At 39.8% G+C, this 121,611-nt stretch overlaps 1 protein-coding gene across 1 annotated transcript; it reads left to right on the top strand.

Annotated features, from left to right (window-relative positions):
* The first annotated feature begins 6,731 nt into the window (after nt 1-6,731).
* Nucleotides 6,732-104,739, top strand: XRCC5 (X-ray repair cross complementing 5). The gene is made up of 21 exons (XM_012445966.3): nt 6,732-6,860; nt 10,389-10,502; nt 14,008-14,191; nt 15,079-15,127; nt 16,355-16,477; nt 19,406-19,597; nt 23,182-23,296; nt 24,807-24,945; nt 27,852-27,964; nt 29,616-29,678; nt 34,346-34,483; nt 35,329-35,419; nt 37,923-38,056; nt 45,119-45,312; nt 57,719-57,812; nt 59,605-59,674; nt 86,340-86,449; nt 91,075-91,171; nt 93,563-93,630; nt 102,789-102,863; nt 103,651-104,739. The coding sequence occupies exons 1-21, from the start codon at nt 6,840-6,842 to the stop codon at nt 103,663-103,665; spliced, it is 2,199 nt and encodes a 732-aa protein (XP_012301389.3). The 5' UTR covers nt 6,732-6,839; the 3' UTR covers nt 103,666-104,739.
* Nucleotides 104,740-121,611: the final 16,872 nt, after the last annotated feature.

Here is a 121,611-nt window from a genome sequence, read left to right as displayed (position 1 = left end):
CTGTCAGAGCACAAAGCCTGTACATTTTAATTCTTTATAATGCTCATGAAGTCATTACTCATATAGTTCACTTTCAAGGTAATATCAAATGCACACATATTCCAGCAACTTAAATTATAATTTCAAAATAATTTTTTTTTTTTTTTTTGAGACGGAGTTTCGCTCTTGTTACCCAGGCTGGAGTGCGATCTTGGCTCACCGCAACCTCCGCCTCCTGGGTTCAGGCAATTCTCCTGCCTCAGCCTCCTGAGTAGCTGGGACTACAGGCACGTGCCACCACGTCCAGCTAATTTTTGTATTTTTAGTAGAGACGGGGTTTCACCTTGTTGACCAGGATGGTCTTGATCTCTTGACCTCGTGATCCACCCGCCTCGACCTCCCAAAGTGCTGGGATTATAGGCGTGAGCCACCACGCCCGGCCTCAAAATAAAATTTTTATTTGCCTTTGTTAACTACCCTGAAGGGAACACAGAGTTTACACCATAGCAATAGTTCAAAAAAAGCTCTGTTGTTTCAGTTACCTATTGCTGCTGTAATACCTAACACAGTGGTATAAAATAACAGCATGTTGTGTGCCTGTGGTCTCAGCTTCTCAGGAGGCTGAGGTGGAAGGATAGTTTGAGCCTGGGAGGTGGAGTTTGCAGTGAGCTGAGATTGAGCTACTGCACTCCAGCCTGGGTGACAGAGATCCTGTCTCAAAACAAAACCAAAACCAAAAAAGCCACCAAAATAGCCATTCAATTCCTTTGCTCACCATTCTGTAATTTAGACAGAGCTTGGTGGAGACTACTGGTCTCTGCTCAATGTTTCTAAGCTGAGACGGCTTCCTAGGCTGCCAAATTGGTGCTGGGTGACATCCAGGTTACTCTTGGGGCTATTGGTGCTCAGGGCTTTATTAGTCTGCTTGGGCTACCATAACAGACTTGGGCTGTCATTAACAGATAATAATATAGACTAGGTAGCTTAAGTGACAGAAATTAATTTTCTCACAGTTCAAGTGGCTGTCTTCTCACTCTGTGTTCACATGACCTCTTTATGTGAGCAGGGAGAGAGGGAGGAAGAGAGAGAAAGAGAGAGAGAATGAGAGAGAGAGAACTCTCTAGTGTTTCTTCCTCTCTTGTCTGTTTTCATAGGGGCACTAATTCCATCTTGAGGGCCACTCTCATGACTTTACCTAAATCTCATCACCTCCCAAAGGCCTCATTTCCAAATATCATCACATTGGGGATTAGAATTACAACATGTGAATTTGCGGGAGACACAAACATTCCGTCCATAATAGGGCTCCTTCATGTGGCTATGCTGGGCTTTCACAGCATGGCAGTCTTCATACACGGTATCTGGGTTCACCAGGGTGCAAAAGACAAACCTGCCAGGTGTTCTGAAGGCTTCAGCCCAGAACTGCCTACTGTCACTTTTGGCACATTTTCCTGGTTATAGCAGGTGGTAAGGGCAGTCCAGATTCAAGGGGAAGAAACTACAGAAGGGTGTGAATGCTGGGAGGTGTGGCTTATGGGGATCACCAAAATAACATTTTGTCATTTCGCCTTTCCTGTCCCATCATTTCCTTCATATGGGACATGGCTCTTACACATTTCTCTCTGACTAACTTCCCCTTCAGCTCCCCTAATACATACATCATCACCACTCAACCTCCTGTCCCACTTTATACCCAATTCTGTATCGTATAAATCCAAAAGGATTTTGCACTGACAGATAGAAACAGAACCAACAAAGCCAGAATCCTTTTGTTGTGGAGGAGGAAGGGAGTAGCCATATATGCTGTCATATCATTAATAATGTTTATCCCTTGATTCTTTTTTTTTGGAGACTGAGTTTCGTTCTTGTTACCCAGGCTGGAGTGCAATGGCACGATCTCGGCTCACCGCAACCTCCGCCTCCTGGGTTCAGGCAATTCTCCTGCCTCAGCCTCCTGAGTAGCTGGGATTACAGGCACGCGCCACCGTGCCCAGCTAATTTTTTGTATTTTTAGTAGAGATGGGGTTTCACCTTGTTGACCAGGATGGTCTCGATCTCTTGACCTCGTGATCCACCTGCCTCGGCCTCCCAAAGTGCTGGGATTACAGGCGTGAGCCACCGCGCCCGGCCTTATCCCTTGATTCTTGATTAATGAAGGCCCTTTGCCAGGGGAAGTAATGCTTAAAGTCCATATCCCTTCTCAGCATCACAGATGCCTAGCTGCGTAGAGGCGGATGGTTCTAAGGACTTACATAAAAACAGCTGAGATGCAAACAAGCACAGCTACTAGAACTTCTTTCATTTCTTCCAAGAAACAGACCTGTACTGAAGGGTGTGTGGGAGACAGTGGGGAGACAGGGAGAAGGAGAAGAAGAAAGAGGAGGAAGAGGAGCAGCAGGAAGAGGACAGGGAAAAGCGAGAGGGAGGGAGGGAAGGAAGAAGAGAGGGAGAGAAACAGAGAAAGGAAGAGGAAAAAGAAATAGAGACCATATACAAGATAAAAGCATGGACATAAAGCATCCAAATTTCCTTCACTGTCGAGTCTCCAGTAATTCTCTTTACCGGTCATATGAAAAACATTATTTTTTAGGCTGAGCATGGTGGCTCACACCTGTAACCCTAGCACTTTGTGGGACTGAGGTGAGAGGATCACCTGAGGTCAGGAGTTTGAGACCAGCCTGGCCAACATGGCAAAACCCCGTCTCCACTAAAATTACAAAAATTAGCCAGGTGCAGTGGTGGGCACCTGTAATCCCAGCTACTTAGGAGCCTGAGGCAGGAAAATCATTTGAGTCTGGTGTGGTAGGGGTGGAGGTTGCAGTGAGCCAAGATCACGCCACTGTACTCCATCCTGGGTGTAGGGTGAGACTCTGTCTGGGAAAAACCCCCCCACAAAACAACAACAGCAACAAAAGACGATATCAGGTACATTATCTCCAAATGTTGATAAGTCGTTACATAAGTGCCACCAATTCACAGTTTAATATCATATACTCTACACATTCAAATTTTCAGTCTTTCACAGCATATTAACAAAGTTACCAGGAAAACTGATCTAGCACAACCAAAGATGTTACAGAGTGCACAGTTTTTTGTTTTGTTTTGTTTTTTGAGACAAGAGTCTTACTCTGTCGCCCAGGCTAGAGTGCAGTGGCATGATTTTGGCTCACTGCAACCTCCACCTCCCAAGTTCAAGCAGTTCTCTGCCTCAGCCTCCTTAGTAGCTGGGACTACAGGCACCTGCCACCACGTCTGGTTCATTTTTGTATTTTTAGTAGAGATAGGGTTTCACCATCTTGTCCGGGCTGGTCTTGAACTCCTGACCTCATGATCCACCTGCCTCGGCCTCCCAAAGTGCTGGGATTATTTATAGGCATGAGCCACTGTGCCCAGCCAGAGTACATACAGTTTTGACCTGGATAGCAACGTGATCCAGGAGTGGTTTTCTTCGGAAACAATTCTACTAAAAAACCCATGACACTTTGAGAGGCCAAGGCGGGCGGATCACGAGGTCAAGAGATCGAGACCATCCTGGCCAACATGGTGAAATCCTGTCTTTACTAAAAAATACAAAAATTAGCTGGGCGTGGTGATGTGTGCCTGTAGTCCCAGCTACTCAGGAGGCTGAGGCAGGAGAATCGCTTGAACCCAGGAGGTGGAGGTTGCAGTGAGTTGAGATTGCGCCACTGCACTCCAGTCTGGCGCCTGGCAACAAAGCAAGACTCCATCTCAAAAGAAAAAGAAAAAAAAAACCATGAAAATAGAATTAATTTAAAATTTTCAAGTCACATTAAATGCATGACTGTGACTCTATATTGCTATTTAGTATGCTTTGTACTATAGGAAATAAAATAATCCCTCCCTCCCTAGGGAACGTTAGACTGACTTCAATGACAGTCAAAGCCTCCCATGATTCACTATCCCACTGTTTTCTGGTTGTACCAAACAATAAACAAGTGAATTATTTCACCTTTTAAAAGCTACACTTTAAGGCTGACATGGGCAGATCACGAGGTCAGGAGTTCGAGACCAGCCTGGACAACATGGTGAAAACCCGTCTCTACTAAAAATTTCAAAAAAAGTAGCTGGGCATGGTGGCACATGCTTGTAGTCCCAGCTACTCAGGAGGCTGAGGCAGGAGAATCACTTGAACTTGGGAGGTGGAGGTTGCAGTTAGCCAAGATCATGCCACTGGGACTGCTCTGTTTGGGCAAACAGAGTAAGACTTCGTCTCAAAAAAAAAAAAAAGCTACACTTTAAAAAATGGGATGAAGTGGGATTCCCTCCAGAGCTACCAAAACACTTGCATTTACAAATTAGTTGATAAGAAATATTCCTCTGAGGCCAGGTGCAGTCACTCACACCTGTAATCCCAGCACTTTGGGAGGCTGAGGTGGGAGGATCGCTTGGGCCCAGGAGTTCAAGACCAACCTCGGCAATATAGGAAGACCCTGCCCCTTCTCCTCCCAAAAAAAACCCCACAAAAATTAGCTGGGCGTGGTGGCACACACCTGTGGTCCCAGCTACTTGGAAGGCTGAGGTAAGTGAATCGCTTGAACCCAGGAGTTCCGGGCTGCAGTGAGCTATGATCATGCTACTGGATTCCAGTCTGGGCAGAGGGAGACCCTGTCTGTCTGTCTGTCTCTCTCTCTCTCTCTAGCTCTGGATTGTACAAGAAGGGAGACAACAACACTGATAAGGTATGGTATGTGACACTAACCAGACCTGACTTCTTTCTGTCCTGTTTCGCCAGAGGCTGGACTCTCCTCGTTTTAGTTTCTCCGTTTGCCACAGGTAAATCTTTTGTTTCTTGGTTAGCCACTTGGGTTGTTTGCCCTTTGCTCCCGTTTTCCCTTTTTGTTTGCTCTTTGTCTGAAAATTTATGCAGTCCTGCTGCCTTCGTTGGGCTTCGTTTCCACTTTTGCTGGAGCAGATTTAGCGGACAACCTCCCAGATCTTCACCGCATCATCTGCTGAGCTGATCTTTCTCTTGGGCATCTTACCCACAGGGAAGGGTAAGTGTCCGTGTCTGCCTGCAGCAGCCCGCGGGAAGCTGAGCAGCCAGGGCGCTGCCGCTCCTTAAAAGTATTTTTTAAAGTAATATTTCAGCTTTTAAATAACTATGCCTTGAGTTTGAATCAAAAGCTGGAAGAACCTCCTGGGCTCCATGAGCACATCTGAAAATGTCTGACTCTACGAGCTTCAGTATAATTTTGGCTTATGGATTCTCCATGTCTTTTCAGCTTCAGTTTTTGCTTTTCCCAGAAACAATTTTCAAGCAGAAGAGAATATTGATTGGACTTGATTTTCTCAGTTTGGGCAGAGGTTTGCAGATACCTTGTAGGTTGCCAGACCCTTCGTTTAGCCACTTGTCAGCCTGGGGTCATTGGATATAGAAAGCAGTTATTTCTAAGCAAGGTACTGTTTGGGCCTGTCTCCCTCAAAGGGGTAGGGGCTGTGGGCTGGACAAAGCACTCGTGATCAAGTAAAGCACTGCGATGACAGCTGCTATTTCTATAATATCTCCCTAGACTTGTCTTTTTTTTTTTTTTTTTTTTTGCTACGGAGTCTTGCTCTGTTGCCAGGCTGGAGTGCAGTGGTGCGATCTTGGCTCACTGCAATCTCTGCCTCCCGAGTTCAAGCAATTCTCCTTCCTGAGTAGCTGGGAGTACAGGTGCGTACCACCACGCCCAGCTAATTTTTGTATTTTTAGTAGACACCGGGTTTCACCATGTTGGTCTGGCTGGTCTCGAACTCCTGACCTCGTGATCCGCTCGCCTTGGCCTCCCAGGATTCGTCTTCTAAATTAAACCTCAACTCCTCCCTTCCAAGCTGGAGCCACTGCTAACTACTGGGAATGTCTAATGCCTTCGGGCGTTTGTGCATGTCATTTTCTCTGCAAAGTAGAATCTCCTTTCTACTTTCGTGTTCCTGAGAAAGTCTACTCTTCTTCAGCAGTTGGTTCTAAGGTTATCACATTCGTGAAGTCTTTCATTATCACACTTTTTAGAAGAAACTGAATCTTTTAGAGAAGTTGTGACTTTCTGCATTCACACTCATACTCAAGGAAATCTAACTCGAAAATAACCAAAAATAAAAAGTAGAAAAAAAACCCATAAAAGAGAAGAAAAAAGCAAATTTTAAAAAATGAAATTAAAAATACAAAATTTTTTTTAAAGTTAAAAAATCTAGGGCCGGGCGCGGTGGCTCACGCCTATAATCCCAGCACTCCGGGAGGCCGAGGCGGGTGGATCACGAGGTCAAGAGATCGAGACCACCCTGGTCAACAAGGTGAAACCCCGTCTCTACTAAAAATATAAAAATTAGCTGGGCATGGTGGCGCGCGCCTGTAGTCCCAGCTACTCGGGAGGCTGAGGCAGGAGAATTGCTTGAACCCAGGAGGCGGAGGTTGCGGTGAGCCGAGATCGCGCCATTGCACTCCAGCCTGGGTAACAAGAGCGAAACTCCGTCTCAAAAAAAAAAAGAAAGAAAATCCAACTCCAGAGCTCTGACTCAAAATGCCGAGAAGGGCATTTCTCTCATTTATTCTCAATGAGAGAAAAGGGAAGTGAATCTTTAAGTGCTTAAGTGAATCGTTAAGCGAATCTGCCATACTAGGGTCTCCCGCATCTCAAAAGACCAAAGGTTCCCGACTAAGGCGGAACAGAGGGAAGCTGCGCATGCTCGGCGAAAACCTGCGCATGCTCAGAGCTCCGGGCAAGACTTTCCCCGCCCCTTTTAGGCCTAGCAGGAAGCGAAGCGGCTCTTCCCGCTATCTGCCGCTAGTTTACCGGAAGCGAGTTGCGACTCGGCAGGTTCCCGCCCGGAAGCAGCGAGCAAAGCGCCTGAAGACCGGCAACATGGTGCGGTCGGGAAATAAGGTATAAAGAAAGCCATGGCCTTGGGCCTTACCCATGCCGGGGATCTAGAAACCGTGCTTCGGAAGCAGGAATCGTGGGATCATGGCGGTGCCAAGGAATGGGGCAAGAGAAGATCATGGTGGTGGGCTCAGTCAGGAGGGCCGGGACGGAGAGATGCGCTATCAGAAAAGCTGGGGATTTGGGGTTTCAAGACCTGAATTTGAGCTTCGCTGACTCTCCAGCTTTTCCACTATCCGCCAATCCCAACCCTCTTCTTCCTCTCTACCTGCTCTTTGTCTCACGTCCCTCCCCACGCGCCTCCCCCTCTCCCGCTTTATCCCATTCCACCCCCCCAACTCCACTTCCTGTATTATTTCTGAGCCTGTGTTCTTGAAATCTCTATGATTATGAAAATTAGCGATGGTAAAGCAACTACACCACAGGGATTATTGTAAAATTTCAGAGAGGGACTGTGACTAAAATAACTTAAAATGTGAAGTGTCGTATTGTTACCTCTATAATAACGTAATATCTCGCATTTATTGAAAGCCTACTCTGAGATATGGATCTAAACCTTTTATTCCTATCTCATTTAATCTTCACAATCCTTTTAAGTGGAAGTTATCCCCATTTTGCAAGTGGGAAAACCGAAGAATAAGGGACTGTTTGGTCTCCATGGGCTTTTCGTGGTGAAATCCGGATTTGAATCCAAACTGTCTGGTTTCAGGGCCCTGGAGAATCTCTGTGATGCTAGAAATCTATGACCGTTGGTGTCTCAGATCAATAACGGAAATTACAATGAATTTTGAAGTGACTTTTTTTTTCCAACATAAAAGAGTGGCAGTTGCCTCTGAAGGGTCACTAGAGGGAGATATGGTTCCAGGGATTAATGAATTAATTCATTCAATACAGATAAACAAGATATGAGTTCCAGCAACTGATCCCTTGTTCCCTCAACTCATTGAGAAATGTCGATTAAGACGATCATGAACTCTTAATAATGCCACTCACCTCCTTTGTTCCTCCTCCTTCAGCTGCTGAAAACTTTGTAGCTGTAGTGGAGGAGCTGTTTGTGGCAGATGGATTGGAAGTAAAATTCTAACAGCCTGGATTGGTTCAGTATAGAAATGAAGAGTTGCTATGTTGCTCAGTTTCTCTTTCCCAGTTTTCTTATTGCTGCCAGATAGGAACTCAAATATATAGACCATTCTTCTGCTTCCAGACAAGAAGTTCCATATTTGAAACCCTCTGATACATGACAAAAGTGCTTTAGTTCTCTAGAGTTTTCTGGTTTAAAAGTAGCTTTTATGTATGTGTATCAAATAAGTGCAGCAGCATATTTCGTGACTCTTTTTTTTAGATTATTATGCCCCAGGCATTGCAACTGGGATGTATGTTTTACGTTCTCAAAGGAATTTTGTAGTTTATTAGCACCTTTTTTTCCCCCAAATCTATTTTTACTTCACAAATCTCTTAATATTAGTACATTGTGTTGTTTATAAAATAGTGAAAAATCTTTCCTCTTCATGTATTGCCTGATATATAACCACATTTAGAAATCATCTATAACTTCCCTGATAGGAATTCATTCAGGTTTTTTAACCATTGCTAGGGTCAAGAGGTCACTTTTAAAAAAGAGTAGTTTCTTTATTGATCACTTCTAAATGTTATTTTTTTATCCCCTGTATGGAGTCACACCAGTCTCCCTATAATTTCTATCTGTTAATCTGGTTATCTTTCTTGAGACCAATCCTTTTATACAACAGCTGTCAAATATCTGGAAGGAGGCCAGACAGAGTGGCCCATGCCTGTAATCCTAGCATTTTGGGAGGCTGAGGTGGGAGCGTTGCTTAAGCCGAGGAGTTTGAGACCAGCCTGGGCAACATAGGGAGACCCCATCTCTACAGAAAAATTTTAAGAATTAGCTGGCACAATGGGGTGCATCTGTAGTCCCAGGTATTTGGAAGGCTGAGGTAGCAGGATCACTTGAACCTGGGAGACGGAGGCGGCAGTGAGCCATGATCATGACACTGCCCTCCAGCCTGGGTGATAGTGAAACCATGTCTCAAAAAAAAGGAAAAAAAAATGATGGGGAGGAAAACTATTATGTTCCTTTTAATCATCTCATCTGGCTTAAATATCTAGTTTTTTTCCCACTGTTCTTTACATTATGTATTCTTCAGAGTCTTCCCTAACCTGCTCATTTCATGTTCATTTGTAATTAATTTTCCTGGTAACTGTGAGCCCAGAGCTGCTCAGTTTGTTTGATCAATACAAAGCACGGCTGAGACTATCAGTCAGAGTCAAGGAATAACTCCAAAAATGACCTTAAACCTCATCTAGTCCAACAGTTTCCTGCCTTTTAGTATTATAAACAGTGAGATTGACATTCCCAAGGACTCAGAACTAATTGGTAGGAGAGATGGGACTAAGTCCCAGGTCTCCAGATTGCTATTATCTTTTTTCACCAGAAGATCCTTCTTTTCCTTTCTCGAATTCACTATACTGTTGATACAGACTAACATATTTAGGCATATGAAGTGAGATAGATGTAGGGAATGTGGTGTAACAGTCATATCACATTGTTGATTGATTTTATAATTCACACTGAAATTGTGAGTTGCCATCAGTCCAGGTCTCTTCCAACTTGTATTCAGGTAAAATTTGGAAGCCAGGTATAAATAACTTTACATGTATTCCTTTTTGTTTCTGTTTCTCTTATTTCCTGTATTTTCTACATAGATGATTGCTGTGTAATGGCTTGTGCCTTTGCTTATGTGATTCTGTCTGTAACTTCCTTGTTTACTTGATTGACTCCTACTCATTCTTTAAGATTCACCCAAGAAAATCCACATTCAGGAAACTTTTTCTGTCCCTTACCACTCTCATATCCCCTCCACCAGTCTTGAGTGGATGGATGCTTCTTTTGTGTCTCTCAGTGCCCACTGCATATTTCTGTCATGGAACATTGTTCTGGTATTATTTGTTATCTGTGTCCTCTACTAGAATAGATTTGGTGTCTTTATTTTAGATCATCGGTTTATAAACTGACTAAAATTGTCAGGGTATACCTCTTAGCATATATCTAGATTGTAGCAGTCACCTGTTGTAACAGAAACGCTTCATAACAAATTATGCCCCAAATTAGTGACTTACAATGAAGACATCTGTTCTCGTGTTTGTAGGTCCGCAGATCAGCTGCAGTTTGCCTGATGCATATTGTACATAACTGGGCTTAACTCTGGCCTGCAGTTTGGCTTCATATCTGCTCATCATTGGTTTCTTCAGGCCAAAGGAGTGGCAGCTACCTGGAGCATGTTCCTTTCCTGCTAGAAACTTTTGTAGCTTTTAGAAAGTATCAGGACTATTCAAGGGTTTTCCATAGTGAAAATTTATGTCTTACATTCTTTATGTAGGACACATCCCTTCCCTTTCTCACACCTTTCCTAAATACTGTTATAGGTTCGTGAATACAATAAGGAAGGTACAGTCTTATAATCTTTTCTTATGACTTATTTTCTCAAGTACTCTTTGGAACTTTGTTTCTAGGCAGCTGTTGTGCTGTGTATGGATGTGGGCTTTACCATGAGTAACTCTTTTCCTGGTGAAGAATCCCCATTTGAACAAGCAAAGAAGGTGATAACCATGTTTGTTCAGCGACAGGTAAGTTTCAGATTGACACTGAGCTTGTAACCCATGTTTGAACTGCTTGTTGCCTCTACCTACTAATGCAAGATACCAGCCTCCTTATAGTGTCCAGTCCCTCTGTTTGGGGGAATCTGGGGAGTTTCCTTGCATGTACTCACATGCAAGTCCCCTACCACTAAAGTCTGATATTTTTTCTTCCCTCATTTTGGCCCCTCCACTGGATATTACAGTTTTTATCAGAAACAAGAGGCAGTAAAAAGTAACGCTTAAAAGCACAATCTCTAGAGACAGATGGCTTGGGTTTAAATTCTTGCTCTGCCATGTCATTTATTAACCTTGTGATCTTGAACAAGTCCTTTAACTTCTTTGCCTAGTTCAGGTATCTTTTGCTGTGTAATCAACTACCCCAAAATGTAGTGTCTCAAGTAACATTTTAAAAACTCATCATTCATGGTTCTGCCAATGACTGGGTCACTCAGTTGGGTGATTCTCTATTGAGGCCTCTTAGGCAGTTGCAATCAGATGGCAGCTGGGACTGGAGTCATCCAAAGGCTCAGCTGGACCAGATGTCCAAAATGGCTTACTCAAATGGCTGGAAGATGATGCTTTCTAGTGGCTGTGAGCTCAGTTGTGGCTATCCATTAGAACCTCTACCTGTGGTTTCTGTATAGCTTGAATTGTCACATGAAGCAGCTGGTTCTAAGGAGTATCCCAAGGGTGAGTTTTCTATAAGACCCTGCCTGTGTGGCTTCTTATGACCTATTTTTAAAAATCCCAGAAAGTCGTTTCTGTTTTCTGTTAGTCAAGCAAGACACTAAGGCTAGATAATATTTAAGAGAGGAGAATTAGACTCCTGCTCTTCATAAAAGGAGTAGCCTACAAATACAGGGAGAGAAGGAATGGATGGTGGCTATCTTGGAGGCCAACTACTACAGTGCCTCAGTGTCCCATGTGTAAAATGAGAAAAATAATACCCGTCACATAGGGTTGTTTTGAGGAATAAAAGAATTAATGTAGATAAAGTGCTTAGAACAGCGCTTGGAATATTGTAAACACTATGTAAGCGTTAGCTATTTTTATTTCTGCCCCTTCTACTTGGTATGACTGCCATTTTTGCTCAGTCCAGGAAGTCCTGCTTCATTCACTGTCTTCTGCTGCTCCTTCTGGACACTTACTGTTTCTTCTGTGTGTTTCCATTTCCGTTGGGCACTACTACTTCCCACGTGTTATTCTAGATTTTTGAAAATCCTGATGACCTGGAGTCCTTGAGGTGTTGGTGTCAAGGAGGGTGCTCTAACCCTGTTCTTGGTTATAGTTGGGTTCGTGGAATTCGAGTAGCGTGGCTGTGCCGCAGTATGCTGTTAGAGAAGATAGTTAGACCTGAGCAGGGCAGGAGAGAGGGCCCCCGAGAATGTTGGGCATTTGTGAAGCCATGGTTAGGCAGTTAAAAATCAGCCCTCTGAAGTGATGACCAGGGCAAGGAAGGGTCCCCAAAGCTGTCAGATTCTCACCGAGGGGAGGACAGGCGGGCATAAAACTATCACTCTAAGGTAATAAGTGGCCATGATTGGCGCCAGGAATTACAGGAATCTTACAACAGACAGAAAACACCTGGAGTTGAGCAAGCCACAATCCCTAAGGTTTCGAGCATGCCCGGTAAAAGCAGGATGGTGAAATATAACCGGTATAAAAGCTTCCTCTGGGGGCGCTCGACCAATAAGGGCGAACTGCCTCTAGTGAGCACGCGCATGACCGGTAACCCCAGCACGCCTACGGCCCCCTTCTAAGCGCTAGCAGGGCCAGTGCGCATGCGTTAATTAATTAGGCCTGCTTAAGGGAGGAACAAAGGAGACTGGGAGCCCGGGAAAAGACGCGGGGAGGAGTCTAGAAACAACAAAGAAGGACGCAAAGCCCTTGATTTTTCGCGTCGTCGTTTGTGTTCTCTTTCGTGTACTCTTCTTTCTCCAGTAAACTCTCACCTTGCTTAAATAAATTTTTCTCCTGCTTTAAACCTTGCCTGTGTCTGTCGTTTGCATTCTTTACTTCGAGAAGACTAAGAACCAAAATTGCTGCAGAGTCGCCATTCCGGAGTTTCTCGGGAGAACTGCCGACTCATCCCAGTAACGAGAGTATAGGCGTTTTTTTGTTTGTTTTTGTTTCAAAGAGAAAGAGTCAGACTCAGGAAGGCTGGAGGATAAAACCTAGTGCCAGTCTAACTGCGTTCAGAATTTCCTCCCTTCCCATGACAGATTTTGTTTGGGGTAAGATTACCTTGCTTAAGATGGATGCTTGACTAGGCGGCAGGTACCCGCCCAGCCAGTATGCTAGACATATTTGAATCCAGTAGCAGGCACCATTACTCCCTGTACAACTGGAAATTGTAGTTGAGTTGTTTACAGACTAGAGGATTGAACAGACCCAACAAAAATTAAGAATGACAGAATGCTCTTCTCTCTCCGTACAGCACTCTTCCCTATCAATGTAAAAAGGCTTAGGTTAATAATTCGAATGGGACAGGACTGCCCTTTGTGTCAGATACCATTTTTTGTTTTTATATTTTATTGTGAAGGATTTCATAAAACGTAAATACGGAGACTATACAGGAAACCAATTTTCCCATTGTCTTATGCTATAATGTTTTAGCATATTTGTTTGATTTCTTTTTTAAATCAAGTATTACAGATAAACTCGAAGTCCCTTCCTAACCCTTTTTGTTCTCTTCTCCTTTTCTCAGAATTTTGGTAGCTATTACTGTGTATATTTTATAGTATTGGACATAAGTAAATAGTATTGTGTAAAACTGTCAAAAGTGTATGTAAATTGTTTTATATGGTACATGTAATTCTGCAGCATATCTTTTCTCAGCCTATGTTTTTTGAGATCTATTCATGTTGATAATGTGTTGCACAAATTTATTCAATTTTATCGGAGTGTGATAATGCATTGTATAAATATTCTGCAGTGTATTTTTGCATTCTCCTGTTTATTGATAGTTTGCTTCCAGTTTTTGCCCTATTAGAAACAGTGCTGAAGTGTAAACTTCCTGTCTATTGTCACCTTGCATACATGCACAAGAATTTTTCTAGGGTATACTATATATGCCTGCCAGTGAAATTGCTGAGATACAGGCTATCTCACAATTTTTTTTAACCTCTGGGAAATTTAAACCAGGGATAGACATTCTGTAAAAACATACTAAAATCTTTTCAAATTATCCATGATTGGTTGTCTAATTGAGAATTAGAGTTTGCTTTGACTGGAAGTCATCAAGAGCACTTACCGCCCTCCTATTTCCACACACCAACTTCTGCTGAAATGAAGTGTGAGACTTATAGTCAATTTAAAAAATCTGTTTAGAACCTAAGAATTGTCATTGTCCGTAAGTTTCCGTTTCATCTCACCCAATACTATATGGATTCAGGGACCTGCCATGGTTATGCCAGAGGTATGGTGGTCCTGCTCCCTGAAGGTTAGGTATTTTATTGCTTTCAGGTTGTTCTAATATGGTGTTTTTCTCTAGGTGTTTGCTGAGAACAAGGATGAGATTGCTTTAGTCCTGTTTGGTACGGATGTCACTGACAATCCCCTTTCTGGTGGGGATCAGTATCAGAACATCACAGTGCACAGACATCTGATGTTACCAGATTTTGATTTGCTGGAGGACATTGAAAGCAAAATCCAACCAGGTTCTCAACAGGCTGACTGTATCCTTTTTCTGCCAGGGAAGACTTTAAGAAATTTCCTTTATTCTGGAAATTGTAATGCAGTTTGATGAGACACCCCCAGAATTTCAGCTATGAGTATATGGGAATATTTTGCTCTGAGGAGGGGGAGGTAATGTGATATAGTATTTAATGTGAAATTAATCAGTTTAGGTGCCTGCCAGCCCTCCACTCACTTGCCTATTCTCTGCATGGGTGATATTGAGAGGTTGGGAGGCATAGTAAGGGGAAAATCTAGGGAATATATGTGAGTATTGACTATATGCAGAGGGTTTTGGTGGTGCTTGCTCGAAATGTTTGGAGGAGGATAAAAGATATTTTAAAAAGAGCATCCTCTTAATGTTCTCCACTTTTTTCTGGATGGAAGATGTTTTTGTGCCAGAAATCAGATTGATTCCCAAAGTGTGAGATTTCCGGTGTATTCCACAGCTCCCTAATTTTAAGGGATTACTCTTGCTGTTTTTCTAATTAATTAGTAGTGCTATTCGTGATCACTGGGAAGTGCTGTTGTGTTAGGAGCAACTTGCAAATGCTACATTATGGCTCACTTCATATTTAAGAATGGACTGTGACCACCAAAAATTGGTTCTAGATACTATTAAATGGCATAATTTTTGGGGAAATGAATGCAATGTGTTAGGTTACCTTTTGTTTATATTTCTTGGTTGTTTTTGTCAGGATATATACTTTGATATGTAGCATGTATGAATATATGTTAGTGAACTTTTGAAGAAGGACACTCAGGCAAGTACTTTAAGTCATCACATAGTTCAGTGTCCACAATTTCTAGCACAGTGGACTTCATTGGAAAGAGTTGCGTGTTCACGGCATGAAGAGACTGGTGATATCCCTGTCCTTAACTAGCTGAGTCCTGGATGCACTAATTGTGAGCATGGATGTGATTCAACATGAAACCATGTAAGTGTTCCAAGGAAGACAGCGGGAAGTGAACCTTTCTGCAAAAATTGTATGGGTTAATGTATTGAATGTACTTTGATTCATTGTTAATCAAGCAGCATGTTTGTATGGCAAAAGAAACATTTTGTAGAGTTGAATGGTTCAGTCCAACCTCTCTGTTTTTTTAAAAGTTTTAAAAGAAGAAGGGCTCTACTGAGTATTTCTCTGGGACAACATTTGGCTTATTTCAGTTTACTTCCTATTAGACTTAAGCTGAATTACCAGGAAGTTTTCAAAATGCTAAGTGGTATAATCCATATGTCATTGATATTAAGTGCATAGTAATTCTGATCAACTTCCCTTTTTTTGTTGTGTATGTGTATTTTTTTTTTTTTTTTGGAGGTGGGGTCTTGTTCTGTCACCCAGGCTAGAGTGCAATGGTGCCAACATAGCTCACAGCAACCTCACCTTGACCTCCTGGGCTCAAGAAATCCTTGCACCTGATCTTCCCGAGTAGCTGAGACTATAGGTGCAGGCCACCAATTCCACCTAATTAAAAAATTTTTATTTTTGTAAAGATGGTCTCACTGCTTTGCCCAGGCTGGCCTCAAACTCCTGGCTTCAAGCAGTCCTCCCATCTTGGCCTTCCAAAGTGTTAGGATTACATGCATGAACCATCATGCCTGGCCTGCTTCCTAATTCATTATTTAATTATTGTGCTTTGGAAATGTATCCCTGGAGATGCCCATGTGCATGTACACATACCTCTTGCCTGTCAGGAAAACCATTTGCACTAAAATCCCAGGCCTAAATCTGTACAATCATTTCTCAATCTCTACACATCCTCTGCGAAATCTTGCCATATAAGGTCTGTGCATAGACTCAGAGCAGGATGTTTAGAAAGTGAACCTGAGCAAGGCTGAAGTTACAGTATGCTGGGAGAATTCTTTGTTTACATTCTGCCTCCAGTGGAGGCTGGAAAGGGACCTTTTTTTCATCACATTCGATTTAGGAATCCATAATATTTCTATAATGCTCAGAAATTTTGCCCAAGTTGTTCAAAGTATAAAGTATATCAGGGTTGCTTATGAGTTTAATAAGAACTTAACTGGACTACTAGAATGTAATCTCGTTTATTAACTGTGTCTAGATCCATTGCTAAGCTTCTCTCCTCAGTGACCAAGTATATTTGAATTTGTAGAAAATAATTCAGGAGAATGATTTCTTAATATGAAAACTCTCTTTTAGAGGAAAGAAGTTTGAGAAGAGGCATATTGAAATATTCACTGACCTCAGCAGCCGATTCAGCAAAAGTCAGCTGGATATTATAATTCATAGCTTGAAGAAATGTGACATCTCCCTGCAATTCTTGTAAGATCCTAAGAATAATGCATGTATACAAATTCTCTGCTTTCCTAATACGGTGAATGGGACTTCCTTATAGAGTACTTGGTTTATGGGAATTTTCACTTTCTGTTCCAAGGCTGAATCTGTCAGATGACTGACTACTCAGCAAACATGTGCTGATTACTCTCTGTGTTCTAGGAACTGTTCTGAATGTTGGTGACAAAGAGATGAAAGTCAGTGATACAGAAGAATTGAGCTTAGTATCAGATCATTTTTCCATGTTCTTAGACTCAAAAAATTGCAGAATTAGAATATCCTTTGAGGATATTCAGTATATCTCCTTCCTATGTAGAAAACTTTACCCAAACGGTTACCAGATTGATGGGTTTTTTTCCCCTTAAACAGCTCTAGAGAACTGTGTCCTGCAGAGAGTGGATGGATGTTTTAGGGTAGACAGGAATGCCAACTTAGGAATCATTCTAAATATATAACATGTTTGTATTTAACTCTTTTCAGATCCAAAAGATGTAGATACATAGATAAAATTTAATTTGTTTATATGTATTCAGAGATGGGGTCTAAAACTTTAGGGGAAAAATATATATTTCACATTTTGTTAGGGAGAGAGTTCCTCCTCACACAATAACTTGAATTTTCCCTCCAGGATTTACTTTATCTTACACTGCTAATAAAAATTTCTTTCACACGCTAACACTTCCTGCTGCATTTGAAACCTATCTTTTCTTGTCCTATTTTTGGTGAAAGTTGAGTGATGGTATAGGATGTTGAATTATTAATCTTCTGTTGCTTTTCAAATTGAGAGCTTTGCCAAGAAGTCTAGTTCAGAAGCCTTTGGCTTCTTAAAGTGCCTGCCAGGGGACATTAAGAACTTGTTTTGCATGTATGAGTAGTCTTCTCTAAGACTACTGAACAACATCTCCTTTTTGTAGGACTAGAAAAAGAGTTCAGAATAACCCATCAAACCAATACTTATTAAGACAGTACTTCAGAGAAATTAAGTGCTTTTTAAGTGACACTTCTTATTGAGTTGAGGTTTTTCTCAGTACTTCAGAAGCCCAGCTCAGCTTCTGGTCCCTGTTCATAATCTCAGGATGCCTTTACATGGTAGAAGCATACTGTACTTCTGTGAATGTTATTTGAAAGGGCTACTCATTTTTTCGATAAGCAATACAGAAAAGTGCAGAAGAGGAAGCATACATTGCCTTTTCTTTTATTTGCTTTTTATTTGGTTGTATTTTTTTTCTTGGATAATAAGCTTTCTTCCTGTGCTACAAACCTCCAGCATGCAAAGTAGAGTTCATAGTTTTTATTGTTTGGTGTATTCCATGTACAATTGATTTTTCTAATTGGACTAAAAAAATGCCAACAGCTCAAAGAAGCACTGTGTTCGGAGCAGGCTTGTTCCTTGGACATAGTTTTAAATTTATTTTGTATATATTTTTTATTATTTTTATTTTTTTAGAGATAAGGTCTTGTTCTGTTACCCAGACTGGAGTGCAGTGGCACAGTTATAGCTCACTGCAGCCTAAAACTCTTGGGATCAAGTGAACCTCCCACCTGAGCCTTTTCTATAGCTGAGATTACAGGTGTACGTTACCTTACCCAGCAGTTTTTAGGTTTTTTGTTTGTTTTTTGTTTTGACATGGAGTCTTGCTCTGTCGCCCAAGCTGGAGTGCAATGGCATGATCTGATCTCGGCTCACTGCAACCTCTGCCTCCTGGGCTCAAGTGATTCTCCTGTCTCAGCCTCCCGAGGAGCTGGGGTTACAGGTGTGTACCACCACACCCAGCTAACATTTGTATTTTTAGAGAGGCGGGGTTTCACCATGTTGGCCAGGCTGGTCTTGAACTCCTGACCTCAAGTGTTTTCCCCCACTTTGCCTCCCAGAGTGTTGGGATTACAGCTGTGAGCCACTGCACCCGGCATCGTTTTTAGTTTCTTCTACTGACTACTGAGGAAGCTTATTTCTGATCTAATGCAGAATAGACAGAACTGTTATTGTAACTTCTTCTTCCAGGATAACTTCCTTTCTCTTCACTTCTACGTCATTTGTCCTTTTCTAGTTGATGATAGGGAAGCAGCAGTAACCTGATGCAAACCCCGTGTGTCACACTTTGCTCCCTGGAAACTTTTTATCTAATAAATAATGCAGGACATGCAAATTACATCATGTTGCATTTGCTAAGTATATGAAGAAAAAATGTAAATAGAAAGCCCTATTAAGAGTAGCAAATAAAATGAGAAATTGCCTTAAAAACAAATTTATTTCTCACAGTTCTGGAGGCTGGGAAGTCCAAGATCACAGGACTAGCAGATTTGATATCTGCTGAGAGATCTCTGCTTCCAAAATGGTGCCTTATTGCTGTGTCTTCCTATGTCAAAAGGGCTAACACTGTGTGCTCACATGATGGACATAAAAGGCAAAGATGACAAAAAGCCTCTCCCTTCAACCACTTTTTTAAGGTCACTCATTCCATTTATGAGTTCCCTACCCTTAGGACGACATTACCTCCCAAAGACCCTCTGTCTTAATACTATCGTATTGGTGATTAGGTTTCAACATAATGATTTTGGGGACACATTTAGGCCATAACAACGTGGAAGAGGCTAGTCTGAGAGAGTAAAGCCAGCGTAAAGGCAAATGAAGGTAAAATAGAGAGTAATCCTTGTGACAGTTGAGACCCTGGGATTTCCTAAGGCCTTGTGCCACCCTGCCCTTTCAATTGTTTGGTTATATAGGCCAGTGATTTTTTCCCTTTTACAAATCAAAGGTTTCAGTCACTTGAAACTGGGAGAAATAAGCTAAGATAGGTAAGAGTCATTTGACAGATGAGAAATTTGAAGTTTGGTAAGGTTGACTGATATGCTCATTTTCTCATAGCTGCTGAGTGACAGTTGGAACCTTAACTACTGTTGATCTTTCTTTAATAGCTTGCCTTTCTCACTTGACAAGGAAGATGGAAGTGGAGACAGAGGAGATGGCCCCTTTCTCTTGGGTGGCCATGGGCCCTCCTTTCCACTAAAAGGAATTACCGAACAGCAAAAAGAAGGTCTTGAGATAGTGAAAATGGTGATGATATCTTTAGAAGGTGAAGATGGGTTGGATGAAATTTATTCCTTCAGGTAAGAATTGAAAAATTCCTGGGAATTTTTAATTGTATCTGCATAAATTTCTTTTGTGATTAGAGGTCACACAAATGTTTTCTTCTTCTGGGCAACTCTTGAATTAGTCCATACCTTAATATTCTGAGTTTTATTAAAGAAATGGTACCCCACTTTTAATTACCCTTTTTAAAGTTTGTGTTCTTGGCACACATTTCTCATTTATTTCCAGAACCTGTGTCAGTGAAGTTTAGGAATATATAGATACTATGAGAAATTAACAAGTCAAATTGCAAAAGATGAAATAGTAGATTTCTTCATTATGCCAAGCTTGGGATACATTTCTTGAGACCTTTCTTTTCATACATCTACAAAAAAACATTCTTAATTATAGAAAGTGGTCTCAGATTTGAGATGGTCAGTATCTTCCTATCATCAATTAAGGTTTTAGAAAGTAACACATTATGGTATACTGATTTTTTTTTTAACTTTTGATCACAAAGTAGTTTGATCAGGTGAGAAAAAAAGACAAAAATCTACAATGCAAAGAATTCATAGCCTACTTATTTTCTGTGGGCTTTGGAAAGGCAAAATGATTTTTAAAAAGTGAACTCCCTGAAGTACCATATAATGATAAAGCAAACTTTTTTCAACCATCCAGCTAGAGACTGTGGAAGAGACCATCTCCTTTATCCATCTTATTCTTGGTTGCAATTGGACATACATGCATTTTGAGCAGAGAACCTAAGAAGGATCAGTGGCATCTAGAATAGTCTGTGTCTATCAGGGATAATACTGCTTGATATTCATGAATTATTTACAAATTATCAATCAGTACACAAAATACAGGCTGTTTAAGCAAATTGAAATAATGATTCAACAACTCAATTTTTTTTAAAAGTAGCTACAGTGTGTATCTTCTTAATATTTTTTCTCAACCACCATTTTTAATATTTCTGATGAGCTGTAATTGACAAAAGCTATATTCTGATTTTCTAAGTACAGCCTTGAAAAATTATAGGTAAATGGAGATTCAGGAAACAGAATTGAAATTGCCCACAGTATTGCCCTAGGAATCAGTGAGGAATCCTGTAAGACGAAGTTTCTTGGCCTAATGTGTTCTTGTCGCAATATGTACAGATATGTGTTCCTAAGTTTGACTTTCAAATTTGGGAATAAATGCCTTAAGCTAACATATTAATCATGATATCATAAAGAAAAATTAGGCTGGGCACCGTGGCTCAACCCCTGTAATCCCAGCACTTTGGGAGGCTGAGGCAGGCGAATCACCTGAGGTCAGGAGTTTGAGACCAGCCTGACCAACATGGTGAAACTCTGTTTCTACTAACAGTAGCAGTAATTAGCCGGGCATGGTGGTTCGTGCCTGTAGTCCCAGCTACTTGAGAGACTGAGGCAGGAGAATCACTTGAACCTGGGAGGCGAAGGTTGCAGTGAGCCAAGATCATGCCACTGCACTCCAGCCTGGTCGACAGAGGAAGACTGTTTCAAAAGAAAAAGAAAAATTAGAGGCCGATATAGATAACTCTTTAAAAAGTGTGTGTGTGTGTGTGTGTGTGTGTGTGTGTGTGTGTGTGTTTGTTTTTAATTTTTCCAAAGCATAGCAGGTAGGGAAATTATTGACTATGCATTGTTTTAGCAATTTGAAGCTACTTTGATTTTAGGTCTGCCGTGAAGATGTAGACCAGAACTTTGCCATCCAATACAGTAGCCGTTAGCTAAATGTGGCTTTTTAAATTCCAGTTAGTTAAAATTAAATGCATTTTAAAATTGAGTCCCTCAGTCACACTAGCTGTTTTTCAAACGTCTATTGGGCTTGCATGGTTAGAAATAGAACATTCCTATCATTGCAGAAAGTTGTACTGGACAGCACTGTGTGGATCTTAGGAAGATAACTTGACATCTACTTGGGGAGATTGAGCTGTACTGCAGAACTGAGCCAGTTGTTCTCAGATTTTTTTTTTTTTTGAATCAGAGTCTCAGAGAGGCATGCAGTGTCTCTAACAGATCTGAAAGAGATCCTACAGTGCTGTGATCTCAGCTCACTGCAACCTCTGCCTACCAGGTTCAAGCGATTCTCATGCCTTAGCCTCCTGAGTAGCTGGGATTACAGGCGTGTGCCACCATGCCCTGCTACTCAGATCTTATGTATTAGATACCCATCTTTAGAATTTCCCCTGAAATAGAATCTAAACCTCATGGTGATTTTAGGCCATGAGGTTTAGATTCTCTTTGACTAGTAATGTTGAGTGGGACACGTTAGACCTCGTCCAGATCATTCATCCCTCAATAAATCCAAAGCCATGGTGTACCATAGGCTTTGGAAGCTGGGTGTCAGGTAAAACATCTACTATTCATTGTAAATTATTTCTGAAAATTGGAGTCTCTTGAGACCTCCCTGTCCGTAACTCTGTGGATAATGTGAGAGAATTCTCTTTACCACTTCATAAATCTGTTTTTTTGTCTGTACCAAGGAGTTCAACCAGAAAGTCTGGACTGTATGTTTTGAGTGTATTTGGTCATTAATTCCTTTGCTGCTTATTTTAGTGAATACCACAAATTCCACCTATCTCCTATCATCTTCCCTGTTGTGTTTCATTAGGGGCCAGATGAAAATATGATTGATCTTCACTTTTGTTTAAATGAAGCAGCGCTCCACAACACTGTGTTTACACCTCTCCCCAGCTTTTCCCAGCAGTAAGAAATGCAGAGTTACCTGCTTTACCTTAAGACTAAATATGAACTAAATTCCTTTATTCCTTGGATCGTCTTTGTTTAACTCTCCCTCTGATATACATATAAAAACAAATCTTTAATATTCAGAATTGGAATTAATGAATTATAGAGTTGTGAGCAGTGATATTATAGGATGGTACACTCCCTTTGATATTCTAGAGCAGAGATTCTTATCCTCAGGCCCATGGTTTTCAGGGAGTTGGTGGTGAACCCCCTTTTTTTTTTTTTTTTTTTTTGAGATAGAGTCTTGCTCTGTAGCCCATGCTGGAGTGCAGTGGCGCCATCTCAGCTCACTGCAACCTCTGCCTCCTGGGTCCCAGCTCAAGCAGTTATCCTACCTCAGCCTCCCGAGTACCTGGGATTGCAGGCATGAGCCACCATGTCCTATTTTTTGTTCTTTTTAGTAGAGATGGGGTTTCACCATATTGGCCAGTCTGGTCTTGAACTCCTGACCTCGTGATCCGCCTGTCCGAGTCTCCCAGAACCCTTCATATTATGTGCAGACTCATTTGTAAATGTGCTTTTATCACATCCTCAAAGATGTCCTTGGTCCTGGAAAAAACGTTAAGAACCTCTGACAGAGTTGAAAGAAAATACTGAATAAGGGGAAGATAGAGGTGTTGTTTTTCACCTGTCAGTAAAGTAATTGAGCTCCTATTTCTTCTAAGCCAACTCACTCATACTCTAGCCATCTCCCAACTTGTGGTTGTTGTTTTCCTGCCATCCCCTGCTGTTTCTCTCTTTATAATTAACTGCAACTCACTTTTCATTCTAGAAAACCAAATGCATCATCCAGCACAAATTAACATTTAAAAAATTATTGCTTTCATTTTATACTTTTCTTTATTAAGTGAGAGTCTGAGAAAACTGTGTGTCTTCAAGAAAATTGAGAGGCATTCCATCCACTGGCCCTGCCGACTGACCATTGGCTCCAATTTGTCTATAAGGATTGCAGCCTATAAATCGGTAAGTGGCAGGCACACATTTTTAACAGAAATGTTACCAGGCAGATAAATATGTGTATATAAGGAAAAGACAATCCATGCGCGTGTTACTCAGAACCATAATTACTGCTTTTCTAGTTGTTCTCCCTGCTCATTTAATCTCTGTTTAGTGTTTTATGTAAAAGGCAGGCTAGGAGAGGAAGTTTAAAGTATTATCTATAATAGAGTTTGATTCCCTCCTCTTTTACTTTCTCTCCATTGATAATTGATTGTTAATGATAAGTTCTAGACCTCACTCTTTTTTAAAAAAGAAAGAAAATGAAATGCATTAAGCTATGTCACTGTAATATAGCAGAAGTATACACAGTGCACCAAAGTTAAGTTCAGTTTTGGAGACTAAGTTACATCTAAGTCAGTTGTGAGTGATCTGATAGTAACAACGTCTGAAATGTAAAAAAGAGTTGAGTTGTTACTGTAAAATTGCATTTTATAATATATGTACATTATATACAATAGCACACTTTAAAAAATGAGTTGTTTTTGGTGATTATTTGATGAAATCTAATTTGAGTAGGAATCTCTGATTCGTGCCTCTACATGAGCCTCCTCGCCTTTTTCCTTTAAGTGTTCAAGATAAATATATAGGAATATTTTAGACATATAAAAAAAATGCAAAAACATGTTTTTATATATTCAGTTGCTTTTTTGTATATTAAAGAACTTAATTCTAAAATATATGATATGTCCCTGACAGCCTTGGGGTAGTTCTTTATTTTAGATTCCATCAAAGCTTAGAATAGTGTCTCTAGGAATGTGAATACCATCTCCCCACTTTCTTGTTTGGCTTCCTTTTCAAATATTTTTGTTGATTTCTGACACAGATATATTGCTTCCTTTTTTTTTTCTGTTGGAAACTATGATAAAATGTGTAGTCCTCTTTTTATTAGATAGTCTGGCTGTACACAGTGGCTCATGCCTATAATCCCAGTACTTTGGGAGGCTGAGGTGGGCAGATCACTTGAGGCCAGGCATTTGAGACCAGCCTGGTCAACATGGTGAAACCCCGTCTCTACTAAAAATACAAAAATTAGCCAGGCGTGGTAGTGCACGCCTGTAGTCCCGGCTACTTGGGTGACTGAGGCACGAAAATCGCTCAAACCCAGGAGATGTAGGTTGCAGTGAGCCAAGATCATGCCACTGCACTCCACCCTGGGCGATAGAGCGAGACTCTGTCTCAAAAAATAAAAATAAATAAGTAAATGAAAATATTAGACGTTCTGAGGTTTTGTATAGAAAGTGTGAATGTAAATATTTGTGGATTACCTTTGGGAGAAAATGGAATGCAGAGTTATCCAGTATATTTTGTTATGAAATAAACTATAATTTTCATAATAGACATGAGCAAACAAAATGATGTAGCTAGAGTAATTGTTCTGGATTTTTGTCTGTGCCAGAGAGTATATTAGGTTTTCATCTTCTATCAATTGGAATCCTAACTTTCCTTGTTTTCCCTTTGTGCTTTCGAATGTAAGATTCTACAGGAGAGAGTTAAAAAGACTTGGACAGTTGTGGATGCAAAAACCCTAAAAAAAGAAGATATACAAAAAGAAACAGTTTATTGCTTAAATGACGATGATGAAACTGAAATTTTAAAAGAGGATATTATTCAAGGTATTTCAGTAAGACTTTTCACTGTTGTCTAAAAGACATTTTCTTCAATGTGATACAATGCAGGCTGGGGTTTGTATTATTATTTGTTTAGAGTTATTTCTTTGAGTTGTAGAGATATAACTATTTGAGAGGATAATGAGACCTAGCTAGGTCCTTTAGCTCGTTTGTTGAGTCTTAAGTAGGTTGGTTCTCAGGAGTACACTTGGGTGTTCCATCTCTGAGTTTTAAATGTCTCAAGTACAGTACTCAATATTTGGCTTTATTTTAAAGTTTGAAACTCACTAGCTAGGAGGATGTTTAAATTAATATGGCTGAACTAAGGTTTTTCTTTTGTTTATTTTTCATTTTTTACTTTCATGGTGATTATTCTTCTAAGTGCCAATTTCAGGTTTTATATCCTACCAGATACGCTTCCTTAATTTAAAGGCTGAAAATTATTTGTATTTATTGTATTGCTTCATATTAAATAGGAGTTTTAAAGTTGTACTCCTATATTATACCCATTTGGATTGAATAGTGTGTCTAGGTGGCATCTTTATGCAGAGAACTTAGAAACTAGCTGAGGATATCTGTATGTTCAAGACCTAAAATTATTAAAATACCAAATGATGGTTAAGATAGAAACCAGAGTCCTTAGATAAATGTTTTGCCAGGCTATTCATTGCCCAGTATAGTTTTAATTTACAAGTCTTGAAAAGAATTATTTTCCTCTGTGGCACTGTGTCTCATCTTACTATGTATATTTGTGTGTGTTGGAGGAGGGGATTGTTTAAAGGAGGTGGTGGTTATGGTTCCTTCCTTTCTCCTGATAGATTATGTGTAGAATGTAATTAATACCCTACAATTTCTACTAATTCTTTAATTCAATTCTGTAGCATAGAACATGAATTTTGGAATCAAACCTGGGTAGAGTCATGGTTCCATCATTGGTTAATCATTTGATCCTAGTATAATGACTGGCTCATAGTAGGAAGAATAGCATAATTAAAGGCACAAGACCAGGAAAGTAGGGGGACTTCTCAGAGAAATAAATAGTCCAGTTGGATTGGTGTATTGAGCATGTACAGTTTAGTACTTGACGGTAGCATCTAATGGACAGCCTGCATTTTCTCCTTTAATCATCGGCAACCACCTTATAAAGCATGCACTCTTTGTTATTTCCATTTTATAGATAAGGGAACTGAGGCTGAAAGATACTTACTCACCTATTCGGTGCCACACAGCTCACAACTAACAGGACTTCAGTTTAAGGCCTGTACTGCTTCGGAGTCTGTGTGCCTGCATACTATTCTGCATTTGGATTCAGTAATGAAGGGCTTTGCATAATAGGCTAAGAGTTTATACATAACCTTGAAAACAACGTGGAATCACTTACAGTTTTGAGGAATAGAATGTCACTGGGTCTATGTTTTAGGAAGATTAATATGACAACTGGTTGTAGAATGAATTGGAAGAAGGATCTAGAGATGACGATGGATGCGAGTTCTTTTGGTTGTTAGCAAAGAAAGCAACCCTGGTTATCTTAGGCAAAAAGGGAATTTATTGCTGGGGCAATGGAGAGGGAAGAGTTAAAAACTGCATGGGTTTAAAGAGCATAGAAGAACATCTTTTCTCCTGTACCTTTTTGCGGTTCCTTTGCCTGTCCTCCACTTTCCAGCCCCTGATCAGCTAGAGGTTTTTTTCTTGAACTAAGGGACCAGTATATACATGTGGGCAAAGGAGTCTGGTTAAATGTTGTAGTCTATTGTATACTTTTTGCCATGCACAAAAGTTGGAGTTAGGTGTCCTTTAAGTGGATGAACCAGAAAACATAAAACAGTTTTAATTACAACCTTCAAGTTACAGTTACACTATTCACACGATTCAAGTAAGAAGATGACGATGACAGAGATAAGTTAAGACACACATTTAGTTTTGGTAGCAGTCTTCGTCATGTGCCATACATTTCCCTGTTTTTGTTGGAATTTTTGGTTTTGTCACTAGCTTTTTAAAATAGACATACATGGAAATAAAAATGTGTTTCTTTTTAATAAAATACATATCATCAACAAATTCACAGGAACAAATAAACACTACATCACAGAATCTGTCCCTGGATATAGAAGTTTTACTGTGTCTTGGGATAAAGATGCATGTGCTTTCCCTTTGCATTTATCCAAGGCCAGAATCCTTAGATTTTGATGCTCCTTCTTTCCCTAAAACATGTAAGATACTGTGTATTGGAAAGGCTTGATCTTCCATATAATACAGGCCACAGAACAGGGTTGGACTTTTTTTTTTAAGAAGCCAAGAGCCTGTATTTATATAAATATCCTGTGTAATTAAAAAGAAAAAAAATACAATCAAATCCCAGAAATAAAATAAATTTAAATACAGAAAAATATGCAACTTATCAATTGAATGTTTCCAAACAGAAGAGTTTTAGATTCTTCTGTCAGGCATTGCATATCGCCAGCATGCATTTTTGAGAACGTTTTGTTCTGAAAATTTCCTGTGGGCATTTTTCTCTGTGGGTCTCTAGGTTTCTGAATAATACGTTCTTATGTTTACAAATCGTGCTGTACTTTAGTCAACCATGGTTTATCTTTGGAGGATAACTAGTACATTACATTTGCCACATTTTTTCTTTTAGGCTGGGTAATCATTAAGGTAACTAGATTGCAAAAGATGCTACTTTAAAAAATGTAATTAGATTTTAATTGTCTCTGTATTGTATATGTGGTTTGTGTATCTGCTGCTGCTTTTTCACCATTGATCACAAGGGGCAGTAATCTGATTCCAGGGAATAGAAGATGGAGGCATGCTCTGGCGTGTGCATGTATTGTTAATGTATGCACAGAGCTAATTTCAGCTTGAAGAAAATGAGGCCCCATATGCTTAACAGATGCTCTTCTCTTTTTTTCCAGGGTTCCGCTATGGAAGTGATATAGTTCCTTTCTCTAAAGTGGATGAGGAACAAATGAAATATAAATCGGAGGGGAAGTGCTTCTCTGTTTTGGGATTTTGTAAATCTTCTCAGGTACAATTGTGAACAAAATAATGAGCTTTTTCCTGTTACTTGAAATGGTGTGCTTTTGATTGGTCATTTTATTTATTTATTTATTATTTTTTGAGTTACAGTTTTGTTCTTGTTGCCCAGGCTGGAGTGCAATGGCATGATCTCAGCTCACTGCAACCTCTGCCTCCCGGGTTCAAGATATTCTCCAGTCTCAGCCTCTCGAGTAGCTGGGATGACAGGAGCCCACCACCAAGCCCAGCCAATTTTTGCATTTTTAGTAGAGATGGGAGTTTCACCATGTTACTCAGATTGGTCTCGAACTCCTGACCTCAGGTGATCCACCTGCCTCGGCCTCCCAAACTGCTGGAATTACAGGCATGAGCCACTGTGCCTGGCTGGTCATTTTATTTATAATGTATATTTTTTTCATTTTTAATTTTTGTAAAATGTAGTCTGTGGGTTAGTGTTGCCATGGTATGTATTTTATACATTAGGAAATTGAGGTTCAGAGCTGTTAGGTAAATCTATATGAGTCTAGCACACTAAAAATATAGGATGGATTTTCAATGGGAAATGGAAGTGGAGATGAAGGGTATGTAAATTATATAGGCCTAACCCTCATACCTTTGAGACTCAGTCTTCTTGAATTGCTGTTGTGGTGAAAGTGCTCATAATGTGTCAACTCTAGAGATGAGAGGGCATAAAAATGCATGAGAAACACTGCCCAATACAGCACATGGCGTGTTCTTAAAAATAAACCCCAGGCTCCAGATTTCATGGATCAGACAGAAGTTGATCTTGGTAGATAAGTGCAGGTGGTTATGATTTTCAGAACTCTTCAATACTCATTTTCTAATCTGATAGTAGTAGAGCTGTCTTGACCCCTCTTGATACTGTGCTAGATAAGTTAATTGAATTTAAGAGGTTGTGGGGAGAGACATGTAGTCCTTATTTTTTATTTAATTTCTCTTTCTTTCAACCCTTCCCCTCTAATTCTTCACTCAGGCCCCTTTATTATTTATCAGTGCCTCATCGCTACTCTTAGGAGGAAATGCAGACCACTTAACTTTTGTTCATAGGAGACTTCATGATCTGATTGATCTTTGCTAATCTCTCGAATTTTTCACCTCTCCCCTCGCACAGTGGCACTGTACTACTCCAAGAGCAGTTTCCCAAATGTACTATGGTTTTACAGCACTCTAGACTGCTATTCGTACTGTTTTCCCTGCCTGGAATGCTTGTGCCCAGACTTTTCTCTTAGTTCCTATTTGTCCTTTTAAATCTTGATTTAGATGTCACCATTTGCAGAAACCTTCCCTGATCCCTCACGACCAGGCTTGGTGCCCTCCTTATGTGCCATTAGATCACCATGTAACCCTGAACTGTAGTACTGCACTGCAGTTAATTTCATATTTATCGAAGCTCCTCAAGGCAGGATTATATTCTGTTCACTGTTGTGTTTATAGTACTCAGGCAATGTTGGACACGTGCTTGGTGCTCAGATATTTGTTGTGTTGAATTGAACTTCAGGTAATAAGATGTTTTTGGTATCTGTGAATGTTTTTCAGTAAGAAGATTTTGAATGGAATTTCTTAGCAATATATAGCATTATGGTTATACATGTTACTTATTTTGGATCAAAATTAATTCTTTTCCTTTCTTACTCTTGTAGGTTCAGAGAAGATTCTTCATGGGAAATCAAGTTCTAAAGGTCTTTGCAGCAAGAGATGATGAGGTGAGTTGGCAGCAGGTCTTTGAGGTAGTGCTACAGAATTGGATTGTAATTTTATGAAAGCATGTTGTTTGGGGTTTTTATAGTTTAAAGTGACATGAATTCTTGCAGTAGCAGTGGGAAAATCCACTGATCTTTAACAGAAAATGGAGAAATGGTAAATGAGTTTGTGTTAGCATGAGTGCAAGACCCAATGACATGGAGACCAAGGAAGTATTAAAAACATTTTGAACAACTGCATTTAGGTATGGGAATTTCACAGTCAAATATTAAGGAGGGTCGGGGTCAGGTTGACATTTTGTGTTGTCAGAAGCATCCTGGACGTACACTTTAGTGACTCACTAGACTGCTTTTGTCATTGAAGAAATGTGTCTTTCCACTATTCCTTTCTTGGAACTCGTTTCCTGCCTCTCCAAGATACTGTGTTTTCAGCCTGGTTTTTCTCTGGCTGACAGCCCATGACTGCAGCATTCTACACTCACATCTGCCCTTTCTGTAAATATTTTTTATTTTTTTTGAGACGGAGTTTCGCTCTAGTTACCCAGGCTGGAGTGCAATGGCGCTCTCTCGGCTCACCGCAACCTCCGCCTCCTGGGTTCAGGCAATTCTCCTGCCTCTGCCTCCTGCATAGCTGGGATTACAGGCACGCGCCACCATGCCCAGCTAATTTTTTGTATTTTTAGTAGAGACGAGGTTTCACCATGTTGTCCAGGATGGTCTTGATCTCTTGACCTCGTGATCCACCTGCCTCAGCCTCCCAAAGTGCTGGGATTACAGGCGTGAGCCACCACGCCCGGCTCTGTAAATATTTTCTATTTGATCTCCAAGTCAGAACTAACTTTTCTTGGAGATGTTGATCTAAACTGGGAGATTGCAATCTACTATCTCTTTAAGTTAGCTTATGCAGGTTTCCAGGTTCCTGAAGTTTTTGCATTTGCAATTAATTAACTGGATGTAGAAGGCTTGTTTGGGGTGGGGGCAGGGTGGTGGTATAACTAGCATAGTTCTCTTTTTCTCCTCACTTCTGGAAGGTAGCTGGTTTCTGATGCAGTGGATGGGTATTCCATTATTATCTCAGAACAGTTAAAATTAAGAGAAGAAAATGTCTGGCTTCTACCCTGTACTGAATGAATTATTAGAGCACAATATTAGCATACATGAATCTTCAAATTTGAGAATCCTAGTTCATGGATTTCTCCTAAATCAAATCCTGTTGGGAATCATGCAAGTCTGGTATATACTGTCAAACCACGACTTAGCTGAAGTTTTATTTCATTTTGTTTTTTAAGAGACAGGATCTCATTATGTTTCCCAGGCTGGCCTGGAACTCCTGGGCTCAAGTGATCCTCCCACCTCTGTTTTCCCAGTTAGCTGGAACTACAGGTGTGCACCACCATTTCCTGGCTTCTGCTGAAGTTTTAACTTCCACTATCTCTTTACACAAAGAACATTCTGATCACTTCTTGAGACTTGCTGGCTATGCAGTGAGGAATCACAAAGCTGTGTTGAGACACACGTGTTGGGTAATTATGTAGACTTGCTAGCTAACGGCAGCCTTGTGGATTTCGTGATTCAAATCCGGCCTTATACAAACACTAATTTCTGTATTTCATAGAATCACTTTGAGGTAGCTAAGGAAAAAAAAATTATCTCCTAATGGCAAAGGGATGCTCTCTAGTGTTAGTTTTTGATGTTGTAGTCAAAAAATGATAATGCCTTATTACAGCTTATGAGATAAGCAAGGGAGTAATGAAACAATGTCATATGAGGACTCCCAGTTTGAAAAAAAAAAATGCCTGGAGAAGACTTGTGTAGGTAGGCAGGGGAGTAGGAGGGATGACAGACATAATAGCACTCTTCATGCATTTGGAGAATTATCCTGTAGAATAGAAATTAAACTGCTTCATATCAGAGGGGTGAACTGGAAACAGCAGGTGCTGGTTTTTGTTCAAGTTGAATTATTTTGTCAACAAGGATTACTGTCTCCAAATGGATTGGTTTCTTGTAAGATGGTCAGATCTCCATTTCTGTAAGTTTACAAGAAGAGTCTGTATCACCATGAGTCACATGCACATGTAGGTTGTTAAACTACATGAATACTGTTGGGTTTTTTAGCTCAGATATTCCGATTGTTTGGATAATTCCCTTTAAAAAAATTTTCTCTTGTCATTACCATATAATTTTTTGTATTGAGAATATACTTTTATGTGCTGATTTGCACTGTGTGTAGTAAACAAGGGGGAGAAAAGAAAGGAAGGAAATGGAGCTTTAGTTGAGTTATACATGGGTGTAGGATTGTCTTATCATGTAGCAGTCATTCATAGCCCCATCTTCCCTTTTTTTTAGGGGGTTGGAGTTTTGCTCTTTGTTGCCCAGGCTGCAGTGGCACAGTCTTGGCTCACTGCAACCTCCACCTCCTGGGTTCAAGCTATTCTCCTGTCTCAACCTCCCAAGTAGCTGGGATTACAGGTGCCTGCCACCACACCCAGCTAATTTTTGTATTTTTGGTAGAGACTGGGTTTCACCATGTTGTCCAAGCTGGTCTTGAACTCCTGACCTCAGGTGATCCTCCCACCTCAGTCTCCCAAAGTGCTGGGATTATAGGTGTGAGCCACCATGCCTGGCCCCTTCCTTCTTTTAAATGTCCTAATTGGTCCTGTCAAAGACACACAAATAAAAACTATCAAACAAATGTTCCGTATTTGCTACATAGCTCATTTCTGCTAGTAAAGAATGTATTAGCTCAGTGAGGTCAAGGACTCACCTTTGTTTTTTCACAGGGCTCAAGACAGTGCCTGGCAAAGAATAGGCACTAAGTAAAATAATCTTTGAATTGAACTGAAAAAGTAATGATTTTGTTATGAAATCTGTACAGGATTCTAATGGGCAGGTCTTGAGGTCATAGGTTTTTGGTTTGTTTGTTTTGTTTTTACAACAGCATGGCTGAGAGGTCATAGGTTTTTAACCTGTGAAATCTGTACAGGATTCTAATGGCCAGGTCTTGAGGTCATAGGTTTTTTGTTTGTTTTGTTTTTACAGCAGCATGACTGAGAGGTCATAGGTTTTTAACTTTGGTAGAGTTAACCATGATACTGAGAAAAGTACATAGTGTTTGGGGAGTTCTGCAGAGAGAGCTGACCAAGGTAAATCTGAAATGGAGAGGGTATCAATTTACTAAGCCTTGAGAAAAGATTAGAAGCTGGAGAGCCAGAGATTAGTAAGGGGCATTCTAGCTAGGAGGAAGTGGTATGAGCAAAGGCCAAGTATGAGTCTTGCCTCAAATCAGTGATCATCTCAGTGAGACCAGAATAGAGGAACCACTGGAAGGGAGTGACATGATGAGCTCTGTGAACAGAGGAGGCTATGAGGAAAGAGATGGATTTGACAGACAGTGTAGAAGTAGAATTGGTAGAGTTTCATGAACACTTAAAGGTAAGAGATGAGGCCGGGCCTGGCGGCTCATGCCTGTAATCCCAGCATTTTGAGAGGCCGAGGTGGGTGGATCACTTGAGGTCAGAAGTTTGAGACCAGTCTGGGCAACATGGCAAAACCCCATCTCTATGAAAAATTCAAAAAGTTAGTTGGGTACCGTGCCATGTGCCTGTAATTCCAGCTACTTGGGAGGCAAGAGGCACAAGAATTGCTTGAACCTGGGACACAGAAACTTCAGTGAGCTGAGACTACCACTGTACTCCAGCCTGGGGGATAGAGTAAGACTCTATCTCAAAAAAAAAAAAGTGAAGGATGAGAATGGTGTGGTGACATTATCAAAGACTGAGGTTTCCAGTTTGGTTGATTCAGTGATGATGTTAATGGAAATAGGGAATCCCAGAGGAGAATGAGGGGAAAAGATAGTAAGTGTAGATTTTAGTTAGCTTGTGGTGAATGTGAACGGTTCATTCTGAACAGTTTGAGATACCTGAGGATGCCATGTGAGATATCACCAGCTAGTAGGCAATCTAAGTCTAGATCTTAGGAGAGTTTTAAAAATGAATGTATAGATTTTTGATTCATCAACTCAAGAGTTTTTGAGTAAGAGGAGGAAAGGCCTAAAGTAGAATTTAAAAATGGGTGGGGAAAAGAGAACAATCATGGGAGAGTGTTGTTTCTGAAGCCAAGGAAGGGGAAAGTATAGAGACAGCAGAATGGTGAGATGCTACTGTTAAACAAAATAATTGGGAACCAAGGAGTTGGCAATTAGGAGGTGATGGGTGACTTCAGAGGAGAATTTCAGTAAGGTAGTGGGGCAGTAGCTGGACTAGACAGAAGAAGAATTATGCAGTAAGCAGTGGAAACAGCATGACTATTTATGAAATTTAGAGGTCAAGACAGGAAAGATACTGATAGCAATTTATGGAGAGGGAGGGACAAAGAGGATTTCGTTTAGAAGAGCTGAGACGAGTTTATTTTTAGGGTAAGGATATAAATTTAGAGAAGGAAGGTTGGGGCAGTAAGATAGAGGATTTAGTTAATGAGGTTAAGTCCCAGAAGAGTTACAATAAATGTAATCAAAGCAAGTGTGTGCAGTTCCTCTTGGGGGCACCTAAAGAGAGTGTGTGTGTGTGTATGTGTAATGGAAAGAAAGCAAATAACAGTCTTAAAGTATTTAGTTCTGTTGTGAAAACTCTCACATGTTGACTATATGTTAATACATCTATCTTTCTTACCAGGCAGCAGCAGTTGCACTTTCTTCCCTGATTCATGCTTTGAATGACTTAGACATGGTGGCCATAGTTCGATATGCTTATGACAAAAGAGCTAATCCTCAAGTCGGCGTGGCTTTTCCTCATATCAAACATAACTATGAGGTAAAACCCAAAGTCTTAATGTTATTTTTTTCCTTCAGTTCCTTTATTCTAAGCAGTGTTTCTCAGCTGTTAATGTGCATGGTTATTACTTGGGGATCTTGTTAAAATGCAGATTCTGATTTTGTAGTTCTGAGGTAGGGCCCAGATTCTCTGTTTCTCCCGAGAAATGTTGATACTGGTCTATGAACCACACTTTCGGTTAGAGCAAAAAGTGTACATAATTATAAAGTATTATTAGAATCTTTTTATTAAGTATTATGGAAATCTTTTTAAATTAGAAGAATCTAATCAGTAAAGGTTCACCATGGCCTTTTTTTGGTTCTCATCCTTCTTTACTTACTGAAACCAAATGGAAAGAGAATCACCTTCATTTTACAAATGAGAATTGTGAATAAAGGTTGAGGATGTGGTTTTGTTGTGATCCTTGTGAAACAGTTTATTTAGGGCTCTCCTATGTAAAATACAGCTCTAAATTCCTTACTGTTTCCTCTGTCTTAGAGAACTTACTGTGGCAGAACTGGAAAGAGAAGGCACCTGTCTTGACTTCCAGGTCAACCTTCTGATCAACCCAGTCTTCTCATGTGTTGTATTGGTCATTCATTTTATAGCAGTCCTTTAGGAGTCATTCTTTTACACATTTCTCTTATATTTAATATTCTTTATACTGTTTGCAGTTATGAACAGCCAATAGCAGAAGTCAAAACACTTTACTATTCATGTGCCAGAATTGGCTGTCTGATTTTTGAAATATTTCTGTTACGCCACTTTCACAGAATTGGGGATCAGTTTTGTATTTTTTCATTAATTTGGTCATTTCTGTTTTTACCCCCTTTCTTTCTCGTTAGTGTTTGGTGTATGTGCAGCTGCCTTTCATGGAAGACTTGCGGCAATACATGTTTTCATCCTTGAAAAACAGTAAGAAATACGCTCCCACTGGTGAGTTTGTTTCCATTTAGATCACTCATTGGCTCTACACACACTGTTCTTGGGCAGTTACCTGCCTGCAGTTGTTGGTTGGGGCCAGGTGTTTACAGGGTGCAATTAGTTGGATTTCCAATCATACACTTATACACAGTAATGGTGAAGGTGGTTTACTTGGTGTTTTTCCAGTAGTAGGGATAGGTTTGCCCTAGAATCGCCAAACACTGTCTAGTTTTTGCCTTGGAGCGTGTACTTAGGGGGAACCTTGATGATAATGGATGTCCATCTCTAGTTGTGAGCAGAACTTGCCCCTGCTAAAGTGAATCTGAGCAGTATGAAACTTTTGCCTTAGTGTTTTGTGTAAGGTCTGATGTAGCTTTGAAATGAAAAGTGACAGTGCCGAAGATTACCTTTTCTCTTTGACCTGTTTTTGTAGTTTGCAGTGACAGTCCAAGTCTCATTGTTACTTATTTCTGGCTTTTAGGAGTTACTTCAGGCTTGATGTGAAAGGGCCTTATTGAGCATCTAGCTGCAAATGTCATGGTGCTATACAGAATGATTCTTACAGCCACAGGTCCAGTCTTCTAGAGAGCCTATCATTTAAAACAGTTATTATAAAATATAATAGTGAGCAGAAGTAGAAAACATACCAAAAAGAACAACAAATAATGAGTAGATGTTTTAGTTTACAAGTTTAAATGTACTGTCTGTGTTAATGCAGGATTAGGGAATTGTGAAGTGAGTCTCGGAACTCAGTTCTTTCTGTTATTTTGGCTAGACCCTTTGGGAGTAGTGTGCTGTAAAAAGGCCAAGAATCAGATGGGTCCCTAGGGCCTGTGTCTTTACCTTCCTTCTATAAATAAATGAGTCTGCATCACGGTGGAGGTAGGCATGGACCTGAGTGTATAGAAGTTGCCACTGTGTTATAGTGTTACTCTCTCTCTGCTTCCTGATAATTCCAAAATTTAATTTGATTTAATTATTTGTTTATTTGAGACAGGGTCTTGCTCTATCACCCAGCTGGATTGCAGTGGTGTGATCATAGCTCACTCCAGCCTCAAACTCCACGTGTATAAGTCCATTTCATGCTTCTGATAAAGACATACCCAAGACTGAGAAGAAAAAGAGGTTTAATTGGACTTACAGTTCCACATGGCTAGGGATGCCTCAGAATCATGGTGGGAGGTGAAAGGCACTTCTTACATAGTGGCGACAAAAGAAAATGAGGAAGAAGCAAAAGCAGAAACCCTTGATAAACCATGAGATCTGATAGTGAAGAAGACTTATTCACTACCATGGAAATAGCATGGGAAAGACCAGTCCACCCTGATTCAATTACCTCCCCCTGGGTCCCTTCCACAACACATGGGAATTCTGGGAGATATAATCAAGTTGAGATTTGGCTGGGGACACAGCCCATTCTGGCTCAAGCAATCCTCCCACCTCAACCTCCCAAGTAGCTGGAACTGCAGGCGCACACCACTGCGCCCATATAATTTTTCTATTGTTTTTAGAGATGGAGTTTCACCATGTTAGTCAGGCTGGTCTTGAACTCCTGACCTCGTATCCGCCCACCTTGGCCTCCCAAAGTGCTGGCATCCCACAGTGCTGGGATTACAGGTGTGAGCCACTGTGCCCAGCCCCTATAATGTACTTTTTAGGAACTGCTTACTCTTTTCCACCTTTGATGACTGACAGTGTTCCAAAAATAGTGCCTGAGGTTCAGCAGCTGAACTGCTGTGTGAACCAGCAAAATGAAAGTTATACATGGTAGTTTAGGTAGAAGTATTTTTGTCTTTCATCCATATTGCTTTGGCCAGTGCCATTTTTATTGACTGGGTAGATTTTTATTGAGGAGCACTTGCTTTCTGTTAGGTATTAGGGGAGACCTAAGGAAAGAGGATGTCATATTTCTGCTCTCATGGAGCTTGAGGGTTTGAAAGGAGTAGGGTAAGACATGTACACAGGTGTGATTAGTGTCATGGAAGCTCATTCTGCCTTGGTAAATTGTGAAGGAGTCAGCTCACTCTGATCCAGTGGTGTCTTCCTGTTAAGGTGCTGTACTCTGATAAAAGTTGTATTAAGTCCTTACGAGGCTTATGCTTCATTATCAGAGATTTTTTTTTCTTTTTAATGTTTTTCTTCTTTAGTTAATTATTAGTTTTTAAAATATTAGCTCAATGGATACTAAATACTTTGCTCCAGTCTCCATATAGAGATTGGTTTTTATATGGCTGTATTCCTCTGAAACAAACTCTCTTGCTTTTCATCTGATGCTCCATTGTCCAAGGTTCACTGAATGGTAGAATGGAATCTAATCAGTCAGTCAAGATCTTTTCATGGCTAAGAAAATCAAGACTTGGATTAAATATGTGCATAGCTAGAGAATACTTCGGCAGGGCCAGGACTGTATAACCTGCCAGTATTGCTGTGGATAGCTATACATAGAAAGCATTTGTTTTAGTGGAGAATAATAGAAATAATAATTTTTCTTTCTGCTTCTCTGTTTATCTTTAAGAGGCACAGTTGAATGCTGTTGATGCTTTGATTGACTCCATGAGCTTGGCAAAGAAAGATGAGAAGACAAACACACTTGAAGACATGTTTCCAACCACCAAAATCCCAAATCCTCGATTTCAGAGATTATTCCAGGTAAGAGAGGAAAGATAAACAAGCCATATTCATTTTAAATGAAAGAGAGCTAAGTGCATAGTTACGGTAATTGGCCAGTTCTAAATAAATGTCTTTATTCTCTGAAGGCCCCATTTGCTCTATTTAATGGAAGAATAACATCTTCCTCTTCTTACTTTAAAAGGTAAAAAGATTCTGAGCTCTTAGAAAAATAAAGTTAGAATGCTTTCTTTTTTTTTCCTGGAAGATGGTTTCTTGAAAAATAAAAATACAGGAAGGCCAGTTGCCCATGCTGGAGTGCAGTGTTGTGATCTTAGCTCACTGCAGCCTCAAACTTCTGTGCTCAAGCAGTCTTCCTGCCTCAGTCTCCTGAACAGCTAAGATTGCAGGCACATGCCACCATTCCTGGCTAATTTTTAAAAATTTTTGTAAAGACAGATTATTGGCCAGGTGCAATAGTTCACACCTGTAATTCCAGCACTTTGGGAGGCTGAGGCTGGTGCATTGCTTCAGGTCAGGAGTTTAAAACCAGCCTGGCCAACATGGTGAAACTCTGTCTCTACCAAAAAATACAAAAATTAGCCGGACATGGTGGCATGCACCTGTAATCCCAGCTACTTACTCAGGAGGCTGAGGTGGGAGAATTGCTTGAACCTGGGAGATGGAGATTGGAGTGAGCTGAGATCATGCCCTATACTCCAGCCTGGGTGACAGAGTGAGACCCTGTATTAAAAAAAAAGGAAAAAAAAAGGTTCCTAGGTTGGTCTTTAACTCCTGTGCTCAATTATTTCTCCCACCTCAGCCTTCTGAGTAGATGGCCCTGTAGTTGTGTGCCACTGCCCCCAGCCAGATGCCTCGTTTATATTTTTTGAGGTGTTTCTCGTGTATTGTATGTAAATGACACTTTTCTTTGTTTTTTATATCAAAATAGAAGAGCTTATATGAACTCTATTATAATATAACTATTGTTAGAGAAGAACTGTTCTAGTGCCACATTTCTCAAATTTCATAATTAAAGGTAGCATAGGGGTCAGATAAAGAGGTTATACTGTGAAATTATTAAAGAATAACTAAAATACAAAAAATATAAAAAATCTGTTTCTGTATCTTAGGCCAAAGAATTTGGAAGACAGATTGGATTAAGGTAAATTGGGGAAGTTGACAAGAGAGCTGACTTATGCTGAGGAAGGAGAGGGCTAGATTAAGGTTGAAGGAGAAAGGAATATTCCAGTCCTGGATTAAGTTGATGACAGCAGGACATAGGCTTCTCTGACCCCCATAAAACTGAAAAAAAATCTCATAAGCAGCATTTTTTTTTTTTTTTTTTTTTTTTGAGTTTTGCTCTTACTGCCCAGGCTGGAGTGCAGTGGCACTATCTCGGCTCACCGCAACCTTTGCCTCCTGGGTTCAAGTTATTCTCTTACCTCAGCCTCCCGAGTAGCTGGGATTACAGGCATCCACCTCTACACCCGGCTAATTTTTGTAGTTTTAGTAGAGACAGGGTTTCTCCATGTTGGTCAGGCTGGTCTCAAACTCCCGACCTCAAGTGATCTGCTCACTCGTCCTCCCATAGTGCTGGGATTAGAGACGTGAGCCACCGCGCCCAGCGTACGCAGCTTTTTTAGGCAAACTGTTGATCACAGAGGAGTAGAGGACTCTCCTGTGGGTTAGGGGTAACTGGTCATGTGCTGGAGAGACCATTTTCCCTTTTGACTCACTTCATGAAACATCTGTAACTAACTGAAGTCTCTATTGGGGCTTGTGATTTGAGGAGTCCTTTACTTGAAAGGAACATCTTTTTTTTTGACGCTTATAATTCCTTTAAGTAATGAAAAAAATCTTGTTCTAAAATTAGAAATATGAAGCTTAAGATGTAAACACTTGACTCTGAATACTAGTGCCCCTCAGTTTATAATGGGGATATATGCCTGTAACCCCATCCAGTTTGAGAATATAAATTAAAAATGCATTTAATACACCTAACCTACCAATCATCATAGCTTAGCCTCACCACCTTAAATGTGCTCAGACACTTGCATTAGCCTACAGTTGGGCAGAATCATCTGGCAGCATCATGCACCATAGCATGAAGGTTGTTTGCCCTTGGGAGCTATGGCTTGATATCGCTGCCCAGCATTGCAGTTGCCCAGCATTGCAAGTGTCCTACTGACTTCTACTGAATGAGTATCGCTTTCACACTGTTGTAAAGTGGAAAAATTGTAAATTGAACCATCACAAACCAGGGACCATCTGTACTTCAGCATGCTAAGTGTAATGAAGTATAAATTACAGATATAAAAATCCTTTGGTGCTTTTTGGCAACTGTAATTGAAGACCTAAAGCCTTGTGCCGTTTGTAGGGAAGGGAGGAGCAGGCCAGTTGAAAGCTTACCAAAATGGTTCACTATGGAGGAAAAGAGAAACTTCTATTAATAATATTTTGCAGACTTATTTAGGAAGGTTGTTTTTATCTTTAATAAACGTGTCTTGGAATAACAAACAGATACAAGCCGTAAATGCAGGCATTTTTATATTTCAAAGCTGCTGCAAGCATAGGCTTTGATTTTTATTACTTTGTTTTGTGGGGGAGACTTTTTAATATGGCTTACCTGTATACAGAACTGACTTCACTAGGATACATAAGCTTTTTTTAGAAAACAAATATTGGCCAGGTACAGTAGCTCAGACCTGTAATCCCAGCACTTTAGGAGGCTGAGGCAGGCGGATCACCTGAGGTTAGGAGTTCAAAACCAGCCTGACCAACATGGAGAAACCCTGTCTTTATTAAAAATAACAAAATTAGCCAGGGGTGGTGGTGCATACCTGTAATCTCAGCTACTTGGGAGGCTGAGGCAGGACAATTGTTTAAATCTGGGAGGTGGAGGTTGCGGTGAGCTGAGATCGCGCCATTGTACTCCAGCCTGGGCAACAAGAGTGAAACTCCATCTCAAAAATAAAAAAAGCAAAAAAAAAATCATCTCAAAAAAAAAAAAAGCAAACAAATATGTATTGAGTACTAACAATGGACCACATACTGAAGATACTATAAGCTTGCTTCTTTTATGGACCCCTCTAGAAAAATGAGGAAAGTAGACAAAAAAGCCAGTAGTTACAACAGTGGTGGGAAGACACCATGAGAATGAGAATAAGAAAAAGATTTTGCAAATGAGTGACTGAAGGAAGGCTTTGCTGAGGAATTAGCATTCGGACAGAGTTTTAAAATAAAAAAAGAACTACATGCATGTTGTAAGGAGAGTATGCCATGCAAAAGAAATAACGTGGAAAAGCATGAAAATATGAAGAGGTAGGATGTGTCTAGGGATCCACAAATAGTTCTTTTTGGCTGCAGAATAAGTTCTCTATGGCAAAATGGTGGAAAAGGTGACAGAAGGTAAGTAGTAGGTAGGTGGTGAATACCTTGTATGCCACACTCAGTCATTTGGATTTCATGGCAGTGGGTAATGATTAAAGAATTTATAGTGGCCCACTTGAAGCCTTAAGAGTTAAAGCATTGATGGAGAGAGTAGAGGAGAATCAATTCTTAAGGCATTTAGAAGGTACGGTAGATAGAACTTGAGTGAGTGATGGAAAATCAAGTGGAATAGAAGATAACAGGATTCTAGCTTGGGTGACTGAAAAGATGATGTCACCATTCAGTATGATAAGGAATACAGAATGAGCAGGTGGAAAAGATAATTCATTTATTTTCACAAGTGTTAAATTTGAGAAAATCTATTGGATATCTCTGTAGAGACACTCAATGGGAAGTTGGAAAAAGGGTTGCAGAGCCCGGAAGACAAGCCAGGTCTAAATGCACAGATTTGAAAGTCCTCATTGAGGCGGAAAGACAAGTGAATAATAAGATCATCTGGGAGAGCACTTTGACTGAGAAAGAGAGAGAACAAAGTAACAGAACCCCAACATACGAGTGAACAATTAGACATATAGAAAAGGGCTGTTAAAAAACAAAACCAAATGCTCCTACCTCCACCTCCCAACAAAAGTCAGTGAGGTAGAAAACTAGGAGAAATGCATCTTGGAAGGCACAGGAAGAAAAGAGTTGGGAAGGAAAGAATTGCAAGTCAGATACACAATGGCGAGTAGAGGTGAGCTTAGCAAAGCGTCTTTAGGAATTTGTAGTCCAGTTTGAGGATTTTCAGCACAGAATCTGTTGAGTAATGGTCTGCAAGCCAGGTTACAATGCCTGGATGAGAAAGACTTCCTGATGAAGGGAAATAGAAAGAGAATACAATAAGCACTAGGAGGATGTGGGACCCAAGAAGGCTTCTTTTTTTCTTTTTGAATGAAATACCTACAGCTTAAGGGTACATGAGCAGGGAGAAGAAGAGAGAGATTAATAATCCATTTGTAAGCAAGAGGTTAATTTAATTCTAATTTTGAAAAGAAATGCTGAAAATATATCTTTTATCAAGTATATAGTTAAAACCACTTTTTAAATAATTGCTACAATGTTGCTTAAATCAGAATATTAGTAACTTCTGAGCTAATCTTTTTCAAATTGTAAAAATCACATTCAGTAACAGTTGCTTAAAAGAAGTAAATGGGTCAGGAACTGTGATCTCAGCTTCTCAGTTACTCAGAAATGTCACTCTCATAATCCCATTTTTTTAATGCATTGGGAATTTTTACTTGAATGAATTTCGTAAGTATCTCACTTAGCTTAATTTGCGTAAAATGTGACCTTTTAGGAAATATGAGAGAGAGGTTGGTACTTCAGAACATCTCTTTTAGATCCTTTGTTAATTGACTTACGGATGATGACACTGAAAAGATTGCCTGGAGTTCATGCTGAAAACCTGGAATGTTTTTCAGTAGGAAGCCTGGGTAGGATATTTGTCCATTGGTCGGTCTAGCTCTTTTTCAAGAAATGTCTATTGGATATCACAGATAGAATCTTCAAGAGTTTATGAGAGGTAGTCTGCTATGTTGGGTGTTTGATTACTGCTTTACATCTTTAGGACCTTCTAAGCTATTGAGATATTTTAATGAACCAAGGGAGAGCACTGTGAATTAAGGATTATGCATATAATAAGAAGGTGGGGTGTACATTCACTGAGTTTGGGATCTTTAGGATTTGCTTAAACAATTTTGGGATTATCCTGCTTTACATTGAATAGGCCTGATGTTATTGATACTCAAGGGAAAGTCAAGTAATTAGGAAAGAAGCAGGAGTGAAAATCTGAGATGAATGATTATACTATGGAGAAGGAATGGTTGTAGTTGCTGGTTGAAATACAGGGAGGAGCACATGGAATTTCTGGAGGAAATTGGTACTTAATTCCTAAATTTATAGGACATTGACTCTTGGATGGTATTCACTATTAAACCTAAGCATCTTTAATTTTCTAAGAATAGAAACTTTCAGCTTCCATTACTTCAGTGTAGGAAGGGAATCCATGGAATAGTATAAATCATATACTTTGTGATAGGGACAGTGTTTTGAAATTATAGGAGCTCTTCAGCTCCCTGGTGTTTTGTTTGTTTGTTTAGAATTACAAATTTATAAGATGTTTAAAAGTAGGAATAGTTAATACCTTAATTTTGGAATTAATCTTTATCAAAGGAAGGAAAACATAAATAAACTGATAGTTTCATCTTATTTCTTTGTTTTTTGATGACATCTAATCTACTGCTTACCCTTCTATATTCCTTTTAAAGCATTTCCTTTTCTTGGCAGGTCAAGGCCTGGCATAGTATACTCGAGGCAGGATAGGTGGTTGAATGAAGTAGCATGCTGTGCAGAACTTCATTCACATGGGCTGTGGAGAACCTGCCCTGGCCTTGATCTTGGCACCTTGGTGTTGCTTCTTGGCACTGCTGTCAACAGCTAGAGCCCTGGAAAAGAGCACTTTATTCCTGCAGCCATTATCCACCAGGTGCTTATTATGTGCCATGCAGTATTTTTGGTGCTTAGAATTCAGCAGTAAAGAAGAGAAGAGCCCTACTTTTAAGGAGGAAGATTAGATAATAAAACAAGTAAACTAAAAAAATGAATAATTTTAGATAATGATAGAGGCTGTAAAAAATATATGCGAAGTAATGGAAAATGACAGGGTGGTAGGATGGGGGCAGAGGGGCTACTTCTTATAGAGTGTCAGGGAAGGCTTCTCTGAGGGGACAGTATTTGAGCAAAGACCAAAATTATTATTATTTTTTTTTAAAAGAAGAGCTAATTCTTTCGAGATCTAGGGAAAGACAGAGGAGGCAGAGGGAGTGTTAGGCCCAGGCCCCAAAGGTAGGATGAGCTTGATGTATGAGTGAAGCAGGAGGAGCCCAGCCCATTGTGGTTGTGAGTGAGGAGAACAGTGGCCGGTGACACGATTGAGGAGGCAAGCAGGGCCGCGTCAGGACTTCCTAGGGTATGATGAGCAGTTCATTCTCGGACCACTTCCAGTCAGACATTGGAAGGAGAAGCCAGGATTAGGTGACTGTGATTGGCCAGGGGCAAGGCATGGGGCCTGGGCAAGAGTGGTAGCAGTGGAGAGGGGAAAAGTTAGATGGACTCATGGAGAAAAGTGCAAACTCAGCACTCTTGAAAGTTTGGGGACAACTTAGTATTCTCATCTCTTGAAGACTCTCTCTGGGACTCACGGAGCATGGGCAGCTTCCCTGTAGCCACCTGTTTCATCCACCACGTGGTATTCTCTAAGATTAAGTGAGGGAGAAAGCACAGTATGATTAAGAGATTAAAGGATTATAACAAGAAAGTTATAATCCCAGATTGTCAGAAGATCTTGGAATTAGGTATTTTGGAGAATCTTGTATATTCCCTGAGTAGTAAAAGCAATAGCTTTGTTTTATAAGGTGAGGCTCCTTTCCAGGAGGTCCACAGCAGAAGATACTGATGCTAGGCTTGGATCTGTTTTTACAGTTGATTTTAGGTATTGACCAATATCCTGCTAACAAAGACGGTTCTGGGTGAATCCTCTTTGTTGTTATCTTTTACATATTATATGAATCATATAGCCCTTTCACACTGAAGATGGAAGATCCCTGATCAGAAAATACAAAGAAGCCATATATGTCTTCATCTGTATTTTAAAATCCTTACTTTTTCCAACAGTGTCTGCTACACAGAGCTTTACATCCCCGGGAGCCTCTGCCCCCAATTCAGCAGCATATTTGGAATATGCTGAATCCTCCTACTGAGGTGACAAAGAAATCTCAGATTCCGCTCTCTAAAATAAAGACCCTTTTTCCTCTGATCGAAGCCAAGAAAAAGGATCAAGTAACTGCTCAGGATGTTTTCCAAGACAAGTAAGTACTTGGTGTAGTTACGTTTAACATTGGGGTACATAAGATTTGTGGTCATTTTGGAGTGGCTCTGGAGGTGTCACATAGGGGTCTGTGGAATTAAAAAGGTGAGAGGAAGAAGCCTTTTGCTATTTGGCCCTTGCATTGAAATACTGATTTTTTATATGTGTCTGCTGTGATATTTTATCCTTGCTGTTCACCTTGGATTTAGAGCTAACTTCTGGATTGATGACTTTTTGATCAGCCTCAGATTCTCGGTGAATTATATGTAATATATAATTAGATAAATTATAATATATGTAATATCTAAGGCTAAATGTTACCCTTTTTAAAGTAAAGTACTGAGAATGAGTGTGTTAAAGATCATAGGTTTTTTTGGTTGGGAGGAGATTAGGTGTTGGGACTGTCATTGAGATTTTTGGAGGAAAAGTGGGAAGGAGAGTGAAAAACTATCATTTCTTTAGCTGTTCCATTAGTGTATCAGTGATGTACTTGGTTGTGCTAATCGGGAGGTATTTGTAGTTTTAAGGATTGCAAAATGCTTTTCATATACCCTTAAATCAAGCTTACAAGTGGCTGTTAGGTTTTTTTCCTCTTCTGTTCACAGCCTATGTCAGTTTCCGTTCAAAATAAAACAAAAATAAAACTAAAGAAAAGAAAATAAAATGAAATAAAAAAATTGTTGTTGCTCAGAAAAAAAGAAAGAAATTGTTGTTGTTTATCCAGAATTATTTGAGTATGTAAAATTGATTTTACCAGGTTTAGGTCAACCAGTTATTGGTGACTTTTTTCCTCAAACCAGAATAATTTATACCTTTTTTTGGCTGTATTTTGACATCTAATTTTAAACCGTGAATTTTTTCCCTTTTTTCTTTGATTTTTCTCTCCACAACTATCTTTATTGACAAAGCTGCTTATTTATAAATACCCCAGTGGAGAAGTATTGAATAATTTCCAGAAACCTTCATAGGTTTCTATAAATCATTGATTTAGAGAATTACTGTCTAAATTGAATAGAAAGCTTTGCACGTTCTGTGGCTTTCTAAAGGTTAACATCCAGGCTTTTGTCAGATTTGAAAACAAAAAAACAAAAAAACATGCACTTGGTTTTCTCCCCGCCCAACACCCACCCCACCCCCCCGCAAGACCATTTCTCAAGGAAACTGATAGATTGTTTCTTGATAGATTTTTATGATGTGCATTCCTTACACATCCTGGAGAGGTTTTCATTTCTGTTTAGTCTGTCATGCGTTCGACACAAGAACACTGGCCCTAAAAATTCACTTTCCCTCTGCTATCCTTATCTACCTTCTAGATTAGCATTTTAAAACAGTTCAGTAAAAGTCTGTGGCCTTTTCTTACCCTGACACCTGCTCTAGTCTCACTGCAATCACAGGGCTATTCTCTCTCTGTGTGTTAAAGCTCCAGTCCATGATCTTGATTACCTTCTGGTGTTATGGGAAAGGAATGGACCATTTCTCCTCTTACCTTTGATTAAAATGTAAATTAGCTGGTTAAAAAAGCACACCACGCCAACCCAGAAGGATGCTGTTCTGTCATTTGATCCCAGCTATGATTACACTTTTTGCTCTGGTCCTGCTAGTCACTATTCTGGAAGCTTGGGTGTGCTGAACTTCTAGTTCTTTGCTCCCATAGTGGTTCGCAGCATGGCTAAGTTAATCTTGCAGAGGCCTGAGAGGTATCTCACACACACAGTTGCTCATGCTCCTATTCTCTACTCTTCTGAGAAAGCTTAGTTTTTAAGAATTGCAGAAATGATTCATTTAGCAAATATTTATTGAGTACCTCCTGTATTCTAGAAGAATGATTCAGTCTCTTCTACAAGGTTCTAAAAACCCTCAATTTTTATGATAAAGCTCCAGTCAGTTCTAGAGGTAGTTTCCCCAAGGAAAGAAAAAATTGCCAACAATTCACTGTGTTTTTGTATATATTCATCATCTCTGGTTCCACGGTACATATTTCCAGTGGAGGGGAGAGGAGCTAAGGTCAGGAGTGGACACGTGTCTGTTTAGGAAGTTTAGCCATCTTAAGAGCTGGGAATCATTCCAGCTTTTTCACTCAATATGATTTTGGTGAAATAATTTTACCTTTATGGGATTTTCTTCATCTGAATCATCTAAAAAAGAATCTCAAGAGATATTAATGAGATCACAGATATTTAAGCACTTTGAGCAACTGTTATCCTTCATTTAACGATAGGGATACATTCCGAGAACCGTGTCGTTAGGTGACTTCGTTGTGCCAATATCACGGAGTATGCTTAAACGAACTCACATGATAGAGTCTTCTACACACCTAGGCTATATGGTTAGGCGATTTTGTTGTTCTTACACGAACAAAATCACAGAGTGTACTTACACAAACCCACATGATAGAGTCTACTACACACCTAGGCTGCATGGATAGGTGATTTCGTTGTGCGAATGTCATGGAGTGTACTTACACAAACCTACATGGTAGAGTCTGCTACATACCTAGGCTATATGGTGTGGGCTATTGCCCCCAAGGTACAAACCTGTGCAGTGTGTTACTATATTGAATACTGTAGGCAGTTGTAACAAAGAGTTATTCGCATATATAAACATACCTAACAATAGATGCCTAGGGAGGCCAAGGTGGGCACATCACCTGAGGTCGGGAGTTCGACGGTCTGGCCAACATTTTTAGTAGAGTAACTGCATCTCTACTAAAAATACAAAAATGAGCTGGCGTGGTGGCATGTGCCTATAGTCTCAGCTACTCGGGAGGCTAAGGCAGGAGAATTGCTTGAACCTGGGAGGCAGAGGTTGCAGTGAACCAAGATCACGCCACTGCACTCCAGCCTGGGTGACAGAACGAGACTCCGTCTCAATTAAAAAAGAGAAAAAAGAAAGGAAGAAAAGGTAATGCCTTACGCTATGATGTCATGGCAGCTGTGATGTCACAAGGCGATAGGAGTTTTTTTGTTTCTTTATAATCTTACGAGACCACCATTGTGTGTGTGGCTGTTCATTGACCAAAACATCATTTTGTGGCCCATGAATGTATTTGAAGGGATGGCAATAGTCAAAACCTAAAGCAATAATAATATTATCTATAAAAACATTGAATCTTTGAGAAGATCTGATGTTTGTCTTGGACCTGTCGAATACTTAGTATTAGAAGTGATTTCTTCATTTTAAAAGGATAAGACCACCATTTGACACTGTAGTCCCAAAATCTACTAAATATTACCCTTGTCATTTAAAAGGATTGCCTCTCTTAATATTGCTATACACCCTTGAAATGAAAATGTCATCTCTTGGACAGAGAACTTGCATGAGAATGTGGACATCTCAGGTCTAATCCTGCTTGTGCAGCTGATGTATATGTGACCTTGATTTCTATTTATCTCTATGCAGGTGTTCTAAGGGTTTCTGCTCTTTTCAGGTCCACTGAGACCTCTCCTCATGTACTCCCAGCAGACATCCTCACTTGGTTAATGGTTAAGACTTCAGACTCCAGAGTCAGCCAGTATGAGTCAGTCCCCCTTGCCCTGCAGTGTGGCCTTAGGTATAGGTTACTTAACCTTTTAAAGTTTCAGTTTCCTCATGAGTAAAATAGGGATTATGGGAATTTCTGTCTTACAGAGTTGTCATGGGGGTTAATCAAGCAGTATATTCTGTTCACTGTTGTATCCCCAGGACCCAGCAAAGTGCCTAGCAAATAGTAAAAACACAGTGTTTGGAGTAAATGATTTTTAAAATCCTAGTCATGTGCCTGGCATGTTAGCAGTGACAATGACAGTAGTCTGTTCTCACACTGCTATATAGAAATACCCAAGACTGGGTAATTTATAAAGGAAAGAGGTTTGATTGACTCACAGTTCCACGTGGCTGAGGAGGCCTCAGGAAACTTAAAGTTATGGCAGAAGGCAAAGGAGAAGCAAAGACTTGTCTTATGTGTCGGCAGGTGAGAGCAAGTGTGTATTAGCACAGGAGAAACTATCTTTTATAAAACCATCAGATCTTCTGAGAATTCACTCACTATTACAAGAACAGCATGGGGGAACCGACCCCCATAATCCAGTCACTTCCCACCAGGTCTCTCCCTAAATACCTGGGGATTACAATTCAAAATGAGATTTGAGCTGGGCTTCTTTGGGAGGTTGAGGCAGATGGATTGCTTGAGGTTAGGAGTTCCAGAGCAGCCTGGCCAACATGGCGAAACCCCCATCTCCACAAAAAAAATTAAAAAATTAGCTTGCTGTGGTGACACAAACCTGTAATCCAGCTGCCCTGGAGGCTAAGGGACAAAAATTGCTTGAACCCAGGAGGCGGAGGTTTGCAGTGAGCTGAGATCATGCCCCTGCACTTCAGCCTAGGCAACAGAGTGAGACCGTATTAAAAAATAAAAAGAAAAGAAAAAAGAAAAAAATTTGGGTGGGGACACAAAGCCTCACCGTATCAGGTGGGAACTCCTCAGTTTTCTGGCCCATCTTATCTAAAAACATAACTGTTTTTGCATTTACCTTCCTTATTTCTTGTCTCAGTGAAATAGAGTATCTCATCCTGCCTAAAGTAAATTCCTTTACCTATGCCCTGGATCCTTTTTTCTTCTTTTTTTAATTTTAGTTTTTGAGACGATCTCTCTCTGTCACCCAGGCTGGAGTTGAGTGGCACAATCACAGCTCACTGCAGCTTTGACCTCCTGGGCTCAAGTGATCTCCCAACTTGAGGATCCTCAGTAGCCACCTGAGTAGCTCACACCCGGCTAATTTTTTTATATTTTGTCAAGATAGAGTCTTACTTTGTTCCCCAGGATGGATCCCTTTTTCTGCCTCATCTGGTACTTTAGGCCACTAATAATTTCTTCTCTCTCTCTGTATTTTTAGCTTCTCTCTCTCTACCACTAGCTCCTTTCTTCCCTCATGTTAAATTTCTTTAACACAAAATAAAATAATCCCCCAGCTTCTTCCCTCTAATTACTACCTGTTACTAATCACTAATCTAATTACTATCTTTTCTTCCAGAAGCTACGCTCTTGGAATAATAGTGTGCACTGCAGCCTTTCATAGCTCTCATTCTCACCAGCTTCTGCCCCCACCACATCCCTGAAACTCATCTTTCAAAAGACACTAGCTGCTAAATTCACTTCAGCTTTGCAGTCTTTTTGCTGTCTTGACATCTCTGTAGCAGTTGACATGGTCAATTATTCCTACTTTCTTGAAACTCATATATCGTCTTAACTTTGGCTTCTCTAGATTTTTTCCAGTCTTTGGCAACTCCTTCTCAGATTTGTCTGGGGACTGCTTTTGTGTGTTCCTGTGTTGATGTTCTGTAGGATTTGTCCTCAGAAAGTATTTATTGAACTTATGCTTAACGTAATGGGAGGCCATTAAAGCAAGGGTTTTTAATCAGGTTCCAAAGATGGCATCAAGGAATCTGTGAGCTACCTGAAATTATGTTCAGTGCTTTACATGATGCTAAGTGTTTTACACGCAGTATCTGTTTAGACCCACTTTGCCATTCTATGAAGTAGATTCTTTTATTGACCCCCAACTTAAAGCTCAGGAGACTCAGGATTAGAGAAGATGAGAAACTTGCCCGATATTGTAGTTGGTAAGTGTTGGAGTAAGGATTTAAGTGCAGGCAGTCTGACTTCAGAGCTTGTACTTCAAACTATAATGTCATTTTGCCTTAGCAATGCATGTCCCAAGACCTCTTTTTTATTTCACATACAGAGCTTCAAAAACCACTAAATATCTATCTTCAGCTCAGATTTCTATCCCATCCACTAGATATAAGGCGCCTGTAGGTCCCTCAAGTTCAGTATGCCCAAAATCACTTTATTATCTGTTTTCTCCTTCCTGCTCCTTTCCAACCCCTCTTCATGCTATTACTCTACTTCAGTGAATGACACCTGATTTCTTGGGAGTCTTCCTTTTTTTTACCTTCTATGTCTAATTGGTTTGCCAAGTTGTATTACATTTACTTCAAATCTAACCCTTTCACTTAAGGTTAGTCTGATGGCTAATGGCATCGATTTTGTGGTCAAATTTGGAGCTAAACTCAAGCATTTCCCCTTAAAAGCAGTTGAAATTGGCAAGTTGCTCAGTGTCAAGTGGCAATAACAAATGCCTGCCTTCCAGGAAGTTGGATGGGAGAAAGGATGAGTACAGGATTAGTTCTTTCCCCTTACTATGTGTTTTAGACAAGGGCTCAAACTCTTGAGGCTTGGTTTGCTCATTCGTAAAAGGATGCTGATAATAGCTAACTGATAGGGCTGTTGCTTAACATTGTGACTAGCACATGGTAAGCATTAAGAAGAAGTGTTAGATCTTAATAGCATCGCCCACTGCCACCACTTTTATGTAGGCCTTCTCACTTTAGCCTGCCTCACTGAGATAACCTCTTCACTGATTTCCTTAATTTGTCTTACCCCTTTCTAATCCATGCTACTACCTGAGTGACTTTTTAAAAAACAAATCTGATCACATCTTGCTTAAAATTCTTAAAAGTAATGATTCTTAATTGTGCGTGAGAAAGAGTGCAGTGGACTCACTTGATACAAAAACTACGAACCCTCTTCCCAGAAAAATGCTCTAACATACTAAGTTTTGAACTTTGGATATAATTTCAGGTAGTTCACAGATTCCTTGATGTCATCTTTGGGCCCTGATTTAAAAAAAGCCCTTGCTTTAATGGCCTCCCATTATCCTCAGCATAAAGTCAAACTCTTTGACACAAATGAAGGAATCCAGATCAACAGAAAGAAAAGAGGCATCTATTCATAATCCAACTATCTAGAGAAAACCATTTTCTTTTTTAAAAAATAAATAAAAATGAACTTATTTTAAAAAATCATTTATCATTTTATAACACATCAATAACCAAGTAGAAAATAAAAAAATATATAAAAGCCTGGGCAACACAGTGAGACCCTGTCTCTAAAAAAATATAAAAATTAGCTGGGCATGATGGCACACACCTGTAGTCCCAGCTATTCTGGAGGCTGAGGCAGAAGGATCGTTTGAGCCCAGGGTTCAAGGCTGCAGTGAGCCATGATTACACCTGTGAATAGCCACTGCACTCCAGCCTGGGCAACACAGTGAGACTCCCATCTCAAAAAAAAAACAAAAAAGACAAGGAACTAATAATTAGGTTATACAGGATATACAAGGAACTCTTGCAAATCAAAAAATAATTTTTCAATTATTCCATGGACAAATGGGCAAAGATTATAAATAAGCAAATCATCGAAGCAGAAACTCAGCTGGCTTATAAGTGTATGAAGAAGTCTTCAATCTCAATTAGTAATCAGATAAATGTAAATCAAAGCAAAACAGGAAAACATTATACTGGCAAATATTTTTAAACATTAGGTGATACCAGTTGTGGTGAGAATATGGGAGGAAACAGGAACTTCTGTGTCCTGCTAAGGGGGAATGTAAACTGTTACAGTAGAACAGTAGACTCAACCACTGAACTGGTCACTAGGGAAAATGGTCTGTAAACATGGTGGATCCATATCATGGATTATACTGCAAGTAACAGCCATCAAAACCATCAATTATATGTAAATACAGCCACATGGACAGATCTCTAAGGTCACCATTGAAGGAAAATTAAGAAAAAGAATGAGATCTATAATAGTACAAAATCACCTTGTAATAAAAAGCACATACACAAAGCAGTACTGTGTAACTTATAAAGATATATACACATCTAAGATATATCGGTGGGTACAAGAGGGTAAGTCAGGTGCAGAGGGAGTGGAAAAATCACTATGAAGGGGAAAAGTAGTAAAATACAATGAGAAGGGCCTCGTGCAGCCCATATGTGATAATATGCTAAGAAGTGATTAGGAATTTTGAATGACTGAACTCCCTATACCTGAGGTTCCCCTTTAAAAAGCTCACCCTTCTTATAGAAGAAGCCAAGACAGTAAGTTACAATGATAGGAATTAAGCTACCAATGACAAAGTGCTCAGTCAACCTTCTGCCTTCTGTTGATAACACTAACCTGCCCTAATTATATCTAAAAAAAAATCTACTTTCATACACGTTTCACAACTTTTCAACATCCATGTACCTGGAAAGATAAGAAAATTAGTGTATCCTTCCATATGAGTCCTTTTGATTGATTCAGGCTGTGGTATAAGTTTCCTTTCAGTTATTCCAAGGAGAATCAGCTAACCAAGCAAAGCAGGTTCCAAAGGCAGGAAGCAGAAGGAATATGATGCTATGAAGCTACCTTTTTTTTTTTTTTTTTTAAGACTGGGTTTCACGATGTTGGTCAGGCTAGTCTTGAACTCCCAACCTCAGGTGATCCGTCCTCCTTGGCCTCCAAAGTGCTTGGATTACAGGCGTGAGCCACCACACCCGGCCCTGGAGCTACCTTTTCTGAACAGTCTCCTCTGCCGTTGTGGGGCCTTGGGGCCACCCTTCAGTGTAAGTGCTTGGCAACAAGTCTGCCGAGATAGGCGGGCTTGTCGCTTTTGTAGTCTTTCTTGGACAGCACTGGTCAGATCTACACAAGCCTCATTGATGCTGGCACGTTCATCACAGCAAAACAAGACATCACCTCCATTACTTCAACACTGGCTTCCCAGTACTTGGCCAGGTTAGCTTTCCCATGGGACTCATGAACTTGTGCCAGTAGAAGACCTGGACATAACTTCTTAACATCATCTGCCTGTATGTAGTGACCCCAAATACATGAGCTTCGTAACTCACTGCAATTACTCCACCACGCTTCCATGATTTGTACTGTACAACTGCACAAGGTTTATTCCTCAAATGAGGATTTTGCTGCTGCTCCACTTGAACAAAAAAAAAAACAGTCCATGTTCATGAGAGCAACCACATGTTCCTGTCCAGTAGCCATTTTTCAAGGTGACAAACACCTGGCCACACTGCCAACAGTGGGTGCTACAAATGCTGGGCTCGGTGCTCACTGTAGGGAAAATGGAAGGGCTCTTGAATATCTTCTTGCCTTTCTGGGAGCGGGCCAGAGAGTTTCGAGAGAGATTTATTTCCTGTGACAATGGAGGAGCAGAGAAGGGGTTGTAAAGAATCCTGCCCAGGCAGCCGTTCCCACAGTTCGGCAGGGATCAGCCGAAAGCAGTGTGCCCAGCAACGAAGCCACCAGACTGAGGACAGACAGCACGTGCACTGCCTAGAGAAAACCATTTTCTTTCCTCATGTTTTTTAATGCTCCTACTTAATGTATTTTCTAGCTTTATCTCTCATTTCTTCCCAGCTTACACCTTATGCTTTAGCCCAATACAACTATTTTCTATTCTCTGAAAGAGATAGGCTATCACAGTATTTTGTTAATTGTCTGTATATATACTTAACTTTTTAATTTGGCTGAAGGTGTTGATGGTGTGTTAATTTTTGTGTATTGGAGAGTTTAGGTTCTAGCTTAGTGGCAGATAGTATGTATTCAGTAAATATTAGGCTAAGTGAATTGCAAAATTTATACATATTTGTGAAAGAAAATGAGAAAAGGAGAAAGAACAAATTACCATAGTCTCACCATTTAAATGCAGCAACTGCTGACATTTATGTCTACTGTGATCTTGTGTGGATAAATTTCTACTTTTTTAGTGCCTTCATAGATAATTTAGGGAAGAGAGTCATTCCCCTTTCCCACTTCACATAGACATTACGAATTTAGTATATGCAAAATTCCTAATAATGCTATTAAATGATTTGGCCTGGAGAATGTTAACCATACTAAACTTTTACTATTTACTACATATGACTGGAGCTGCTTTTTACTTGCCTGGTACTGGAGAATTATATATATGCCTCTGTCCTTCCTTCCCTAGAACCTCGTTTTAAAGGGTTTAAGAAGTTCTTCATGTGATTCCATTTTATATTCCCACAAAGCTTAGCCTTTTATGTGTAATACTTAATACTACTATATAAGCTAATCTGTATTTTTGGAAGAGAATGGTTGCTGTACTGTTGGTGCTTTTCATTATAGTGTTTTCCTAAGGAGCAAACTGAAGCTCAGAGAGGTTAGTAGCTTACTCGACTCTAAACTCAAGGTAGATAAAAATTAATACATACTGAATGCCATCAAGAAGGTGTAACATTCCAGGACTAATCAGTGGCAAAATTGAGACTAGAATCCAGGTCTTTTGACTCCAGCTCTTTAGTAATTCAGTGTTGTTGGTTTGTCTCTTGGGAAGAACTGGCAAAGGTTAATTGAAATGACTGGCTGTGACCTTTTTTTAAAACAGACCCAACTTCTAATGGACTTTTATTCTACCTTGGATTTCTGCTTTTTTTCTTCCATTTTTGCCATGAAGGCTTTGCTTTTATTTTTTATTCTATTTGCAAGAAAAGAGTTCTCGGTGATTTATCCCTTGTAATATTTCCTGGTTCCCACCTTTCTGTCTTCTACTTAGCTCTTCTGTCCCTCTCAAAGGGAAAAAGTTTAGTGGTGAATGTGAAAGATGCCAGGTAGTGAAAGTTTTAATTCATGGATATATGGCTGTGATGATTACTTTAGTTCTTTTACCTGCCTGTAAGAGGAAATTCATTATTGAAATTGAGGAAGCTGGCCAGGCGCGGTGGCTCATCCCTGTAATCCCAGCACTTTGGGAGGCCGAGGTGGGTGGATCACGAGATCAAGAGATCGAGACCATCCTCCACAACATAGCGAAACTGCGTTTCTACTCAAAATATAAAAATTAGCTGGGTGTGGTGGCTTAGGCCTGTAGTCCCAGCTACTCTGGAGGCTGAAGCAGGAGAATCACTTGAACCCGGGAGGCAGAGGTTGCAGTGAGTGAAGATTGTGCTACTGCACTCTATCCTGATGACAGCACGAGACTCCGTCTCAAAAAAATAAAATTAAATTAAAAAAAAAAAGAAAAATTGAGGAAGCCCATGTATGTTTTATGTTTCTTTGCTTCATTTTATTTTTAAAATTTATTTTTGCTTCCTTTTTTTTTCTTTTTCTTTTCTTTCTTTTTCTTTTTTTTTTTTTTTTTGGAGCGGAATTTTGCTCTTGTTGCCCAGGCTAGAGTGCAATGGCACCATCTCGGGTCACCACAGCCTCTGCCTCCTGGGTTCAAGCGATTCTCCTGCCTCAACCTCCCAAGTAGCTGGGATTACAGGCATGCACCACCACGCCTGGCTAGTTTTGTATTTTTAGTAGAGATGGGGTTTCTCTATGTTGGTCAGGCGGTCTCCAACTCCCAACCTCAGGTGATCTGCCCGCCTCGGCCTCCCAGAGTGCTGGGATTACAGGCGTGAGCCACTGCGCCCGGCCTTTTGCTTCATTTTTAAGATAGCCTCTTTCAAGCCTCATTGTCTGAAGTTTGGGGCTTTGAGCAAAAAACTAACACATTTAGAAATACTAGTCTTTAAATCCTGAGAAATTTTAACTGTTCTCACCATAAAAAATGATAAGTAAAGGAAGTAATGCATATGATAATTAGCTTAGTTTAGCCATTTCACAATAAATGCATAGTTTGTACGTGACAAATATATACAATTTTTATTTGTCAAAATAAATGAATTTTTAAAAATTCTAGATCTTGATTGCTAATTTCTCTTATCAGTCAGCCATTTCTGATGGCTGCTTTTGCCCCAGATTGCATATTTCTCTGGGAGAAAAATCTTCATTTCTTTATATTCAGCAGCTTAAGGAAGATTACAGGCAGAGTCTTTGGATTTGATTTCCTTCTCTTTTGCAATTAACTTGACCTCCTCCTGACTTTAAGACAGGCTGTTAAAGCCAGCATGTTACTTGAGGCAAGATACTTGATATGCTTTTTCTTAGCACACAGATGCTATTGGACTGTTAGTGTATTGCACAAAACAGAATTAGGTTTATAAAAAATGAAATTGAAAGTTTTTGGGGAAGTTTTTTTTTATAGTTTAAGATTTCTGTAAGAGGGAAATCTCTTGCATAATTAATTAAGGGTTATCTAGTAAGTTTTGACAGTTGTAAACAGAAGCTTTTAAAGCTCTAACATACATGATGGAGAAAATGGGTTGTTAGACACAAAGGTCTTCTGTGTACATGGAAAGCTAATAGCTGTCAATTCTGAGACAGGAACTAGAAAATAATATCTCTAGAGTACATGGATTTCTTACTTACATGTTAAATTTCCATTACCTGTGCTTGCAGTTTCATCTTTTGCAAGGACTTTTTGATGTGATTGCTTAATTCTGATTCCCATTTTGCTGTGAGACAAACCCAGGGCTGCTTCAAGTTAGGCCCTTAGGAGCCCAGTGGTTGGGAAAGGGAGGCAGCTTGTTTGTAAAACAACTACATGCACCTGTTGTTTTTCTTGTCTTCTTCTTTTTGGTGCTTGGAAAATAAGTTTAAACTTTTCACAACAGACAGCAATTCTGGTTTTGTATTGTTTGTTTTATTTTAAGGGAATTTTTTTTTTCTTTTCCAGCCATGAAGATGGACCCACTGCTAAAAAATTAAAGACTGAGGAAGGGGGAGCCCACTTCAGCGTCTCCAGCCTGGCTGAAGGCAGTGTCACCTCTGTAAGCAAAGCTTTCCCAGTGTGCTTCCCCATTTGCCGAAAGGTTGGGGCTTGAGGGAGAGTGCATCAATTTTTGTTAGTCTGTTCTTACCACTTTCAAGTAAGATCATGATCACTTTCTCTGGTCCTTGCTCTGTATAAGCCATAAAGGCCCATTCCATACTTCTTCCTTTAAGTAATTATTGTTGTGAATTACCTACAGAATTCACTATATGACATAAAGTATATAGAGCTCTTTATAATCTATAGAACATGGAACATCTCAGTGTTGAGATTTTACTGTTGGCTTCATTTTGCAGCTTTTCAACTAGTCAAAATGATAGGATAAGTGGGGGTTAGTGATATGTCTTAATCTTCAAGTACATGCAATTTAAGTTAGTATAAATTTCCTGTTTTCTAACACACAACTTCAGAACAGGATTCACAAGTTTAGGATTTCCCCAAGCCAAGTATCCTTTGATACTTGAGATTTTTATTTAATTAAAAGTTTTTTTGGAACTTGAAAATACTACCTTATTTTATTTATCTATCTTTGTATCTATCTATCTATCTAGCTCAGCCAGGAGGAAGAATGTTTTATTTAATTTTAGAGATAGGATGTTGCTGTCACCTAGGCTGGAGTACACTGGGCTCAAGTGGTCCTCCTGCCTCAGCCTCCTGTGTAGCTAGGACTACAGGCACATGGCACCATGACCGGATATTTTTTGTAGAGGTGGGGGTCTCAGTATGTTACTCCTGGGCTCAAGCCGTCCTCCAGCTTCAGCCTCCCAAAGTGCTGGGGTTACAGACATGAGTCACTACACCCAGCCAAATAGCGCCTTCTTTTAAGCAGCATTAGTGTGAATCAACAGATCTTAAAAATTGGCCAAAAACTTTTTAGCAACATTTATTAGGAAGGATAGTCAGGGAATAAAGGGCATGCCTTTATTCTTACCTCAAACAGAAATTCATTCAAAAAATGAATGTGCGAAAAATGATTTAGATTTCATTTAGATATTTTATATAGAATAATAAAAGAAAAAGTCATGATCTTGTTCTGAGAGCTTTTCTGCTTCCTATACGTGAGCAAACTGGAATCTTTAGTGCATTTTGGAACCTCATTGTTTTCTTTCCTATGAGCTAAGTGGTTCTTAGGCCTGGTTAGGGTTGGGGCCAGCAGATTAAAAACATAGGTATAATCAGAAAATTCCAATATGGCAGAGTTTCATCTTTGAAACTTCCTCACCCAGCACTGCGGTACATCTTTATACATAATCTGTTTTTACTTTCTAAGGACATACTCAGCTTGGGTATGCTTGTATATATTCTACCAAAACTTTAGTGCCAAAGGGTCAGCAGTAGTTCACTAATGGGAAGTTTGGTGAATCAGGTATTAAGCTGTATTTCTCATGTCATCTTAGTGGGGCAAATATATTTGGAACTTACCCACACAGCAGAATCCTCCCCTTTCTAATTGGGTGGGTGACAGGATATACAGGCAGTCTGCGCTACAGAAAGCCCTCCAGCTGGGCTGGCTGGTGGCTTGAGTTGTAATACGTTTCTGAACCCTCTGGAAAGAGATCAGCTTGCATAAAGCAAAGTGAGTGAAAGCGTAGAGGGCAGCTAATTGACTAGTGGAATCTGTCCACCTTTCACAGAGACCTGGAAATGAAAATGAATAGAAAAGGCCTTCTCTTTGTCTTTTGTTTTATTTTATAAGAGCACACTTACTACATTCAGTCATCTTGTATTGCCTGGGGTGCTGCTAAAAAGAGAAATAACCTGTAAGTTTATTATCTGTTGGTATTTTCTAGGTTGGAAGTGTGAATCCTGCTGAAAACTTCCGTGTTCTAGTGAAACAGAAGAAAGCCAGCTTTGAGGAAGGTGAGTGGTTGGCTTTGCTTTTAAGAGAAGCTATTTAGTTAAGACAACTGATTTAAAGTCTAGGTTAAGAACTATAGCCTTTTGTTGTAGCACTTGAGCATTTTTCTTTACTGGCGGATTTGTGGTTGTCCCTTGTTAGGGAGGGAGCTCCACTGAGGCAACATTATGAGTACATGAAGGTGAACTCAGCACAGATTTTCCCAAAAAGGAACTAATTTGTAGGTCTCCCTATCAAAACCTTTGGGCCGAAACCTTGGAGCTTTTAGTTCCACTTCATTTAAGTATTTTGAGATTTTGTGAGTGAGCTAGGAGTAAAACACTTTTATGTCACACTTCCTATTTTCTTTCTTTCTTTTTTTTTTTTTGGAGACGGAGTTTTGCTCTTGTTATCCAGGCTGGAGTGCAATGGCACCATCTTGGCTCACTGCAACCTCCACCTCCTGGGCTCAAGCAATTCTCCTGCCTCAGCCTCCCGAGTAGCTGGGTTTATGGGCATGCACCACCACATCTGGCTAATTTTGTACTTTTAGTAGAGATGGGGTTTCACCATGTTGGTCGCTGGTCTTGAACTCCTGACCTCAGGTGATCTGCCCGCCTCGGCCTCCCAAAGTGCTGGAATTATAGGCATGAGCCACCACACCCGGCCACATCTCCCTATTTTCAGAGACACATAATTCTTGTTCCATTCCTAAGAGTTTGGGGCCCATTTATAGTAGACCCAGAAAGATCTTGATGCTGCCCCTAAATTTAATCCTCAAAATGGCTACATGGCCACTTTTCTTTATCAGATAGTACCTAGAATCTCATTAAGACTGTGGCTAATATAAAAATAGCTTCTAGGGCTGCACAGAGGGTCTGGGACTAACATTCATTCACTTGATTGCATTCAGGTTTCTGTTAATTTACCCTTTGAATGGTGGCAACTGGCAGTTGTTAATCCTGCAGGTTTATGTATATACTGTTACATTTATTATTGCTGCTCCAGGTCTGGCCTGTCTTCGAGCTGACTTCTGTGTATATGAGTGTTTATATTTGTTCATGTGTGTATAGAACTTTCTCTTCCAACATCTTGCTGAGGGTGGGGAAATGACTTTTTTTTTTTTTTTTAAGAGACAGGGTCTCACTCTGTCACCCAGGCCGGAGTGCAGTGGCAGGATCATAGTTCACTGTAACCTTGGACATCTGGGCTCAAGTAATCCTCCCTCCTCACCTCCTGAGTAGCCAGGACTTAAAGGTGTGTGTGTCACCATGCCTGGCTAATTTTAAAGTTTTTGTAAAGACAGGGTCTTACTCTGTTGCCCAGGCTGTTCTAGAACTCCTGGCCTCAAGTGATCCTCCCACCTCGGCCTCCCAAAGCTCTGGGATTACAGTGTAAGCCACCATGCCTGGCCAAAAATTACTTTTTTTTTTTCCTTTTTTTTTTTTTTGAGACAGTCTTGCTCTGTTGCCTAGGCTGGAGTACAGCCTTCACCCCAGGTTCAAGCATTCTCTTATCTTAGCCTCCTGAGTAGCTGAAACTACAGGCACGTGCCACTGCGCCTGGATAATTTTTGTATTTTTAGCAGAGATGGGGTTTTGTAATGTTGGCCAGGCTGGTCTTGAACTCCTGACCTCAAGTGGTTGCCCACCTTGGCCTCCCAAAGTGCTGGGAATACAGGCTTGAGCCACCATGCCTGGCCCAAAAATGAGGCTTAAATGCCTAGAAGCACTACTACCTGCAATAGGTCCAATAATGCACCTTACTACTTAGAGTCTAGGAATCCTGGCAAGATCCCCACATCTACTGTGCTGTTGCCCAGAGGCAAGCATAAGCAGCTGAGCTTCAGAGAGAGCTTACAGTCTACCAGGCTAATCCTGTTGGCAGGCAGCTAAGAATCTCCTGAGGAAGAACAGCTTCATTATCATAGTAATCTGCAGTCTTTTGAGATGGAGGCAGAACTTTTTGTCCTGCTAAGAGTTGCCATATAGGAGAAAAACTTTCAGTTTTAACACAAAACAAAACTTCACCAAAATAGAAGAAGGAGATCTAAAATTCTCAGTGACAGTTTTCTAGAAGGATTGGTGAAAACAGTACTTCAGAACTTATCTCCTTAATGTGTTGGAATGATCAAGGGACTTTCACAGTATCACACCTTGTGTCTGTTCAGCTGCATATTGTTACCGGGTGTTTGGAACGGGGCAGAGATGCTACTGCGACAAGTCAATGAACTCTATTGTCTATCAAGACTACTGTGTTTTTGAAGGAAAATTGAGACTTTCCTAGCTTTCAATTATATGTTATCAATTACCTCAGCCAGTCAAAGTCCAAGGTCCCCCATTTGGGTCAGTGTCCAAGTCCAAGGTCGACTCTGTGGTTGGTTTAGGCATGGTCTTTTCAGGGACTAAGTCTAGCTGTCATCACCATTATGTGGCAGCCACTAGTTTCATAACCCCTATGTGCAAGGCATTGTGCTAGCACTTTATTATGTTATTTTAATTACCCTGCATAGCAGGAGAAATGAAGAAAATATTATCGCTTTAACAGCTTTTGCCAGAATTTTCTGAGAGAATTGCTTTATTGGGGAAATAACTTTGATAAGTGCTAGGGTAGAGAATGAGTCTCCATCTCCAGACTTGGTTAGCCAGTACAGAGGCTCCAGAGGCAAGGGAAGCTCCTCAGCATCATAGAAGTAGAAAAACTGGATCTAGTTCAGAGAGGAGGGGCTGAGGAGAAAAAGGAAGAGGCAGGGAGACAAAGTGGGTAAATGTATGCACAGTCACAGCCTTTTACGAAAACATTCCAAACTAATGACCACAAATTACTGGGCATCAGTAAAACTCTGGAAATGCTACGTTTAAGTATTTGGGGAAACTGATGAAAAGTCAGTTTGGTGTCTGGCATTATTTCATGCAGAGCAGAGAAAGTACCTGAGCACACAGGAAGCCAGAGTCTGAAGAGACCAGGAGAGAGTCAGTTTCTGAAAATTTACTCACATCTGAGGAAAATATACCTTATCCCCGGCCATGGGATTGGGGATTCAAAGCAGTCTTGTGAAAATATCAAAGGCAGGTGGACCCTAGATAGCATATAAGTTACAATAAGTATTATCCCCATTTTACTAGTAGATAAACTGTAAAATTGGAGGAGATCCATTCTCCCCAAAGATCACATAGGAATTCAAACACATGTCTCTTTCAAATACTGGATTTTTTCCTTAGCTATAATGTTTCTTTTGATTCCTCCTTCCTTTCCTACACTTTTGAAAACAACATTTATAAGGTCATGTATCTGAAACCTTGTGCCTGTTGATAAGACTTTTGATGAATAGACTGTCCTTTTGTGTTGAATGTGACTTTGAGACCCAGCATGTTGCTAGTTATTTCAAAAAAGGATGACCCTTTCACCTCTGTCTAATTAAGACTTGGTAAATCAGAGCCTTCTGTTGATGTCACAAAACCAGACTCTCCACAGAGCAGTCAGAAAATGGGACTGCTTGTTAGCAACTAGTTCTCCTCATGGTTCTAACTTGGCTTCCCTTTTATCCCTTCTGCCTTTCTTGCCAGCTCAAGAACTTGTCTCTTTGTTGATGTCCTGTTCTTTGTTTTGGGCATCTTGTTTGTTTGTTCTCCCACTAGGGCATCTTTTTATAAGCCAAGATTCACTTCTCTTGTAGGCCCAAAGAATTCTTCCCTAGTAGTGATCTTTTAGAGAGATTTCTGTCCTGGGTGGGGAGACAGGAATCCCTTCCCCTTTACTCCAGTAAATTCATTTTTTAAAATTCAGTTGTCAAAAGTGTGATCAGCAATAGATAGTTGGTAAGATTGTTTGACCCTTAGGTAGAACTTGGCTGTTTTACCTATCATTATAAACTAAAATATGGGCATAGTTACTTCTTTCTCAGGCCTGATAGTAGCATAGTCAAACTGAGAATCTTGTGAATCTCTTCCCGACCTCAGCAGTTTATATATAGTGGGCAGCTACACATTTTCTTAACTTCTGGTTTTCAGTGTGAGGGAGGTATCTTGTTCTAAGCTTATAGGCAGAGGAGATAACCAATGCCCTGAACCCCAGGAAGCATGTTCTTTCTGGCTGCCCTTTTCTCAGTCCCTTCCTAAGTTGGGAAAGTCTCTTTCTTCCATTCTCGCTACCCATCACCATTCTGTCACCACAGTGTTAAAATATAAAACAATTTTTTTTTTTTTTTTGAGAGAGTGTCTCACTCTGTTGCCCAGACTGGAGTGCAGTAACATGATCACAGACTGCAGCCTCAGCCTCCTGAGCTCAAGTGATTCTCCCACCTCAGCACCCCCGACCCCAGGTAGCTGGAACTACAGGTGCACACTCCCACACCCGACTAATTTTTGTAGTTTTTGTAGAGATGAGGTTTCGCCATGTTACCCAGGCTGGTCTTGAATCCCTGAGCTCAAGCAATCCACCTGCCTTGGCCTCCCAAAGTGCTGGGATTACAGATGTGATCCACCGAGCCCAGCTCAGAAAACATTTTGACCACAACTCTATGTATAATAATCATCTATCAGTTGTGAAAGTAGTGTTGTTTCCCTGCATACACTATTCATAAGTGCATTATTGCCATCATCTGGGATTTGTTATCTGTAGTTTTGGGTTTCAGAGAGTCTCCAGAGGTTCTTCACATTGAGTTTATCCACTTGTTTGGACATCTTCCACCCAGGTAATCAACAGAGCTGCTAAGGAGGAATGCCACGATTTCCAATTCCTTGCCCTTTCCCGACTTAGGAAGAATGCTAAAATAGTCAAAAGATAGCAGGTTGGAGAAGGAGAAGCCACATTACTACTTTCCTCCAAACAATTTCTGTGTGATTATGTCTGAGTTTATAAATTCCCAGTGAGTATGGGAGATTATGTAAAATAGCTTGAATGTTCCTGGTGTGTCAAAAACAGCTTTTATGAGGGCCTTAAGAGCCAGAAAGGATGGATATATGGGGACAGATAAAAGGATGGAGTGTAACTTAACTTTATAATGAGACGATTCTCTCTTTCAGGGACCTTGTTTTTGCCACTGAGATTGTAGGTTCTGTATTAGACTTGTGTGTAGTGACAAGTTAGCAGAGCTCCATGCTACCAAATTGAATTCACATGAGTGTAACTGGTTTTAAAAAAAAAACTGTCAAAAGAAGACCTCCTAAGTAGAAACACTACAGACCCCAAACAGCTTTAACTTATGTGCAAGAGAGCAGTAATATGTACTTGTCCATTGGATTAGAAGGTGATCATTTCATTTTTTTTTTCCCTTTCACTTTGGATTACATCTCATCCTAGAGTCTTTTTCCTTTGTTCCTCAAACCTTCTTTAATCTCATTTATCAAAAACATCCTTTCTTTTTTTTTTTTGTCCTTTCATTTTTAAAAGATATTTTCTAAAATTCACTTTCCAAGCAATTTCAGCACTAGATAGAATATGGTACAATTAGTAATATGATATTTATCAAAGCCAAATAGTTTTTTTCAGTGTTGTTTTTGTATGGTATAGCACTATCACATTTGCTTGGCTATTTAGTTACATACATTATGTGATTTTCTGTCAGGAGTCAAGTCCTAAACAGTGAACCTTCGAGAATTGGGATCTAGAAGAAATCTCTCTCTTTCGTATGTGTGTGTTATTTTTTTAATTGGTCTGATTTATGTAATCTTGGGTATGAATTTTATAATCAATTATACTCTACCTAGATAAGAAGATAAAAACGTAGCCCTTGTCTACACAGCGCTGATAAATTTAAGAAAAATAAGCTCTGTCAAATACCTTGAGCATCTTAAAGGAAAGATACTAAATAAAAACGTCACTAAAATTTTAAACATCTTTAGCCCTATAGAAGTTTGCTTGTTGTTTTTTTCTAAAGAATTTGACATACTTTCTTAGTCCTTTCCCAAAATAGCATTGACACATATCTAGTCGTGAGAAAATTCATGATTAAGGATTCTAGAGGCTTAGTCTGTACTTCGTATTTTTATTATATATCTCACTTGTTTTTCAGTGAGGTTTTTCAGGTTTTCTTTTTGACTCATTTTAAATTGTTAAACCTCAGAACTTGATGATACAGTTCTGAAGTTTAACAATTTATTCCTCATTTATCAAGACAAGTGGTCTCATTGTAACACGAAAATCAGTCAGTTTAGAATTGTAGAGAATACCTGCTGAGAGGGTGTGTTATTATCCCATGTGGTAATTATGCACCATTGGCCTTTAAGGTGTTGTTTTTCTATGTGGGTGGACTGAGGCCCAGAGTAGTTAGGATGATTTTTCCCAGATTATTGCAAATACGTGGAAGATTCTGGATCAAATTCCAGAGAGCCAATTCTTGGCCTCTTGCAGCTTAAACCTTTTTACTGGTTATGTGTATTTCACTGGATGGCATAGCACCACCCTGAAGTTTACTTTTAATACAATGAAACTCAGTAGCCAAATAATTTAAATGAAATCATTGAAATAAAGATGAAAATAAAAAATAAAAAAACACATGACATAGAATTTAAAGACCATTACACACACATAATCATTTTAAGAATTTTCATTTTTCAGTGACTCTTCCTAAAAGGCTTTCATCTGTTACCCATCTTCTGAAATCCTTTTAAGTTCCTGTCCATTTATATTAGAATATCCCTAATCACAGGATATAGCTCTTGTAAAATGTAGCCTGGCTATCCTTTAAGAAAGAGAAATGTCTGGTAGTATAAAAATGAAAGTGTGTTTTCTGTAGTTAAGCTCTGTTAACTGAAAAAAAAAAAAAAACCAAAAGCAAGATCTATAAATTTAGAAAAAGAGAGCTTTATTTCTTGTAAAGGGTTACAGCCATCAAGGTGGAAATAGCAAAGGGGGAGTGGACCCTAGATAGCATAGAAGTTATATATTACCCCCTTTTTACTGATAGATAAACTAAAATTGAAGAAGATACATTTTTCCCAAAGATGACGTAGGAATTCAAACATCTCTCTTTCAAATACTGGATTTTTTGCCCATACTGTTTCTTTTGATTCCTAATGCCTTCCTTTCCTACACTTTTTAAATACAACATTATAGGGTCATGTATCTGAAACCTTGTGCCTATTGATAAGACTTTTGATGAAAGACTGGGAAAGGCTATTCCCAGTCTATTCAAAGGCTGGGAAACATGGCCTGTAGCCAAAGCCCTGAGACAGGACCATGAAGGAGGGTTTGGGGTAGGGGCATTATGTTGACCAGATTAGCTAAACATACATATTCAACAGATTACAGGAGGATCTATGAATATTCATGAAGGTGGTCCTGATGCATGAGTTTTAAACATGCATGTTATATAAGACCCATGTTCACCTTGTAGGGAAGACTTGACATTTAAATATTACAGGTAGACCCTGTACATCAAGAGGTCTTTTCAGGACGTGGCTCGCAAATGTGCAATCTTTATACAATCCACTAGAGCCAGTTCATGGTTGGTAATCTTCTTATCAAGAGAAAGTTAACGAAATCACTCTCTTGTCCAATCAAAGCTGTAGCTGTGGCTGGTAGAACCAGAGTTCACTAAGTCAGTATCTGGTAGAGCTTCAAATTATCTTAAAAACAATATTGCTTATCCCAAGGCCAGTGCTTGTTTAGCTGCTAAAGAAAAAAACCTGTGGCAGTTAGAACATAGTTTATTCTTTAAGTGTAGGGATTCATGACATAACCCCCACCTGGCATGGCCTTAGATCCTGTTTATAATTTGGTACCTTATTACTACAGAGTCTGTTCTCTCAGTCTTATGATATCCACTTTAACATTAATGCTGAAAGGTTGTGTTTAACCTGCAAAAAGGTGGGGGACAGGGTATAATGAGATGCACCTGACCCCTTGTCATGTCATTGCCAGAAACTCAGTTAAGGTTTTCTGGGGTCCCCTTTGTCAAGAGGGGTTTCATTTGGTCAGTGGAGAGCTCAGGATTTTTAGTTTACATTTCTCATTGAGCACCTGAATTTCTTCCTGAGAGCTTTAAAGAAAGTCTTTATGAAATAGATGACAGTTCCTGTTTTCTCATGCTACATAGGAAAGTTGCTTGCCTTAAATCTGCTGAGTAATTTTTCTTTTTATATTAAAAATGGAAAGGATAATTTTCCATCTGGCTGAAAATGTGGAACTCATGAAGGCTTTCTCAGCATCAGAACTAGATGAGCCCAGAGTCCATTCAAGCCTGAATTTATTATACTAAACCACTCCTGGTACCAAGCTTCTGTTTTAGTCCATTCCCACACTGCTATAAAGAATTACCTGAGACTGGGCAGTTTATGAAGAACAGAGGTTTAATTTACTCACAGCTGTGCAGACTTAACAGGAGGCATGACTGGAAGGCCTTAGGAAACTTAGAAGCATGGTGGAAGGGGAAACAAGCACATCCTACCATGGTGGAGCAGGAGAGAGCACGAAGAGGGGAGGGCCACACACTTAAACCACGAGATATGAAAAGAACTCACTGTCACAAGAACAGCAAGGAGGAGTCCTCCCCCATGATTCAGTCACATCCCACCAGGCTTCTCTAATTCCACATGAGATTTGAGTGGGGACATAAATTCAAACCATATCATTTCAGCTTGTGTTGATGACCTGGGCCATCAGTGCAACAAGGCAAGTGCTTACAGTTGGTTCTGATGGAAACACAGAACTCTTGGGTGCTTAGAAGAAAGGGCATCAAGCTTGGTGTTAAGAGTTCACTCTTGCAGTAAATGCTAGAGTATGATTTGTGAGGCAGAGAGCAGTTCAAGTACTTACTCATGGCAATTTCGTTCTATCCACCTCCTAGAAATTCTGCAGTTCTCCCTTCCATGGTAGATATTGTCATGCAGGGTATTGCACTTGGTTGTCCTTGAATGGGGCTGTCTTCAAGATTGCTCCTTAAGCCCAGATGGTTGAAAAAGGAAACTGATTTCAGATTGTGCTGATGCGCAAACTGCTTTAATCAGTGACTTAAAGTGACTGCTGGTAAACAGCAGAAGCTCTTAACCAATTAAGATGTTTAGGAAAGGATGTTTGACTTTTGTTAAAAAAAAGTCACTAATCAACTGAAATGTGTTAAGAGATGCCAAGAAACAGCTAGGAGTTCCACTTAAATGTAATAAAAGTGTTTGGGTCCTCCCCTTTCTAATTGCATGCCCAAGGCAAAAAATATGCTGACACAGAAAGAAGTGGCAAGTGTAATTTGGTACAGTTAGCCTGTCAGATCCATGCGTGTCTACATAAACTCTAGAATAATGTCATGCTTGCTTCTTTGGCCAGAAAAGGGAAGGGAATTTAATTCCTTTATAGAACAGTTTCAGCAGGGATGGAGAATATTACCAGCTTAGATGTCTTTGGAAATAGGAGAAAATTTAACTTGTTTTTAGAGGTTCCTTATGGACAGTTGGAGAAAAATCTTCAGTTAATAGTTATAATTAAAGGACCATTTTCATTTTCCTCTGTCAGATTAAACTACTGAAATCTGTAGTTATCTCTTCATGTCTCTCAGTGATCATGAGGTTCAACTGTAACGCTCAGGATAATAACTGTATTTCATTGGTTGCCATTGACATCAGGAGCCATTGCTCACATAAGAACTACTTTACAATTCCCTTGCCCTTGGAATCCAGTAGTGTTTTCCTGGGGCATTGAGGGTAAGTTATGCTGTCTAAGTTTTCATACTTAACTCTGTGATAGAAACATCTAGTTTCTCTCTTGTCTGTGATAAATCTCTACAAGTCTCTTAGATAAATTGTACTTATTAATTCTACTTTTTAAATAGGTTTATTGAAGTAAAATTTTCTGTAAAATATACTGGTAAGTATTATTTGATGAACTTTTGTAAATTATAAGAGTTGTAAAATTATCACAATTCAGTTTAAAGAACATTTCTCTCACACCCAAAAATTCCTGGGACCTGTTCATAGTTAATTTGGGTCTGGAGTGCACACCGGTGGTGGGGGTTGCCAGTTGATGCCGGCCTACGTGACATGTTCTGATAATCTCGAGTTATTGCCCTATCTGTTGAATGGTCTGGCACAATCTTGGGCTTGACCAGTTGTAATTTAGCTGCAGCCTTCAAGTAATCACTTGGTGGTGGAGCATTTTGTAAGTACCTGGATTCTCTCTGGAACTTCTGAGCAAACATAATTATGCAAGCTAGCAATGCAAGGGAGTATCTGGTGGAAAGGAGGAGAGTAAAGGTTATTTCATTACTAAAAAGTTAATGCAAAGGGCCTCAGAAGGAAAAAGGGCTTAAAAATAGAGGACTCGGATACACTCTTTGTTCTTTTCTAAAAATGTTTTAACTACTCTAGGTTATTTGCATTTCCCATGTAAACTTTAGCATCAGCTTTTCTCCTTCCTTCTTTCCTTCCTTCCTTTTTCTTTCTTTTCTTTTTTTTTTTTGAGACAGAGTCTCACTCTGTCACCTAAACTGGAGTACAGTGGTGTAATCGCAGCTCACTGCAACTTCTGCCTCCCAGGTTCAAGTGATTCTCGTGCCTCAGCCTCCCAAGTAGCTGGGATTACAAGTGCAAGCCACTACACCTGGCTAATTTTTATGTTTTTCTTAGTAGAGATGGGGTTTTACCATGTTGACTAGGCTGGTCTTGAACTCCTGACCTAAAGTGATCCACCTGCGTTGGCCTCCCAAAGTGCTGGGATTATAGGTGTGACCTGCTGCGCCCTGCCCAGTTTTTCAACTTACATGAAAAAGCCCACTGGTATGTTGATAGGGATTTCATTGAGTCTATAGAATAGTTAAGGGAAAGTTGCCGTTTTAATAATACTGAGTTTTCTTACCATGAATATGGAATAGTTATTCATTTATTTAAATCTATTTACTTTCCCTCTATAATGTTTTAATGGTTTTTAGTGTACAAGCTGTACACCTCTTTTATTAAATTTATTGCCAAGTGTTTTATTCTTTTTGATGATGTTATAAATGGAATTGTTTTTTAACTTTATTTTTGGATTGTTTGTTGCTGGTGTATAGAAATACAATTTTTTGGTTATTGATCTTATATCCTGCAATATTATTAAACTTATTAGTTTTTGCGTTTTTTAAAATATACTTCTTAGGATTCTCTACATACAGGATCGCGTTGTCTACAAATAAAGCTTTACTTCTTCCTTTATAACTCATAATGCTTTTCTTTTTTTTTTTTTCTTTTGATTATTGTACTGGCTGGAACTTCCAGCACAGTGTTGAAGAGAAATAAGAGTGAACATCCTTGTCCTGTTCCTGATCTTAAGGAAAAAACTTTGTCTTTCCCTATTAGTATGATGTTAGTTTTAAGTTTTACTCAGATTTCCTTTGTCAGCTCGAGGAAGTTTCCTTCTATTTCTAATTGGTTGATAGTTTTTATTATGAATGGATGTTGAGTTTTGTTACATGTATTTTTCTGCCTCTATTGAGATGATTGTGTGATTTTTATTCTTCTGCTATTAGGATATATTAATTGATTTACAGTTGTTAAATCAACCTTGCATTCCAAGTATAAAATCCAGACATCTATAAAATCCTTTTTATATGTACTGAATTCATTTAGCTAATGCTACAGTTTGAATATGTCCCCCAAAGTTTGTGTTGAAAACTTAATCCCCATTCTAACAGTGTTGAGAGGTGGGACCTTTAAGAAGTGATTAGGTCGTAGAGGCAGCATCCTCATGAAAGACTTAAGCCCATTATCACCAGAGTGTGTTAGTTATAAAAAGGATGAGTTCAGCCTTATTTCTTCTCTGTCTCTGGCTTGCTTCTGCCTTCTTATGTGAGGTGACTTTCTCCAGATGCTAGTGCCATGCTCTTAGACTTCCCAGCCTCCAGAACTGTAAGCTAAATAAATAACTGTTCTTTATAAATTATCCAGTCTTGGGTATTCTGTTACAGCAGCACAAAATAGACTAAGACAGCTAATATTTTGTGGGAATATTTGTTTGTTTTCTTGTTTTGTGTGATGTCTTTGTCTGGCTTTGGTAACAGGAAAATACTGGGCTCATAGAATGAATTAGGAAGTTTCCTTCTCTTCAAGATTTTTGTTATTTATTCTTTACATATTTCATATAATTTACCAGTGAAGCCATTTGAGTTATTTGTGGGAAGCTTTTGTCTTGTTTTGGTTTTTGAATTTTGAGATTGTTTCATTTGAAGGTAAACTTAATGCTCTTAAATTCACAAATATGCTAATTTAAATACCAAAACACACATTGTAAACATACAAATATCTCTTCTCTTCACATGTCGGTGCCCATTCATGTCATGATTTGGAAATGGGGACAGTAGATTCTCCTTAAGCTACAAGTCAGCATATGTTTCTTTATAGTTAACTTTAGCAAAATTTAAATAATTAGCAATAATCTTCTTGTTAACTCAAAAGAAAATTCCTTCAAAACTGCATTTTGTTAAAGTTTCTGCACTAAAATATAGAACAACTACACAAATATTGAAAAGTTTAAAATTTCCTTAATTTTTTATTCCTGGTACCACTACCACAATTTACAGGGCAATATACCTGATGTAATGAAAAAGAAACAGACAAATCTACAACAGATAAAAGAGCTCAGGAATGTACATCTAATTGACACTATACTGCATTTATTAACAGCTGCACTTTTGCAAACTGTGGCTATGACAGTCCTGCACAGGAAGGGTTTTCTGTTTAAACTGCTGTAACTTTTCTGACTATGGATCATCATTTATTTTTGGCAGATTTTTATAGTTTTCTCTAATGCACTTGGGATGACTATCTCAAAGTAACCTGGAACTTTTCTGACAACTTTCTGGTCTTTCTCCTGCTCAGAAATGTAGCCCCTCTCTGCTCTTTTTAGAACCTTCTGCTACCATATTCATCACTTATACTACCAGATCCATAACCACCACCATAGGAACTGCCTTAGCTTCTTCCACCAAAACTGTACCGTTTCATGGGTTCATAATTTGATTGCTTTTCTCTACTAAAATTTCCAGAATCATTATAGTTCTGACCACCAGCATAGTTACCACTGTCAAAATTTCCTCCTTCAGTGTAACCATCATATCCTTCACCACTACCACCATATCCACCATTGTTGTTTCCATATCTTGGTCTACCGTCTCGTCTCCATAGCCCCCTCTACTGCTGTAGGCAGGCTCACCACGATTGTTGCCACTGTCATCTCCACATCCATTATATCCACCATAACTACCTCTGCTGCCACCACCTCTGCCTCCACCCCCATCACCTCCTCTTCCACCAGAGTTTCCACCACAGCCAAGATTACTTGCACCACTTCAGGGTTTCCTCCACAACCCATAAAGATTGGGGACATACAACTTTTTTTTTTTGAGATGGAGTCTCTTTCTGTTGCTCAGGCTGGAGTGCAGTGACGCAATCTCAGCTCACTACAACCTCTGCCTCCTGAATTCAAGCCATTCTCCTGCCTCAGCCTCCCAAGTAGCTGGGATGACAGTTGCCCGCCACCTCACCCAGCTAATTTTTGTAGTTTTAGTGGAGACAGGGTCTCACCATGTTGGCTGGGCTGGTCTTGACCACCTGGCCTCAAGTGATTCACTCATTTTGGCATCCCAAAATGCCAGGATTACAGGCGTGAGCCACTGCACTGGGCCCAATTTTTAAACTCTTCAATCTGGTCAGTTTTAATTTTTAAACTCTTCAATCTGGTCAGTTTTAAAATTTCTTCTTGAATCAGTTTTAGTAATTTGTCTTCATAAGAATTTGTTCATTTCATCTAATTTATTAGTATGGCATTGATTATTATTCCTTTATAATAATATTTTTGAGATCACATTATTTCTGATTTGGAGATTTTGTATCTTCTCTTTTTCTTGGTCAGTCTAGGTAAAGGCTTATGGATTTTAACTTTCTAAGATCCCAGCTTTTAGTTAGTTTTATTGATTTTTCTCCATTATTCTCATTTAATTAATTTCTGCTCTGGTCTTTATTATTCCCTTCTTTCCTCTTATTTTGGCTGTGATTTGCTTTCCTTTTTCTTGTTTCTTGAGGTGGAAGCTTAGATTATTGATTTGAAACCTCTTTTCTAATATAGGCATTTAAAGCTATACATTTCTTGCTAAACAGTTCTTTAGCTGCACATAAATTCTAATATGTCACGTTTTTGTTTTTATTCAGTCAGATATTTTCTAATGTCTTTCCTGATTGTTTCTTGGGTTATTTAAATGTGTTTTTAAACTCCAAATATTACAGATTTCCTAATTTTTTCCTGTTGATTTTTATTATATTGTGATTGGAGATCATATTTTGAATGGCTTCAGTCCTTCTGAATTTATTCAGACTTGTTCTTATGTGGTCTAACGTATAGTCTGTTCTGACAGTTGTTCCCTATGGCCTTAAAAAGTACGTGTATTCTCCTGTTACTAGGTCAAGTGTTCTGGAAATGTCAGGGCAATTTGATTGATAGTTTGTTCAGATCTATGTCTGTTGATTTTTCTATCTAGCTATTTTCCATGATGTTTTGAGTATTGAAAGTTATTCACCTTGAGACTGTGTATGCTAGTGAGACCTTTATAATTTTTGTCTTACCTAGCTAAACCAGCCTGGGTCATGAGATCCAAGTGATTTTGTCCAATTTTTACAGGGTAACACTAACGAAAACATTGTCAGTTCGGTTAATAGAGTATATTTTAAATAAAGGTCTTCAGGTGTTGGCATTTTAAGAAAATTAACTTAGCTATGTGTACTGCAAGATTATATGGGTTTCTGAGTCCTCTGTTTCAAGGGAAAAATAAATTTATGTTAGTAAAGGATGTTTACTAAGTACTGGAAAAATTGCGTAGATTTTAGGAACTTGTTGGAGCAGAAAGGTGATTGATTAGCTGTGAGAAATAAAAGTCGATTTTAGTGGCAACAGGTATATCAAGTACATCAAGTCTTAGATCAATGTTTATAGATTTGAAAAATTAATTGGTGCATTCTTTCGTTTCTTCTTTTGTCCCATTTTTGTCAAGCACGCATTTATTTTGTTTGACTCCTTTTTTGTCTCATGTACTAAGAAGAAAATATAACTAAGGTTGAATTATCCCACAGTTGGCCCCATTTCTAATTATTCTTAGGTGGATTGTAATGAAGCCAGCAAGACTTATACATTGGAATTTTAAATGTGTGGGATTATAAGGAAGGTAGAAGCCGCAAACCAAAGATAAGATATGCCTGCAGAGCTACTTCAAATTTCCTGATGACAGTAGATGAAATGAAATTATTTCTAAGGGCGTTTTTTTTTTTTTTTTTTAACCACTGCTCGTTAAGTATATGAGTAATAAACAAAATGAATGTGGTTCGGAAAGAATAAAACAAAAATGAAGTAAAAGGATCAATGAAATGGAAGTATCCTAAGTGTCAACCCATGAAAATTGTCTTCCTGCTTAGAGCTCACTAGAAATAGAAACAATTGTTTATTGTCTCCTGATATGGCAGTCTCTTATATGTTTCACGATGATTTAGTTGTTCCTTAGGCTTCTCATTAAAAATAAGCACATGCTTATAGGGGAAAACTGCAAATAGTAATATAATCGCATATAAAGTTAAAAAGTGACATCTCCTCTTTATTGTCTCCCTCCCTTTGAAACTCTGCCCATACCCACATTCTGTCTCTTCATAGGAATAACCTGCTCATCCCTACTAATGCTGTATATTGTGATCAAGATAGTTAATTGTTTTAGGGTATAATAAATTGGGGATCTAGTCAGAGATAGTACATTTTGGGAGAACCCTCCATTCCCAGTGGCATTAAGCAACTTGATTAATAAAAGAAAAAGGCATACACTAATACGGGATGAGGCATACTTAGTAAGCAGCAATAACAAGCCAAGATGTGTTCATGCATAAAATCATGACAATGTTGGATGTGATGTCTCATCCCTGCCCACCTGCATATGTCTTTTACATAGCCTGTTATTCTTTGTGCATTTCCCCCTTCCGTAGAGCTTTATTGTAACCATTTCCATCTCTGTAAAATTAAGGGAGGGAGGAGACAAAAGAGAGTTCTAGACTGTTTACTCCCCTAAGTAGTAGCCAACACTAAATACACAGCCTATGAGTTTAAACTGAAAGAACAACAAAAAGACATGTTCATTCCCTAGGCTTTTAGAGGAGTAAGGCCTACACCATTTGTTCATCCATTCAGCAGTTATTCGCTGAATGCCTACTATGTCCCGGTCATTATGCCAAGATGCAGACAGTAAACAAATAAGAAAATATTTGTCAAATGGTGGTAAGCATTTGTGTTAATGTCCTAGTGCTGCAGTAATGGAGTACCACAAACTGAGTGCCTTAAAGCAATAGAAGTTTATCCTTGCACTTCTGGAGACTAAAGTCCAAAATCACAGAGTTGCTTCCTTCTGAGAGGTGTGAGGGAGAACCTGTTGAATGCTCTCTCATAGCCTTTGGTGACAGCTGGCAGTTCTTGCATCCCTTAGCTTGTAGATGTATTACTCCAGTCATTGCTTCTCTCTTAACAGGGAGCTCTTGTATGTCTGTATCCAAATTTCCCTCTTCTTATAAAGATGTCAGTCCTGTTGGATTAAGGCCTGCCCTAATGACCTCATCTTAATTTGATTACACATCTGCAAGGACCCTCTTTCTGAATACGGTCACATTGTGAGGTTTTGGAAAGCACAGGAATCGTGGGGTGGGGGAGTAGGGGGGTTACTATTCAACCCATGACAGCACTATAGAGAAAAGATAAAGTAGGATACTGGGATAGGGAATGCTTGGTTGAGATGGGCTTATTTTATGTAGAGGATCAGGGAAGTCCTCACAGTTGAACAGATGATTGGGGACAGTAGGGGAGAGTGTCTAGTGGATATCTGTGGGGAGAGCTTTGCAGACACAGGGAGCAGCATGTTCTTGAGAAGCTCAGGATGAGTATGCTTGGCTAGAAGCATCAGGGAGGCCTGTGTGGCTGGAGCAAAGAAAGTAGGAGCTGAGATTAGCGAGCTGGCTGGGGTACATATCACATAAGACCTCCTAGACCTTTTGCTTTTCTCTGAGTGAAATGTGAAACCACTGAAGAGTTCGAAGTAGCGGATGATTTTATATTTTCTACCATGCTGAGGTAAAGGGCAAGGTTGAGGTAGGCAGATGAGTTAGAAGACTTCTGCATTAATCCAAGTGACGGGAGGTAGTAAGAAGAGGTCTGAGTTTTGATATGTTTTGAAAGTATAATTGGCAAGTTTGGCTGATCATATGAATGTAGAGTGTGAGAGAGAGAAGTCAAAAATAACACCCAAGATTTTTGGTCTGAACAACTGTAAGGAATTGCCACTTGCTGAGAAGGGAAACATGTAGTAAGTTGGTCTGGACTTCAGGAAAAAGGTCTGAGTTGTGTGTGTAAATCATGGAGAAGGAGCCATACAGACTATAAGGCATGAGACTGGAAGAGATCCTTGAGTAGTGGAGAGGCAGGGGATCTAGGGCACAGGTAAAAGGGATAACTTAGATGACACACAGATAGTTCAGCAAAGACAATAGGACAGAAGGCAGAATATATGGGTGCAGATGCAGGTAGGTGGCTACTTTGAAGAAGAATTTGTGAAGGGGCTGGGCGCAGGCTCATGCCTGTAATCCCAGCACTTTGGGAGGCCAAGGCAGGTGGATCACTTGAAGCCAGCAGTTCAAGACCAGCCTGGGCAAAAGAACAAGACTCTGTCTTTAAAAAAAAAAAGAAAGAAAAGAAAAGAATTCCTGGAGGAGGTTGGCATAACCTAGACCTTTATGGTAAAGGTGGATAGGACATGGCTAAGCGATAACGTGTCCTGATGCTATCAATGGAACTTTCTCCAGAAATAAGGGGCATTGTTGCTGTTGTTTTGCCCTTGAGTTTTTTTTATTTCTGACCACTTTGTGTATATTTTTCTTCTAATTTCTAATTGTCTTCTAATTTACTTCTCAGGTCTGTCTCTTCCTTTCTATCCTATAACTATCGTAGTTCAGGCTTTCATTATTTCATCATAGGACAGTTCCAGCATCCTACATTAATTACCTTTAAAGTTCTCCTTCATTTCTGTCCATATGTTTGTACAGATTTAACTTCTTATAGCACAGATTTTATTCTGGGTCAGCCCTTCTTAATTACTCCCATTCAGTCTCCCATTTGAGGCTTGCCACAATCTGGTCCCATTCTGCCACTCCTGACCCATTCTTATACAGATTCTCTCTATGAACCTTGTGTTCAAACCAAATCGTATTCCTGCTAATGCCCTTGCAGCATCAGCTTTCTAAAACCAATTTACTCTTTAAAAAAAATGTCCATTCTTATCTTTACCCCAAATCCTATTCTAAAGAGATGCCTGTGATTTGAGAACCAGTATATCTTTGGATCCCAATGCTGTGTTGTAATTTTTTTGTAGTATGGACTCATCTTATATACTGCTGCTGGTCTGCTATCAGTGAGACAAAATGACCTCCATCTGGCTTTTTTGGTTTTCCTTGCTGACTTTAATAAAACAGTGCTTATGAGTAATAAGAATTTGAATTTTTGAATTATAGCAGATTTACTTCTCTGGTTCTTTGGATCAGTTCCTAAGTCTTAGCCCCATCAAAGAAGAAGTAGAGAATATAACATGTCTGTATTTTGAGCTCTAGAATATTATACAACTTTCTTCATAAAATCAGAAAAGGATGGGGGGAGAATAAAAATAAAAAGAAGAATCTGAGAAGTCCTTAAGGAATGATACTGCATAAACACAAGGCATTATTTATCAATTTTTAGAAGGAGTTATCACACAGAATACAGTCTTTCTAAAATTTCTGATACCTAATATTTTCTTTCAAAAAAAGACTCAAATTCTTGAGGCGTCATAGAAAACTTGTGTTCTGTCTGCCCCTTGTCCAACTTCCCCAAAAGCACATTCAACAATGGCTGCCTATTTTTCTCCTTGGTGAGGAGTCTGACTCATCACTCACTCTATCTCTTCAACTGATACATGCATTTCAGTTCCATTCCATTACCAACTTTTAATTGGATCCCATTGCCAGATAGGTTTTGTGTTCCTGTTTCCTCTTGGCTGTACTGTTACTATGACTACTTGATATCTTACTTCCTGTATTAGTTTGATGACATCTACTCAGGTATGAAGCTAGATAGAGACCATAAAGTTGTTACAGTACCAGTCACTATTCTCTTGCATTATTCCTTTCTCCTACTACCCATTTAGAATCGAATCAAGCATGGTGATAAGGTTCTTGATTCTTCTCTATCAATTTTATTTTAGTAAGCATTGCCAAGTTTTAGAATTCTAGGACCTTGGAAAATTGTGGAGACCCTCTTTCTCTGCCCTCCCTAGCCTTCACCCCTGACCACAACACATTCTTTCAGGCATATGGCATATACATTTCCTAAAAAACTGAAAGAAGTCATTTCCTCATTGAATAAGAAAGTCTTCCTTCAGTTTCTTTCTTATGTCAGCGTAATGTCTGATTATTGTACTTTAAGTGCACTCCTTTGTAGAATTGGGGAAAATTACTCACACTAGGTAGTGGATGTTCTTTGGTCTTTCGTTAACTGTTGTATGCCCTATAAATATTAACTGATGACCTTCAGACTTTATGCGATATGTTTAGTGTTTTTTAATGGTTAAATTGAATATTTTTAATAAAAAATTACAAGACCATAGAATGCCACGGAACCATTCCATTTACCAGGAAACTTAAAATTTGCCAGCTGATCTGGGAACAGATCTGGTCATATACCCAAGCTGTTTAAGATGAGAAATATCATTTCTCAGAATAAAAATGTTACATCATAATGCTCTCTTACATAAAATGAACACACAGCCAGTGGGCTAACTGGATATCATTTTTCTAGTTTCTCATTAACTCACACTACCATATTTGTTATACAGAGTGAGCTAAGGCCAAGAGACCTTCCATATCATTCTTCCTGCTGTGGCTACAAAGTACAACTCACAGCTAGCTCAAATAAAAACAGAAATAAAAGGAGAGAGATCTCATAGTCTGCAGGAATGGATTCTGACAATAAAGACTTTGCATTTACTCTGTTCCTTGTGCCTGGGGTTTTAATTTAACACATCAATGAAAAGGCAGCATTTAAGAAGGGGGGAAAACACCCAGCAGGACTTAGTTTTATTAGTGCAATTTGTAAGAAATTACTGCACTTAATGAGAAAATCATTAAGCATGAAAAAATGGGCTGTGACTGAACTTGTGGAGCTTAAATGGTGAGGTTTTAATTGAGTTTTTTAGTTATTGGTAAGAATAATAATAATTTAAAAATACAGGGCTGCATCCGTATGTTGAGGTGGTCAGCACTTTACACACCTTAGTCCAATTTCCTGTGCCACTGGTCATGCATGATATTATGGCTGTGGTGTTCTCTATCACATCTACTGATTTTTCTGTTCTGAGAAGGAGGAAAGGAACTTCTGTTAGATTGAGGGCAAAGAGCTAGCAGAACAATTTCTAGAAGGTGGAAGAAGGGCAGGATAAGGCAAACGGCAGAGCTGTGTCTGCTTCTCAGTGTAACTGCTTAAAAAAGATGACAAATTTAAATGTCATTTTCAGGTTACTAAAGCTTACTCTTTTTTCCTAGTTCTGTATTTCTTTTGTTGCCATCCAGTAATTTGTTTTTCCTCAATAAGAATTTTCTTTGAAGACCGTACAACAAAAAACAAGAATACCAAGAGCAAGGAGCACAAACCTTCAGGGCAAATTCTTCCTGGAATCTTAGATCTGAACTCTTTTAGAAGTGGAAGCAGAAAGAAGGATGTTTAAGAAATAAGCATTTTTTTCTTTTTTGTAATTTAGAGAAAAAATATTTAAGGTACTTAAAATTTCAGAAGTACCTTTCACTTCTGAGAGGACCAGAGTGCCATGGGAAGCGCTTGGCTGCATCCAGTACCTCTTATTTATTGTCATGGTCCACACAGTTGCATGTCACAACCCTGTTAGACCTGAAGGAAATGGAGATGTATGTAGCTCTGAAGATGTTTCAAGTAGAAGTGGAAACAATATTTTTTTACATAATTTTTTCTAGAAATACAGCTTTAAAAATAAAAACTAAAATGGCTGGGGAAAGCTTTAAATATGATTTTGAACTTTTTCAGTAACTTTTAATTGAATTTCACTGTATTCTACCTCACTATGAGGAAAGAAACTTGCAAATTTTAGCTTCCCTTATACTTTAAATGATGCCTTGCTGATTTCTGTTTTTTTGAGATGGAATCTCCCTCTGTGGCCCAGGCTGGAGTGCAGTGGCAAGAGCTCAGCCCACTGCAACCTCCACCTCCCCAGTTCAGACGATTCTCCTGCCTCAGCCTCCTAAACAGCTGGTGTTGCAGGCATGTGCCACCACACCCAGCTAATTTTTGTATTTTTACTAGAAACAGGGTTTCACCATGTTGACCAGGCTGGTCTTGAACTCCTGACCTCAGGTGATCCACCCGCCTTGGCCTCCCAAAGTGCTGGGATTACAGGCATGAGCCACTGCACCTGACCTGATGCCTTGCTGATTTCTGTCTCTTGGACATACCCAGTTCATAAAATGGGGCATCCCCTTGTGAGTTCATAACAGCTGGTGCCCTTAGATCCCCTCCTCACCTTCCCTTCTTTCATATGCCCTGCATCTGAGGGAAGTGTGAGCAGAGCTGGCTTCTGCAGGTTGCATTTCCCAGGCTCTCGTGTCTAAAGACTTCCTACTGGGTTCAGCATGAGAGCTATTGGTAGGAAGTAGGGAGAGAGAAACCAGGGTATCTCTTTCTGTCTTTCTGTGTTGGGTAGCATCTTTGGTCCTCAGTGGTTTCAGCTCCCGTAGGACAGATCCCTGAGCTCTATTTATACCCTTTCTTTTCTTTTTCCTGCACACCAAGGGATACTAAGAGCTTCTTGCTGTTACCAATCCCTGGGTTACAGTACCATTCTCAGTTGGCTTTAAACTCTTCATAACCTGCAAAACAATTGTCTGCCTTAAATCTCCTGATTTGGAGTGATTTATATTCTTTGGGTTGGACCCTGACTGATATACACACACAACCTCTACCCACAATGTCCAATTTATATCCAATAGTAAAGAGGCATAAAGAAAGCCTGTTTATATGTTTCTTAAATTGCCTATGTTAAAACAGATTTCTTTTTTATCAGGCAAATATCTTTTATAAGTTTCTGGCTTAAACAGTGCAATTTACATGTGGATTTAATTTATGGTTGACTGGACTGCTTGCCTAGAGTTTTATATGCTGATGGGTATTATTCCTGTTTATTCTCTTAATAGTGAATTACTTGACCTTAATTTTGATCTAGGTGCTTGATTTTTATTGTCACTTTTAATTTTGTGTTACAAAGATGTGATTGTCATTAGCTATATAAATTTGTTTTTGTTACCCGGGCTGGAGTGTAGTGGCATGATCTCGGCTCACTGCAACGTTCATCTCCTGGGATCAAGTGGTTTGCGGCTAGTTTTTGTATTTTTAGTGGAGGCAGGGTTTCACAGTGTTGGTCAGGCTGGTCTCGATCGCCTGACCTCAAGTGATCTGTCTGCCTTGGCCTCACAAAGTGCTAGGAATACAGGCGTGAGCCACCGCGCCTGGCCATAAATTTGTTCTTGACATTTAGAAGTTATTTAACTGCTGACATTTGCAAAATATACAGCTTTTCAGTAAGTAACATTTACATGAGGCATTGAGAAAATGAGAAGAATTAAATTGGGAAATATCCTAAATGATGGCTGAGTTCAGCCAAATCGTTTGAGGTGTCTTTGCAGTCTTTTATATATAATGTGTGACAGATGAGGGAACCTACTGCTTTTTGGGCTCTGTCAGATGGAGGAGAAAGTCCCACATCACTTTGTTGGAAACATCTTTGCAAAGAACAGAAGGAGTGAGTAAATGTAATGTCAGAGACAGACGTGCACATGGCCCTGAGCGTTTTGGCCTTGGTGACTGTACAATGAGAAGGGAGGCGTAGTCCATTTTATAGGACTTTGGGTGGTGTTGAATGTTTTCAGTAGAGAGGAAGAATGTGTATTTCAGATTATCAAGAAAACTCTGCCCTTTTCCTCTTCTATAGCATTTCTATGTCTGGATATCATTTTGAATATGATACTAAAGTATCATTGTATTGAGCTTGATTTTGTGTATTAACATCTGTACTCGTTAAGATACTGCGTTAGTATATGACACCCGTATTTAAAGCCTCAAAATCCATAACAGACATTTGAAGTAATCCTGGAAATAGATGACAGCCATTTGCCTAACTTAATATCCTAAGATGGATGACCTTTCCAATGACCATTTTTTATTTTAGCTACTAGTGAGTATTATTGAGTCACTGACTAATTCTGAAGAACATTTTGGTGAGTTATAATTGGGGCTGTGATTTACTGAGTATGAAGACTGATAAGCCATTCCTTAGCTCTGTAATTGATGTAGAAGCAGAGAAAAGCACCCTGATGATCAGCATTTTATGTGGGGCAGGGAAGTCAAAAGCATAATCCAGCTAAAGTAGAATATTATTTTTGTCAGCCATTTCTGCATTTTACTTTTATTAAAAATGGCAGGGAAATGTGAGGTGCCACAAAACTTTGGAAGGGAAGTTTCTTGTCTACATCCCTTCTGATACTGAGTATATTCAAGCATCATCCATCACAGCTATTCCCTGGTGTTAAATGGTTCATTATAGTCAGTGAACCACAAAAGTAGTCTGGGTAGAGGGACAGAATTTAGAATCATGGACCAAATGTACAAACCATGTAGCTGAGTATTCTTAGAAGGCCAAAATCTGGTTCTTTGTATTCATTGAGTTTATTGTAAGTTTGGATATGTTTATCCACCTGTGTTTCTGAACGCTCTGATGGAAAGAGTCTAACATGTAAATAAGAAAAACTAAATCCATACAGGCCCACAGATACATGAGGGCTTTTTTTTTTTTTTTTTTTTTTTTATTACAAAGAAACTGAGTATTGAGTCTCCTACTACTTCCTTTTACAAAGTGTTTATGGTAGACTGGACTACTTCTTTCCTATATCATTGCAAATGGATTGTTGGCTTGGGTATTTGCTTTATTTTTTGTTCGTGTTTCAGTTTTTTTGTTTTTTTTTTTTAGTATTTTTCTCTGTAAGCAACTGTGTGTTGCTCAGGATAAAATGAGTCAGGAAGTTGGTTGGTTTGGTTTTTTGCAAAGCAGTTTAGTACCTATGTAGTTGCTTCATGGGCTCCAAGCTGTTAGAATTCTCTGCGTTACTATCCTTAATCAACTATGCTTTTTATACTCTTTTCCTTGTACTCTTCATGTAATAATTTGGACACAGCAGATGACTCTTTTCTTTAAGTAATCTCTTCTCTTAGTAACTGTGATGCCATGAACTCCTGATTTTTTTTCTCTCTCTCTCTGACTATTCCTTCATAGCCTCCTTCTTCAGCTCCCTTTTCACTATCCAACCACTAAATGTAATAGTTCCTAAAAGGCTTGGTCTTGGATTTCTTGTTTCTTCTATACTTTCTAAGGAGCCAAGCTCTACCTCTACCTCAGGATTCTCACACATATTGTTCACTCTTCTTGGAACTCCCTTTCCTCCAGCCATTTTCTGTCTAATTCTCACTCATTTTTCTTCCCCTATTTGTGTCCACGTATGTGGCCATTTGCTTTTCTCCTAATACACCTTGTGCTTTCTCACTTCTCTTCTTTATACTTAGGCTAATTCTGTTTCCTGCTGCCTAATTGCCAAATTCTATTTTTCATTGCCTAGCTGAAAAGTCATGTTAATTTGTGAAGCTTTCTATAATCACCAAAGATTTTCTAAAAATCAGACCAATTAATATATTTCCTTAATACTCATAGCCCTCTTCACATTATTTCCCAGTGTTAATTTTATGTATATGCATTATATCCCCTATTCGACTGTAAAATCCTCAAAGGCAAGGGCCTTATCTTCATCCTAATTCTGTCTCCCACAGAACATAACAAAGTGTCTTCTACATAGTAGTCACAGGATAAGTGTATACTATCAAACAAAGAGCAACATTTACATTATAGCTTCCTCAGATTTCTTATTCTAATTTCAAAAGAAATGGAGAATTTAGAGTCTCTGGAATTATTGCCCTTGGCCTGTAAAGGTTTTTATTTGTGCCCAGATATATAACTTCGAGTGAACTTTGTATCGAGTGATCTGGGAAAGTACGCCACTTTCTGTTATCAAACATTTCTGTTATTTTGCTTTTCAAGCTGAAAAGGGGAGATGACTTCTGTTTGGTTTGAGCTTCTTGTTGATGGTTTTCTGCTCTGCCTACTAATCAGGGTTGTATTATTTACCTTGTTTAAAAAGATTCTTCTCAACATTCTTTCTCTCCTTTGAATTATAGTTGGATATTAATTCACTGCTGCGGGATACGTTGGTAAAGATTTCTGAAATTGCAGGGAAATGTTTCTTTAATCCCTTGAGTTTGTTAAGTGCTTTCTTATAATGGGGATCATAATCTCCTAGTTGGTAGAAGGGATGAATTGGTTACTGGGGATATTTTTCCCTTGCTGGAAAGTTGCTGTATTCGGAAATACTTCATCCAGTTTTTTAATCCTTTCCACATGCTGTGTAAGGTCCTTAGGAAATAAGGAGATTCTTAGCACTGATTTCATGTTTTTCGTAAGGAAGGCGTTGAGTAATGTACAGGTCACTGTGATTCACAGGGTTAGTGGCCTGGGGCCTTTATTGGTGAAGCTTGAAAGTAATTTTCTTCAGCATTGTGCATACACACACACATAGCTACTACATGCTCACAGGAGGCTGTGATTTTGGGAAACATGCAGTCTTAGAATATCTTGAACATTCAGCATAAATTGCCAAACAGCCAGCTAGAGAATGGTGTCAGGAAGAAGGGAGAGGGAGCATTTAGGTATGAATACCCACATCTCCTTGATTTGTTCTTCCACAGATCTTAAGGGTCAGTTTTGACCTGCATTGCAAACTAAGTTTCTTCATGACTTCTTGATTTCCATTTTCCTCTGCTTTTTTTTTCATACTGAAGAATTTTTTTGTTTCAAGTTGTAACCTACTTTGGAAATGATGACATTATTAACGCATTTTCTCTTTCTATAGCACTTATGAAATTGCTTGCTGACAGTTAGTAAATATTTGTGTCTTTTGGAATGGTGAGCAGCAATAGGGAGAATATTCAGGTCCAGCTAAGGGCGATTTCTCATTTGAAAACAGTATTTTGTTAAGACTGGGGCTGATCTTTTCTAATTTAACCTTGGATTGGTAGAAGATGGGGTGTCTCTTGGTCATTAGTTTTCACTGCCCAGCACTGTTCCACAATTATCCTGAGTAGAATTAGGGGAGGGACTAGAGGATCTATTTTCTGTGAATATGGTAGAAAGACAGTTTTGAATTATCCAAATGGCTCCTAACTTGTGGGAGAAAATCAAAAGGAACAACAACAATAATTTTAAAAACAACTACAACCTAGGGTCTGATATCCCAAAGAGAAATATTTCAACTATAATTCTCAGCATTTTAGAAATTAATTTCTTGATAAATATCAATAAATATTATTGAGACTTCTCAAATATAAAGTTTTGACATCAGAATTTTGCATCTCATCTGTCCCCTAAAAGAAGTATGGCAATTGTGCATGCTGACAATGAGGCTCATGAACCATAATACATACTTATAGGCACAAACACAGAAGCATACCCCCTCTTAAGAATCACTGAAATCTAAGAAAATTTTTTGTCTTATGTTTTAGCAAGTAACCAGCTCATAAATCACATCGAACAGTTTTTGGATACTAATGAAACACTGTATTTTATGAAGAGCATGGACTGCATCAGAGCCTTCCGGGAAGAAGCCATTAAGGTAATGCTATCCCAGCATATCTTCTCTTCCTAAACAGTTGGCCACTATCATAGGGAAAGACGCGTACAGCATCCCGGAAATGAGCCTGGGCTTTGGAAATTATTCTCAGTGTGTATAGCAGTGTATGCCAGTGGAAGTAGAGATGACTTATACTATCACTGTCATTTCTGAGGTGGAATAAAGATGGTTAGGTAGGATGTTTTATTCTTGGAAATTAGCTTTTTATTATACTAAAGCCCTAGCTTTTGCTTTCTGTTTCTATTAGGGAACCAAGGAAATTTCCATGGTAACCTCTGGTGGCCCACTCGTTATTGTAAAGGATTGGCTTTTAGGGAAATGGATGGAAAATGTGTATTGGTTTAATTGTTGAGAAAGATTTTATGAAGACAGGAGTAGGGATCTAAATGTCAGAAAAAAAAAGAATGCTGAAAATTACTCAGTTCTTCCCATGCCTTTTCTGTGGGTTTTGTCTGTTTGTTTTATTAGGAATTTTTAGAACATACTTCTAAAAATTTTCCAAATTATGTATAGGCTTTTATATCGCTAGGTAAGAAGTGAGCAAGTTCAAATTAGAAAGCATAATTTTAAAGTAGGCACAGTTGTAGAATATGTTCTTATTTGGATGCTTATTAAATATTTGCTGAATATATGAATGAATTAATGCTTAAATTAGGTGCTTACAAAGAGTGACAAGAAAATGGAAAAATCATTAAAATCAGATTTGAATAAAAGATTCAGAAGTAGATAACCTGAATACTCTTCAGGTAAAAGATAGATTTTGGAAAAGTAGAGTTAGGACAAGACTGCAGATGATTCAGTTGGGTGGAAAAAGATTTGGTTAGATGGAAAGAGATAGTAAAAGTGTATTGCTTTTTTTAAGCACTGCCCAGGCTAGATGGAGTGTCTTACAACACCTCTGTGCATTGCTGCCACCCAGTGTCCTTAAAAATACCAGGTCACATTGTGTTTCTTAAAAAAATAAAAGAGAGAAGATGGCTGATGATTAGCAGCTCGGGCACGTACCTCCCAGTGAAAGCGCAAAGAACGAGAGGACGCCACACTTTCAGACGAATATTAGTTGCTCACGGACCACGAGATTCCCAGTGGAGGAGCTCCACGGGTCGCCAGGGCGACTCTTGTGGCCGGCGTGGCGGTTTTGCTGGTGCCTTAGCACGCCAGTTCTTGGTGTAGAGTCCGGATATTCCCGGGCAGAAAAGCACCATCAATCTTAACACCGCTGTTTTGGCCGGCTCAGTGGATTGCTCAGATTTCGGCGCAGGGAATCAACAAGTTGGACGTCAGAGACCCAGTTAGAAAGTCGGTAATTATAAAGACGACAGACGGACAAATATATAATGAAGGGAAGAAACCAGCGTAAAAAGGTAGAGAATACTCAAAATCAGAATGCCTCTCCCTCTACAGGGGATTGCAATTCCTCATCAGTAACGGAACAAGGCTTAATAGATTACACGGGTGTTCCAATAACAGAAGCAGCTTTCCAAACGTGGGTGATAAGAAACTTCTGTGAATTAAAAGAACTTATTCTAACCCAATGCAAAGAAACTAAGAACCTTGAAAAAAGGTTTGACGAAATGTTAATGAGAATGGACAATTTAGAGAAGAATATAAGTGAATTGATGGAGCTGAAAAACACAACACGAGAACTTCGCGAAGCATGCACAAGTTTAAACAGTCGAATTGATCAAGCAGAAGGAAGGATATCAGAAGTCGAGGACCAGCTCAGTGAAATGAAACGAGAAGACAAGAATGCAGAAAAAAGGATGAAAAGGAATGAGCAAAGTCTCCAGGAAATATGGGACTATGTGAAAAGACCTAATTTACGTTTGATAGGTGTACCTGAATGTGATGAAGAGAATGAATCCAAGTTGGAAAATACTCTTCAGAATATCATTCAGGAAAATTTTCCCAACCTGGCAAGGCAGGGTAATATTCAACTCCAGGTAATACAGAGAACACCACAAAGATATTCTTCAAGAAGACCAACCCCAAGGCACATAATTGCCAGATTTATTAGGGTTGAAATGAAGGAGAAAATACTAAGGGCAGCTAGAGAGAAAGTTCAGGTTACCCATAAAGGGAAACCTATCAGACTTACAGCAGATCTCTCAGCAGAAACCCTACAAGCCAGAAAAGAGTGGGGACCAATATTTAACATCCTTAAAGAAAAGAACTTTCAACCCAGAATTTCCTATCCAGCCAAACTAAGCTTTATGTGCGAAGGAAAAATTAAATCTTTTGCGAACAAACAAGTACTTAGAGAGTTCACCACCACCAGGCCTGCTTTACAAGAGCTTCTGAAAGAAGCACTATACATATAAAGGAACAACCAATATCAGCCTTTCCAAAAATATATCAAAAAGCAAAGAACTTTAACACAATAAAAAATTCACATCAACTAATGGGCAAAACAGCCAGCTAGCATCAAATGCTGGTATTAAACTTACATATATTTTAATTGGATAAAAAGCCAAAACCCATCGGTATGCTGCATCCGGGCCCATCTTACATGAAACAATACACAAAGACTCAGAGAGAAGGAGGAAGATTTACCAATTGAACAGAGAGTAAAAATAAACTAATAAACAAAAAGCAGGAGATGCAATTCTCACCTCTGATAAAGTAGACTTTAAAGCAACAAAGATCAAAAGAGGCGAGGAATGACATTACATAATGGCAAAAGGATCAATGCAACAAGAAGAGCTAACGATTCTATAGATCAACGAGATAGAAAATTAACAAGGATATTCAGAACTTGAACTCAGACCCGGAACAAGTAAACTTAATAAATATTTATAGTACTCTCCACTTCAAATACACAAAACATACATTACCACCTCACACCTATTCCAAAGGTGACTATATAATTGGAAGTAAATCACTCCTCAGTAATCGCATAGCATTTCATAGGTTTAAATGAAATATTGGTTGGCTGTTTGTTTGTTATCTTCTTCCCTTATTCCTTCCTGACTACATCATTAAGTATAATTATCAGTATAAAAGAGCTTTTCAATACCCATTACTAAATTGCATTCTAGCCTGGGCAAGAAAGCAATACTCCCATTCTCTCTCCCTCTTTCTTTTCCTTCTCCCTCCTCCCCATTCTCTCTCTCTCTTTCTCTTCCTTTTTTCTCCTTCCTATTCTCTCTCTCTCTTTCTCTTAAAAAAAAAAAAAAAAAAAAAAAAAATAAAAGAGAGATAGAAGATACTTCAGTGACATATCATTTAATCTTAATGGAGGGAATTCTTCTTCTTCTTTCTTCTTTCTTTCTTCTTTCTTCCTCCTCCCCATCTCCCTCCTCCTCCTCCTTCTTCTTTCTTCTTCTTCTTTCCCCCTTCCCCCTTCTACCTCCACCTCCTCCTTCTCCTTTCTTCCCCTTCCCTTTTTATTTATTTATTTTTGAGATGGAGTCTCATTCTTGTTGCCCAGGCTGGAGTACAGTGGTGCAATCTTGGCTCACTGCAACCTCCGCCTCCTGGGTTCAGGTGATTGTCCTGCCTCAACCTACTGAGTAGCTGGGATTACAGGCACATGCCACCACGCCCAGCTTATTTTTACATTTTTAGTAAAGATGGGGTTTCACCATTTTGGCCAGGCTGGTCTCGTACACCTGACCTCAGGTTATCTGCCCGCCTTGGCCTCCCAGAGTACTGGGATTACTGGTGTGAGCCACTGCACCCAGCTGAGGGATCTTTTTTTGAACTGTAAAAAATTTTCTTTTAAGTTTTATGGAACAATTAGGGAAATGAGAATACTGACTAGTTATTTGGTTCTATTAAGGAGTCACTAATTTTTTGTATGCTGTTAATGGCATGTGAATGTGTTTTAAGAGTATGTATTTTCTGTATTTCATACAGAGATATTTATAAGTGAAATAATTTGAAATTTGCTTCAAAACAGTTGGAGGGTTATGGGAGAAGAAGGTCAGAATGTAGATGAAATAAGATTGGTTTAGTTGATAATTATGTTTTTATGTTTTATTTTTAAGACAGTCTCACCCAGGCTGGAGTGCAGTGGCACGATCTCGGCTGACTTCAGCCTCTGCCTCCCAGGCTCAAGCCATTCTCCTGCCTCAGCCTCCCAAGTAGCTGGGATTACAGGCACCCACCACCATGCCCAGCTAATTTTTGTATTTTTAGTAGAGACAGGGTTTCACCATGTTGGTCAGGCTGGTCTTGAACTCCTAACCTCAGGTGATCTGCCTGCCTCGGCCTCCCAAAGTGCTGGGATTATAGGCATGAGCCACCGTGCCCGGCCTGAGTTGATAATTATTGAAGATGGGTTATGAGTGTGTGAGCACTCACTGAATGAGTCTGTTTTTGTTTGAGATTTTCTAGATTAAATGTTAAAAACAAAGGACTAGGCCATCACAAAAAACTGACTCTGGGAAGCTCTGCGCCTTGCACAGATGGAAGGGTTTCTGGTCCCCAATGAACACACCTCAGTTTGGAATGCCAGCTTCCCATGTACCAAAGAAGAACATTTTATTTTTTTGTAATGAAGACTGTGATTCAGAATATACAGTACTTTGTTTGGTCTGGGGCTGAATTGTGTTTTTGTGTTTGCTCTGACTTGCCGCCTCCTCTACCCCAACTTGCTACCACAGTTTTCAGAAGAGCAGCGCTTTAACAACTTCCTGAAAGCCCTTCGAGAGAAAGTGGAAAGTAAACAATTAAATCATTTCTGGGAAATTGTTGTTCAGGGTAAGTTGCTTTTTTTTTTTTTCTAAATATACATATAAATTCTAAATATAAACTATATTGTATAATGAGTTATGTGGGGAACGTGATGACTTTCTACGTGGCTTTGGGAAATGCTTAGTTTTCGTGAACTCAAACTCCCTTAATAAGCATAAATACAAAGTGATAAATAATAAATAAACATGTAAGTCCCATCTTAGACTCTACACAGCATGACCTCTTTCAGGACTGTGCCTGTTTGTTGAATGGAGCAGCTGTTTGGGCAAACATTGCCCTCTTTCTCAGATTCTTAGGCCATTTCAGTCCTGTTGGATCCACAGCCCTTTGGTTGACCTCACCCAGATTTTATCTCCCTGCCACTTTTCAGTTACAATGTTCTTGGACTTTCCGTTTCAGCAGACCAGCATCTTCTTGCACCAAAGCCATTCAGTTCCTCGCTTGTTCACAGCAACCAATGCAAATTAAACTCAGAAAGAAGACAGCACACATCCTTTCAATGTTAGGCTTGATATTTGATTTTTTTCATATCCTTTTGCCCCCCTCCACCCCTATTTTTAGACATGACCTGATTTTCTTTTAGAAGCCAAGTATAAGATACTACTTGTTTAAAATACATAATCATGGACACAGGTAGGGAAGCATCACACACTGGGATCTGTTGGGGGGAAATAGGGGAGGGATAGCGGGGTGTGGGGATTTGGGGAGAGATAGCCTGGGGAGAAATGCCAGATACAGGTGATGGGGAGGAAGGCAGCAAATCACACTGCCATGTGTATACCTATGCAACAATCTTGCATGTTCTTCACATGTACTCCAAAACCTAAAATGCAATAAAAAAATAAAATAAAATACATACTATGAAAATGATGATGTTTACAAGATAGAGAAACTTTTCACTTAAACAGTAGGGATGCAAAATTTGTTTCAGTCTGTCTTTCTGTGCAAATTCTGTATAAAAAGAGTTGCATACCTATCTATCCACCTTCTAATGGGCAACTCTTCATCACACAGGTAACCGTTTTCCTGACAGTTAATTTTTCAGCCCTTTAATTTCTACACTTGGGAACAAAAGCAATTGTAATGGGTGGTGAATGGGGCTTACTCAAATCACTTTTGTGTCTCTGCTGTTGGCCCCGTAAATGAAGGAGATTGGTTTTGGTATTTATTGAATGCCTACAACCTATTATTTGCTGAAAAGAAACTTACAGGACATATGCAAAATCCATATTTTTTGATAGCTTGTATGCTACTGAGAGAATACAAATGACCAAGGCCATTCATAGGTACAAATGGATGTTAAATAACATGTGCTTTTTGGACAGTATATCATGTATCAGCCATTTGAGGTAGGAAAATGTCTTAGGAAGAAGAGCAAACTAAAGAGTAGATTTTCCATCCTTGATTTGCTCTTACTGAGCTGAAATCGACAAAGTGTGCTAAATGATAGACATGCCCCTTGGTGAAGACCATATTTTCTTCCTCCCTAGTCCTCTGGCTACTCTATGAATGACCAGTAACATGGCTACGAGACAAAATGTATGCATAGTCTCATATTGGGCACCTGATAGCTCGGACAAAAGCATACAGTCATCCAATTACCATTTATTTATTGTGCTTCCGCGGTGTGCTACAGTAAGTCCTCTTTTAATGTTGTCCATAGGTTCTTGAAAACCGTGACTTTAAGCAAAATGACACATAATAAAACCATTTTTTTCTCATCCATGTTATAATGAAACAACATCGTTTAAGGAACTACTTTTGTTTCTCTTAAAGCCACAGTTTCCAACATCCTATTGATGATAGTTAAGTAAGGACATAGTGTACATTGAGGGGAATATAAAGATGTCTAAGACTGAGTGTCTGCCCTTGAGCAAATACAGTCTTAGGAGAGAGAGAACATGTGTCTAAATAGTTATACAAGTTAGGACAAGAGCCATTCCAAAGGAATAAACAAAGTGATCTGAGGATTCTAAAGAAGGGGAGACTAGAGTCGAACAAGGAAGGGTTCATGGAACACGTGGCATTTGACATGTGGCCTTTATTGCTTATTACACAAGCAAAAACTGGAGAAAAGATAATTGAAGATGGTCAATGTTAATTAGTTGCCTTTAGTTTTATATTTTTTGTAGAACAGAGCACCTTTATAGTTTTAAAAATCTCCAGCACAGGCAGGGCACAGTGGTGCATGCCTGTAATCCCAGCACTTTGGGAGACCAAGACGAGAGGATCACTTGAGCCCAGGAATTCGAGATCAGCCTGGGCAACATAGTGGGACCCTGTCTCTATAAAAAAAGAAATCTCCAGCTCAAAGGCGGGAGGAGGTGTGGTGGAAAGGAAAATGGGACTGGAGTTGATTCTTTGTGTTTAGATTTTACTCTGTGTATTACTTTTTAGATGGAATTACTCTGATCACCAAAGAGGAAGCATCTGGAAGTTCTGTCACAGCTGAGGAAGCCAAAAAGGTATTGAGGCGTAACTCTCTGTGTTTAGTTGAATTATTTTAGTGGAGTTTATTTTCTTGATGCCCTCAAAATAAAATTTTATAGATAACTAAATTGGTGTACTCACCACAGCATCCTCATGGGAGAAATTATAATCTTGGTCAGTTTTTTATAGGCTGTGGTTATATTTCTAGAACTTAACCTATAATCCCCCAGCTTCAGAAACTCTAGAGCGTGCTGTTGAACTCCATAGTGCACAAACTTCGCCTCAGCCTTGGTAAAGGCTATGAAATCCACAGTGATTCCCACCCTGACCATGTATCATTAGTCACATGAGGAGCTTGCTTTTTTTGTTTTTGTTTCTGTTTTTGTTTTTGTTTTGTTAATACCGATTAAATATCAGAATTACCCTAGAGATTCTGTTAGTCTGAGATGGGTCTTGGGCACAGTTGGTTTGTTTGTATTTTAAAACCTCTCAGATGATTGTATTGTATAGTGAACAGAGAAATACTAGTATTCTAGCATAAGGGACATCCAGGTATTTTCAGTAAAAGACCCCATGTATGCAATGCTCATGAGCTTTTTATTCACACAGATTGTTGGGCCTAGGTCTCCGTCTTTGGTGTGTATTGAATCTGATTCAGCCATGAGTCAAATACATGTGGTTATTTAGTTCAGTCATTCTTCATTGTACCTCAAGGTTGTGATGAAATTTTAATGAATTAAATTGAATAGCTCAAAAGTATATACTTCATAACATTCAGTTTCAGTTACATCACTGACTAATAGAGTTTTGCTGGCCCCTGACAGTTCTCAGTTACTAAGCTTCTACAATATGCTAGGCACTATGCTGGATGATACAACAGCACCTCTTCCCCTGTAGAAGCTCAGGCAGTTAAAATGGAGCATAGGGAAGCAACAGAGACTCAGAAAATAACTATACACACTAAGGGAGAGCTTGGTCTGGGGCTGGTGAACAGGAATCTGTTAGGGAAGTGACAGACACAAAACTGGAAATGTTAATCAGATGGCTAAATTCAGGCCAAAATTTAAATATCTTTAATTTTCAACTCAAGGCAGGCATTTGGCAGAAACCATAGTATGGTTTGGAAGAGAAATTAAAATATACAAGAATTTTTATTAAGCACTTTGCCTAGCAAAAGGTTTTTGTTAAAAAACAGGCCATCCCTACTTTCAGGGAGTAAGATCCTGGAATTTTTGAAGCATACTGTAAGGTGATGATTATCATCTCAAAAGAGTTTTCTTGGTGTCTGTACTATCTTCTTCCACAGTCAGTACTGAGTACCATGGGCTTGAGTATGCCATTTAACTGTTTGGTTTTATTTCTGTTTGTCACTTTATACAATGTTTGATAATATCTCCCCCTTGAACTGGGCTGTCAGTCAAGGTTCTCCAGAGAAACAGAACCAAGAGAACATACATGTGTGCATGTTTGTGTATGCACATACACACACACACATATCTATATATATAAAGAGATATTTATTGGCTGATTTTAAGAAATTGGCTTATGTGATTGTGGGAGTTGGCAGGTCTGAAATTTGTTGAACAGGCTAGCAGGCTGGAAACTCAGGCAGGATTTCTATGTTATAGTCCTGAAGCAGAAACCTCAGCTTTTGCTCTTAAGGCCTTCACTTGATTGGATGTGACCTACACACATTATTGAGAGTAATCTTTACTTAAAGTCAGCTGATTGTAAATGTTAATCACATCTACGAAATACTTTCACAGCAACATCTAGCGTAGTGTTTGATGGAACAACCAGGAACCATAACCCAGCCAAGTCGACATATAATATTAACTGTCACATGGGGTGAAGACCTATCAATCAGTTTTTGCTAAACAAGTAAATCAGGAAAGATATTTTTTGTCGTTATTCCATTAAGAAAATCTGTTATCCAGGTGAGAGTTGAGTACATATTAAGAGTTTTTGGAAGAAGTGAGGAGCTGTGATCTAAAAAATCTCATGTTTCCTCCAGGCAGCACATCTTAACCAAAGATGTTCCAGCTAAATGAACCCAGAATGTTAGACAGGAAAGAAATCTGAAAATGGATGATGTGCTTGCAAATTATGCAAGGCTTGTTCTGTAATGCAAATGAGTTGTCTTCTTTGAAATGTAAAAGCACTGAGCCTAAACATGAGGAATTTTAATGTCTGGTGATTAAGCTATAGAGAGAAATTTCAGTTAATGACCAGGTATAAGATGGTGTCATTAGATAATTCTGATGTCACTAGAACTGATGTCAGTTGTAGTTTAAGACAACTCTCAAAACTTCACCATTTTTGAATAGAGAGAACATCATAAAAACCAAGTGGAGAGAATCTCTTCTACTTCAGCCACTGGTTGCCTGGCTCAGACTGGCGTCTTCTTCCTTTTAGAGCATAGCGTTTCCACAGTCAAGGCACAGTGAATGTGCTTCCAGTACTACCAGCAAAACGGAACTTCACCGTCATGGCAGATAAGAAATTGGAAATTCAACAAAAATGTATTGCGTACCAGCTCTATCTAGGCACTTTGATATATATTATCTCATAGCCTCCCAAAAAAGTACATTGCACATTAACCTAGCAGACACTATTTCATGCCTAGAAGATGCCATTTCCTTTTTTTTTTTTTTTTTTTTTTTTTACATTTATCAGTGCTTTAGCCAATATAGTATGTATACTAGATATCTGTATAACACGTTGACTTCTAAAGAATCATTCACATTGTATGGTGTTTACCTAGAACACTAAATACATCATATCTAGATAATGGTAGAAAATAACCATAGTAGAATTTTACTTGTATCCAACTCCAGAACCAAAGAGCCCAGTACTATCTCTGTGATCCTAACATTGATCTGCTAAGAATTGGCAAGAGCAGGAACTACCATACCTGTTACCAGTGGGAAGCCAGGCCCTAGAAAGGTTAAGTGGGGTTATACTCAGAGCTCACAGAGGCAGCAAGAGGATTAAAATGCACATTCCTGTGCACCACACCAGACCTTCGTTTTCAAGTGGATTAAGTTTTATAAATGGAATCTTGGACCAGCCATATCTAAAATACAGTCGTCCCTGTCTGCTTCATCTGAACAAATGACTTTCTGACCTACAGCCAGGTGGTGGTTAGAATAACCTGGAAAGTCATAGAGTAGAGCCTGTAATTTTGATTCACCTTCAGTATACACTATATTACGTTTGTCCCTCGTTAGTATAGTGGCAAGTATCCCCGCCTGGCACTATATTATGTCTGACTGTGAGATTATGCTTATGTGTCTGCTTTAATATCACATGAACCCTTTATTTTGTTTTCCAGAGTGAAAACTTGATCCTTTGTATTAAAAATGCTTTTATTTAATTTTTTTTTTTTTTTTTGAGACCGAGTCTCGCTTTGTCGCCCAGGCTTGAGTGCAGTGACACAATCTCAGCTCACTGCAACCTCTGCCTCCTGGGTTCAAGCAATTCTCATGCCTTAGCCTCCCGAATAGCTGGGATTATAAGTGTGCACTACCCCACCGGCTAATTTTTGTATTTTTAGTAGAGATGGGGTTTTACCATAGTGGCCAGGCTGTTCTCAAACTCCTGACCTCAGGTGATCCACCCAAAGTGCTGGGATTATAAACGTGAGTCACCATGCCCAGACTGAAACTATTTTTAAAAGGCAGCTGTTGATTTTTGGAGAGAAGTGTAGAAGGGAGAGTGTACATGTAGATGATAATGGGGAGAATTGCAGAAGAAGATTCTGGCTCAAGGAAGCTGCTTCTTTGTGGTTTTAATAGAAGAGATATGCTTTAGCTATTTCTCTTAGCCAAGTGAGAGAAGTATAATCTCTTTGACCATGTACTGAAATACTCATTTATATTGCCTTCAAGTGTTCAATTGGTCACTTCTCAAATAATCATTTAGGGAAACTTGACTATAATCAGTGAGGTTAAAGAACAATCCTTACAGTCCATTTAAATTATTTTCATGTATTTCCTGTAAGTTATTTAAAGTTAGCAAGCTGTCATATTCTTGCTATTAAATGTTGACATTTGAAAGGAAATAATTATCCAGGGATGTTCATTTTAAATGAAAATTAAATTATAACTTTACACTTGTATAACATCTTCAGAAGAGCTGTTTTCCTCCAGTGTGTTCTAGAAATATGTGGATTGTATGATTCTTTGAGAAATAGAAGTAAGTCAGCTCTGCTATAGAAGTAAAAAGTTTTTCCATGACATAAATTTAGACAGTCACTTTCTTTTAAGTTTCCTGGTACCTCTCATTTCATTTTGAAACCTAGGAATAAAAGTTATCATTCTTTAATGTTCATTTTTATTATCATTATAAACTTTCACTTCTTCTGTTTCTGGTTTGTTTGATTAGATATGCCATTAGCATTTGATGTTTGGTAGAATCTTTGTGTAGTCTTTGTGTGCCCTTCATCTGTCAGTTCTCACTGCACGGCTCTGTAGTGGGTAGAAGAGGTAAAGTGTTGCGTCTGAGAGCTCACAGTAAGTCACTGGCCAGGAGTCTGGTTCTAGCACTGCCCTAGTCCTTTATTTTTCTTCCTTCATATTGAGAATGCAGTGAGGAAAGAGGATTTATCCCCATGGCTTTGGGATCATCATTATTATTATTATTATTTTACCAGATTCCAAGAGGCTGAGCTATGTCTAAATAATCATTTGTTATAAGCTCTGTGAAAAAAAAAATCATTGTTTTGGCATTTATTTTTCTTGTAACTGCCTAATTTACCCTTCTTTATTGTTGACATTTATTGATTTTCCACCTTAGTATCACAGACATTCAGAGATTAGCAGTGTGATCATTTTACCAACACCCCGTTTAGAAAGGTAAAGTGTTCTGGTTCAGTGCCTCACAGCAAGCTAGTGGCCAGCAGACTTGACTGGAATCCAGACCCCCACATTCCCACTGCAGTCACCTTATCACTACACCATGGTGCCAACTCTCCATGCCTTCACCGTATCATGCCACTAACCACATCTACCTAGAGAAAGGATGCTCATGCTCCCTCTTTCAAGAGTACATCCAGTTCTGTGTGTGAGAGTGCACAGGAATTCTCCAAAGCTTAGTGAAGGATTGAAGACAAAGATGTTAGGAATCAATGCTTCAGAGCAGTTTTCTGAAACTGCTGGCCCCTGTTGGACCCTATGACATTTTTATTTGCTCTTTTCTGTTTTCATTTTTCTGCCTTAATTCTCTGGTGTAGTTTATTAGTACACAAAAAGCAATAATGAAAATATCACAGTGTTACCCAATATTTATTTAGGGCTTGATACATTTAAGATACAATTTTAAATTTTTTATTGAGGTTGAACATTTGTACAGTAAATGCACAGATCTTAACTATACAACTTGATGAATTCTTAAACATTCATTTACCTGGGTGCTTACCACCCAGATCAAAAGAATAGAACATTTCCATCACCTCATAAGGCTCTCTGGTAGCTTCCCAGTCAGAAGCCCCCATCCCTTGAGGTAACTACTATTCTGACTTCTGTCACTTGAGAGTGGTCTTGCCTGTTTTTGATCTTCATATAATTGGAATCATGCCTTTTTTGATTCATCCAATTATGTGATTATAGCTGTGTAGTATCCCTTTTATGATTTTACCACAATTTATTCATTCATCCTCCTAATGATGGACATTTGCTTGTTTGTCCTTTAGCAATTATGAATAAAGATGCTGTGGATATTCTTGTACCTATCACTTGGTGGACATATATTAAGTGTATTCCTAGGAATTAGAACATAAAATTTACACTACCATAAAGAATTTTTGCATATTTGTTTCATCTGATAGTCACCACAACCCCTGAGATAGGTATGATAAGTAGTAGTGTTCATATTTTATTTTTGAGGGAAATGAGTTATGTAAAGGTCAGGTGGCTTGCCTAGGGTCCCTGAGAAACTGACAGGGTTATGGTTGTGTTCTCCACGCTAGACTGTAGGATTTCTCTTTTGCACCATATTGGCATTCATAGCATTGAGTAAGCTACAAGTGACATTAATGAAACCCAAATATATGTCTTTTTAGGCAAAGTACATGCAAACTGACTTTTGTTCTTTTTGATGCTTTTTACACATATGGATTGTGAGTGATCCTTTGGAATCACCTGATAGTATTGGAAACAACCTATTGGAAGTCATGTGTTTTTACTTTGGAGGTCAGTAAGGGTCTGAGCACAAGACGATAGTTTTTAGTCTTATGGAGGGATAGGACTGGCAGTTTCTATATAGAGGTTATTGATTTCGTTTCTCTGTTTGTAGCCAGGATTATATTTCAGTGTACTTGAAAAGTAGTAGAGTATCCATTTCATAAAGTTCTCCAAGTAAGGATGGTATTTGAGAAAGAAGGAATATGTCACACAGATGCCCTTTCTATTTAGTCTCTACTTTCTCAGCATATTGCAGAGAGAAAGAACACACTAGAAAAGATGAAAATTGACTCCTACCTCTTTCTGTAGAAGAGATTCGGAGAATATCTTGCTTTTATTGAGAAAGCAGGCCAGTCATTGAGTTCTCTGCTCTATCTTGCTTCCCTGTCACTGCTCGAGCTGGAATTACTTGCAGTTAAAAACACTGATGATGAGGAGTGATATGTGGAAGAGATCAGCCTTGCCTGGGGCATTGAGACGGATAATGGATGGCAGCCCAGCTTTTAAACATAGTTTGCTTACACAGAAATGTGAAGCAGATCTGTCAGGAAAATCAGTTGCAGATGATACTTAGCACTTGATGAAAATGTAGGTTTTTTCACTGCCACTCCTTTCTTCCTAGGAATTTGGCCTAGTCTCAGAGATTTGCTAATTTGTGCTTAAGTATATATACTGTGGTCATACTGTGCCAACAGTCCTGTCTTAACTTATCCTTTAATTGCAGTGTGAAGGGGGCTTTGCAGATTAGGAGGGAGTGGGAATTTGAGATTTTAGAGGCTGAGTGCCAAAACACATCAGGGATGTTCCAGATTCATCAGTAAGTCCCTAACTAAGGGGTCATAAAAGATGTAGTAGGCCACAGAACCATTGAGCCCATGGAGTTTCTCAGATGTTTGGAAGATACTGCTCATTTGTGCCCGCACAGAGATTTATGGCAAGATGCAGCTCTACTTTTTATTCTCTTGCCCCAACTGGATAAATCTTACCCTGTAACCATATAGTCCTGATAGCAGGATGGTCACTCAAGGGTGAATGATAATGAGTCGGAGAGGAAAGGGTACAACATAAAAAGTGTGGTGATAATCCGGAAAACCCCAGATACCAATTTGAGAATCTAGGATAGAGCACAGTTTATTTAACCTTAACCCATAAATCATATGCCGGCAAATGTATATTTCTTAATTCATTTATCTGTATTTGGCTCTCAGATATCTTTATTCATAATCACTGAGAAAAGATAGAATTAATGAAACAGAAGCTTCATTACAATTCTGTTACAGATTGTCTGCCCCCATTGCTGGGATTTTCTGTCTCTTACACCACTGATTCTCAGTTTTGCACGTGGTCCGGTTTAGGGTCAACAAAGGGCTATGGAAAGATCCATGAATGTCCTTAAGAGAAGATAAATTCCTTATTTGCTCAGTCAGAAAAGAAGTTAATGTATAGTAAGGTGGTTCTAACTGAGGGAAAAAAAAAGTCCAGGAGAGTGGTTGAGTCGACAGACAGTTATGTCCGTGGTGCTGACGAAGGCAGTGCCTCACAGGCAGACACAGCCTACACTGTTACTGCTTTGTTACCTGTGTGTGTTTTTGTATATGAGGAATGGAAGGACAGGCAGAGCTTGCTTGCTTCTGAAACTTGGCACGTGCAGCCTAATATTTCATGGTTGACTTTAGTTTGACTTTTTTAAGAGACATATTTTAGTTTATTTATAGGTCTTAGGTTTCAGAGGTCAGGATTGTGTCCATTGTACTATAAATAACAGGAATGTAGCAAATGGCAGTTCTTGCCACTTTTTCCATGTTGAGAAAATGAGGAAAGTATAACTATAGTTTTTCCTCTTGGGTGGAAGCAACTGCAAGAGAGCATGAGTGCTGGGAGGCTCCGCTCACTGCGTGTGTGCTCCATGCACACTCACCCTGAGGATTGCCAGAGAGAGGCATGCCTTTAGGGGCCGGTCAGTTGTGGTACCATAAATGGCTCTGTTTACAGTTTCTGTGGCCCCCAAAGGAAAAGTGGAAGTGTCCCACCTTCCACTGCCCCCTCTAAAACACTCACTCCTATAGGCAGGCATGCTACCAGAAGATTCCCTTCTCGTGTTAAGATAGAAAGGCATTGCTAGAACCCAGCTCTTAGAGGCAGTTGCCACATGCCTTGAAGGAAAAGGCTCCTCACTGCTATCCCTTGGAGTGACAGGATGGAAAAAGAGTGTTCAGATAATTTTCAAGGGCACTCACCTCACTACCCTTTTAAAATCTGAGTGTCATTCCTATATCCTCACAGACTTCACTTCCTGGACTTTGCTTTTCTATGTATGCCTTTCAGAAGCTCTACATCTACAACAGTGATGTTGAACGGTTTTCTCATCCATTTGTTTGAAAACAGTGTGTTTTCAAACAATTTCTAACACAAATTGAAAGATTTCCATAAAAGGAATCAAACAAACTTCCAAGCTCACTCATTTTTGCATTTCATATTTCTTAAAAGAAGTCACCCTTTTACTGCTTTTGTCCACAGTGGAATTTAAGAATAGATTATTCAAATCTTTTTTTTCCCCTGATTCTTTATTATTCAACTTGAGATTATTCTAATCTTGACTTGATTCTTATGCTCCTTTCAAAAGAGCATACTAGTTTGGGATGGTTGGTTATTTTCTTAACCTTAGCAAGCCAACTAATTTCCTGTGGAAGCAGAACTGGAAACAGCAGATGTCCACCATGCTGATACAGGACCTTACACAGTCACTGTCTTGACAAGTCATGTCATTTTCTCCCTTTTCATGAGTACTTTCTCTGGTGACAAGTTAGTATGGACCACTTGAACCTCAAAACTGGGCCTCTCACCCAAAGCCAAACGAAGGAGCCAGGATGATGTTTCTTTTGAGTCATTTGCAGTGAGACTTTGCTAAGCAGGCTGCCTTAGGTTTCCCTGTGGCAATGCTAACAGATTGATCCCTCCTTCAAAGGGGCAAAAATATCATTTTGGTATGATAACTGACTTTGTATTTACAGTTTCTGGCCCCTAAAGAAAAACCAAGTGAAGACACAGCAGCCGCATTTGAAGAAGGTGGTGATGTGGAAGATTTAGTAAGTACTTTTAATATGCACCTGGTGTTCTGTGATTGAAATTGCCTGAGTTATAAATACAGCCACAAAGGCTGATTATCATAGACTTGTTGCTTTGTGTTTTAATTTCCAATACACTAGAAGCTCCCTACACTATTATTTATTGCCATTATAAATTTAATCAGATAGGTAGTTTCATAATGGAAATTCTTGTGTTCCATGGTGTTAGCTATATTGTTCATTCAGATTAATCCTCTTTCAAAGGGCTGAAAAAGAGCTAAGGAGGCTATTCCATTAGTAGCAAAATGTTATAATTCACTGAAATTGCTCTTAACCAAAAATAAGTAATACAACATGCAGTTTGTGTGGGTTGACAAATAAAAACAGCCTTTAAAAAGGCTACTTCTTAAATGTTCTCAATTAATTTAATGTAAACAAAATAGACTGATAGGCATTTGAGGATTTCTGGACCCCATTACACCATGTTGTTGATGCCTGGGAAGCTGTGTAAATGCTGGCCTTTGTATCTGTCTTTAGTTTGGAAACTTCCTGACTTTAAGCTTCACATGACAACTGTCCCACAAAAATGATATACTATGATGTCAACCATTTTTAGATACGTTCTCAGTACTAAGATGAGTGGATACTTGAATGTTTAACTCCTAAAATAGTGAGCGGTGAGTAAGTGTGCAGGTACATGCATGCCTTCCAGTGTACAGAGTCATTTTCATTAAACCCTCTCTCACCAGAGAAGCAGTGGTATGACATTGGCCTGGTTCCTTTCTAAGTGTGTTTTTCTTGTTTACAGTTGGACATGATATAGGTCCTGGATGTGTGGGGAATCTAAGAGAGCTGCCATCGCTGTGATGCTGGAAGTTCTAACAAAACAAGTTGGAGGCGGCCATTCAAGGGGAGCCAGAAGCTCTGGAGAAATTCCCAGCAGGTTACCCAGAGGCAGATCACCTAATTCTCTCTGGAATGAATACACACATATATATTACAAGAGATAATTTAGACCCCATACAAGTTTATAAAGAGTCATTGTTATTTTCTGGTTGGTGTATTATTTCTTCTGTGGTCTTTACTGATCTTTGTATATTATATACATGCTTTGAAGTTTCTGGAAAGTAGACCTCTTCTTGACCTAGTATATTGGTGACAGTTGCAGCCCTTGTGATGTGATTAGTGTCTCATCTGGAACCATGGCATGGTTATTGGTGAGTTTCTTAACCCTTCCCAGAGTCCTTTGTCTGATCCTCCAATAGCAGTCACAACTTACATTGAGCAAGCAATAGCATTTGCTTCCTCTCAACAAGCAGTTGGGTTAGGAAAACCATGGGTAAGGACGGACTCATTTCTCTGTTTAGTTGAGGCCTTTTAATTACCACATTACTTTGGCTCTGTATGTAGGTGGTTTTCTTTAAGTGGGGTGGGAAGGGGAGCACAATTTCCTTTCATACCCCTTTTAAGCAGTGAGTTGTGGTGGTGGTCTCATGAAGAAAAGACCTTTTGGCCCGGCCTCTGCTATATGAGTAAACTTTTAAAAATTCAAAAACTGAGAAATTTACTATAGTAGGTAGAATGATATTTCATTATTCTCTACTTGCAAGTCTCAGAGAGAGAAAGTTGCATTATATTAAAACATTTTTGTTAACTTTTTGGTCTTTCCCATTTCTACCTGTCAGTTTTCATCTTTCTAGATGATGTCTCCTTTACTAAATAAGAAAATAGCAAAGCCCTTATTCTCTTTTTTTCTTGTCCTCGTTCTTTCCCTGAGTTCCAGTTCCTCTTTGCTTGGTGTACAAACTTCTTGGTCACCTCTGTTTTCAGCACCCTCAGAAGTGGTCACTAATACACTATTTTGCATATGTAACATTAAAGGTGTAAATGACTCATATCTCTGTGAATCGCTGCTAATTACTGTGTCTGCAAAATACTTCTTCGGTGCTGTGCTGAGAATTTAACACCCTTATCCATTGATTGAAAATGGATCTGCAAGATAGAACATCATTCATTCAGCTGAGGAGAGAGAGGAGAGTGCTTTACTTTGGGCTTCTAGGACATCCTCTCAATACTATACACAGTTGCATCAAACTTGACATACAGATGCCCATTTAAAGTAACCCCAACAAAGGATGACATATAGTTTCTGGTTGGATAGTTAAAGCCCAGGGGTTGTTTATGACTTGGACAAAACTGAGACATTCCACAGAGAGTGGAAACTTTGATCTCTGAAATCTTCATTATTCTCATCAGATCCTCCCAGCAATATGAATCAACTCAGTAAGTATGGCTTCATCAACAACTCCTGTCTTTGGCAGCTTGGGGAATTTCTTCTTGGAAACATCAATCCTTTTGTCATGCCAGGAAAAGTTTAAATCAAGTTAGTCCTTTAGATCTTCTGATACTTTTTGACTTGAATATAGCAGGATTATTTATTTCCAGATCCATTTCACATAGGCGCAGTATACTTACTACGTAGACTTCATCAGAGCATACTGTTTTGAGTAGGAACATCATGTTTTACATGAATACATTAAAGTCCCCTTTCCCTGAAATGAGATTGGCAGATCTATAGAACTCACAGGTGTTCTGCTGAGTGTAACCTTGGAGGACAGCAAGTCCTCATTCAGCCATGGGCTGCTCCTCAGAATCCCAGCAGTCCTACAGATGATAAGCTTGTCTGTGTCTGTGATTGCAAGTCACTGACTATGGTCCTTGTCACCTTTTTCTTCTATGTCACTAAAATTTATTGACTTAACAGTCATCCTCTTTGTGACCCCTCCCCCCATCACAACTCAAATGACCTTATGCATTTCCACATACCCCCTTGACCTTATGTGCTGCTCCTCATTAAGTACCACTATTGTAAATGATGGATTTTAATCCTTTGCCAGTTAATTTACATACAAGATTTGGAATCTTGGAAAACTCTTTGAAAAATCGTGTTAGGATTAGGCAGCTTTTTTTTTTTTTTTTTAGAACCAAATCCAGGATGGCTTTGAAAATGAATGGACACAGATCTATACTTCTGTTTTGATTATGTGTAGTGCTAATGACTGACTTTGCAGTTAATTTTGATGAGGTAACAGATGTTCTGTTTGTTCCCCTATCTCCCATGGGCATCATTTCATATTATCCCTTGCCTTCCTCCAGATAGTCTAAGTTCAGGACACAAGCTTGTGGCCCATGCAGAGTAGATGCCATGAGGGGTCACAGCATGAGTACGGGAGGAAACACTGGGCTAACCCAGATCCTGGACTTGAGTCCTGCGTCTGCTGCTTGCTGCATGGCTTCTGTCAAGCTGTTAAACCTGTGACCTGCCTCACAGGCTTAGTAAGAGCATGCCTATAGAAGTTCTCTGTAAACCCTAAAATGCCTTCCACAAATCAAGTGGTTTCATAAAAACTCCAAATAGAGGGACTGGGCATAACTTTTTTTTTTTTTTTTTGAGACAGTTTCACTCCATCACCGAGGCTGCAGTGCAGTGGCACTATCTCAGCTCATTGCAACCTTTGCTGACCAGGTTCAAGCAATTCTCCTGCCCCAGCCTCCTGAGTAGCTGGGACTACAGGCATGTACCACCACACCTGCCTAATTTATGTATTTTTAGTAGAGACGGTTTTGCCATCCCCGCTTAGACAGTGTTGGCTTTCTGCAGTCATTTTGGAAAGGAAAGAAATGTTCCTTCATTTAAACATAACCCAGGACAAGACGTCCTTTCAAGAGGCACAATGGCATGGTGCTTCAAAGAGCGACCTGGATGTTAGATACTTTTAGGTTTATTAAATCCATGTATCAACAGCATTTAACAGTTATGTGGCCTTCGCAAGTCCCTTAACCTTTGTAAGCAACAAAATAAATCACTTGCAGTTTATCTGTGGTCAGGATGGCCCAGGAGAAGACACGGCCTTCTCAGCCAAAGGGAACTCAGGAGCTGCTTAAATATGGGAACAGTTGCTGCTTGGAGTGTTGAGAAAGCAGCTCCAGACCCAGGCCCTATCCACAGCCTCCCATTTTACATTTCCCAGGTCCCCTGACCTTTGCACTACAGCTTATGTGAGTAAGGATACTGGCAGACCTGGAATGGGGGTCTTAGCATGGGTAAATCCGAATTTCTCTAAGCCCCTCCTTGTTACCTTTCGGTATGCGGGGAATTACATCAGCCCTCACAGAGTTGTTAAGATTAATGAGCACATACTGCTAACAGCATATATTAACAGCTTGGCAAAATAGGTTGAAAACTAAAATTTATTTTGCAGCAGAATTCCCCTTAGGAACAGATCTGGTTTGTTGGATAAATACTTTGATGAACTACTTGAGGGACTGCAGTGGCACCAAGATGAGGGAGGGAAGATGGCACCCTGGGGGAACTTGGTGGTAGGGGAGGTGTTCTGACTGGTTACTGGCTCTGATGTTGATAAAGATCTTTAAGTAAGGGCAGAGTTTTAGAGATGGAGGTGGGTGAAGACAACACCGATGGGCAGCTGCAGGGGAGGGCAGCTTGAGGGGTTCGGGGATGCACAAATGTTCGTGAGCATCCTAGTCTTGTTACCCTGTGTGGGTTGAGTGAATTTTCATCTCCCCACTGAGTATTCAGTGCAACATCTATTTCACTAATGTGCTTGGAGTTGTTATTTTTAGGGGATGCATATAAGTGCTATGAACTGTGACCTGTTTGAAGGAGGGTAAGGGTGAAAGCAGACTGCCCAGAGAGAGTGGTCATCTGGATTATGCACATGCCTTGCTGTTTAAACCAGAAATCAATCAAATGTAGGTGATAGTAAACAATGCTCCTTCTTACGTTGAACCTCCATGCCTCCACTGTGGCCAAAATCAAGCCTCTGTGTAATTCCCCATTCAGAAATAAGAAAAAAAAAAAAAAAACTCTATTCTTGAAAATAACTGCAGATAACAGCTTGGCCAGGAAAGCACAAAAGGTAGCATGTGTGAGATACTTGTCACTGCTCAGAATTTTAAAATTGCATTCCAAGCTGTTGGATTTGAGTTTGATTAAGTGAGGCCAAATTGGGGCAAGATAATCACATTGTCAAAGTACACATACTCCATGTGGCCACATTGCTTTTGTTGTTTGTTTCAGGGATGCTGTGTCTGTTACTAGGGTTAAGACTCTCCATGCTTGGCTGAGGGATCTCCTCTGGAGATTTTGAGAACAGGAAACAGATTTCTCTCTCCCTTCTCTGGTAGTCTTCCTACTCGTGTTACAAACAGTCCTGCTCAGAGGCAGAGGGTGAATCCCTGGCAGGTCTTAACAATCTTATGTATTATATGCATGACTTTTCTCTGTCTCTGCCATAGTAAGAATTCTAGGCTAAAAAATGTTCCTTTTCTTATCAGTTTGTGTCAACAGAAGTTGGCAGATGGTAGGGGTAAAAGGGAGTCTTAGGGCATTTCTGAAGCCAGATGGTAAAATATCCCAGCCCCACCTGGGAACATCTGATAGGAGCTGAAAAAAGAAAAAAAATGCAGCAGCTCTCCTGAGTCCATCCTGTCATTTCTGTAGCTTTAGCAACACTCAAGAACCATCTTTGTCAACACTGAGTTCCTGTGGCTTGTGTCCTAGAGATGAACAGAATAGAATGTGCTCACCTCCGAGAATAAGTCTACCTTTTACCAGAAAAAGCTGAGGAATGAGACCCATGCAAAGTGATACGGAAACGTAACAGTCCACTCCTGATGTTCTTTTGTGGAAAGAGGGGAGAAGTAATCCCAAACCATTGTATCAAGTGGGCAGAAGTGAGATGGGCACAGTCTCTCCTGAGGGAGAACTCCACTTGCAGTACATCCAAAGCTGATGAGTGGCATGACACTCTGAAGAGCCTTCACTCACTGTGGAAACTCAGAGAAACTGCTTTACCCTTATAGACTTCACTTTTACTATATATATGGTAATTGGTATGTTTGTTTGAGGTTTAAAATCAATTCATTTAAGTAACACTCCCAATGGAGTAAGCTATGTTAACTTTTTAAAATAACAAATCTCTAAGTTTGGAAAAGGAGAGAGGAAACTATTCCAGCCTCCTCCCACAGAAGCCCAGACACAGGCACTTCAAAGGAGGAGGGGTTGGGTTAGGAGCTTATGCTGAACAAGTTGGCTAAGGTGGTCCTGAGGCATGCGTGTTAAACAAGCATGTTACGTATGACGCGTGTTCATCTAAAGGAAGACTTGACATTTAATATTACAATCAGGCCCAGTACATCAAAGGTTTTTCAGGACAGGAAGGCGCTCAAGTATGCAATCTCTGTAAACCCACTAGAACCAGTCCATGGTCGGTGAGCTTAACAGGAGAAAGTTACTGAAATCACTCTTGTCCAATCAAAGAGGTAGTTAAGGTTGGTGGAATTCAGTTAGTCAGCAATCTGGTGGGGCTGCAGGTGTTTTAGTATTGTTTAGCATGAGGCCACTGCTTGTTTAGCTGCTAGAGAAAAAGAGAAACCTTGTGGCAGTTAGAACATAGTATATTCTTTAAGCATAGGGGTGCATAATTTAACCCTTGCCTGGCATGGCATTAGGTTAGTTTATTCTTTAAGCATAGGGGTGCATGACTTACCCTCGCCTAGTGTGGCGTTAAGGTCTGGTCTATAATTTGTTATGTTGTTGCCACAGAGAATCTGTTCTGTCAGTCTTAGGATCTCTATTTTAACTTGAATGCTGGTCAGTTGTCTGTAAACCAGAAAAGGGAGGGGAGTATAATGAGGCATGTCTAACCTCCCTGGCTGGGAACTCCATCTTTTTTTTTTTTTTTTTGCTGTCTTTTGTTTGTTTGAGACAAAGTTAGTAGAGATGGGGGTTTCACCATGTTGGCCAGGATGGTCTCGATCCCTTGACCTCGTGATCTGCCTGCCTCACCCTCCCAAAGTGCTGGGATTACAGACGTGAGCCACTGTGCCCAACCGGGAACTCCATTTTTAAGAATTTTCTGGGGTCCCCTTGGCTAAGAGGGGGGTTCCATTCAATCTGTGGGGGAGAAGTCTTAGGATTTTATTTTTAGTTTACATTCTTCCCTTTTAGCCAAGATGTGCCAGACACAAGATGACCAAACATTTATTTTGTGTCATATCACTGCCAGGGTGGTGTGGTTACCTGCCCCAGGCTCATTCTGTTGTTTGGTGGGATCCTTATGGCTAGAGGCCGTATATAGCTAATTAAACATTCTAGAGCAGATAAGGATGGAGGTGAACAGGCACTCATTAACACTTAAAAACCTTTTGAGCAACATAATAACCAAAAAGCAAGGGTACAAAAGTGACTTGTCTATAAATTCTATGTGCTCAGCCATCAGCTGTTTAGTAATCTGTATGCCCATCTTTAATTTGGAGGGTCTGAATTAATTTTATCCCTTGAAACTGGTCCTTACAATCTCATGTGCCCACCTCTTCTGTGATAGTCCCTGGGCCTACTGGGAGGGTGTTTGATCTTGTATTGCTTTATTTAGCAGCAGTGCCTTGGCAATGGAAAGCAGATTGGCCTGGGGGGTTGAATATTTTTCACATTTTAGAGGTATTAGGTAGACAGAAAGGTAATCTTTATTGTTTTACCCAATTTCTGTAAGTTGTAACTAGTTTAAAAGAAAAAAGGTTTTATTGACTCTGAAAAGCAAAACATGAAGAATTAGTAATGTTTATTTGATTTTGAGGACATTTGTCAAAGATGTTCAGAGGTTCAAAGCATTTGATCAAAATGGAATTACAGGTCATTGTAATGTTTAACTAAGTAATAATCAAAAGACTTTAAACACAATATAGAAAGTTGCATGGATGTAAAAATCTTAACCCTTTTAAAACTCGGTTTTCCTAAGTAATCAAAAATCTAATAAAGAAAACATGGGCATTATATTGATAAAATGTAAAATCTTTGGTTCTTGGGCCAGTTGCCAAAAAGGCAAAGAAAAACTTTCTACAGTGTGGTTGCCTCTCCTGTGAGAAGCCCATTTAGATGACTTAGAAGTCAAACTGGAAAAAGTTACTTGAATTAATCAGATGCAGGAAGAGTGTGTCTGGGGTCATGAATGAACATTTTATTATAGAGGAAACAGGAGACTAGAAAACTGTACCTTGAACGGCAGAATACATGACTCTTAGTAACAGCATGGGGAGTTTTGTGGTTACATGGAACAATTCGGACATCAGGAAAAGCCAAGATTACAGAGTCAAGTTATACTGTAGGAAAACATTGCTTTTCTAGACCTTCAAGATAAAATATTTTAGCATCAGGCCACAATAGCAGTTAGAACCAGAGGAAAAACGTTACAGGAGCTGGCAAAACAGTTGAAGGGGAAAGTTATCATCTCAGGCTTCCCAAAGGGAGAAAAAAATAAAGTAGCAATAAGAATCTGAGAAGTTTTCAACAAGAAACAGGTTTAGATTTAAAAATCAAGGTCTCTTTTAATTGTACTAAGATTAAATCAAATTTTAAGACAACTTTGTTTTAAAATAAGGACCAAAATATAGACTTTTATAAATAATTCTAATGATAGCCAACTTAATCCCACACAAAATGCTTTTTATAAATATCCTTTTACAAACTTTATCACATAGAGCATCTATGACATGCTTGTGCTTTCTGATTTCTACTGAATTTCTCCTTTCCTTAATAATCAGTCATTTTACTTTAGGACAAAAATTTACCATGCAAAATCCTCTCATATATGAAATTATTCTCTTTTTAACCTTCCTTACCAAATATACATCTTCATATCTGTAACTTTTCACATCTCTCCTACTTACTGGTCTTCTACCTTCCTTCATAAATATCCTTTAAATGACATCCAAATTAAACAAAATTATTCTTTTTCTCAATAAGAATAAATTTATTTGGTACATTTTATATATGGAATTCTATATTCACTAAAATTCTTATTCTTAGTAACCTTAAATTTTAGTGGAAACCTAGGAAGCAAGAAGTATTGAATTGTCTGTTCTCTATCAGCACTTTACAGATGAGAATCACTCCACAATTTTTAGAAATGTGTTTCCAGCCAGGGATGGTGGCTCATGCCTGTAATCCCAGCACTTTGGGAGGCTGAGTTTATGTTCTTTCCTTTTATCCAAGGTGTGCCACAGACAACATTGATGACCAAACATTTATTTTATCCCATATCATCGCCAGAGTGGTGTGGCTACCTGCCCCAGCCTCATTCTGTTCTTTGGTGGGATCCTTATGGTCCGTTGAGCCAATTAAACATTCTAGACCAGATGAGGATGGAGGTGAACAGGCGCTCATTAACCCTTAAAAACCTTTTGCGAAACATAAGAACCAAAAAGCAAGGTTACAAAAGTGACTTTTCTATAAGTTCTATGTGATGAGTCATCAGCTGTTTAGTAATCTGTATGCCCTGTTAACCATTTTTGTAGCCTGTGAATATCAGATGTTCGCTTAAGAAAGAACCTTAGTGTTAAATATGTGGATATTTTTGCCAATAACTCAGAAGACTTAGCTGTTTTCATTGAACCAACAATATTAAATTAGTCTTATTTGTCAAACGAATACACACACACACACAAACAGCATTCTCTTTTTGGCTGGGTTTATAGTCTTATAACCTTTTGTGCCAAATCCTGACACCTTAAAACATCTAGCAGAGGCAAATATAAAATAATCAGTAAACCCAGACCAAAAAATGAAATGTATGCTGACTATTCTGAAGACATTTCTATTTTTATTTTACCAATAATTTTTAAACCATTTTTATTTACCAGATTACTAAGTTTACATGAATCTGAAAAGTATTTGGACTTACTGAGTTTATGAGTATAATTTACTTACAAGCCAGTTTGGTACCATGCTAGATACAGCACAACATAATACATGTACATGTATAAACATTTAAACACACATGAAGATCTTACAGCTTTTACCTTGGAACCTTAGCCATGAGATAGTAACACAAACTCACCTTTACAAAGGACAGCTGGATCCAAATTATGTCTGACAAAACTGGGACCTGTTCACATGGCTAAGCTTTATTTGTCCCAATAGGTAATCCAATGAAGGCTATGGACCAAAATCCTGGGAAAAGTAGTTTTCATGGCAGTTTTATTTTTAAAAACCTTTTGCTCTTTTTTTTTCCCTGCAATTTCAAATGAGTTTTCAGTGTTTACATTTTAGCTACAACTGATTGAACCGTATAGGAACAAATCTCCAAGTAGCCTTGAATTAGTAGTATCATAAACAGTTTTATCTTAACAGCAGTACCTTAATAACAGCAAATTCAAAGCAGGCTGAAAAGAAAAAAGAAATAGATAGCTTTAGAAAACTGCATTTTAGTTGCAGGTTGGGCATTTGAGCTCTGTATTTTCCTTGCTGTAATTTGCCGTTCAGTTTAAAAATGTGCACAAGAACAGGCCATAATATGCAGCCAGCTGAAGTCCTAGAAAACGTGGCATGCCTTTGAACTTCTGCAGGAGTCCTGCCCCTAGTGGGTAAGTTACCCATTGCATTGACCCTATGAAGACATCTTTTCCAGTGCCCTTAGTGTGCACATCCCCACATACCTTATGGACCAACTGAGTTCAACCTGAATGCCTCTCCATAAGCCCGGAGCCCACAAAGGTATTTTATCCAGGGTCCTTGAATGGAGGAAATCAGGAAGGCCTCCCCCAAACCCAGGAGCAGCGGGGATGCTCCCTCTGGGGTCCATGGATGGAGGGAACCAGAAAGGACTGAGAAGAAACTAGGAATGCCCTCCCAAACCCAAGGCCAGCAGGAAGGTCGTCTCCGGGGTTCTGCAGATGGAGGGGGCCTATGAGAAGAAATCAAGTCTGCAACCTAAAAGTGGTAGATCTTGGATTCTGATAGCACTTACCCAGATCCTTTCCCAGCATGATCAGGAACAACTGGACTTTTTCAAAGGGACTTTGGCTGTACCTAGTGTCCTGGGTGACACAGGAAAAGGAATTCAGGGGCTGCTTCAGAATCCCATCTTTGTCTACCAGATGTTTAAAAAAAAATCATAAGATAAAAATTTAGGAAAATGGAGACTTTATTTCTTACGGGTAACAGCCTGCTGGGTGGCCATCCTGCAGGCCAGGAAGCACAGCCTCCTCCCACAGAAGACCAGAGATAGGCACTTCAGAGGAGGAGGGGTTGGGTTAGGAGCTTATGCTGAACAAGTTGGCTAAGCATACATATTCAGTAGGTTACAGGAGGAGCTGTGAGTGTTCATGAAGGTGGTCCTGAGGCATGCATGTTAAGCATGTTGCATATGACACGTGTTCATCCCACAGGGAAGACTTGACATTTAATATTACAATCAGGCCCAGTACATCAAAAGGTCTTTTCAGGACATGAAGGACTCAAATATGCGATCTCTGTAAACCCGCTAGAACCAGTCCATGGTTGCTGGTCTTCTTATCAGGAGAAAGTTACCAAAATCACTCTTGTCCAATCAAAGCTGTAGTTATGGCTGGCGGAGTTCAGTTAGCATCTGGTGGAGCTGCAAGTGTTATGTTTATTTAGAGGCCAGTGCTTTTTTAGCTGCTAGAGAAAAAGAAAAACCTTGTGGCAGTTAGAACATAGTTTATTCTTTAAGTGTAGGGGTGCCTTAACCCTCACCTGACATGGCCTGAGATCCTGTTTATAATTTGGTATCTTGTTGCCACAAAGAGCATGTTTGTTCAGTCTTGTGACCTCTATTTTGACATTAATGCTGGTCAGTTGTGTCTAAACCATAAAAGGGAGGAGAGTGTAACGAGGTGTGTCTGACTTCCTGTCTTGTCATGGCTGGGAACTCAGTTTCTAAGATTTTTCTGGGGTCCTCTTGGCCAAGAGAGTTTCTATTCAGTTGGTGGAGGGGGCTTAGGATTTTTTTAGTTTGCAGCCTGTATCGGTATATTTCAGTTGCCCTCCCAGCTCTCCTGATCCTCCTGTCTTTCCTCACATCCTTTCATTGCCAGAGGTTTTACAGAGGTAGAGCTGAATCATTTCCTGCCATCTCTTAACACACAGGCCTCCCAGATCTTTCTAACCCAGGACCTACTTGGAAAGGCATGCTGGGTCCCTTCCACAGCCTTTAAGCTCTCCCTACAGCAGAATTTAGGTGAGTGCTTTGAGGACATGAAGCTATTCCTCCCACCACCAGTAGCCTTGGGCTGTCCCACGCTTGCCAACTGTGGAGCTGGAGCGGGAGGGAGGAGTACAGACATGGAATTTTAATTCTGTAATTCAGGGCTTCAGTTATGTACAACATCCATGCCATTTGATGATTCCACAACTCCTTTTCCATCTCTCCCAGAAGCCTGCTTTTTAACGCCCACTCAATATTGTCAGAGTCCAGCCTGGAATCAAATTGCCTCTCTTTCAAAACCTGCCTCTACTATATCCTGGCTCTGTGATCTCAACCAAGTTGCTTGACCATTCTCAGTCTCAGTTTCTGCAACTGTCCAACAAGGTTTATCCTAACTTCCAGAGCGGTCAGGATTAAATGAGCATGAACCACATAAAATGTATGGCGTATAGTAAGTGTACAGTAAATATTTCCATTATCAGTTCCTTCAATTCTATTTTTCTTCCTTCTCTACACAGCCTCTGCCTAGCTTTAAAATGTCTTGCTCTGCTTTTTATGAATGGATACACCCAACCCTATGTGGATTAGCAAAGTAATGACCCTCAGAGACAGCTCCATCTTCGTCCTTAACTTGCTCTGTGATCCAGTGTGCATCACTCAAACAGCCTGTTTTCTCCTACAAAACAGACAGCTGCCTGTCAGAGGATGTTGGGGGCATAGGAGGAATGGGAAGCCCACTAAGAGAACAGAATTCAAAAACAGTTTGAGTCTAGACGGGAGGAGCTGTGTGTGCGCATGTTTGTTTGTGTTTCGGGTCTTGGAACCTCAGCAGGTCAGTCACATTGCAGTATGTCACTTCATCTGGCTCCTTTGTTTTCCCTTCCCCTCTTTCCAACTCCCTGGGCCCTGGATTCTCCAACAGTGTCAGGGTTAGATGCCTTTTATGGGCCACTTTCATTAGTGTCCTGATAGAGGCTTCATCACTGCTCAGAAACTGCCTTCCGCCCACTGGCAAAGGGAGACGGGAAATACACAATTGTAATTAATAGTCCAAGCAGAGAGGACACTCAGAATTTCAGGACTGAAAGGTGTGTGTGTGCGCGTGTGATGGTAAATGGGCAAAAATAATCTCTTGGTTTCCCATGCATAATGCATGGGCACACATAGATTCAAACACATACGCATATACACTCTCATTCCACACACAAGTCATAATCCCAGTGCCCAGCGCACATGCACACATGCACACATTTCCCTCCCAGGCCATTGTGTTGGTTTCCTAGGGCATCTTCTTAATAAGGACACCAATCGTATGAGGCGCCCACCACACTCATCTGAGCTTATCAACCAATTACATTAGAAAAGAACATATTTCCCAATAAGGTCACATCCAGAAGTACTGAGGGTTAGGACTTCAACATAGCTTTTGGGGGCATCATAATTCAACCTATAACAGCCACTGAGATTATTGTGTCTCCAGAGAATAAATGTGTGGAGTTAAAGGGAAGATACAGGTGGTACAAGGGGTGGGAAGGCAGGGGCAAAGGGGAGGTATTGAACTAGACACACACACAGACACATGAGCAGGACTTGGGGAGTATGTTTTATATTTGTCAGATACCTAGAACAGCACCTGAAATATGGGACTCAATCATTTTAGTGCCCTTCTTTCTGTAAAAGTGTGTGTGCACATGTGTGCTAGATGTTCTTGCTGTGTTAGGTGATCAACATTTGTCCATGTTCTATAGGTGGAAAGGGTCAGACTACTAAATTGTGAAGACATAATCTGCATTTATTGAGAATGTGAATATGAAACAAGCTGCAAGTGTTCTATAAATGTTCACTGTTATTAGATATTATGTGTCTCTGTGTCCTTTTATTCATTAATTCTTGTGTGTTATGAAGAAGGAGTCCATGAGGTCAGTGTTTTACCCAGTATAGGGTAAATGCACCTGTTAGCAGTAACTTAAGCACACCCTTCCAATGACCCTGTAGGGCAGATGCACCTGAATGTGTGTTTCGAGCTAGGAAATCTGGGAGAGGCCAATCAGAGATCCGTTTCTTATCTATAATAGACACCTGAGCCCCTGGCCCATGCCATGAAACCCAGGCTGTGGAGAGGATTGAGGCCTTAAGTGTTGGGGGCTAAGTGACAGTTGCCAGGTGTCGGTCATTAGGGAGGGGGGTTAAGTGAAAATGGTGTATAAACTGCATGACGCTTGCAGGTGGTTGTGGTTTTCCTGCCCAGCCTGCCACCACTGGGCTGTGCGGATATGTTGTCCAGCCCAACTCCACCGGACCATTTCTGTATGTAAGGCGGTTCTATCCAGCCCGCCACCACTGGACTCCTCCCCCATATGTAAGCCCCCAGTAAAACCCCACATCGCTTTTGCTGGCTCTGGGTCTCTTCTTTGGCCTCTTGAACCTCGTGCCTTCTCTATTAAGGTTAATAGGGGTTCAGCACAACACCGGGTCCCAGGCATGTGGCCTTGTCCTTTTACATTTGTCCTCATGTGCAATTATGTGGGCTACAGGGATCTTATCCCACACCAAGCCTAGCAGCAAGAGGTGCCTCTCTACTGATGTTCCAGCTGCCCTCACAAGCAGGTATGTGCCTACTTGTTCTCTATAAAATTCTATCTAAAAAATATGTATCGAACACCTTCTATATCTAAGCCTCTCCTGGGCACTCTGGAAGATTAGAGTTTGAAGAACACATCATTCGTTGTCCCAGAAGTTCATGGTCCAGTAGGGACAGAAGGTCACAAACAGCCAGAATCTACAAGGTGAGAAGGGCTATAAAAGAGAGCTAAGAGTTTCAGAGCCACTGACAAGAGATTTCATTTTAGTCTTGGTAACGGGACGCTTTCTGGAGTTGGTGGCATTTAAGATGAACCACGAATGGAGCAAGAATTTAATGGAGAGGAAAGGGGCAGGGTGTTCAAATAGAGGACACAGCAGAGTTCAGACCAGGTGCAGGAAAGGGTAAGTGGTTTGGTTTGCTGGGAGGTAAGGTGCGTGATGGAAAATGGTGAGCAGTTAGATGACAAAGATAGGTTAGGGCAGTTATCATGGGAGTAGCCCTGTTTTTGAAGAAAGAAATACAATCAGATGGACACTTCAGCAGCATTATTGTGACAGCAATGTGCAGATAGGATAGAGAGGCTCTGAAGAGGCAGGATGCAAGGAGAACAATTCAGAGGCGGTTGGAATCACTTGGGAGAGAGAGAATGAGGTACAAGCCAGAGCAGCCCCAAGAGTGGAGAGCCCTGTCCTGGGGTTCTGGGGAAAAGGTGCCCAGTATCAACAGCTTGTGCCCATAAGCTCCCTCAGCCCACTTGTCAGGCTGGGTCAGCTTGTCCCCCACTCCACCCTGGCTCTCCCTTCTCCTCTCAGAGCAAGCCACCTGCCCTACTCACTGCTCCACCGTGACACACCTGTCCTTCCTCAGCCAAGTCTCCCTCTGATCTTTTCCCCCTTTTCTGGAAAGTGCTTGCAATTTGCCACCTCCCATTCTTTGCAGCCTCCTTCTGCAAAGCTCTCACCTTGTGTTATCTTTGCCTGTGTGCCCTATGGAGGAGGAAAACAAAGTAAGTGCTGTCTTCCCAGGGCTGTGGGCATGCTGGCCTCCACCTCCATGCACTCAAGGAGCACTAACCGAGCATCCTGCCACTGTGCTGTCCTCAGAACCCATGCTTTGTGAGAAGTGGGTAAGCATCGCAGAAGCTGGCCATGGGGAGGCTCATGCAGGGCTGCAGACCTGCCCCTGATGTAATCTTTGCTGCACATTCACCTCACCTGAGGAGCTGTGAACATTCCCAGAGCCCAGGTCACAGGCCCTGCTAATTAAATCAGAATGTAGGAGCCAGGCAACAATAAATAGTGTTGAAATAGCCCCAGCTGATTCCAGTGTACAGCCAAGTTTGGGAACTGTGTCCTGGTGTTTCCCTCCTACTCTTGCTAATATGTAGCTCTAAATATCTGTGTGGAGTGAGACTGGCAGAAAGGCTGTCTGGTTGCTCCTCCCTGTGTAGCTTGGAGGCAATTGGACTCTATACAGTTCAGGGCTTGAGAGGACAAGGCAGAAATTCTTCCTTTAGACTCTTCCTTGAACGTGAACTCTTTGGCCATCTCTTGATGTGAGTCAGTCAGCGTCCCACAGGGATGACCCCAATGTCCTGCCTGCCCTCTCCTCTCTTAGCTATTCTTGGGCAATGCTCCTGCAGCCTAACTCCTCCCACTTTTGTCTCTGAGTCATTTCCTCTTCTCTTCATGGTACGAAAAGGCACAATCACCTACCAGAAGCACAAAAGCCTACTATGGTATGCACCTGAGTTAATTCAAGGTCCTACTTAATCCAAGACATTTACATCTTCATTCCTATGATTATGAGTCTCATGTGACAAGCCCAGCCAGACGAGGAATGCTGCACCTCTTTTTCTGGTGATAACATGGGGAAATCATGCTAACTCCAATAAGGGGTAGTATTAGTGATACAGAAAAAGAAGGACTGGCTAAAACGTGATAGTATAAAAGGTCATTTCTAGAAGGTCCCAAAGACTGCAAAGCTCTCTCCCTTCACTCATTGTTCTAAAAATACACCTGTCTCACTCCCATAGCTCAAGGCTCTGGTCCTTGTTAAAACAAAGATGCCCTTGGCTGAGTGTGGGGGCTAACGGCTATAATCCCAGAACTTTGGGAGGCCGAGGCAGGCAGATTGCTTGAGCCCAGAAGTTTGAGACTAGCCTTGGCAACATAGAAAAACCTCATCTCTACAAAAAAATAAAAAAATTAACTAGGTGTGTGGGGTGCACATCTGTAGTCCCAGCTACTCAGGAGGCTGAGGTGGGAGGATCACTTGAGCCCTGGAAGTCAAGGCTGCAGTGAGCTGAGATTTTATCACTGCATTCCAGCCTGGTTGACAGGGGGAGAGGCTATCTTAGAAAAGAAGAGGATGCATGCTCCTAATAAGAGTAATAGTTTAACTGTGATCAGCTATTTATATCTTGGGGTGAATGATAGATCTGGATTAAGTTTTGTTTCAGGAGGGAAGAGCATGGGGACTGAGATGGGCAGAAGAGGTGATATAGAAACAGATACAGAGTTTGTATAGACCAAAGGCAAACCTGACAGCTTTTCTGGGTTGTGAGGGCACAAAGAAGTACCTAATCATTTCCTGTGGCTTCATTCCAGTGAGACATCCACTCTGGAACTCACTGTGATGTTCCAGGAGCCGTGGACTGTACAAAAAAGAAGGATGGTGCCTCTCCTTTCCGGAGGTGGCAGAGTTTATTCCCAGAGTCTGAGTCCTTCTTCCCCTTCTGTGTTCTCACTATAGAGATAAGCAAACCACGATCATAGCCAGCGAGGGACCAAAATCACAACCTTATTTATGGCCAGGAAATCCCCTAACATTTCCCAAAATGCAGGGCTTCTGGTTCTGTGGGCTGAGCACTGCTTGGGCCTGAGACCTTACCTAGCAGCTTTGCAGCTCACTGGCAGAACACAGAGAGAGTGATGGGAATATCTCTATATCAAGACTGTGATGGTTAATTATATATCACCTTGACTGGGCTAAGTGATGTCCAGATAGCTGTAAACCTTTCTCAGAGTAACTGTGAGGGTGTGTCTGGAAGAGACAAGCATTTGAATCAGTAGACTGAGTAAAGAAGATCTACCCTCACCCACGTAGGTGGTCATCATCCAATCTGTTGAGAGCCTGGATAGAACAAAAGGCAGAGAAAGGATGAATTTACTCTCTCTCCTGTTGGAGCTGAGACATCCATCTTCTGCCCTCAGACATGGGCACTTCTGGTTCTCAGGCTTTCAGATAATTACTCCCCTGGCTTTCCTGGTTCTCCAACTCACAGATAGCAGATCATGGGTCTTCTCAGCCTCCATAACCATGTGAGACAGTTCCTATAATGTGTGTGTGTGTGTGTGTGTGTGTGTGTGTGTGTGTATATATAGATAGAGAGAGAGAGAGAGAAAGAGAAAGTATATATATAAATTATATACTTACTCTCCATATATATATAAATTATATATATATTAAATATATGTATATTTTCATATATATCCTCTTGGTTCTGTTTTCTGGGGAAACCTGACAAATACAAAGATGTAAAGTGGTGAGTTTGCTGTGCTTAAGTACGGGGGTCAAGAAAACAGTGAAACCCTCTTTTGAATCCCAGTATTCCCCAAAGAAGATGATCCTCCTGCCCCACTAGAGGATTTGAGGATCCAAATCCCACCAATCTGTCTCTGCTTCATTCGGGTGGGCTCGCCCAGGGAAGGAGACTCTGCAGGAAATATAAAGGAGAGTAAGGAGGCCAGGCGTGGTGGTTGTTTGAGCTCTTTTTTGGTTCCATATTAATTTTAGAGATGGTTTTTCTATTTCTATAAAAAATGAAATCCCTGTAATCCCAGCACTTTGGGAGGCCAAGGTAGGCAGATTACTTAAGCCCAGGAGTTGAAGGCCAGCCTGGACAACGTGGTGAGATCCTGTCTTTACAAAAATAATAATACGAAAATGAGCTGTACATGATGGCACACACTTGTAGTCCCAGCTACTCAGGAGGCTGAGTTAGGAGGATTGATTGAGCCCAGGGGGTCGAGAGTGAGACTCTATCTTAAAAAGAGAGAGAGAGAGAGAGAGAGAGAGAGAGAGAGAGAGAGAGAATAAGGCAATGAGTCTGGCCCACATAGACCTTGCTCTCTGGCATTGGTTGTTCTAGAATCCA

The sequence above is a fragment of the Aotus nancymaae genome, unplaced genomic scaffold (genome assembly GCF_030222135.1).
Source record: "Aotus nancymaae isolate 86718 unplaced genomic scaffold, 86718_ANA_hifiasm-v0.15.2.pri h1tg000008l, whole genome shotgun sequence".
Classification (NCBI taxonomy): domain Eukaryota; kingdom Metazoa; phylum Chordata; class Mammalia; order Primates; family Aotidae; genus Aotus; species Aotus nancymaae.
Note: the sequence above shows the minus strand (reverse complement) of the source record. Positions and strands in the feature narration are given on the sequence as shown.

What these genes read in the sequence shown, in the direction of transcription:
- XRCC5 (XM_012445966.3), top strand. Translation starts at nt 6,840, where the DNA reads ATGGTGCGGTCGGGAAATAAG. An exon ending in AAAAGAGGATATTATTCAAG is followed by an intron (nt 24,946 to 27,851) that starts GTATTTCAGTAA and finishes CTTTTTTTCCAG; the next exon opens with GGTTCCGCTATGGAAGTGAT. An exon ending in ATATCAAACATAACTATGAG is followed by an intron (nt 34,484 to 35,328) that starts GTAAAACCCAAA and finishes CTTTCTCGTTAG; the next exon opens with TGTTTGGTGTATGTGCAGCT.